Raw genomic sequence first — 144,179 nt, 5'->3', positions numbered from 1 at the left:
ACTTTAGCATGCCAAGTGCACATCCAGGAATCATCTTTGAGAACCACAAGGTGTGAGCCCACCTGATAATAAATATGTTAAACAAGAGATAATTCAGACATGGGATGTGAGAAGGCATTGATTACTTTTGAGTGTGCATATTTGGGGGCAGAGCAATAGCATAGCACGTCGGGCATTTACCTTGTCTACCAAAATGAATTTTCAGCGCAGAGTCAGGTATAACCTAAGTGCTGTCAGGTGTGTCCTCAAACAGAAAAAAATGCATATTATGGATAAACCTTCATTTGTGTTTGGCTTTTTGTTTGTTTTTGGCCCATGCCAACAGCACTTGGGTTACTCCTGGAGACCATATGGGATGCTCAGGAACAAATCACAGTAAGCCATGTATAGTGCAAACACATAAACGCTGTGCTATGTGTTTCACAAGCATGGAAAGTTTCACTTAGTCCTCAACTCTTTTCCAGCACAGGAATACTCATACAGGAGAGATATCTTATGTCAGGAGTGTGAGAACACATAGGTCAATCATTCTGCAATAAAACTTTCTGTGGGAACGTCTTCAGTTCCCCTGGAAACTACTAGACATCATAATTCTATATATTTGTAAGAACAAAGGAAGATACTGAATGACGATTAGCCATTATCATATGAAGGAAAATTTATATTTAATTGAACTATACATATAGAATGTGGGAACAAAGTTCCATTCTTAAGCTTGATTACATAAATACTGATGGGGTAAGAGGTAGATTTAGTTAGTTGGACTTTGATGTGCAGCATTGCATACAGCCCCATATGCACCACCAGTAGTGATTCTGAGTGCAGTGTCAAGAGTGACTTTTGAGCAATGCCAGGTGTGGACAGAACCAATATACAGAGAAAATTTGTCAGCATGTAAGGAATGTGGGGAGGTCTTTTCCCAGACCATTAGAGTCTGTATAGTCAGTGTTTGGAAAAGGAGAAACTCAGAACTTGCTCAGCACTCTGATCACAGTAAGGTCTTGAAACCTTAGAGATGTAATGGGTGGGTACGTTTTCACTGCATCCCCAGACCAAATTGTTATCACAAATTAATATTCTCACATGCAATTGCCTGCTATCACTTTAAGGTCACAGTAATCTCCCTGAATCAGGGCTGCAGCCATAGCACAGTGGTAGGGACTTGCACGAGGCAGATACAGGACAGACCTGTTCTGATCCCTTGTGTCCCATATGGTCCCCCTAGCCAGGAGCGATTTCTGAACACATAGCTAGGGGTAACCCGTGAGCATTGCCATTGTGACCAAGAAAAAGAAAGAAAAAAAGGAAATCTCCCCAAAGCAAACAAGTTCATTTTTCACAGTAGAGGCAACAAAAATGCAACCTCTGCAAGTGATGGTGCAGGTATTGACAGGGTTTCATGGCCAAAGTGCCCTGCAAGAAATGGGCTTGCACCACAATTGTTGCCCTGGTCATAGCCAGACCCTCCCTTTTCCCAGCCTTTGCAGTGCCCCTGTTTGCTAATAAAAATGTCTGAGAGATTGAGGCTGCCTGGCTGGTGATTGGGAACCAAGTAAAGTAATATCAATAGCCCATGACATGGGGCTGTATGTGTCTTTCTTTGTTCCAACTCTGCAACTGGTGTCTCTACTCCTGATTCCACGGATCTTTGTGGAGAACAACCAGAAGGCTACAATGAGTCCTATTTTCCCTTGCCTTTTAGGGAACTAACCACTGCTGTGTTCAGGAGCTACTCCTGGCTTTGCACTCCTAATCATTGTTATTTTTATTAGATGAAATGTAAGATGGACTAATATTTGGGGCCGGAGAGATAGCATGGAGGTAAGGCGTTTGCCTCTCATGCAGGAGGTCATCGGTTCGAATCCCGGCGTCCCATATATGGTCCTCCCGTGCCTGCCAGGAGCAATTTCTGAGCCTGGAGCCAGGAATAACCCCTGAGCACTGCCGGGTGTGACCCAAAAACCACAAAAAAAAAAAAAAAAAAAAAAAAAAAAAAAAACATTGGAAATTAAAAAACCTTCTAAATTCACATCTGTAAGGGTTAAAAAAAAGGCAACAGGAAAATAACAGCAATAAACTCCCTTTTTTCATGCCTCTCAAAAATTTTAAAGCAAGGTCATAATTCTGTCACTTGTAATAACAGATTATTGGTAAAATAAAAACCTTTTAGTGTTTTAAAAATTTAAACGTATACACAGGTATTAAAATCTGAGTCTTTTATATTTCTATTAGAAAATTTATTTTGATTCTTAAGGTATTTAAAAAATGTTAAAAATAACGTGGTTAACCTTTTTAAATAATATAGTTAATTTTATTGCAGTTAACACCCAGGTGTGCTTCATAATACCCTTAGTTTTAATTTTGTGCTAAAGAAATTGTTCTTTACCTTTGCATTACAACAACTATCCTTTTAAGTGTATTCAAAAAGTCAGTACATTATACAAATCTGTACATTTGTGTCAAAGTAAAGAAATCTAGTATTGATAAAAATATATATATATTTAATTTTATAAGTAATATTATAAAAGCAAATTAACTAGTATCAAACATAATTTTGGTCTTAAGTTCTAGGTGTGAAAATGCATCAAATGTCTTTAACTATATTTTATAATGTCTACACATCTTGTTAATTTGGTATATAATTTTTACAAATTATTTACTTAAAGTCTTCAAAGTAAAAACAGTTGTTTGTTAAAAATTTCTAACACTCTATTGCAGCTGCCTTACTGCTTTCCTGTTAAACTAATTTAAAGAAAACCTGTTCATTTATAGCAAATGATATCATACTTCAGAGTGGAGACTCCTTCTACAGTGCTCATTTTTTAACTGCTAACATTTTACTTCATGTTTTAAACTTCAAATTAGAATTGTTTTAGAAATGTTTTGTGTTAAAGCTAAACCTTAAAATTTATTTTCAGGGGCCGGGCGGTGGCGCTAAAGGTAAGGTGCCTGCCTTGCCTGCGCTAGCCTTGGACGGACCGCGGTTTGATCCCCCGGTGTCCCATATGGTCCCCCAAGCCAGGAGCAACTTCTGAGCACATAGCCAGGAGTAACCCCTGAGCGTTACCGGGTGTGGCCCAAAAACCAAAAAAAAAAAAATTATTTTCAGCAAAGTTCCACTCCAGCTACATTAAAAGAATTTTTTTACAAACATGCCGGCTAAATATTTAAAAGCACTTGTTAATTTTTCTAATGCAAGTTTTGAATGAATCCTCTTGTCTGTTCATGTGTGTGTGTTATGAGTGAAAGTGGCCACAATGTTGTGTTTCGTGTTGTTTGTTCTGTCTGTTTATTTGTTATTTTTGCATTTCATGATAAATACAATTTTTAGAGTCTTATCCATTTTTAAAATTTCAATTAATTTTTTTTAACCTGGCTTAGTCTGGTCATCTAACAAACTGTGAAATCCTGCTAAAAAATCCTGTGCTAAGCTAGCTTTGTCCTATCAGCATGGCAGAAAGAGTAGGGGATGGTAAACCCCAAATTTCTCAAATGGCCATCAGGGATAACTTTTCCCTGGAGAATTTCTGGACTTTGCAATCCCCAGCTTTCCTGTTATGTGTAAGTTAAGGCCTATAAAATATGAATTTGTAGCTAAAGAATAGCATCTAGCTTTAAAATATAACTAAAAAGTTTTAAAAAAATCATTTAAGTTCAGTCTAATAGTTTTTGAACAATTGGCAATTGTTAATTATAAAATTTTTTTTGAATGCTGAAGTCTGACAAAAGTCAGGAGGCATTCCCGTGGCATTCAAAAATAACCATTTTGCCTCCTGCCAAACAGTTTCCTTAAGAACCTGTCACCCCTCCTGCTAGCCCACCATTCCTGCCGGACCTGTTTCTGACTGACTCTGCCTAAGGGGAATGCTGGATGATACTCTGCCTGGCAGCCCTTCTATAAACCTTCAGCATGCCCACTGCTACCAACAACCCTGCTGACCTCCACTGGAGAGCTGAGACTCATCAAGGCATACCTTTGACACAGGTCATGGGCGTGGGACCTTGCTTACTCGGACCATATATGCGCCCCCTCTGTACAACTATCAGATATTTGCAATCAAACCATTGTGGTTAACAGCACTTCCATCTTCATTGAAGCCCCCAACTCCACTGAACATTCTCCCCATATTGCTACTGAAATGTTTCTTGCTTATCATGACTATTAGCTTTGTTAATGCCTAGATTAACCATCAAACCTGTTGGTCCATTTTCCACCTCGAACCTCATCCTGCAGATGGTCAACGCCTCCACCATCACCGACCCTGCCTGCTTTGGCGACCCCCTGCCTGTCTCTGACCCCTTCGCTCTGCGATCCAGCCCCAAGCCTCACTTCGGCATCACCTTGGGACAGGTGGTGGGACTTGGACTTTGCCTTTTGGTACCCAATATGATTCCCCCTAAAATTGTAATCAAATTCTTGTCGTTGATTTCTCCTTTCAGTTCATGATTGCCCCCAATTTAACGTTTTTTGCCTGTTTCACTGGTTTATCTCCCCCATTGTTTTACATTTGTTTCTTTAGTCCTAGGACTACGGTGTTTTGGTTGTTTTGATGCCTAAGTTGACTGTTATATCAAAAATTGCCTTATTACCTCTTAAATATAACCTTGTGTCTCTCTCCCGCTGCAGTATAAAATCACACACTGCCTTCACCCAGCCTTATTAAGAGGCCTGGGTGTTATTGGTGTGAGCACAGAAATTTATTCATTGGTTCATACTCTAAAATCTATTAATGCCTTATAACTGTTCATAGAAATGCTTACAAACTTAAAATAAGTTTACACTACTTAACTGTTGAATCCCTAGCAAAAATAGAGCAGAATAACTGCCGTGGTTTAAATTTCACATTTTTTTGAGGGAGGGGGAAATTTGTGTCATCCTTATAGCAGTATGTTACTTTTTAAAAAATAAACTTGGCTTAGTTAGAAATAGATCTAAGTGAGAGCTGGTACAAAAATTGGTTTTCTACCACTCCATGGATAACAACAGTGCTCCCAGCCTTTTTGGGACCCTTCATTGGCTTTATGTTGCTAGTTTCCTTTGGTCCTTGGGCTTTTCGCAAACTCACCACCTTCGTAAAGAATCAAGTGGATGAAGCAACCAGAAAGGACTCAAAGGTTCTATATCAACAACTATGCACCTCAGAAGACCAGTTGACGCCTGACATCTCCCCTCCTGCCAACTCTCCGCCACTTAAGTTTGAAGTTATCAAGGAGCTGGCGCATAGACCTCAATCTGTGCGCTCGCGCCTTGCCAAGCTTTGGAAACGACTGACTCAAGGGTAGCAGATGCGGTGACTGGAAGCCCCACACCTCTTCACCCAGTGTGGCCAGTCCACCGAGGTACGTCTGTCCCTTCCATATTGTATACTATACAGGGGGAGATGTGGGCGACCGTGCACCCACATATTCAATGGAACTCTGGATGAATTTTCCACCGCCTGCCTGATAGCCACAAAGTTTGCATAGCCCCGAGCCAACAAGAAACTCTGCAAATAAATTTAGCTCAGCACACAGAATCTGGCTTAACCAGATTCCTTAACCTTTCCATGGAACCTGTTTTTGTGCCTACTCTCAAGCATATAGTTATAGATATGTTTTTGTAAAGTTTAAATTGTGATCCTTATTGCTTGCACAAAAGATAGATCTAAATGGAAAATAGGCTAAACAAAAAATTGTATTTGCGTAAATATCAATTAGCTATTTGTTTAAGAATTTGCTTCCCCTCCCCTCATCCTGCCAGGTTCCTCCTTATCCTTCCTGCCATCAAAATGTGTATGTGCAGCATGCGCACTAAACCAAAAAAGGGATTTATGCTCCCATTGGTTAAAATTGTTGTACTTGTACAAATCTGATTGGTTTATGTTTCAATCCTATGTTACTACTCCTCCCACTGGAGCAGGGCATAAAAACCCTGCTCTCCCCTCAATAAAGTCTCTCAACTGGCACACACGTCACCCTGAGCCTTTTACTAACTTCTACAACTTAATTTTCTAGGTGTTCACAAAAGAGCTTAACACTTGCGAATTATTTGTAGTTGCCTTCTGCCTTCTGTCCTGGTTGAGAGAAAGCTGCTGGCCGGAATTCTCTCCCAGTAAAGGGCAGGAGCAGTGGCAATTGCAGTAGGGTAAGAGCCTTGCACTACACAAGGATGGGAAGGGGCAGAATGCATTCATCCATATTTCCACTGATGCCTTGATGCTTTGGGCCGAGTCAGTGAGGCCCCATAAAACAGGCACTCTGTTTTAGGAAGGGCCATATCCTCAGACCTGCCTCTGGCTTGCCTTTGCTCTGTTCCTTACCTTTGCTTTCACACTGTCAAAAGAATTGACCTCTCAACTATGATTTAAGATCAAGATGGGAGGATGGGGAAGAGGCTTGCATTTTTGGTGGTAAGTTGACTAATTATCTACTTCCCACTGGTTTGTCATTCAGTTTATTGCTTGGATGGTACCTGGCTTGCTAGCTATAGACTGCAGAGCTTCAAGCTCCTCAGCAAGGTATCTGCCTGGACTTTCTGGCCTTGGAAAAATGTTCTGAAACTTTCTTTGTTCCTTCATTTTGTTGCATTTATTCTCTATCACAATTTTTGACAACTTTTGTTTTTTCTTCTTTCTTTATACTCGTTTTTTATATCAATTGGAAATTCTGGGGCTAGGGAGATAGATACTTCAAAGCCTTAAGCTTTTATATTCATGTCTGTTCCTCAGAACGTGAAACTTCGAACACAAGATCTGAGGTTTGCATCTTAAAATTATTGGGGGTCGGGTAATTACAAACGTTTTTGGTTCTTCATCTTCTGGATGTATTTTATTCATCAGATGACAAATGCCAAGGCAAATAATTTTTGCTCCTCTAATAAGCCACAAAATATATCTTGAAATAATTCTTTGGACATTATTTTTGCAAAAGTGTTGCTTTCTAGGGGTAGGAGCTTGGAACCTCGTTCTTCCAAGTGTGCATCAATTTCTGGGATGTTTTCTTATATTTGTCGATAAGTAATTGCATATGAAAACTTATTCCTCCTCTTATAAACATCTCAAGTAATTCAAAAACACGATTATTGGATAAGGCTGTGGCCAGGAAGGGAGTGCAAGAAGTCGCCAGAGAAAACAGCGCCTGTTGCAAATGAAGTGCTGAGATGGAGGCCTGTCTTTGAAAAGGGCCATTTACTTTCATTGAGTTTTTTTTGTTTGTTTGTTTTGTTTTTATTTTTTTGGTTTTTGGGTCACACCCAGCACTTCTCAGGGGTTACTCCTGGTTCTATGCTTAGAAATCGCTCCTGGCAGGCTCAGGGGACCACATGGGATGCGGGATTCGAACCAACATCCTTCTGCATACAAGGCAAATGCCTTACAACTGTGCAATCTCTCTCCGGCCCTCATTGAGATTTTCTATCACTTTGATATTAGGATTTTTCAGGTCTTTGAAGGTGAGACTCTTCGAAATTTGCACTGTGATGACGATGTCTCGGTGTTTGTAGATGAAGGAAATATCTCCAAACTTTTGATCTGGAAGGTAGCCATGATGTTCTCTGTATACATCTCCTGTATGTGAGTTTCTTGACTCTGACATGGAAGATAAAATAGCACACCTAGCACATTAATCTATTCTGGCTGGATACATTTTTCTTATAAATTTTATAATTTTTTTTCTGGCTGAAAGATTGTTTGTTTGTTTTGGTTTTTGGGTCACACCTGGCAGCGCTCAGAGGTTACTCCTGGCTCCATGCTCAGAAATCGCTCCTGGCAGGCTCAGGGGACCACATGGGATGCCGGGATTTGAACTACTGACCTTCTGTATGAAAGGCAAATGCCTTACCTCTGTGCTATCTCTCCAGCCCCGAAAGAATATTCTTAAGAAAAAAATCGGGGTAGAAAACTTGGAGTGTGGTGAGGGAACTAATAAATTTTTATAAGGATTTCTTTTATTGGAGGGCTAAAAATTATGATACTTCTGGGATCCTGCAGTGCTAGAACCACCGGAGACATAACACAATGCTCTCAGAGACCCCTAAAGCTCACCTGGGGTTTTATTGTTGTAGTTATTTTTTGTTTTTGTTTTTGTGGTTTTTGTTTTTTTTGTTTTTGGGTCATACCTGACAGTGCTCAGGGGTTACTCCTGGCTCTATCTATGCTCAGAAATCGCTCCTGGCAGGCTCCTGGGACCATATGGGATGTCAGGATTCAAACCACCGTCCTTCTGCATGCAAAGCAAACACCCTACCTCCATGCTATCTCTCTAAGCCCAAGCACACCTGTGGATTCTCAGGAGACCATGTGGAATCAAACTGAGCTTGGCCAATGCAATGCATGTGCCTTAATCTCTGTGATATCTCTCTGACCCTTTTTAAGGATTTTAAATTTAAATTTGAAACCTATCATATATTTAAGTATAAGCTGATTGTTTCTTTTGATGGGAGATGATGGTGGGTCAGAAGTGACTATGGTTAACCACTAAAATATTATAAATTGTTTTACTAGTCTTGCTATAAAATGAAAATACATATAATAAAATAATTTCATATATCTCATTTCCACTTTAGATCTTTAAGTTAACCTAGGCTTGGTTTCAAAAAAATAAACTGCAGCCATCATAGTTCTTGAAATGTTATCACTTAGAGAAAGTAATTAGACATTATTTCTTAGTAGAGTATATAAATCATTTAAACCTATGTAAGATAAAACTTCCTAGAAATAAGATTGTAGAAGGACATAGATGGGGGTTCCTTAAAAGAGCTCCTTAGGCATCCTATAGTAATTGTTCTCTCCCTTTATGGAAAGAGAAATTCGTATAGATCTATCGGCAAGTTGAAACTTGTAGAAACTATTATCATAAAGGATATTTTTTAACCTTTATATGTTACATATAATAACTTTCTTGCCACCCCATAGTAATTGTTCTGTATCCATATAAAAATGTATATGGGTTTTATATATCTATTTAGCAAGATAAAACTGGGAAGTTTTATCACACAAAGATCTATTTAGCTTTTGTTAATATATGCATGTAAATATTTATATTTGTTTTATACAGTCATTAATTACATAAAAATTGATAAGTTCTGGTCACTTCTGGAAATTGGTTTTGAATACTGTATGTCACAAGACAGCTAATTTTCTTAATAGCTGATGGAAACTTTATGATGATTTTTAACACAAATGGTTTTGTGTGGAATGAGATATTTTCATGTTAACAGATTTTAAAATTATGCTGTATCATACAGCATCGTGTGGACTGAATCTTGTTGTGAATAGAATAGACAGTTAACTTTTTCCTCTTGACATCATCCGAAATGCCTGAGTAAGAACTTTCACATTTCATGGTAATGTTATTTTTGCATAAGCCCAGTAATAAATCTTTGCTCCTTGTAATAGATAATTTAGAAAGCAGCTGTATTACAAAGGACTTGAGTGAAATTATAGAAACCACACTACAGTAGGAAATCATGTTCTTAGAGCCAAAAACTAAGGGAAGAATGAAAACGCTCTAATACCTAACTAGCTTTCAGGGTTCCAATTATTAAGGAGACCACAAAATAAAATTCAAAACACAAATGTTAATGGGTAAATAATAATAGTTAATGAAATAATGTTAATGTTTATTAAGTCCCGGGTCCTTCTCACATAAATCTAGCCTACGCCTCAGTTTCCTTATTCTTAGAATAACACCTAAATTTGAGTCCCACCGAGGGCCTGGATGGACCCGGAGCAGACTGCCATATCACTCCGGCTTCGACATGGGAGGGCCTACGGGCTCAGAAGGTAATCAGGCTATATAGTTAGCTAAGAATATTGTCCTATGGAATAGTTTTTGTCTGAAAAGAGAAAACGTAATGAAATCACACCCACCACTCATCTGTTACCCCCAAAACTCTGAAGGACTCTGGAGTCAAGAAAACTAAAGTAGACTGGAATGAGGCCTGTAGTATAGATGGTGTGACAATCTCTCCTTGGGAAAATCTACCTTGTTCTAAATAATTCATTAACTGTTGTCATATTTGTATGGTCTTTCAACTTTTTTGTTTGTTTGTTTTTGGGCCACACCCATTTGACGCTCCGGGGTTACTCCTGGCTATGCGCTCAGAAATCTCTCCTGGCTTGGGGGACCATATGGGATGCTGGGGGATCGAACCGTGTTCCGTACTACGCTAGCGCTTGTAAGGCAGACACCTTACCTCTAGCGCCACCTTCCCGACCCCGGTCTTTCAACATTTACCAAAATTACATGGCAAGGTCTACATGTAATAAGGACCTCAAACCTTTGTCAGAAGAGATCAAACCTGGTTTGAAGAGATTGACTCCTGAGGAAAAATGAATGAGTCTTAGAGCTAGAGTGATAGTACAGTGGGTAGAGAGAACTAATCTTGCAAGTATCCCATTTACCCTCCAAACCCTGTCAGAGTGATACCTGAGTATAGTCAGGAGTAAGCCCTGACTACCATAAGGTGTGACCCAAAAATAAAAAATAAAAGTTTAGCCTAGAATTCTTCAATGCAAAATTCCAGCATAGAAAATCTATGTGCTTATATCTGTTCTTACTGGGCTTATGCAAAATAACTAGCCAAACTTAATTCATTACTATAATTATTTGATAGTATTGAAGAAAAATGCTTTGATAATAGGGTTTTTGTACTTAGGCTATTTTTGTCCACTTAATCATTTTTTCCTTTCTTACTTAATCCTAAATTGTTTTAATATCTATTGTGTGTTTAATACCTATGGCTCTCTAAACTAATATTTCTAGTTTTTCTACTTTACTTACTTCAAGGATAAACTGAAAGTATCCGTTCCTTAAGAACCATGTGTACTGGAGATAAAGAACTTAATTTAGACTGTACTATTTTTATACAGAGAGATCCTTGGAGGATCTATGCATGTCTCTCCTGCATATTTTCAGGGAGAGGCACCTCTTGAGCCTTCACAAGTTGGTTTTGCCTTGCTACTCAACTAATCCATTTATTTCATTCTCCTAAACCCTGTTGACTATGTGTTGACAAAAATTGGTGTTCCATTAAGACTTTTCCCAGAGATTTGAGCCTCACTAGTACAAACTTCTGGCTAGACATATAAGAAGCAGATGAAGAGCTCCTCGGACCCATGAAAAGTCTGTTACTAGTCTAGTTAATAAAACATCTCCATCTCCAGTTCAATCAATTCCCAACCCCCTTGCTTTCTGATAACTTATGGAAGAAAGTATAACCAAATTCTCCCTTCTAAAACACAGTTGCACATCCTATGAACTAGCCGATAATCACCCCGAACTTGACAACCCAGGAATTATTTCTTGGAATCACTGATCAATGAATCATTTATACCCTCTGGGAAACCACCTTGAGCTTCTAATGGATGTTTCATCAAGACACAGAGGTCGTCTGTAGATCTAGGGCCTCTTTTTCTTACCAGAACAATGACAGGACCATTATTCACTGGATATAGTAACACTATCTATACCTCAGTCAATAACACCCACCACTGCTAATGTGCTTGCTCCTCCTGCATTTTAATGAGATCCCGTTACTGTCAACCTCTTCCTATCTTCTGGAATAAAAATACAGGTGTGTAGCCACAAATCTCACTTCCCTTCATGGTGTCAGCATATATCTACAATGGTGGCTGCCTCCTTTTGCTCTTCAAAGTATTGTTACAATTAGACCTTTTGATAGTCATGGTCTTGGACCTACATATAATCAGCAAGTTGGTTACCTGCATCCTTACGTTGGAAGAGTACTGTTTTTATTATACCAGGTATGACGAAGTTCAAGAAGATGTCAAGACCTTACTAAAACTTACCACCTCTGTCTGCATCTCTAGAGAGGTGGTGGACAACTATCTGATGGTTTTTCTCCAAGCTTGCTGTGAATCCTCCAATGTGGCGCTTGCTCCCTCTCCTCTCCTTGGGTTCTTCTTCAACCTAGTTATATTACTCCAGCTATTATTATTGTTCAATGACAGAAAACTACCAACAATTTCAATATAATTTTTTTTGGGTTTTTGGGCCACACCCGGTAGTGCTCAGGGGTTATTCCTGGCTGTCTGCTCAGAAATAGCTCCTGGCAGGCACGGGGGACCATATGGGACACCAGGATTCAAACCAAGCACCTTTGGTCCTGGATCGGCTGCTTGCAAGGCCAACACCGCTGTGCTATCTCTCCGGGCCCTCAATATAAAATTTTACTGGTCCCTGTTTGTGACGTCAGGCTGGGAAAATCCACGAAACTACGCCTGCCCAGTGGGGCCCGACTGTGAAAAATTGTGAGTGCTGCCTGTGTGTGTCTGTCTACTGTCCTGTTGTGTGAACCTCTTGGGAGTGGGCTGAAAAGAGGCTCCAGAAGTGCACTTTGGCTCCGCTTCCCTACGTGGCCATGCGCTCTTTCTAAGAAAAGAACACCATCGCAACAAGAAGAAAAAATCACACTAAGAACTGTGCTGGATCACTGAAGCCCAGCATTTCTCTCCAGACTGTCTTCTCTGCTGTGTGCTCGGGCCTAAGATTTGATCCTGTGTGAGGCTTCATCCACGGAGGACTCTCCTCCCTTGGAGGCAAGTCGACCCATCCAGAAAGGGTGGAGCCACAGGAGTGTGGCTGCCTGCATCATTTAGCAAATGAATACCACCACAGCACATAGAAAAAGCCACAATACAAGTGTGACAATGGGGAAACAACGCAGGCCAGCATCAGACATAAAGAATGAAGATGACAATTCTGATGACCAGATAATGACCAACCAACTAGTCAAACTCTCAGATAAGGACTTTAGACTAGCAATATGGAAGATGCTCAATGAACTCAAAGAAACCATGGCTCGAGTTGAACAGAACACTAATAAGAACCAAGAAAATATGAAGACAGAAATCACAAAACTCCAAACTGAAATAACATGTCAACTAACAGGCCTGAAAAAGTCAGTAAACGAAGTGAATGACAAAATGGATAAGCTCTGGGACAGGGTATCAGAAGCTGAGAATAGACTTGGTGCTGTGGAAGATGAGATAAATAACAATTCCATACAGCGGGAGAGATTGGGAAAAAAAGCTTAAAGCAAATGAACAGACAGTGGAAAAATTAGTCAAAGAATAGGAACAAATAAAAATTGAAGTCTATGATAAGCTCAACAGAAACAACTTAAGAATCATTGGAGTCCCAGAGACCCAGGAAGAAAATTTCCAGAAAGAATCAACGGTCAAGAACATCATTAAAGAGAAACTTCCAGAGCTAAAGAATATATGTGATCAAATCCTGCATGCTCAAAGAGTACCAACCGAAAGAGACTTCAGAAGAAATACCCCAAGACACATCCTAGTCACAATGATGAATCCCACATATAGAGACAGAATTCTGAAAACAGCAAGATCAAAAAGGGAAATTACATTCAAGGGAGCATCCTTGAGATTTACAGCAGACCTGTCACCAGAAACACTCAAGGCCAGAAAGCAGTGGTGGGATATTGTGACAAGACTGAATGAAATGAATGCTTCACCCAGAGTACTATACCCAGCAAAACTCACTTTCCGGTTTGACGGAAGAATACATGGTTTCACAGACAAAAAAACAGCTCAGAAACTTTACAGACTCAAAACCAGTCTTAAGAAAAAAACTTAAAGACCTAATTTAAGACAAGACTAGCCAAAAGACACACCAAATTTCGATATAAAGATGGCATTAAATCCCAGGACAATTCTTTCTCTCAATGTCAATGGACTAAATGCACCAGTTAAGAGACACAGAGTGGCTAAATGGATCAAAAAATTCAATCCAACCTTCTGCTACCTACAAGAAACTCACCTGAATAGTCAGAACAAACATAGACTCAAAATAAAAGGCTGGAGAAAAATTATCCAAGCAAACAACACCCATAAAAAAGCTGGAGTGGCCATACTAATATAAGATAATGCAAACTTTATACTCAGGAAGGTTGTAAGGGACAAAGATGGACATTTTATATTAATCAAGGAGTATGTAGAGCAGGAAGAAATAACTCTCCTAAACATATATGCACTGAATGAGGGGCCAGCAAAATATTTAATACAACTGTTGACAAATCTGAAAAATAATATCAATAACAACACAATAATTGTGGGGGACCTCAACACTGCTTTGTCAACACTGGATAGGTCAACCAGACTGAAACCCAACAAGAATATACTAGACCTGAGGAGAGAAATGGAAGAAAGAGACCTACTGGATATATATATAGGACACTCCGTCCCCAGAAACCTGGATACACATTCTTCTCCAATGTACATGGGACATTCTCCAGGATAGACTATATGCTGGCACATAAAACATACCTCCATAATATCAAGGGGATAGAAATTTTGCAGACTACCTTCGCTGACCACAAGGCTCTGAAATTATTTATGAATTCCAAAGGGACACAGAAGAAAAACTTTAACACCTGGAAGTTAAACAGCCTCATACTGAATAACCAGTGGGTCCGAGATGAAATCAAGGAGGAAATCAAAAGGTTCCTGGAAACAAATGACAGTAAAGACACAAACTATCAGAACTTATGGGACACAGTAAAATTTTACTGGTTGGGGGTTGGACACCCTTGCCTGAGATAGACTCATAGAATGGAAATATCTATTTCAGAGTCAAAATCACTGCCCCATCTGATCAGGAAGCAGTTACAAAAGAGACATGTCATGGTGGTCTCTCGGGATTGAGTTTGTTAGCCGTCCTTTAGGGAAATCCCAAGGCAAAGAATCAGTGCTATACAATGTCCGAAACTCCTTAACCATTAAGACTGAATGAACTTATAACAGAGTTCCAGAGAAACTGGAAGTGTAGGATTGTCATCCTATGCCCCGATTTTGGAAAATGACCGAAGGTCAGTTCTGGGACTACATCCTGGTGAGATAGCCCCCAAATGAGAACAGAGAACATCAACAGAGTTTGCTGTGCTGATTTTTCCTCAAACTTCAACTCAAGAACAGCCTATTTGTCCTTTCTGCTCTGGCAAAACTGTGTTGAACAGAAAACCATTTATTTTTCTTCATATGTAAGACACAATTCATCCCTTTCCATTTTTATCTCAACTTTAGCTATCAAAGACAGATGCCACGGACAAGAAGCTAACAAAATCATTCAGAATCTGCCTAACTTCTCCAGTCTCTTCCTTCCTCTAGTGACTAATATTTCTTCCCTTTGAGGGAAAAAGTATTATGACCAGAGCCTTATATCTCTGCTCAGAACCAGACCCAAGAGATTGTCGTCAGCTGTGTATGGGAAGTCCAAGTTCCCAATTGTCAAAATAAATAGACATATGTATCCTGATCTTCCTGTGTGATTCTTCTAGTGCTTATAGGCAAGAGCTTCCCAGTTGTACTTTGCCAATGTATAAGCCCGGTACTACTTGGAGCAGCTACAATAAGCATATGAACAATATGCATATGAAAACTGGATTATGATTTGCTGCACTCTGGGATATTCAGAACCCAAGACAGCAGAGGAACTAGCTACTGGTTCATAGCTATCTGTCTGGTTCCTATAATCTCACAGGACAGGTGGGTAAAGGAGGCTCTTGGAGGCTGTTTCACAGGAGCATTTATGTTCCCTCATGACCTAGTCACCACATCAAGGCCCCACTGTTAAAACCACCATATGGGACTCTAGTATCTGCAAAAGAAAAAAAGTCATATCCCAATAGAGTCGTGCTGGGGCCATCACTTAGATTTAATACCTCAAACAAATAGCAATTTTAGCCTCTCCTAAAGGGTCAGTTAAAACAGAATTTCCTGTTGCCACTCCTGAGAGGATGCCAGGAAGGCACATGGGAGAGAGTACCTTTGCTAGCTACATCTGTTACTATATTTATCCCTTGCCCAGCTCACAATTTGGTAACCAAATATTTCCTATGATCACCTCTCAAATCTCTCAGCAGCTGTTTCTGAGGAACACAACTCAACTTGTGCCTCATTTATTTTAATGGATCTCCTTCACCCCGTGGATATTGATAACATTATGAAGTTTGAAGGCATTTGGCAATTGATTTTAGGTCTATATAATGTGTTGAAGCTGGAACTTGAATTTCAAAAATTCAGTTTTGAATGGCTTCAGTTTCCATCAACACCACCACCACCACCCTACACACAAGTCCTCAAAGTATGCCAGGAAAAATAAAAAGTCCAGGGCAGAGACTTACTAAGGAAGTGTGAAGCTGGTTAAATCTTCCCCCTTAGCCTCCACCTCCATATACTCAGGGACTGAAGAGGCAGAGGAAGAGAAAAGGTGGGAAATGAAGTGGCAGAGATCATGGAATAATGAGTGTCCGCCAGCAGGTGGCGCCTTTTCCAGGATGTCAGGTTGGTTCATCAGAGACTCCAGGGAGATTCAGGAAGTTGCTTAATCTTTCTAAATATGGTAAATATATCAAAAGCCAAATATCCCCCCAAAACTCAAAAACATATTAATAAAAGAGGAAATGTGTAAAAAAAAAGTTGCCTTTCCAATAAGTCTGTCCCAATTTCTTGAAACCCCCAAGGCAATCATGTGCCACCTTCTGGTCTCAGCTGCAACCCAATATCTCAAAGACTCCAAGATTTCTGAGCTATTGAAGTAATGTGCCCCTCGCCTCCCAAAACTGTTTGCAGCTCGAGGACAAAAGAGAATTTTATTTAAAAGTTCTCAGGAAGGTGGATAGTTTCAGAAAACCTTTATGTGGCTGCTAAGAGTATTAAACTAGAGGTTCCCTGTGCTGTGGACCCAGGCACCTCCCCCCACACACACACTCTCCCTGCCTTTTCCCCATTTCCTGGGGTGGACCTGGGATGCAAGTACGGTAGTCAGGTCCAACAGGGCATTAATTTGATTCTGACATTTCACTTTTCTAATCTCCAAGCTGTCCTTGGGAGTGTAGCAGTGGTAGTAAAGTAAAGTGGGCAGGGTGTCTGTGTGTCTCTTGCACATGGTAGACCCAGGTTTGATCCCTGGCATCCCAAGCCAAGCACCATCCAGTGAGTCCCCTACCCCCCCAAAAAAGTAACCAGAAGGAAAATGGAGAAACACTTCTCACAGACTCACAGGGGTCTGCTCCCTATTAAAGTTCTCAGATCTGCCCAGGAAAATAAACCTGCTTTTATCTTTTACAATAACAATTTATACAAACCAACTCAAATCCCTGACTATACCACAGAACAACATATAAAGTTATTTTAGCTGAAAATCATGAACAATTTTGTAACTATCTCAGGATGATTCAACTAAAATTTTTGTTTTGTTTTGTTTTTGGTTTTTGGGCCACACCCAGTAATGTTCTGGGATTACTCCTGGCTATGACCATATAGGATACCAGGGATCGAACCCAGGTCCATCCTGGGTCAGCGCATGCAAGACAAATGCCCTACTGCATGCTATCGTTCTGGCCCCTCAACTAAAATTTTTATTTTAAAATATGTTACTTTATGGAACAAAATGAAGTCATTTGTTCCCCTATGTTCCTTGCAGCACTACCCACAGTAGCTAAAGTTGGGAAACAAGCCAAGTGTCTATGAATAGATGACTGGAAAAACTATGGTACAATGTAATATTACTTGAATACTTGAACATAGAAAAAATAAAGTCATGCAATTTAGTCCTACCTGGGGCCACCTGGAAAGTATCATGCTAGGTGAAGTCAGAGGGAAAGAGACCAACTCAGAATTTTTTATCTCATATGCAAGATATAAAGAAACATAATAGTGGGGTGAATATCCAAAGGCAATGGAAACAAAGATAAGAACAACTGGCGTGGGGCTGGAGAGAGAGCATGTAGGTAAGGCGTTTGCCTTGCATTCAGAAGAACAGTGGTTCGAATCCAGGCATCCCATATGGTCCCCTGAGCCTGCCAGGAGCGATTTCTGAGCATAGAGCCAGGAGTAACCCCTGAGCGCTGTCTGGTGTGACTCAAAAACCAAAAACAAACAACTGGTGTTTAGAAGAAAGCAAGCCCCTTTCAGGAGCCTGGAGGATGAGACAGGGAGGGGGCAATATCTGGTGAAGGGAAGCATTTAATTGGGAAGAGTCGGTAATACTAAAAGGTGATAAAGAGCAATAGTACTGTCCACAGTGCAAAAACATGTTATATATACATACATACATACATACATACATACATACATACATACATACATACATATGTATATATATGCCTTTCATAGAGGCAGACTTGTAAGTGGAAGGCAACATGGCGGGGACTGGACTAAAGAGAAGGGAGCATTGATGAAGGGAAATGAACACTGGTGAAGGGATCGGTAGTAAAACATTATGTTGGGGCCAGAGAGATAGCATGGAGGTAAGGCATTTGCCTTTCATGCAGAAGAATGGTGGTTTGAATCCCGGCATCCCATATGGTCCCCCGAACCTGCCAGGAGCTATTTCTGAGCATAGAGCCTGAGTGCTGCTGGGTGTGACCCCCCCCCAAAAAATCCAAAAAACAACAACAAAAAAAAACCATTGTATGCCTGGGGCCGGAGCGATGCCCACTACAGGACCTACTCTAAATCCCAGCATCTCTTATGGTCCCCCAAGCCTGCCAGGAGTGACTTCTGAGAGCAGGGCCTGGAGTAACACCTGAGAGCCACCGGGTGTGACCCCAAAACAAAAAACATTGTATGCCTGAAATTCAATCATAAATAACTTTGTAATTTCATTTTTTTTTTGGTTTTTTTTTTTGGGGTCACACCCGACGGTGCTCAGGGGTTACTCCTGGCTGTCTGCTCAGAAATAGCTCCTGGCAGGCACGGGGGACCATATGGGACACCGGGATTCGAACCAAGCACCTTTGGTCCTGGATCGGCTGCTTATAAGGCAAATGCCTCTGTGCTATCTCTCCGGGCCCATAACTTTGTAATTTCACAGTGAGTGAACTAAGATTTTTTAGGGACCAAAAAAAAGAGTAATCAAAGGGTAAAGCAAAGCACTTGTCTCGCATGAGGCTGACCCCTACTTGTATTGGCACAAAAAGAGAGTGAAAAAATTGAAAAACATCTCAGGGCTGAGATATAGCTTCGTGCCAGAGAGCTCATGCCTTATGTGGGAGGCTCTGAATCAGCTCCAGCATCACATGCACCGGTATGTATGTAACCAGCTGACTAAAGGCTAATTACCCTATGTATACAAGCAGTCTATCAAGGAGATGCCTTAATTAAGGAAAGCCATGTCATCAAAATCTCAAGCACAGTCCCAGGAACTGTGGGACACAGGGAGCTTAGAATGACCTCCAAAATCCCTTGGTGCTTAGACAAGACTTCCTCACTTCCATACCCCACAAGTTACTGGTTCAGAGCCACTCCAGCAGGGTATAGTTTCTCAGGCAAGTTCTTCAATAGTCAGAAGCTGGATATCTTGAAGGGGTACAATGTATAGTTTCAGTAAGTGTTAGTGAACCACAAACACACACACACACACAACACAACACAGTACATTAAAATCCAGGAGATCTGAGGGAATTGGATTGTGCATGGCTATTGTCTCAAACCTCCCTTATTCCATAAAAAGATTACATAACAAGCTTTGCACATTTATGCATAACATAAAAGGAATTATTGTTCAATGTTCCCAAAATGGGGGATAAAAGTAAATATATCCAGGTGGGAAACTTAGCAAATTAAGATCTCTCTAGATAAGGTTTGCCCTACTGGCACTGCCTTTCCTAGTAGACAAAGAGCAAAATGTAACTGCTGGCAAGATTTGGGATGTACAAAGGATTCAGTTTTTTGTTGTTGTTGTTGTTGTTGGACCCAGCATTAAGAACTTCTTGTGGGGGGCCAGGCGGTGGCGCTAGAGGTAAGGTGCCTGCCTTGCCTGGGCTAGCCTTGGAAGGACCGCGGTTCGATCCCCCGACGTCCCATATGGTCCCCCAAGCCAGGAGGGACTTCTGAGCGCATAGCCAGGAGTAACCCCTGAGCGTCAACGGGTGTGGCCCAAAAACAAACAAAAAAATAAAAATAAATAAAAGAACTTCTTGTGGGGCCGGAGAGATAGCATGGAGATAGGGTATTTGCCTTGCATGCAGAAGGACGGTGGTTCAAATCCCGGCATCCCACATGGTCTCCCGTGCCTGCCAGGGGCAATTTCTGAGCATAGAGCCAAGAGGAACCCCTGAGCACTGCCAGGTGTGACCCTCCCCCCCCCAAAAAAAAAAAACTTCTTGTTACAATTGTAATTGTAATAATACCCAGAGACAATAGACATGAGAGCTGGAAGGACCTGCTTACGATATGATGCATACCACAAAGAGTGGTGAATGCATCGGGGCCGGGAAGGTGGCGCTACAGGTTAGGTGTCTGCCTTGCAAGCGGATGGACCGCAGTTCGATCCCCCGGTGTCCCATATGGTCCTCCCAAGCCAGGGGTGATTTCTGAGCACATAGCCAGGAGTAACCCCTGAGCGTCAAACGGGTGTGGCCCAAAAAACAAACAAACAAAAAAAAAAAAAGGAGTGGTGAATGCAGTTAGAGAAGTAACTGCACTAATAACTATCATGACAATGGTAATGAGTGAGAGAAATAGAATGCCTATCTTGAATACAGGCAGGGGCTTGGGGAAAAAATATATGGGGGCTTTGGTGGTGGGAAGGTTGCAATGGTGAAGGGGGGGGTGTTCTTTTTTTTATGACTGAAACCCAACTACAAACATGCTTATAATCATGGTGCTTAAATTGATACTATTTAAAAAAAAAAAAACCCAACTTCCTCATTACCAAACCTACAAAGAAGAGTGTCCATTAAAAAGTTGTTCAACTGAGGCCAGAGAGATAGCATGTAGGTAGTGTGTTTGCCTTGCATGCGAAACTACAGTGGTTCAAATCCCAGCATCCCATATGGTCCCCCAAGCCTGCCTGGAGCCATTTCTGAGCATAGAGCCAGGAGTAACCCTTGAGCACTGCTGGGTGTGACCCAAAAAACAAAAAACAAACAAACAAAAAAAAGTTGTTCAACTGAAATGTAATGTCACACTGCCGCCTTCTAGGACTTCCACTGGAATGTCCTCTGGGGCCTGTTAACATGCTACCACTCTGCTCTTCTTCCTTGCCCACCTCCCATCCACGACCAATGCCCACAGACATCTAACCAGGCCTCAAAAATGACACACCTCAACATCATGTCCCTATTGCAGAGCAAGGTAGCACTTGAATTGCTTCAGTCTCTGCCCACTTTCCATTTCATGCTTCCAAGGACAGGCTCAGGGCAGCCTTCCCCACAGTCTCACAGTTTCTCTCTCTTCTCTAGCTCATCCCTCAAATAAAACTCCTTCACCCTTCCTAGAGAGTGGCAAATGCTCCCACGTGTCCAGAGATGCAGGGTGGGAGTACAGAGTTTTACTACAGCCACCAACTCTGTGCTCTGGACTGAAATGGTCTCAAAAACCAACCTTGTCCCTGCAAAGCATAGGCAACTTTTGAGAAGCTGAGAATTCAGCAAAAAGTTGTCCGAAGTGAATTTCAAGGAAGTGGGCTGAGAACATGGAGCCCTCAAGTGGTTAGCAGCACAATTCTTTGTTCGGGGATTTTTCCTGTAGGGATGTGGTTGCTTACTCCAGACAGACACTGGCCATTATGGAACTACAGAACAACTGCCTTATTTGCAAGCTACTTTGATTTTATTTGTTATTTATTTTGGTTTTTGGGTCACATCTGGCTCTGGGCTCAGAAAGTGCTGCTGGAAGGCACAGGGGACCATACCAAATGCCAAGATTCAAAGCATTGTCCGTCCTGGGTCCGATGCTTGCAAGGACCTACCGATGTGCTCTCTCTCCAGCCCTACTTTGATTTAAATGCTTTTCAATGATGCCATGTGACCACAGTTACAGACTGGGACAGACAGGAAATCATCCAAGAGCTGGTAACGCAAGTCGAGGACAACAAGATTAGCAGGCTGCATTAGCAAAAGAAAATTTTCATGGGGATAGAAATCTGTAAAGAAAACATCATTTTCATAACCAGGCAGAGTCCTGCCTGAGTTGAAATGTGCAGTCATTTCCCTAATTATCATGTCCAGAGAGGCCATGAAAGAGAGAAGACAATTTCTTGAGGTAAGGTACAGCCTGTGAAAGTCTTTGAGGGTCAGACAGGTGTGTTTGGTGTTCGAGAATGTCCATGAAAAAGGAACTGGAAGAGAAATAAATGTCCAGCTTCCCAATCATGGTGTGTACTTGCCAGCTCATCAGAAACTCCCCTGTGAGAGGCAGTATTTACAGTTTATTCCTCACACTCAAATAACCCAAATACCCCCTGCTACTGGCAATACCTCCTTATTCCTTCCCTACAAAGGTCACTGACCCTACCTTTCCTCCCTTTCCTCAGAAATCAGGTCCTTCTCTACCCTCTCACCTCTGCACTTGGAAAATCAGACACCCGGCCTACCCAACCACCCTCCTGACAAAACCAGGAGTTATCTGCTCTCTCCTCTCCCTCTTCTGTGCCGGGTCAACAGTTGGAGAGGCTAGATCTGATTCTGATCTTCCGCACGTACTACATGGCTCCTGAATCATCTAAGCCAGAATGATGTGACCACTATCCTCTTCTCTGATTGGTGTAGACAGGAGCACGTGACACAATTCTGGCCAGTAAAAAATGATGGTACGTTTATGCGGAGCTGTATGCAGGGCATTTCCTTACTGTTAAAAGGTACACAGGAGGAGAAGGAGCTGCTCCTTTTATCTTTGGAGAGTTGGAATTGATGCTGCTGACCCTGTGATGGCCACTGAAGAGAGCAATTGTTGAGGGAAATGGCTCAACGCAATGGTTGAGCACTTGGTTTGCATGCATAGCACCACCCCAGGGCCTCGTGGTCCTCTGAGCACTGCTGAGTACCTCTGGTCATGATTTCTTTTTTTTGTTTTTGTTTTTGGGCCACACCCAGCGGTGCTCAGGGGTTACTCCTGGGACCATATGGGACACCGGGATTCGAACCAACCACCTTTGGTCCTGGATTGGCTGCTTGCAAGGCAAACGCTGCTGTGCTATCTCTCCGGGCCCGTGATTTCTTATATCCTCACTCCCACCCCTATGCCCCTTTCCCCAAAGAGAACTGAGAATGGAAAGAAGCAGGGTCTTAGGTAACATTGCTGAGCCGTAAAACTACCATGAAAACTTGGGTATTTGTACTATTTAATTGATTTCCATTTGTATTTCTGTTCCTATACGTGTCCACTGTTATCTATTCTTCAGATTTACCTACTTGCCTTGGGAAAGGGGGCTTAGAAACATTCTTATCTTTCTTTTTCTTTATCTATTCTTTTGTTTTTGTTTTGGGACCACACCCAGAGATGCTAAGGGATTACTCTGCATTCAGGAACTACTGCTAGCTGAGGGGATCATATGAGATACCAGAGAATGAACCTAGATCTTGGCATTATCCTACCTGCTGTACTATCTCTCCAGCTCCCTTCCTGTATCCTTTTTATGGACTCAACATGTTAACAATTGCTCAGCCTAACACTGTGTCTTAGAAATGAAGATCTTTACACTTTAATGTTCAGGGACATGTCACATTCTGAAAATGGCTCTACTTTAGGACGTCACCTCTACCTTTTAAGATTTGCTTAAGATTTGCTGCAGAGAAACCCGGTGTATTCGGTTACACAAGACCTGGAGTTTATGTCTGAGAATCTCCAATAGCCCAAGTATGCCCATGGTACTACAATTCAGCCAACTGGATTCTTCTTAGGAAGAAATGGAAGGGAGAACATGTTCTCACTCAAGAGAAGACTTTCAAACAGATCTGTTGGCTTTAAAGATGACTAGTTATTTCAGGTGCTTGCCTGCCAGCACAAGGCCAGGAGTTCCAACCCTGGTGTCTCAGAAAGGAGTTGAGTCAGTACTAGCAGCTCTACTGCTGGGGATTTCCAGTGAGAAAGGCCTAGAAGGTGCTCAGTGGGCACTGCTGTGGATAAAGATAAAGAAAGATGCTCTCTGGACATCTTTGGTTTGTTTGGCCTGAATAAAGTTTTTGTGCTTTTACTTTTCTTTTGTGTCTCGTGTTTAAAAACAAAAAACTGGACCAGGGTATTAGAGGATGGGGGGCGGGGGATGAACTTTTTTTTTTCTATTTTATTTAAACACTGTGTTTTATTTTTTATTTTATTTTATTTTATTTTATTTTTTGGTTTTGGGGTCACACCTGGCAGCACTCAGGGGTTACTCCTGGCTCTGTGCTCAGAAATCGCCCCTGGCAGACACAGAAGACCATATCGTTTCGTATGCCTGGATTCGAACCACTGTCTTTCTGCCTGGAAGGCAGACGCCTTACCTCCAGGCTATCTCTCTAGCCCCAACACTGTGTTTTAAACGTTGTTCATATTTTTTTATTTATTTATTTATTTATTTATTTATTTATTTATTTATTTATTTTAGTTTTTGGGCCACACCCGGCTTTCTCAGGAGTTCTCCTGGCTGTCTGCTCAGAAATAGCTCCTGGCAGGCACGGGGGACCATATGGGACACCGGGATTCGAACCAACCACCTTAGGTCCTGGATCGGCTGCTTGCAAGGCAAACACCGCTGTGCTATCTCTCCGGGCCCAGTTGTTCATATTTCAATTGTTTTGAGCATTCAATGTTCCTGTACTAATTCTACCATTAGTATAATCTTCCCTCCACCATTGTTCCCAGCCTCCCACTCATCCCCCTGAGCCTGCTCCCTTAGCAGACATAAAATACTTTATTTTATATTGCTTGTTACAACAAGGGGTATTATCAAAAAAAAATAAGTTCAGTAAAAGAAAGTTTGTGAAAATTGTTATATCTTAAAATTGTTTGTTGCTGTTGAGCCTTTCTGTTATTGTTTTTGCTTATTGAGTTTAGTGGACTTTTGCACCAACTTTGCTATCCTCCTATTGGGCTGTCAGTGTTGTAGAATTTGGAGGTTTCACATGGTTGCATGCCTCTGTGTGTGCTCCACGAGCTATAGAACTGGGAGGATTCTATGACTTGGCATTTCTTGAGATCAGTTGTGTAGCTGTGAGGCTAAGTGGTTTACGTGCTGGAGACTGTGGGGGTTGTTAGAATCTAAGATTTAAAATTCACTATAATCTAAATGGTGTACCTTTGCTTAGAGATAACAATGCTTTGACTTCTTTACTCTGCTTGCTTAAGAAAGTTAACTGCTCTGGAGGTCAGAGAGATAGCACAGCAGCAGGGCATTTGCCTTGCACGCAGCTGACCCAAGACAGATGGTTTGATTCCCAGCATCCCATATGGTCCCCCACGCCTGCCAGAAGCAATTTCTGAGCACAGAGCCAGGAGTAACCCCTGAGTGTCACAAGTGTGACCCAAAAACCAAAAGAAAGTAAACTGCTCTAAGTCTGGCTTTGCTATGAGCTTAAATGTAGTCATGACAGGCTGCAGTTTTAAGGTATAAAGACTAGGCCATAATAGTCAGTTCCTGGACCCGAATCTAGGGGATTCCACTCATATATGGCTAAACAGCAGCTGACAGATAGCCAGATGACAACCATACCCTGGGTCTGGGGCAGCAGCCCACCCACCTGTCTGTCTGATGCTACATTTGAACTACAACCAATCCTAGCCCAACCTTGTACCAATGATTTTAAAGATCAACTTTCTAGAGGCAGGAATCCCCTAGATTGAGCAGTAGGTATCCTTTAAATTTGGCATGTGAGCCATTCTCAGGGTCCTCATTTTTTAGGAGATGTTGGATTCCAGCATACTGGAATAAATTCCCTTGCATTTATATTACTGCCTGTTTTTCTGGTGGTCTTTTCAGTAGCAGATCCTGAGTTCCAGAAGGAACAGGGATGAGGTGTGGCTGCTGAGGCCAAAGGAGAAAACACTCCTTTTTATTTAAGTGCTGCAGCCTGACTTGCAGCACCTCCAGATGATGGGCTGAGTGAACCTGTTCAGCTTTCCTGAGAGTTCCCCATGCCTTCTATATGGATCCCTGATCCAAAGTAAAGTCCAGAGGCTCGGGGGATGGCTCAATACAAGAACAGGGCCTTGTGAGCGTGAGGACCTTAGTTTTAACATGGATACTGCCATTATCATGGATTTGCTGTCTGCTGTTCACTCCCTGACCCACACAGCGACAGAGTGGGCACAATCAGAGATGTACAGGCACCACCCAAAAACCCTAGAGCACCACAAACATTGCAGCCATCACTGCAATCAAGAGTGTGTCAACCACCATCATCACAACAACAGTGGTAAAGAAAGGGAGACTGGGGACTTACTGAAGAAAGAACAGAAGGACAAAACCTTCTTGGTGTAGGAGTAGGGTGTCATTCTGGATCTGCCCTGCTGATTAATTCTTTCTGGGGCTGCTACCCAACACTGAGCACCTAGAGGTAACCCGATAAGGCTTCTGTCCCCACCTCACATAGGCAAGAGATGGTGGCGCAGGCTTTGGACCCCAACTGTGTCCTGTCCTCACAATCCCAGTGCATCTGCCCATTCTGCAGACAGAGAAACTCAAGTAATCAGCCTGGTGAGCAGGCACTTGAAGTTGCTGGGGGAATTGGGAGGGAATGCAGTTGTGGTGGGAAGACTGACAAAGCCATGTTCTTTTTACTTTGTATGTATGTCTTTTATTTGGGGGCACATTCACATTTTGGGAGCACAAAACCTGTGCTCAGGTTTTACTCTTGGTTCTACATTCAGAGATCACTCCTGATGGGGATTAGGGGACTCTATAGGGCATTGGATTATGCATGGAAAGCACCTTAACCACTGTATAATCTCTCCACCCTGAAGCCAGATTCTCATCCTCAAGCAGATCCCAAACAAGCCTTAATGGAGGCCTTAACCTTTGGGATGAATATCCTCATGGTAGGTCATGGTCCTTGAAAAATCCAGCCCCTACTGGGGGGAAGGGGACAGGTGGAATGGTGAAATGAGGACAGTTTGTTTGATCCCTAGGGGCTGGGAACTCCTGTTCCCACACATTTCATACTAAGCACCATATTCTGACTTTTTCTTTTCAGAATCACCAGGCTCTGGCAGGAAGCCCTTCAGCTGAAGAGAAACTGAGTCATGGGTAGATCAGGACATTTCTTTCAGCTGATTCACCCCACCTGCCTGGGATTAGAACAATTCCAGGCAGATGGGGATGAGCCAATACCCATTCAGTTACACAGGCCAGCCACTGCTTTGCATTTGCACCTACCTTGGCTGTGCCTATAGGGGTAGAGCCCCTGATTTACTGCTCAAAGGCAGCCACAGCCTCTCTGCTGCTTTACCCTTTACTTTTCCTCTCACAGAGGTCATGTTATTCTGCATCCCCTGGAAATATTTCCAGTTCTAAAAAGGGATGTGAGGGCCTAAATAGTAGAGCAGATATCCCATATAGTTCCCTAAGCACCACCAAAAATAACTCCTGAATGTACTGAATGTAAAGCAAGGAGTAAGCCCTTTCAGATGTGACAAAGAAGAAAGAAAAAGAAGAGAGAAAGAAAAGGAAAGAAGGAAGGAAAAAAGGAAGGGAGGGAAGGAGGGAGGATGGAAGGAAGGAAGGAAGAAAAGAGAGGAAGGAAGAAGAAAGAAAAAAGGAAGAAGGAAAAAAGAGAAAGAAAGAATGAAAGAAAGAAAGAAGGGAGGGAGGAGGAAGAAAGAAGGGAGGAAGAATGAGATGAAAGAAAGAAAGGTGGGAGGAAGAGAAAGAAAGGAGGGAGGAAGAGAAAGAAAGAAAAAGAAAAAAGAGAGGAAGAAAGGAAGAAAGAAAGGAGGAAGGAGGAAGAAAAAGAAAAAGAAAGAAAGAAGGAAGGAAGGAAGGAAGAAAAAAAGAAAGAAAGAAAGAAAGAAAAAGAAAGAAAGAAAGAAAGAAAAAGAAAGAAAGGAGGGAGGAGGAAGGAAGAAAAAAGGAAGAAAGAAAGGAGGGAGGCGGAAGAAAGAAAGAGAGAAAGAGAGAAAGAAAGAAAGAAAGAGAAAAAGAGAAAGAAAAAGAGAAAGAAAGAAGGGAGGGAGGAAGAAGGAAGGAAGGAAAAAGGAAGAAAGAAAAAAGGAAGAAAAAGAAAAAAGGGAGGGAGGAGGGAGAAAGAAAGAAAAAGAAAGAGAGAAAGAGAGGAAGAAAGAAAGGAGGAGGAAGAAAGAAAGAAAGAAAGAAAGAAAGAAAGAAAGAAAGAAAGAAAGAAAGAAAGAAAGAAAGAAAGAAAGAAAGAAAGAAAGAAAGAAAGAAAGAAAGAAAGAAAGAAAGAAAGAAAGAAAGAAAGAAAGAAAGAAAGAAAAAGAGGAAGAAAGAGAGGAAAAAAGAAGAAAAAGAGAAAGAAAGGGAGAAGGAAGAGGAAGGAGGGAGGAAGGAAGAGAAGAAAGAAAGAAAGAAAGAAAGAAAGAAAGAAAGAAAGAAAGAAAGAAAGAAAGAAAGAAAGAAAGAAAGAAAGAAAGAAAGAAAGAAAGAAAGAAAGAAAGAAAGAAAGAAAGAAAGAAAGAAAAGAAAGAAAAGAAAGAAAAGAAAGAGGAAGGAAGGATAGGAAGGAAGGGAGGGAGGGAGGGAGGAAGGGAGGCAGGGAGGCAGGGAAGGAGGCAGGGAGAGAGGGAGGGAGGGAGGGAGGGAGAAAGTGAGCTGACTGAGTTCAGGCAGGTCTACACTGCAAGCTTCTGAAGGGACTATAGTCAGTGGTTCCTACCCTGCACAATAACTACAAATCCCTGAGCCAGCTTGGCAGGGCAGTAGGAACCGCTTAAATGCAAGCTCTGATTTTAAAAGAGGAACATAGAGATTGCTCATTGTGTGGAGTACGTGCTTTGCATGTGGGAGACCTAAGTTTTGCCCCCAGCACCATATGAAACAACCCTTGAGCACTGAGCTTAGAGTAACTCTTTAGCACTACAGGATGTGACCTCTATCGAAACTAAGCAAACAAACAAAGCCAAGAAAGGCACTATCTCTTATAGTCTTGAACCCCCTAGCAGTTAAGAGGAAAAGTGATTTCTGCTGCTCTCTATCAAATAAAAAAAATATATCATTTCTCAGAGCCCAATCTCAATCCTTTTTTTTTTTTCCAATGCCCAGAGTGGATGAAAAGAAAGAAAACTCAGTCCTTGCTTGGGCATCTTGACAGCCAATATTAATTATCGCCTGAGGAGAGTAATAAAGAAGCATGCATAGTAAGTAACATTCATGGACATCTTCACAAAACATGCCAAATTATTTTCCCTGTGTTGTTTCAAAGTGTGACAACCTACAAAAAGGCAAATTGCTGACACCATCCTTAGACCTTAGAGCTAGAGGGAGGATCTCAAAAACAAACAATATACCTTCTCTCCACCACCACCACCACCACCACCACCCCCCAGTGAATTTTTGGGCAGCCCAAATTTGAAGAAGTGAATTAGAACCTTCTTACACATAGAAGCTGCATTCCAAGTTGGATCCTGGGAGAGATCATCTCCAGCTGTAGCGACGAGAGAGGTTTGAATGCAAGTCCCGAGACACCAGGCCTCTGAGAAGCAGATGCCACGTCAAACTTACACAAGGTGTGATTAGAGAAAATGCCTGTCTGACTAATGACAAAGAGCAGAGCGCCTACAGGTAGAATCTGGCTTCAGGCAGGGTCGTGGATTTAGCTAACAAATAGACGTGTTCCAGCAGGAATGAATTTCAGAGAGCGAACAAATTGTTACTCTAAGCACATCCCTTCCATGGAATCTTGGGAAATGCTTATTCGTTTTTTTTGGGGGGGGGGGCACACCCGGCGGTGCTCAGGGGTTACTCCTGGCTGTCTGCTCAGAAATAGCTCCTGGCAGGCACGGGGGACCATATGGGACACCGGGATTTGAACCAACCACCTTTGGTCCTGGATCGGGGAAATGCTTATTCGAAGAGCAAATTCTTTATCTGAAATTCCCATGGTTCTGGGTGGCCTGAGTTTGATCTGGCAATCCTAACTCAGAGTGAAGAAGAAGAAGAAAGGTAAATTGATTGAAGGGAACATTCTGGACCAGCGTTCTTCCATCTTTTTATACTTGCAAACTAAGATTCATGGACCACTATTTGAAGGCCACTCTTCTGGACTGTTGTGCTAATGAGAGAAGTTCAGCAAAACCATTAAAGGGGACCAGAGATGTGATGATACAAATTGTAGAAGAGGATATGTTGTGTATATCTGAGCCCCTAAATTTGACATCCTTGAGACTGCATATTTCCCAGTACCACCAGGAGTGATCCTGAGGACCTTAGGTATCCCCCCTTCAGCACCACCTTCAGACAGCAACAACAACAACAAAATATCCCTGTATAACCTACATGACAGGAGGAAGATGGAAACTTAGAACATAATGAGCCACATAATTGAGTGAAACAATGCATGCAAAATGGGCAAATTATGATTGTAAACAAAAATAAAGTAAAAAAGAATTACCCCCTAAATCAAGAAGTCTACAGGGTACTTTCCAGATGCCCATCAGATCCCAGAAATGGTCTGTGTCCATCTTGTCACACAATCCCTTCTTGGCGTTATCCAAACAGGGGACAAGAGAATCAAGGCTATGAACACTACAGTGTCAAGTATCTTCCTCCCTGACCCCCTGTGTATCAGCACTTGACTTCCTGTGGGACCAGGAACTTAATAGCTTGAAGGGGCTCCTCTCCTTCTCTGCCAATCTCAGCACAGGAAACCCAACGTAACAGAGTAAGTGTGATGGGGTGGGGTAGGTGATGGAATGCGCTCAAGTCACAAAGAACCTCTACTTTCTTCTCTGGAAACCAGAATTTCTAACTGGCATTGTGGGTTTAACCCACTTGGTCTTGACACCTGCATCCTCCTAAAAGGGGCATAGCTGCCGGAAGCCCTTATAACAGGCAGAAAACTTAGCTGAAATGCAGGGCCTTGTGACAGGCACAAACTTTGCTAAAAGCAGGCCTCTGCAACAAGCAAAGAGCTATGCTAAAAGCAGGCAGCCTTGAGAAATAAGTGTAAACATTTAAGATTTAAGGCTTGTACAGAAACAAAGAAGGCACAGAATTTTGGTCCTTGGAAACTGAATCTAAATTATGAGGTCCCCATTATCTGTGCATTCCGACCTGCCCGAGATGGGTTCCATTGGCAGTGCACCCCGGCCCGATGGAGATGGATCTCATTAGCTGTACATTCTGTCCCACTTGCTGATGGGTCCTGTTATCTGGACATTCAATGTATTCATCCCCTATTGACATATTTACAAGTAGAACTGTGCCTGCAAAAAGTTTATAAGCCAGGCCTTGAGTTTCAATAAACAGAATTGGATTTGGATCTGAAATCCTTTTCCCACTTTTGTCTGTCTCCGTGTTTGTCTTTGTATCTTTGTGTATGCACGATCTCCATCCAAGAAAGAATAACCGCATCTTAATTGGTGTCCCTGCAGGCAGGGGCACCCACACTTTGGTGCCCAACGTGGCCAGGAGCACCACCCACACTTTGCGCCCAATGTGGCAAGGAGTACCATCCACATATAGCATACTTTCAGCATCCATGATTTAGAAGTTGGGGTTCATAGCACCTAATGGAAGAAGGGAACACCATACTCTCCTATCTCTCTGGCTTGTTCAACAGGATCTGTAGACCAGAGAGGTCTACAGCACATCCCACCAGCATGTACCCACTCACTACTACTCTGATAGGTGACTGTTTTCTCACAGGAATTGACCTCCTATTTCCCCCCCCCCATCCCTACTTCCCTCAATGCATACATCTTGTTGTCTTTTTCATTCTCTCACCTTTTCTCACTTTTTTCTCTGCCCTAAATACATCTTTCTACCATCAGCCAGCAGACAAGAAATGAGGCAGGTCCCTCAGGCTAATTCTGTGACTGAAAGTCAGGAACTAACAGAACCCTGGGGTTAGAATGTTGAGTGTCTTTGGGCCATTATTGGCCGCAGCAAAGACTGAGGTCATTTTGAGGTCATCATCATTGTCATATCTCAAGACCTATCTGGTTTGGTGGGGGACCAAACTGTTCCTAAGCAACCAGCTGTTCCTATTTGGGGAAAGTTCTCTAGTCTTTGTTCTTTCCTTTGGTTGAGTTATAGGGATGCAGTTTCAGAGGTTTTCATGAACCTTTTCCCAGCACCACTGCAAGAAATCAAGAAGGGAATTTACCCTAAGGATATGCGTTCATATCATACATGGGCAAGAGGGAGAGGGAAGTGGGCCTGCAGACATGGCCACTGGCTCCATGGATGTACCATCTGGATTTCCTTCCCCTCCTGTGTGCTAGATGGAGCCTGGCATACAGTTCTTACCTCTGTTATGGGCAAGTAAGTAAGACAGGACAGTTAGCATTGTCTCCTTTTTAGCTGGGAACCGGCCATTTTGACTATCATCCTGGCACTGCCATTAGTGAACTGTGCCTCCTCAGGAAAGTTGCCTCATCTTCAAGTTTCTGTCTCTCATCTATAAATTAGGGGTAAGGACCTTTGCTCTAAAGAGTTGTGAAAGTATATGTGAGTCACTCTAAAATATGTACATACCTGAGGGGGTTGAAACCATGTACGTATCTGAAAGAGTTCCACAGTTTTCCTCAGTGCAGGCTTCATTTTATGAAACAATGAACTTGTCTTTAGAATTGAGCGGTTCTTGGTTGAGCACAGAGTCAGCTTTTTGTGAGACTGATGAAGCTGAGGCTTCTCAGACTTGATTTTCTGACCAGCATGAGTTTAAAATATGCCACACGGTTTATCCTTTTCATGGTCTGGAAACCCTCTCCGGATCACACTCATTAATAGCCCTCCTTTGTGGAGAGAATTCACAATTTTTCTTTATTTGGTTCCAAGGCACTTGGATACTTTGTCGAGTATCTTAATTAAAATGATTTTATAATAATGAAAAAAAATAATCCCTGATACTGAACAACAACAACAACAAAAAATTCTCGGAGAACTGAAGTCCCATCAGATAGAATCAGAATTTATTCTCTGGAGCAAAGGCTCTTAGCTGGAGACTGGGATCCTTTCTACAGGCAGTCATCTTTGACTTCCTTTAGCCAGCCACATATTAGACACTCTAGGTGATGGGTTAGAGATGTAAGACAGTAGGTAGGCACTTGCCTTGCATACAGCCAACCTCTGTTAAAATCTAGTTAGCCCATATGGTCCCTGAATCTTTCCAGAAGTGATACAAAATGTACAGAGTTCATGCAAGGCCTGAATGTGATTCCAGCTTTATCTGATGCTCAGACACACTGTGCATAGCCTTCAATCCATCACATCCCAGCACCACCTCTGGACAAGAAAAGTCCTTTCCTTTCCTGAATTTGGGAGAAGAATAAGCAGCAAGATTGTGAGACACTAATATACACATATTTTCCTCCTTCCAGTTTGAAAATACTCAAATTGGTATGGTCATGTTAATTGGCTTAGCCACCATGATTAAAAATGGTAAAGGTAAACTAAAACCAAAAATAAAATGCACACATTGCACTTCATACAAAGAACTTGACGTCACAAAGCTGGGTTCATGTTGGCCAGGAAGCACTTTCTAGGAAATAAGGGTGTGATTTCAGATATGGACTCAGTTGGCGAGGGTCACATCAAGGCTTCAGAGAATCAAGATTTCTCAGACAAAAGCTGGATTCTAAGCAGAAGCAGCAAGTTTCTTAATGGTGATAGGGCACATCACAGGTGCTTTATAAATAGTGAAATGGCAGGGACAGTACAGGAACTTAGAGGAAGGGCATTAGAGGTATGAGAATCATTTGGGTAGCAGGCTGCTTCTCTGTGAAACCCTGTGGGGCACTCCATGCTTTGTGATACAGGTAGCCCTCCCTACCTTGGATATGCCAGAGATTATGCTGAGGGCTCAGTTGCCTAAGGCAGCCTGCTGTCAGGATGGTGGAATTGGTGCCATGGCATCTCTTCCTCGTGATGGAACTGTTCTTGAGCTTAGGCTTGAGAGTGTTGACTCTTGACACCCCATCACCATTTATAAAGATACTCAGGACTCTTTTCCATTTAAAACTTTAGGCAACATAAAATGGCTGGGAGCCACCAAAAAGGTAAGAGCCACGGCCAGTACTTGAGTTAAGTTTGGTGGTGGTGATTTCTCATTCTCCGAGCACATGGAAGTACAAGTTTGCTTGGTTCAAAGAATCACCTTTTTCATGTCCCTGAGGAAAATGTGGAACCTTACTCTTCTAGGACAGACTGGGTAGGGCAGGAATTCATTCACTGAACTTATGGGGTGGGTGGCAAGTTCCCCCAAGTCTAAAACCCCAACAACCACAATGATATTATCACAGGGGAACTCAGCTTCCCTTGCTGGAGGCTCTGAGGTGTTCATAGAACAGGAATCCCTCAGCAGGACTCCATTGTTAGGAGGGCAGCATCAAGCTTGCCTCCATATTAGCTTATAGGGGGTGAGGGACCAGCCAGAGGGAGCACAGGAAAGACAGGACTTTTCCTGCCAGCTTTCTCCAATAAGGGGCTTGTTGTCAATATCAAAATCCTGGTGATGTTCATAGGAGAAAACCAAAAAGCACACACACACACACATAAACACACATGCAACCTCCCGTGGGGGTCCCCCGACCCGCGGGGGTGTGGAAATGAAGGTTGCTAGTTATTCTCGGGTTTGCCCGAGCAGAACCGACCTGTAAAGAAGAACTTGAGAAGTTAGTAAGAGAAGCCCTCAAGACTGCACATGCTGTTCAAAAGGGATTTATTGTTGGGGGGAATCAGCTTTAAGGGCTGAAATACGTCAGAGGGTGTTACAAGTTTTCCACCAATCACAGTTACAAGCATTCATTAGCATAAGCTGGGGCAGGTAATAGGGAGGGGCAAAGAGGTAGAGAGCATGTTTTACCTGAAGGCATAAGATTCAAACAGAGTTTTATAAATTATACTCAACAAGCATAAATAGAACATCAGCTGTAATCCTTTAGCTAACACAAAGGCAAGTTGCTCTATATTTTTCTTTCTGGCTGGATGTATTGGGCTGCTTTGAATTACTTTAGTATTTGTCTATTTCCTTTGTTCTCAAGGCATGGGCGCCTTTGGTCACATGGGTGACCAGATTAGGAATTACTGAGGTGTCCTATGTTCTAGGTTTCATCAGCTAGGCTCCCCCCCCCCCACACACACACAGTAAAACATGGTATCAAATGCAAGAATGAATACACCTCTCTGTTCATGGCAAGAGCCCCCTCTTAGTCTTGGTTCATGACTGAGTTTTTGAGAGAGGAAGGAAACATTGGGTCCCCAATGCTCTTTGTTTATTTCTCATCTTGCTGCACAACAAAAAGGAGGAGGTGATTCAAGGTACAAAGGGGTGAATTTCTGCCTTTTCCACCTGAGTTCTCCCAGAGTGACCCTTCCCCTCCTTTCCATGTATTGCCTGGTCTAGTTATCTGTGAAGGACCATTACTTCCACAGTCTCTTGCTACAAATAAAAAAATAATAATACAAAAGAAGCACTCAGTGGAACTGCTGAGGGAAAGATATAAGATAAAACACATTCAGAATCTGTTCTTCTTTCACTGGGCATGAAGCAGAGAGGTGCCTATTAGCAACGGGCACCCCTCCTTACCCATTCCAGCTGGCCTTGCAAGAAAAGAGAGGACAGGGCTCTATCTAGCCTTTGAGTTTGGGAGAGTTCAAGGAATGGCGAGATCAGACTCCACTAGGCAGGAACTACTGAGCTCTGAGGCTCAGGACCAACAGTGGATTGATTCCCAGAAACTGTGTTGTGTCTCTGACAGGGCTCTGCCTGCATAGGAGGCCGTGGGCCTATGTATACCTCTGGCCCTTGCCCTTCCCTGTTTTTTGAGGCTCTCAGAGACTAGCATCTCCCAGTGCCCTACAGGACATCTCTGATGTGTTAGTGCCAGGGTCTTCATTAATCACAGTCAATCTCCTGGATTCTAGATTTGAAGCATCATCTGAGAGTGGCCGAGCTCAGGGTCATCCCAGAAACCCATACTCCTCAAAGGTGACTGTCTCAGCCCCTCTTTTACCTTTCCCTGTCTAAGGAGGGTGTGCTGTGAGCCCAGATGTGGTGATGGGAGCCATAGGAATAGAGAGGTAAAGGAAGGCCTTGGAGTGAGGATATGGAGTAGAACAGGGGTGGCGAACAAGTTCGACACAAAGAGCCAAATTTTAAACTGTGAGAGTCAGAGAGCCACACCACGCAGTGACCTGCCAAAACAGACAAACACTCACACAAAAGCATCTAATTTTAACAATAATCTATTAAACACATATTGCATGTTGCCATTTTGAGTGAGGGTCAAAATCCTGCAGTGATGGCGAGGATGTGCTGCGTCCTCCACACTAAGAACTCACAGCCAGATGTGACCCAACATGTGCCACACGGTTCCCCCCCACCCGCCCACCCCCGGCTCGCTGGCCCTTGCAGTTGTTTCCAAGGGATGGGAGACGGGATGCCGCAGCCTGGGGGCGGGACTGCGCGCTCAGAGATCTCTCCTCAGAGGTCCCTTCTCAGAAGCAGCAGAACAAAATCCAAACTTGGCAAAGAGCCACAGTATACAAAATAATGATAAGAGGCAAAGAGCCGCATTCATTTTGGCCGGAGCCGCGTGTTCGCCACCCCTGGGTAGAAGGTGAAGTCAGGGATGTGAGTCTATGGTAAGGGGGGGATAAAGTTCTCCGCAGCTCAGCCCATTTGTTAAGAGCCCTCCAGTCCCTTATGCTGCTCCCGCTATCTCTCTCTTTCCTACCTTCTGCAGGCCCTGCATGAATCCCTCCAGCAGGACACAGAACATAGAACATCCGTGTGTTCAGACAGTGCTCCTAAATTCTGCTGCCCATGCTCCTCCCTCCAGCTTCTGTGCCATAATGATAATGTCAAATTTGTCGTGCCTCATCTGGCTCATCATCAATGCGGTCCTTTCAGTAGAACTGTCCATGCCCCTAGGTCTGGCTCAGCCTTCTCCCTCTATTGTTCCAGCTCTCACCCCTTTAAAGGCCCTGGTCTACCCTGTTCCACTCAGACGCCCCCCTCCGACTAAACCCTTCCACATCCTTCCGTCTGATACTGATGGTCCACCTTCCTTCTCTCCTCCCTCCTATCATAGCTCTTCTCAGGAGCCAGAGGAGCAACAATTTCCCCCACCCCTCTAGAGCAACCCCACCTGGACCCTAACTCGTCCCTCCCGCTGAGGTTCTCTCCTGCACTCCACAAGAGTGTCTTCTCCCTCTCTGTTCCTCTGTTCCTCAAATTCTGCCCCCCCCACCCAGTCCCCTTCTAAGGTCAGGATATGCCCCCACTCCATATAAACTAAGAGCAAGAGGACCTCCTGGAGGAGGTGAGGTACTGGCCTGAAGGGCTCCTCCTAACCACCAGTGAGGGCATGGATGACTACTGCAATCCCTGTGCTCCCACAATTGATCTGTCCTTAATCGACCTGGAGCCTGGATCCCTGAGCCAGAGCAGATGTGCCACAGCAGCTCACCACCATGGCCCCAAATAGTGGAGAAAGTTTAAAAGGCCACAAAAGATGGCAGAAAATGACAGACCGCCACCCGTAACCGCCTAGAGAGAGCTCTGATGAAATGCCTGCCATGCCTTTGCTGCTGCAGGGGCAAGCCATAACAATCCAGGGAATCCTCAAAATCTTCTCAGGGATAAAAGCCACACCTACCCAGGAGCTGTCCCACCACCCATGGGGAGCCTGGGTACACAGGAACAAAAACGGACCTACCCCCACCCATTTGTATACCTTCCCCAACACTCAATGCAAACTAACATTGAACATTTTGAAATGTTTTGTCTGCTGTGTTGGGGTCTGGGGTGGGCGTTCCTAGAAGTATGAGCTTAGGGAAAGAAAGGTCTTAGAAGAAAAGCTCTTAGAAGACCAGTTCTCCTAACTCCTCAGAAAAAGGAGAAACTTGGGGGCCACTTGTCCCAGCTGTTCCCTGTAGGGGCTGCAGGAGATCTCAGGGTTCCTGAGGATGCAGAGCAGCACAACTGAACACTTTCTCTCCATACCATATGTGGAACTGAGGGTTAATTGAAGAGAAGCAAGGCCCCGAATAATTTTCAGTGAAATAGTCATGAGTGGCCTCCTCAGAGGATGCCACTGGATGTAAAGCATAACTGTGAGGCCATAAGGAGGTAGGAACAGTTTCCTCAGGACAAAGGCTCCTGATTGAGATGGTGAGGACTCTGATCTGGTTGGGGCTCTGAGAGGACCCAGATTTAACTGGAGGAGGTCACCCTGACTGATTAGGGGAGGTTCTCTGTCCATTTGGGAGAGTATATCCTGACCTAGTTGGGTCAGGGGATTCATATCTGGTAAATAATGGAATCCTGAAATGGTTGGGGGAGGCTCCCCTTACCCCATTGTGGAGGGAACCTGAGCTGGTTGTGGATAGACCCTGACAGACTTGATGTTAGGGGTCCTCAACTCGTTGAAGAAGGTCCAAGCTTCAGCAGAGATGTTGTCTCTTGTGCTGGGAAGCATCTTTTAAACTAGATATGAAGGTCGAACCCTTGAAAGGCTGTTTAGAAAGTGATTTTCTTCCTCAGAGCTGGTTTTCAGGCTGCCCAGGGAGATGCCCTATTTTCAGGACAGAAGCTTTTAGCGAAGCTACAGGAGAGGTGGCCAGATGGTCACCTTGCTCCAGGATGACATCAAGCTGAGAAAATGGCCCAGTTCCTAGTGATAGGTGGGACTGTGAGAAAACAGGGCGGGTGGAAATGAGAATTGGGTGGGTGGTGGGACCAAGATTTATGTTTCATTCCCCCATCTTGTTCACATTCCCATCAGGCATTGCTACCCTCATACTCTTGAAAGCTCTTCTCATACTCATGAAAGACAGCTTCCTGCTGTCTTTGTCTGTGATGGACTGAACAAGCAACTAGATCTGAGGGGATTCTGTCAGCTTGTCTTGGCTTCTTCCGGGAATGCTATCTAGGCTCTTTCTACATATTCACACTTGGTGAGATACATTGTTTTCTCCTTTATTTTCAATTAAACAAAATGTTTTCTATGTCCATATGATTCTTGGATGAGAAACTGATGTACTTATCGGTTTATTAATACTTCAGCATTTGTCTTTCCTTTAAGGAAAATTGCAAAATAGGTTTATGAGGAAAGAATTAAGCTATCTATTTATGTTTTTTTTTTTTTAAAGATTAAGTCACAGGTGGCTGTGCTTAATACCTAGATCTGTGTTAAGGGATCACTTCTGGGCCGGAGAAATAGCATGGAGGAAAGGCATTTGCCTTGCATGCAGGACAGAGGTTCAAATCCTGGCATCCTATATGGTCTCCTGAACCTTCCAGGAGCGATTTCTGAGCTCTGAACATAAAGCCAGGAGTAACCCCTGAGCGCTGCTGGGTGTGACCCAAAAACAGAAAAAAAAGGGGAGGGGGACCACTCATATCAGTGCTTAGGGGTCCATGTAGTGCCGAGATTGAACCCTGTTGGCATTTTCTGAAGAGCTGTGCTAAGAGGTATTGAGACACACCTAAAAAATTTTATGAAAACCATTTATCACATGTTTACCAAGCCTTTATGCCAGACACTGTCCACTGTCCTGAGATCACAACTGTCCTAAAGGCTTCTCCTAATGGACAGAGGAAAATTCAGAAAAGATGACTCTATGAAGGAAAATCCTCAAGACTGGGCTTCTGTTCCATCAATATTTCATTGATGATACTGCTTGTCTAGAACTCTCTCAGAGTTTGTGTCTGAAAACAATATGAGGTTGGAAGAGAATTGCAACGTTTCTTATGATCTTTTATCAGGAGGTACCTTTCAAAGAATCCATCCATCACCTTGAGTAAGCATCACTTAGATGGAAAATTAAATAGGAAAGACCCAAGAGTATAGTGTTTTGCATTTCTGAAAACCTGGGCTCAACTCTGGCACTAAAATGTTGGTAGATGGTAGTGTGGGGGGTATTGAGAAAAAAGAAACTGAGGAAAACTTTTTTAGTTTCCTGCTTAGACTTGTTTTTTTAGACCTACAAGAAACAACCCATTTGGAACTTAGTTAAACTTGAAGTCTTTTGTCCATATTAATATTACATTTATTGATGGGTGGACCATACCTGGTGCTTTGGGAAACATAAACTTGATGCTTAAGGCAGGTTCCTGAGGTGCCTTGGGGATCTTGTGATGATAGAATAGAACCTGACCTTCTGCATGCAAAAACATGTTTAGCCCTCTGTGTTCTTTCCCTGTGTTCATCTTCATGTTTATATGCCAGTTATTTTTTTTATCTTATTAGCAATTGCTTATGGGAATATTAACATTTAGAAACTTTTTTTGAATTATCCCAGGAGACTAAGAAGTGCCTAGATATTTAAAAAAAAATGAACTAACTTTTCACAGGAGATATAGATCTGACATGCCCTATATATCCTGAGTAAAGCTCCTCAGGTGGAAAGGAGATTTTTCAGAGGTTTTACAAAAGGGTGTTTATTTCTGTACTTGGTTTAACTCGTGTGTGCTCTGCCATCCCCTCTTCTTTGATGGTTTACTTTTTTGAATAAATCCTAGAGTTATGCTCTGTCAGTGCACTAATCCCTTAATCAATGTATATGAGCAGAAAAAAAAAACACACTGCAAAAGACACTATGGGAAAGCATCGCAGAACACCATCATTCTTAGAGAATGAAATGATGTATCTGAAGATCTGACAAGTACCAGCCACCTACATAGCCTCTCTGAGAAAGACTTTAGAGAGGAAATTTGGACGATGTTCACAGAACTCAAAGAATTCATGGAACAAACAAATAAACAAAAAAAGAAAAACAAATAAGAATCAAGAAGATGTGAAAATATAAATAGGAAAACTTCAAACAGAAATATCTGGGCTGAAGCCAGAGAGATAGCATGGAGGTAGGGTATTTGCCTTGCATGCAGAAGGATGGTGGTTTGAATCTGGCATCCCATATGGTCCCCTGAGCCTGCTAGGAGCGATTTCTGAGTGTGGAGCCAGGAGTAACCCTGAGCACTGCCAGGTGTGACCCAAAAACAAAAACAAAACAAAAAAAAAAGGAAAGAAAAAGAAATATAAAAGCTTAAAAAAATTGGTAGGTGAAATGAATACCTCACTGGAAAGCCTCACCAACAGAATAACAGCTGCTGAAGACAGAACCAGTGATCTGGAAGATGAGATGCATAACAACTCCATACAGCAGAAGATGCTGAAATAGAGCCTTGAAACAAATGATAAAATGATGGGAAAAAATCCCCAAAGGATGTGCACAGATAAAAATTAGGTCTATGACAAACTCAATAGAAACAACATAAGAATCATTGGAGTCCCAGAGGCCCAGGAAGAAAATCTCCAAGAAAAATCAATAGTCATGGGCATCATTTCAGAAAATATACCAGAGCTCTAGGAATACGGAGCAATACCAAAACAAATAGTTTCAGAATTATTAGCTCTACTCTAAAAGGAAAAGAAATAGCAAAGGAGGCCAAACATTTATTTAGATAAATTTAGATAAATAATAGCTAAAGACTTCCCAAATTTGAGTCAAAATTCAGTGGTTCAATTTATGAATTTAATGAATTATCCAACTATGTCCATTCAAAATACTATTTCCCTACAAGCTACATTAGAATGAAATGGTCAAAGTATGAGAAAGTGGAATCATAAAGTAGTCAAAGAGGGACCAGAGAGATAGCACAGCGGCCTTAGACGTGGAAGGACAGTGGTTGAAATCCCGGCATCCCACATGGTCCCCCGAGCCTGCCAGGAGCAATTTCTGAGCATAGAGCCAGGAGTAACCCCTGAGCACTGCCAGGTGTGACAAAAAAAAAAAAGTAGTCAAAGAAATAAATACAAACAACTAGATAATAGATTAGTAGTTACCAGTGATGAAGCAAATGTGGCTTTTGTATAAAGGTTAAAAATTAAAAGTTTTATATGTAGTTTTATTTAAAATATGTTTATTCATTTTATAAATAATCTGTGGTTTTAAAGTGTACCTGCAAAGCAATAAAAATAGTAAAATTTTACAGATAACTTAAATAAACTTAAAATATTTTAGTAAATTTTCATATATTATATTCAAATAACTATAATAGTACTGCTATATAACCCAATATTAAAATGTGTTAAGCAGTAAAAAAAAAAAAAAAAAAAAGAAAAAGAAAATATACCAGAGCTAAAGAGTGCATGCAACCAAATATTATATGCCCAAAGAGTTCCAGCTAAAAGAGATTTTAAAAAATACAACCCAAATTGTATTCATCACAATGATGAATGCCACAGATAGGGATGGAAGATTTAAAAAAAAAAAGGCAAGATCAAAAAGGGAAATTATGTACAAAGGAGCATTCACAAGGTTTACAGTCTATTTGTCAAAATACAACCCTCAAGGCCCAAAGGCAGCAGTGAGTTATAGGGACATAACTCAATGAAATGAATGCTCCACCCAGCTAGACTTATATATTGAAGGAAAGATACATATCTTCATAGATAAGCAATAGCTGACCAAGTTGTAAACATACAGATACAAATAAACCAAGGATGATCTTTTTTTGAGGTAAAATAAGGTGTAACCTAACAGACATTGACCTGCCATGGAATAAGATTGAGTTTGGACAGAGGACTCTCCTCATTTTCTCTTCTTCCCCACTTAAATCTCTTCAGGCCCATCCCTTTTTTTTTAACCCACCAGCTACTCATCTAGCACCAGTCTACCCAGTCTACTTCCATCAACCCTCAGCTGATTCACACTGTCATCTGCTTTCACAGCAGGCTTAGAGGCAAAGGGTTTAGAAAGTCTCATCAAAAGAACAACTTAATTGGTGTGTTTTGCTTTTCCTTTCCTCTTGATTTTGTTGTTGTTGTCTTTGTTTTGAGAAATCACACACCAAATGACTTCCTCGTGACAGATTCTTTAGAGGGAAGTGACTGAGACCATATGTAGAAGGGGAGTTAAGGCAGAGAAGAGGCCTCTGTTAAATGAGTTCATAGGCTTTCTATTGTGAATTGTTGTTATCTTGTCACATGAATATTAGATAGAGGTGTAGATCACCTGGAAAAGTTGGAAGAAGTAAATAAAAATCATCCCTGTTTCATTCACTGGAAAATAGTCCAATCTGTAACATGTTGGCGAATTTCTTTCCCTTAATTATCTTTTCTTTAAGTGAGTATTAGGGTTTATTGTTTGTTTCAGTACATTTGTGAATTAACATAATTATGATGATGCTCTCTAAATAAATTGGAGATCACAATTGCCCTTGAAGATTCGCTGTTAAGTATTTTTCTTTTTATTGAGCGCTGTTCATAAAAAGCAAATTTCAGATTTGCCTAATTCCTGTTGAGTCGAAGGTTTCTGATTTACTTGCTCATTATCCTATTTGGGGACCCTAAAGTGATACCAGATTCTTGATTTTAACGTTTATCATGAATAAATGTGCACTTTATTATTTAAATGTGATTTTTAAGTTGGGTAAATAGAAAAAAATTAGAGCAACTTATAAAAAAAAGGATTGACTAATTAGTCTTAATCGTGGAAACTAATTTTAAACTAAAACTAATTTTAAAACTCTTTCTTAGACTCATGAGTGGAATCTAAATAACTGAGGTGTTTGATCTTGTTGATTTATTTTTTTTTACATTCAAATCAAACCTGGAAGAGAGACTGGAGGCGGGACTCTTTTTTTCTCTGGCTGATGGCCTTGAGTCTCTGAGTAGCTGCTAAATAGATGCAAATAATCATTTCATTTTTAGATAAAGAAGCTAGAATAGAAATGTTGAGTGACTTGCCCAATATCACACAGCTGGTTGCGTTTGAAGCCAGATTGTCTGGGAAATGTGTGCCCTTTGGTTAGTAGAACCTTATTAGGGACACTCAGCATAGAGTGGCCACTGTGGCTTGTCATTATTTCACTCTTAATGAAGCTAAACTGGACAATGATGTTGGAAGAGATGGTGAATAGGTCATAGTCTCATCTTTCAGAGAAGCAGGGGCCACTGAGGCTCCAAGGAAAGAAAGTTTGCAAAGCCCTTTGAACAGATCATGCAGGGGACAGCAAGTGGGAGAGGGCTCTTCTACAGCACCATAGGGTCTCATTCTTGCTTTTCTATCACAATCTTCTACACACAGGAACTTTAAATGATACCCCCCCAATGTTTTCAACCAAATTTTGGGAGTGAGACACAGGCATCCACATTTGTAAACTATGGGAGTCACTGGTTTTCATTCTATTTAGGAGGATTCTTCTTTGCTGGTACTTGTCATTCATGGACTGGAAGTATCCTTAAATTGAAACACCTTTTGGATTGGTTCCTTACCCTACCTATTCACCACCCTGGGGAGTGTTCTTTCTCTTTCCAATAAAGATCTCGGGTCTCAGGGAGAAGCTGCTTGAGGTTTCATTTGCACTGTTGGTCTATCTGCCTGCTGGTGTTTCTTGCTAGTGAGTGGAAGGCTTGTGGTAGAATTTTTCTGAACTTGTTTGATTTCCTTCTGTGTGGATTATTTCCTGTGTTGGCATTTGCTTCCAGGCCCATGCTCCTCAATCCCTTGAGATTGGGACTTCAGTAAACTTTCCAGAGTATCCAGATGGGTGAGCAAGACAGAAAACCATTTCCTAGGGAGGATTTTCCTGGTGGCAGGAATTACAATACCCTCTCTTGCTCATTCTGAGAGATGGTGATGGGGTGAATAACAGTCCTCTGCTCTTGCTAGTCTCCCCCACTTAGGTATGAATTCATTTGAGTCATGATTCCCTCCCAGGATGACTCAGTTCCAGGAGTGGAGATGTTTGCAACAGAGAACAGGGCTTGAGGATACCCTCCAGGGTGGTTGGGCCGCAGAGAGGACCAGTTATGCGGGGTGATCTCATGAACCCCAAATAAGAACCCAGAGTGAAAACTCAGAGATGATTAAACACCATGTGCTGCCCAGCTGCTCTAAAGTTGACCCTGACTGGCCACCTTATAATCGAGCTTCTGTCCTCAGTTTCAGAAAGTATCCCAGAAAGCAACTGTACAGCCTCAGGAGCAAACAGACACTGAGTGCGTGCGACTCTGCACACATTCTTAGGAGCTGACCCTTCCCTGGACCGATCACCTCTCATACCAGATAGCACTTCCTCTGTCAGACTGGCTGTTCCTGCCTGGAGTTTTCTGGAAACATAGATTTCTGTCGTATTAAGCTACTTCCAAGAATTCTAGCTCCATCTCAAGAAAACCCACACTCCCCCAGAACTTGCTCTTACCTGAGCTGAATAAAGTCCTTTCTTCCCTTTTAGTGTTACCCAAATCTCCTATTCTGGGGGGCTCAGAGGTGGGGAAGAGAGGCTCATTGGTTTCTTCCATTCAGGATCACTATGCCATCAATACTAAGGTGACAGCTATGTTCCCTGACTTCTAGCTCATTCTTCTAAGTATTTGTTCACATCATCACAATCAGAAAACTAGACATGGTAAGGAGCATCTTCTAGAAAAGGAAGCTAGAGCTGAGAACTGTAAAGGAACTTGCCCCAGTGACAAGGAGTGATGGTGACTCAGAACAGGCATAGGACCCAGGCCTACCTGATTCCAGGATGCACACACATCTCCAAATATTCCTGTCTGTCATTCTGGACATTTCTCAGAGAAGTTTCTCCTTTGAGTGTCCAAGTCACAGCAGCTCATCCCAAGGCCTATAGACACCTCTAATCATATCCCAGGGGAGGATCATGATTTCTGGAAAGCTACCCAAAAAGCTCAGGAGGCCCATTCAGATGAACAATCTCAGTTGAAGGTAATGCTGATGATGCTCACCCCCCATCTCCCTCACCCCACTGTGGTGGGCTAATGAGTCTTTGTGGTTCCCTCCCAAAGTACTTTATTGGTCATTTACCACTTCAGTTCTTAACACTTTCCTTGAACTATCATCTAATTTTTTTTGTTTTTTTGGGACACGCCCATTTGATGCTCAGGGGTTACTCCTGGCTAAGCGCTCAGAAATTGCCCCTGGCTTGGGGGGACCATATGGGATACTGGGGGATAGAACCACGGTCCTTCCTTGACTAGCGTCACCTTCCTGGCCCCAAAATATCACCTTTTTTTGTTTGTTTGTTTTTTGGGCCACTAGCGCTTACCAATCTTTTAAACATATTTTCTTACTTGAATTTTTCTTTTTTTTTTTTTTTTTTTTTTTTGGTTTTTGGTTTTTGGTTTTGGTTTTGGTTTTTGGGCCATACCCGTTTGACACTCAGGGGTTACTCCTGGCTATGCACTCAGACATCGCCCCTGGCTTGGGGGGATCAAACTGTGGTCTGTCCTAAGCTAGCGTCACCTTCCCGGCCCCAAAATATCACCTTTTTTTTGTTTGTTTTTTGGGCCACATCTGGCATTGCTCAGGGGTTACTCCTGGCTGTCTGCTCAGAAATAGCTCCTGGCAGGCACGGGGGACCATATTGGACACCGGGATTCGAACCAACCACCTTTGGTCCTAGATTGGCTGCTTGCAAGGCAAACGCCGCTGTGCTATCTCTCCGGGCCCTCTTGAATTTTTCAAACAGTCCTAGAAAGGCAACCTAAAATAGCCCCCAAAAGTGATGCAAATTTTTTGAAATCTGTGGCAATTTATGTACAAATTTGACAAAATATGAAAGCACTGAAACATTTAAAGGGGTGTGTGGATGTGATCTCATATTTTTTGAATGTGACTATATCTCAAAAGAGCTGCTTCAACAGCCCATAAAAACATTTTTAATGAGTTAGAGTGAATTTGGAAAGATCTATGAACATTAGACATGTGACTATTCCATATATACCATTATGAAATACTCCAAAAGACTGGATCATCCTTAACTCCTTCCATAAAAGAATGTTAATTAGTGCTGTTGTGTAAGTGATGTCTAGAGTAGTATGCTCTATGATCTGGACTTTAGCTACAAAACTAAACACCAAGTAAAGAGTGAGGTGATCTGAAGACTTTGTTGGCTGTTTGTTGGTCAAGTTTCCATTTACTTCAGGTTCTGAAGAAATTCTATTGAGGGGCACTGAGGAACATACAATAAATATGGTGCTTTTTCTTGCACACAGTCGACCTAAGTTTGATCCCTGGTACCGTATATGATCTCCTGAGCATGACTGGGAATGATCTCTGAGCTTAGAGCCAGGAGTAAACTCCAAACAACCCCAGGTGTGGCCAAAAAGTTTTAAAATTTTAAGTTTATATGGGGCTGGAATGATAGCACAGTGGTAGGGCATTTGCCTTGGACACGGCTGACCCAGGACAAACCTGAGTTCGCTTCCCCTGGCCTCTCATATGGTCTCCCAAGCCAGGAGCAATTTCTGAGTGCATAGCCAGGAGTAACTCCTGAGCATTACTGGGTGTGTCCCCACAAAAAAAAAAACCCAAAAATTTAAGTTTATAGATATGCCGTGTATCCTGCATTTCCTCATAAGTCAAATGTCATTAATGCATCTAATTCCAAAAATATGAGTATTTCTACAGAGAAAAAAATTAGTGTCTCTGACTCAGTAAAATGTATAGCATATAGGTGAATGGAAACCTTCACATTAAACTAATTTATGTTAAAAACATTTGGAAACCTTTACATTAAACTGACCTTTCCATAAAATTTATCAGAGCTTTAAATATGCACCCTTGCCCTATGATTTTATGAGAAAAGATAAGTGATGAGGAGTTTACACACACACTGATCTCTTTTCTGCTGGAGTATGCTATAGAGTGCTTGCCTTGAAAGGTGATTAATCCAAATTCAATCCTTGGTATCACAAGTAATTCCCTGTGTCCCCACAAATAGTCATCTCTGAATTTAGAGCCATGAGTAAGCTCTGAGCACGGCTGGGTGTGGCCCTAAAACAAAAGTACCATATTAATGTTAGGGGAGGGATAGGTTCTTGGGGATTCTCTGTATTATTGCTCAAATTTTTATATAAATATAAAACTTGTGAAAACTAAGGATAAGACCCATTGGGGGTCCAGAAAGATAGCATGAAGGTAGAGAGTTCGCTTTGCATGCAGAAGAATAGTGGTTCGAATCCCAGCATCCCATATGGTTCCCCAAGCCTTGCAGGAGAAATTTCTGAATGTAGAGCCAGGAGTAACCCCTGAACTCTGCCGGGTGTGACCCAAACACAAAACAAAACAGACCCATTTGGTCCTCCAAACCTGCCAGGAGTGGGGAGTGATCACAGTGACCTCTAAGTACCTCTAGGGGTGGCCCCAAAACAGTAATGAAACAAAACTAAGGATAAGACAGAAGAAAAGATTCCAAGAAAGTGATTTGCTGTGTGGTAAAGAAGGAAATGATTGTGCAGCTTGAAAACATCTCACTGATCCTGGAACTCATCCACCTGGTTGGACCTTTGGTGTCCAGGTATATTCTGTAGCTGAGTTTGGCAGAAATCAGCACAGTAAAAAATGAACCAGAAATTTGTCATTAACATGACCAGGAGTTTTGATTCATAAATCCATTCAAGTAGCCCAGAATGGAGGATTCAAAAAGAAAATGTTAGGTAGACAGTTTTTTAATAGTCATTACTCAAGTGAAAAAGAACCATAAAGGCCATAGGCATGGTAGTAGGAGAATTTAACTATGGCAAAGCCAGCTATAAGAATGTAATGAGGGGCCTGGAGAGATAGCACAGCGGCGTTTGCCTTGCAAGCAGCCGATCCAGGACCAAAGGTGGTTGGTTCAAATCTCGGTGTCCCTTATGGTCCCCCGTGCCTGCCAGGAGCTATTTCTGAGCAGACAGCCAGGAGTAACCCCTGAGCACCACCGGGTGTGGCCCAAACCCCCCCCCCAAAATGTAATGAGAATGAAAAATATTAATTTGCCTTTTTAAGAAAGGAAATGGGTTTGTGTTATCAAACATTTTTCCAATTTTACCTTGCTTCTAGTAAGAGTTCAATAAATATATATTGATCAACTCTTGGCTCCATATTCTTTTACACTTTAACTCCTTGAACTGGAGTGGGTAAAGTGGGTAGAGAATACAGTGGGTAGAGAATTTGCCTTGTATGTAGCCAACCTTGTTTGATCCCAGGCACCACATATAGTCCTCCAAGTACCATGAGGAGTGATGATCCCTGAACACAGAGCCAGGAGTAAGTTCTGAGCATAGAAGGGTGTAACCCAAAAGCAAAACAAAACAATTTTGACTCCTCGGGGCTGGAGATGTGAGTCAGTGATAGAGCACTTCCTTACATGTGTGAAACCATGGGTTCAATTCCTAGAACTGCACAGTCCTCAAGCTCTGAGCCATGTGTAGCCCTGAGCACAGCTAGCATGGCCCCAAACCATTTATTCAGACATACATTTTCAAGACATATGCTATTCTCAATGTTTTCTTCTCATGGATGACTGTGCCAATCCTGGCAGGGATTGTGCTACAACCACGTGGTCTCGGCAGCTCTTCTGTCTGACATTCTCTCCAGTTGAATTACATGCATGGTTGGTTCTACACATACAGACTAATTATCATTTAAAACATCATCAAAAGGTTATGATAATGTTCGGCATAAAAACAGAAAGTTGGCACAGGTACATGTCATGAAAATAGGGCAGTAGGGCACATATGTAACAAAAGAGTATCAAATATTTGTCACTAGGAGGATAATAAAAAACTATTTTATACAATTCTGTAATCAAGTGTTTAAGGAGACTTAAAGAAAATAAGAGTATTATTCAATTAGGTTGTTTTATTACTCAGAATTGTGAAAAGGTAGAATAAGTCAATCATCCAGCAGCTCAAGGGAAACCAGAGAAACTGCTTAATCTTAAAGACAGATCAAAGTAAAAATGTGGGGTGCAGGGCCAGAGAGACAGCATGAAGGTAAGGCGTTTGCCTTGCCTGCAGAAGGTCGGTGGTTCGAATCCCGGCATCCCATATGGTCCCCCAAGCCTGCCAGGAGCAATTTCTGAGTGTAGAACCAGGAGTAACCACTGAGTGCTGCTGGTGTGGCCCAAAAACAAAACAAAAAAATGTGGGGTGATCAATGCCAATGATGAAAAGGTTGCCAGAAGCACATCTAAATCTTCTGTTAGAGGGTTACACTAACCTTATGGAACTTATAGTCAAATTGGTCCCCTGAGGGGCTGGAGAGATAACACAGTGGTAGGGCATTTGCCTTGCATGCAGCTGAACAGCAGTTCGAATCCCAGCATCCCATATGGTCCCCCGGAGCCTGCCATGAGTGATTTTTGAGTGCAGAGCCAGGATTAACTTCTGAGTACCACCAGGTGTGACCCAAAAACAACAACAACAAAACAAAACAAAACAAAAGGTCCACTGAGGAAAAAGCAAAACTAACTTTCAGTTTTGATGTATTCAACCTGCATCAAAATGATACTGAGATCTCAATGAGTGAAGACACTGATCTAACCAAATTGATGGTAAAATAGAATGAAACTGCTGAATTTTCTATAAAGAAAAGAAGACTGCCTCTTGGGTAGGGTGGGGGATTAAACAGAGAAGAGAACACTACAGCAATGAAGAAGACAGTGATCAACTGGAAGTTCCACTGCCGCATGCTCCTCCTAGTCAAGTCACACCAGCACAGGACATAGAAAACATCACACTACAACTACAACAAAGGAGAAACAACACAGGCATCCACTATGCTTAGAAAATGAAAATGGTAGCTTCAATGACCCAAAAAGTAACAACTACCTCTGTAGCCTCTAAGATAAGGACTTTGGAAAAGAAATATGGAAGGTGTTCATAGAACTCAGAGAACACATGGAATGAAATGAACATGCTACGTATAAGAATCAAGAGAATCTGACAGTAGACATAAGTAAACATCAAACTGAAATAATAGGGCTGAAAAACTTGGCAGATGAAATGAAAACCTCACTGAAAAGCCTATTTGGAGTAACAGCTACTGAAGACAAAATCAGTGAGCTGAGATATGAGATTTGTAACAACTCTATACAACAGAAGAGGTTGGAAAAGAGCCTCAAAACAAATGTCAGACAAAGGGGAAAAATCCTCAAAGAATGTGAACAGATGAAAATAATTTTTTTTGATAAACCCAACAGAAACAACATAAAAATCCTTGGCATCCCAGAGATATAGGAAGAAAATAACTGTGAGGTATCAACAATCAAGGACATCATTGCAGAGAAACTCCCAAAGCTAAAGAGTGAATGCCACCAAATCCTACATGCCCAAAGAGTACCAGCCAAAAGAGATCCAAACAAAAGCACCCTAAGATAATTCTAATCACAATGACAAACCCTAAGATGAAGATGGAATACTATAAGCAGCAAGATCAAAACGGGAAATTACATTCAATGAAGCATCCCCAAGATTTACTGCAGATTTTTCACAAGGAAGCCTTAAGACCCTAAGACAGTGGTGGGACATAGTGACAAAATTCAATACAATTAATGAATTGCCAAGAGTACTTCACCCAGCCTTAACTTACATTCAGTTAAGTCTAAATGCTTTCATTGCTGGAGATGTGAGCATCTCCACATATATTTTCCTATATGAATCCATTGTTCATATAGAGTCATTCAAGGCAAAAGATAAACACACAGCTTCACAGATAAACAACAGTTTAAAAACTTTACAGACTCAAAACTAGCCTTAAAGAATGAACTAGAAGATCTATTTTAATATAAGTGAGACCACAAGATACACCAAACTCCAACTAAAAGATGACAGTAAATCCCATGGCAATCATCTCTCTCAATGTCATTGGACTAAATGCATGAGTTAAGAAAAACAGAATTTCAAAGTGGATCAAAAAGATGAATCTGATATTTTATTGCCTACAAGAAACACATTTGAATAGTCAGAACAAACACAGATGCAAACTCAAAGGTTAGAGGACAATTATTCAAGCAAACAACTCCTTTAAAAAGACTGGAGTGGCCATACTAATTTCAGATAGCACAGACTTTAGACTTAAAAAAGTTATAAGATACAGGGATGGACATTTCTTAATAATCAAGGGGTAGGTACAACAGGATTAAATCAAAGTCTTAAACTTATATGCACCCAATGAGTGGCCAGTAAAATGTTTACAACAATTGCTGACAAACTTGAAGGAAGATATCAATAACAGCACAATAATAGTGGGAGAACTCAACACTAAATTGTCACCACTTGATAGATCAACCAGGCTAAAACCTAATAAGAATACAATAGTACTGAAAGGAGCAATGGAATAAATTGGCCTAGTGTGTGTGTGTGTGTGTATATATATATATATATATATATATATATATATATATATATATAGGCTCTCCATCCCTAGAAAACAGGATACACATTCTTCTCTAATGCAGATGGGTCATTCTCCAAAATTGACCAGATACTAGCCCATGAAACATACTTGCATAAAATAAAGAGGATAGAAATCATACATATTACTTTTGTAGATCATAATACACTGAAATTAGAAGTAAATAGCAAGCAGACACAAAAGGAAAAATCTTAACACCTGTAAATTAAACAGATCACTACTAAATAATGAGTGAGTCAATGAGGAAATCAAAGAGAAAATCAGAAGATTCCTAGAAACAAATGAGAATGAAGACACAAATTATGAGAAGCTGGCGGACACAACTAAAGTGGTACTACGAGGAAAATTTATAGCTTTGCAATCATTCATTAGGAAAGAAGAAGGAGCCTACATAAATAACTAAATGGAACAGCTTATAAAATTGGAATGTGATTAACAAAATGAACCAAAAATAAGAAGACAAAAGGAAATATTAAAGCTTAGAGCAGAAATAAACAAATAAGAAATAAAAAAATATGAAAGATCAATGAAAGCAAAAGTTGATTCTTTGAAAAAATAAACAAGACTGATGAACCACTAACAAAACTTACAAAGAAAGGAAATGTAGAAACTTAATAAAATAAATTAGAAATTATACAGAGGAAGGCCAAAGAGATAACACAGTTGTAGGGCATTTGCCTTGCACTCAGCCAACCCCGGACTGATGATAGTTCATTAGTCGACATCCCATATGATCCCTAAGCCTGCCAGGAGTGATTTCTGAGTGCAGAGCCAGGAGTAACACCTGAGCGCTGCTGAGTGTGACCCAAAAACAAAAACAAACAAACAAATGAAAAGGGGGGATTACTTTAAATACTACAGAAATTCAAGGGGTAATCAGAGATTACTTTGATAAACTCTGTGCCACAATACTTGAGAACCTGAAAGAAATGAATAAATTCTTGGGTTCTTATAACCTTCCAAGGTTGAATCAATATGATCTAGCACATTTTAATAGACCCATTACTATTGAAAAAAATTAAAATGATAATCAAAAGTCTTCTCAAAAATAGAAGCTCGGCCCCAGATGGATTCACTAAAAAATTCTTTCAAAACGTCTATGAGGTCCTACTGCCTATTCTTTTCAGGTTCTTCCAGAAAACTGAAGAAACAGAAACACTCCCAAGTAGTTCGTATGAAGCTAACAGAAACACTCCCAAGTAGTTCATATGAAGCTAACATCATCTTGATACCAAAAGCAGAGATGCCACCAAAAAAGAGAACCACAGCCCAATATCCCTGATGAACACAGAGACAAAGATCCTTAACAAAATCTTAGCAAATAGGTTCCAACACCACACTAAGAAAGTCATACACCATGACCAAGTAAAATTTATTCTAGAGATGCAAGGATGGTTCAAAATACACAAGTCAATCAATGTAATAAACCATATCAACAAAAGGAAAATTGGGCTGGAGAGATACCATGGAGGTAAGGCATTTTTCTCTTGCATGCAGAAGGACGGTGGTTCAAATCCCGGCATCCCATATGGTCCCCCAAGCCTGCCAGGAGCAATTGCTGAGCATAGAGCCAGGAGTAACCCCTGAGCGCTGCTGGGTGAGACCTTCCATAAAAAAAGAAAAAGGAAAATTAAAAATAACATGATTATATCAATAGATAGAAAGAATTTAATACAGTCCAACACCCATTCATAACAAAAAAAAAAACTCTCAACAAAATGGGAATAGAAGGAACTTTTCTCAATATAGTCAAGGCCATTTACCACAAGCACAGGGCAAATATACTCAATGGAAAAAAAACTGAAAGCCTTAATACTAAAATCTGGTGCAAGACAAGGTTTCCCTTTCTCACAACTCCTATTTAACATAGTACTAGAAGTACTTGCCAAAGCAATTAGGCAAAAAGAAAAAAAAAGATATCAAGAGCATCTAGAGGAAAGAAAAAAATTAGGCTCTCACTGTTTGCAGATGACATGATACTAAGAAAATTTTAAAGACTCTAACAAAAATATCCTAGAAACAATAGATTCATGTAGAAACTTGGCAGGCTACAAAATTAATGTGTAATTATTAATGGCCTTCTTATACACAAATACTGATAGAGAAGAAATAGACATTAAAAACAATCCCATTCACAATAACACCACAGAAAATCAAATACTTTGGAGTTAACTAAAGGATTGAAGGACCTATACAAAGAAAACTATAAAACACTGCTTCAAGAAATAAAAAAGGACAGAAGGAAATGGAGACATATTCCCAGTTCATGGATTGGGAATACTAGCATTATTAAAATGGCAATAATCCCCAAAACATTATATAGATTTAATGCAATTCCTCTAAGGATACCCATGACATTTTCAAAGAAATGGATCAAACACTCCTGAAATTCATTTGGAACAATAAACACTCAAAAAAAGCTAATGCAACCCTTATGAGAAAAAAAAAAAGATGGGAAACATCATTTTCCCCAACTTTAAATTGTCCTACAAAGCAATAATTATTAAAAGAGCATGGTACTGGAATAAAGACATACCCTCAGATGAATGGAATAGACTTGAGTATTTTGAGACTGAATCCAGACATACAACCAATTAATGTTTGACAAAGGGGCAAGAAACACAAAAGGGAGCAAAAAAAATCCTCTTCAACAAGTGGTTCTGGGACAACTGGTTAACCACATGCAAAAAAGGAACTCAGACCTCTATCTAACACCATGCACAAAGATCAAGTCAAAATGGACTAAAGACCTTGATATCAGATCTGAAACTAGAAGGTATACAGAAGAAAATGTAGGCAAAACATTCCATGACATTGAGATTAAAAACATCTTTAATGAGGAAACACCACTGTCCAAACAAGTGGGATTACATCAAACTGAGGAGCTTCTGTACCTCAAAGGAAACAGCAATTAAGGTAAAAAGGTTACCCATGGAATGGGAGAAACTATTCACCTAATACTCGTCAGATAAGGGGTTAATATCTAAAATATATAAGTTACTGACAGAACTTAACAATAAGGAAAAACATCTAACCCCATCAGAAAATGTGGAGAAAAAATAAACAGACATTTCTTCAAAAATGAAACACAATGGCCAAGAGTCACATGAAAAAAATGCTCCACATCACTAATCACCAGGAAGATGCAAATCAAAACAACAATCAGATATCTCACACCACAGAAACTGGCACACATCACAGCAATAATAACCACTGTTTGCTTGGATGTGGGGAGAAAGGAATTCTTATTCACTGCTGGTGAAAATGCCATCTAGTCCAGCCTTTCTGGAAAACAATATGTATATTCTTTTAAAAACTGGACATTGAGCTCCCATATGATACAGTAATACCACTCCCAGGGATATACCCCAGGATCACTAAAACACAATACAATAATGCTCTCTGCACTTCTGTGTTCATAACAGGGCTATTTACAAAAGCCAAAATCTGGAAACAACACAGGTGCCCAACAACAGATGAATGGCTAAAGAAACTGTGGTGAAGCTATGCAATGGAATACTATGCAGCTGTTAGAAAAATGAAGTCAGGCCAGAGAGATAGCATAGTGGTGATTGCCTTGCAAGCAGCCGATCCAGGACCTAAGGTGGTTGGTTCGAATCCCAGTGTTCCATATGGTCCCCCGTGCCTGCCAGGAGCTATTTCTGAGCAGACAGCCAGGAGTAACCCCTGAGCACCGCCGGGTGTGGCCCAAAAGCCAAAAAAAAAAAAAATGAAGTCATTAAATTTGACTATATACGAATGGATATGGAGACTATTATGTTGAGTGAAATGAATCAGAGGGAGAGAGATAGATGCAGAATAGTCTCATATGTCGGATTTAAGAAAAATAAAAGAAAGTATTGTAATAATACCCAGAGACACTAGAGATGGGGTCGGAAGGACCAGCCCATGATATGAAGCTTACCACAAAGAGTGGTAAGTGCAGTTTGAGAAATAACTACACTAGCAACTACCATAACAATGACAGATAGAGAAATACAATGCCTGTCTTAAAGACAGGTAGGGAATGAGGCAGGAGGAAAATGGGGATATTGATGGCTGGAAAGTCATACTGCTGAAAGGGGGTGAAAATTTTATGGTTGAAACCCAATTGTGAATGTTTGTAATCATGGTGCTTAAAAAGAAATGACTTTCATCAAAAATTAAAAAATGACACTTCCCAAGTTCATTATACAACAGGGTATTTCTTAGTAGTACTTAAAGTAATATATAAACAACATATTAGCAATATGTTAGTATATATAATTATTACTATATTACAATGTATTATTATAATATAATTTATTGTTACAGTAGAATATATCATTATATTAGTATATATAATTAATAACATATAAGTAATATATAGAGAATATAAAATAAAATAAGTTAACGTGACTTACCACTAGGGTAGTTTTAACTTGCTTAAATCTACTTTGTATAATGAGTGCAGAAGATGATGTGTTTTTACTTTGTCTACATTGGAGAAGTAGTACATGGATAAGGCATTTACCTTGTACAAGGCCATTCCTGGCAATGTACATGTGATTCCCTCCACAACCGGAATAATCCCTGATCAAAGAGTCAGGAGTAAGTCCTGCGCACTACCACGTATGGTCCAAAAGATATTTTCTTAAAAAGACAAAACACTGAGGGAGCCAAAGCAATAGCATAATGGGTGTTTGCCATGCATGTGGCTGACCCCAGTTCTATCCCAGGCATTCCATTTGGTCCCCTTAGCACCACCAGGAATGAACCCTGATCACAGAGCCAAAAGTGACCCCGAGCACTGTTGGTTGAGGCCCAAACACCAAAATAAATAAATAAAAATAAAACACTGAACAGTAAGCGCTATGAATGCCAGAGAAAGGAGACCAGAGATGCCTGCTAAAAGATAGCCACCAGTCTCCTGCTTGACAAAACCATGACAGGTTTTGTCAACCAGAGAAGCAGAGGAATGTGGGAAGTGCCACCAGACTCTGAGAAGCACTATGGGAAAAATTATCCCATTTTCCAACACATAATCTTGAGCCAAGAAAGAAAAGATGGGGGGTCTGGATAAAACTTGATTTGTTTTATTTTATTTTATTTTTATTTATTTATTTTTTGTTTGGGGGTCACACCCGGCAGGGCTCAGATGTTACTCCTGGCTCTACACTCAGAAATCGCTCCTGGCAGTCTCGGGTGACCTTATGGGATGCTGGGATTCGAACCACTGTCCTTCTGCATGCAAGGCAAATAGCCTACCTCTGTGCTATCTCTCCAGCTCCTGTTTTATTTTTTAATAAAGACATTTATTTAAATATCATGGTTTACAAAATTGAAAAAGAAATAATTCAGTTATTTCTGGCATTCAATATTCCAATTCCAATTCTAACACCAGTGTATCATTTCCTCCACCATTGTCCAAGCTTCTCACCTTCCTCCAAGTCTATCCCTTGGCAGGTGTGAATAATTTACTTAATACTACTTATTACATCTAAACAGTGGTGGCATTATTGGGGGGGGGGAAAACTTCATTCAAAGAAAAATTGTGAAAGTTATCATATTTTAAATGGGATCACTCTATCATTGTCTAAAGATTTACTAAGCCTTTGTTGCTAGTTGCGCATTCTGTTATTGGGTTTGTTTGTTGAGCTTAGCTAGTTTCTATGATAATATAATATCTAATTGGGTGCATTCCTACTGGGGTGTTAGCATTGAAAAATATGGACATGTCACATGGCCAAGTATGTGGTCCAGGAATTTGAGTATCTATGGAGCTAGTCCGAAGAGCTGACATGACAGTAGCTGTGGAAATGTGGGTTTTCAGAAGTAAGAAGGGGGTGTCCCACCCTGACTCCAAAAAAGACTCCAAAGATCTTAGAAAAATGGCATTCCTGGAGTTTTTGACAGTGTCTCTGAAGACACTGTCTTTTTTATTTATTTATTTATTTATTTATTTATTTTAGTGAAAAAAAAATAGTAAAATTGGGCCACTTAGTGTAGTTGTTACTGTGGAGTGTGTGTGACTGCCAAGGCTTCAGCAGGGTTGAGGACTTGCCCTGGGTCTCAGTGCCATCCATCACTTTGAAACAAGTATATCCTTGAGTTTTCCATTTGGCTTGCCCCTCTTTTCAGAGTTAAATGACTCTATGGGTCTGGGTTCAATCCCTGGTAACTCATATAGTCTTCTAATCCCTGTCAGGAGTGACCACTGAGTACAGAGAGAAAATAGGCCCTGAATACCAAAAGATATGACTCAAAATCCAAAATAATTATATGATTAGGGAAAACTGGGTAAAGGACAAAAGATGGGGATGGAGGGAGGGCAAGGTGAGATAATGGTAGAAAAATCTGTTTTCCAAGCTTGATGTACCATACCAGTTCAATTCCTGGCATCATCCCACAGGCCCTGAACATGATTCTGACAGCTCTATTTGAGATTCCCAGTGACACAACAATGATATCTCTGGTGCGTAGTGTGAGCCCAGTGTGTGTGAACCCAAGACCAATGGCTGGTTCCTCAATGAGCACAACAACAAAATGTGTGGGAAACCAAAGTATGCAATAGCCAGAAAGCACCAGGACAAAAAATATGTAGCCCTCAATAATGACAACTACAACCAAAATTGTGGGGAGGGACGAGAAAAATCAGTGATTCTTTAATTCATCCATTATTAACAAAGAGTAAACACAGTGCATTGGGATTCTGTATACATGGCCAACCCAGGTTCAATCCTTGACATTACCTCAGCCTGCCAGAAGTAATTTCTGAGCACAGAGTCAGGAATAATTCCTGAGCTGGATATGTCCCCAAAACATTTTTTAGGAAAAAAAAAAGGGGCATATTTGATATGTAAACTATAATCATGGTTACTAGAAACTGGGAGGAAGAATGAGGGGTGATTTAGTTTATATAGAGTTTTGGTCTGGAAAACAAAAAAGTTAGGGGTTCTTTTTTTTTCACCTAATTTGGTAGGAGAAGTACTCGATAAACCAGACCGCACAGCGGTATGGCATTTGACTTGCATGCAGCCGACCTGGGACAGACCTGGTTGAACTCCTGGCATCCCATCTGGTCTGCCAAGCTTGCCAGGAGCAATTTCTGAGTGCAGAACTAGGAGTATCCCCTGAGCATTGCCAGGTGGCCCAAAAAACCAATAAATAAATAAATAAACTGCTTTAAAAAAAATAAAGACAGATTATGTCATGGGCTGAGCAATGAGAAGGTAAACTCTGCAGGCATCTGTGTCCTGAAACATGGGAAAAACAGTGACAGGATGCTGTGTGCACTGTATCACAGTAACAGGACCCCTGGTCTGTTGTATGTATAGCCTGAGATGCATTGCTGATGAAATGATAGAATTGCTAAGGTTTGTTTCAGAATAAAGCAGAAAATGGGGAAAGTGGATCAGGTGAGGATAACATAGGATTGAGAAGATTTGAAAATACTGAAACTGAATGGGGTGGGGACACATAAAGATCAAAATGCTACTTTTCTCCTCTTTTGGGGGTATATTTAAAGATTTACTTTAGGGAAAAAAGCAGAGGAGCTGGAGAGATAATGAGTGTGGAAAACATTTATATACCACCAACCCAGGTTCAAATTCCTGGCACTCCACTTGATTTCCAGAGCCCTGACAGGAGTTATCCCAAAGAACAAAATCAGTAGTAAGCCTTGAGAACAGCCAGGTATGGTCCCCAAATAAACAGACATATATATATATATGTGTGTGTGTGTGTGTGTGTGTGTGTGTGTGTGTGTGTGTGTGTGTGTGTAACTAAGAAATATATGTGTATTATATAAAGAAAAAAATAAAAAGAGAGAATAACATAGCAATTAAGGAGATTAGACTGGTCTTGTCTCCCTATTGCCCCTAGTTCAAGCAATCACACATGGACCACAGAAAAACAGAGCAAGACAAGAAAGAGCAGACCAACTTCTGAGCCTCCTATAGCACGGATGGCATCTCTGCCTATGAAGTGACTTTGGAGTCACTTTGTATGGCATAACTGACTATGACTAATAGCAGGGATATCTATTTAATCCTTTGTTTTATATTCCCAGATACTGCCTCTAGTCCCCCCCCCCCCAGATATCTGAGAAGCCTGATCAACCCAGTGTTGAGGACTCCTAGCTTCTCAACCTTTGTTTTCTTTTTAAAGTCATCTCTAGACCACCACACCTCTCATTACCAAGGTAGGAAGAAGCATTAGCCATTCCGGGAGAAAAATTCCAGCAGAGCAGTGGGGGTGGGAACAAAGCTGCCAATAGCAGAGTGGGAGCAGCTGGTGGCAGTGTGATAAGTGGTGATTGGGAGAGGGAGGAGTTGAGGCCATACTCGCAGTGTTCAGGGCTTACTCCAGTCTCTATACTCAGGGGTCATTTCTGATAGGATTCAGGAAATCACATGTAGTGCAGTGATCACATTGGGGTCAGCCACATGCAAGGCAAGCACCTTACTTATAATCTCCATCCCCCAGGGCTTAATGTTTGTTTTTGAGCCACATTCTCATGGATCATTTGATGTCAGGGACTGAACCCTGGTCTCCAACATACAGAGCATTCTCAACCTATTGAACTGTCTCTTCCACCCTAAGGCTGCTGGATTTTTCTGGAAGGAGAACACATAGGTTACAAGTGAATACCTGGTTGTCACTCTGAAAATCACCTGCCTTCGGGCCAGAGCAATAGCATATGGGTAGGGCTTTTGCCTTGCACTTGGCCAACCAGGTTAGATTCTCTGAGCCTATCAGGAACATCTGAGCACAGAATCAGGAGTAAATCCCTGAGTGCATCTGGGTGTATTCCAAACTCCCCCCCCCCCCAAATCACATGCCTCCTGGCTGTGTCATATCCCTTCTCTATGGCTCTTTTAAGCAGGAGGTGATGACCAGTTCAGCGGTTATGAAATTCCATTACCTCTCCAGGGAAAGAAGATCCCGTGGTTGTTTTTTTTTTTAATCTGGATTCAGAGACAGATATCTCCCAAACTCAAGAGAAAGGTATTGAGGGAGGAAACAACTCAGTCAGGGCCGCGGGGATATGGCTCACATCCGAGGGTGGGGTGCTCCTTGGAAGGGCAGAGCCCCTCCTTCTTCTCCCCAAAGGCAAGTGACTCAGCTTGGTTGCAGGGATCAAGAAGGAATAGAGGAAAACCACCTTAAGCCCTGCCCCCCAACCTTCCTTCATATCCTTCCTACCTTTGCTCCTAGCATTTTACCTGATTTCTACTGTAGTGGGAATGGGAGACATGGTGGAGTGTGGGATCCTGGGCAGAGACTATGCCACAGTCCCAGGTCCTGCACCCTCTCAGCTCTGCCCCAGTAGCATGAGCAGTTCACAGTTCCTTGAAGATTTCCAAAATTCTCCTTACTCCACCCCATGCCAATATGGTAACTTGTAGCTGCCCCAAGCAAAGCCTTCCTTCCAAGGAGCACCCACCTCCCTTTCCCTCCAAAGGAACACCTGCCTCAACTTCTCTCCCACGGAACACCCACCTCCCAGTCCCTCCAAAGGAGCACCTGCCTCATCGAGACCCTGAAAGACCCTCTGATTCAAGACTCACAAAGGAGCCTCTGTCCAGTTGGGGACTGCTTCTTTCTGAGACATCGTTGGCAGTGACAATAAGGGCTCCTTGTGCATGGCAATAATCTCATTTTGTTAACTTGCTTGACAGACACATCACTGGAAAGTCGTGTCTGAAGGAGCTGCTTGATTCAGACAGATGTTCCTGTACCATGTTTTAATCAGAGAGTGTCTGGCCCACAGATCCTAGTCTAGTTCCACAGGGAAAGGGCAGGAGGTGACCGTGCCAAACACCTGGTGTGGGCCCCGAGGCCTTGTTCTGGAAGCTAGACGCCCCACCCCTTTTGAAAATAAACTGCGTTCTTCTGGTCCCAAGTTTCAGGCAGCTACCTTAGCTGCCTGAGCTGACTCAAGGAACTCCTACATTCAGAGCTAGGTGGATCCATTCATTCTCCAATTAAATGCTGAGCCCTGACTATCTGCTGAACCATGTTCCTGAGTGCAATAGGAACATTTACATGAGTAAAACAAAGGCAACTTCCTGCCTTGGGGAGCCGACACTTTCTTGCTTGAATGAAATCATATAGAAATTTGTCTTTGGGCTTCTTTCCAGACTCTTCCTTCTGCCTCCCACGTTCCCAAACTCTGCAATGCTGATGATCCCTCCTTTCAGCTGACCCACTGGCAAAGACAATTCCTGCCAATTTAGTTGTCTGTTTACTCAGGAATGTTCACTGGACCGAATTTAGCTACTCATATGTGTCATCTCAGTTGCTTTTACACCTTATACAGGAGCGCTACTAGTTCTGGTTCATGAGTGAGGAGACTGAGGCACATAGAGATGGGAGGAGTTGCATATCATTAAGTTGCAGAGGCTGTATTTGAGTTCAGAAACTCTGGACTCAATACATATAAAAGTAGCTGAACTAGGGGGCACATCAGTAGGGAGTTTGCCTTACAGGCAGCTAATCTAAGACAGATGGTGATTTGAATCCTGACATTCTATATGGTTTCTCCATGCCTGCCAGGAGCTACTTTTGAGCACAGAGCCATGAGTAACTCTTGAATTCCGCAGGGCGTGACCCAAAAACAATAAAACAAACAACAACAACAACAAAAAACTAAAAAAAATGTAGCTGAATTATTCCTTTCTGCAGAAAATTGCTTTCATCTACTTTCCTTTAAATACCTGCCAGCAAAATTGGCACTGCCCAGGAAGGGTGGAGTCAGAGGAGCTCAACTGCTCTGCTTCACTCCTTGGCTGCGCCCATCTCCTAGTCAATAAATCCTAGCACAACACATCATACTACAGAAAACATCACACCATGGGGAAACAACACAGGCCAACATCATGCATAGAGAATGAAGATGGCAGCTCTGATGTCCCAAAAAGTGTCAGCCATCTATTTAGCCTCTCAGATAAGAAGTTTAGAGAAGAAAGATGGAGGATGTTCATAAAACTCAAAGGAAGCATAGACTGAGCTGAACGAACCACAAATAAGAATCAAGAGTATATGAAAATAGAAGTAAGAAAACTCCAAATTGAAATAACAGGACTGAAAAATGTGGTAGGCAAAATAAAAACCTCACTGGAAAGCCTATCCAACAGAGTAACAGCAGCTGAGGACCAAATAAGTGAACTGGAAGACGAGATGCATAACAACTCCATACAACCAAAGAAACTGGAAAAGAGCCTTAAAACAAATGATTAGACAATGGCAAAAAATCCTTAAAGAATGTGAACAAATTGTTGGGTTACTGGTAGTACCCTAATCAATAATTGTACTCCACCCCAGGGTGTGATCTGGTGATAATATACTGAATTATCCCTTACTTGGTATTCTCCCATCCTAGGGTGGGACCTGATTCTTGTCAATAAAAGCAAGGGTCTGAGGAAAGCAAGGGCTCATTCTTTGGTCTTCTTCCACTAAACTTCACTCCAGCTTAGGAGCAGAAAGTTTGAGTGGTTTGAAGTCCTTGCTTGGGTGGTTTGAATTCCTTGCTTGAGCACTGGGTTTCCTGAACACATTCTTATAACTCTTCACTGTGTGATTTTTTTCTTAGTTTTTGGGGCCACACCCAATTGATGCTCAGGGGTTACTCCTGGCTAAATGCTCAGAAATTGCCCCTGGCTTGGGGGGACCATATGGGACGCCGGGGGATTGAACCATGGTCCTTCCTTGGCGATTGCTTGCAAGGCAGACACCTTATCTCTAGTGCCACCTCACCGGCCCCCACTGTGTGAATTATTTTCTGCAAGTCTCTACAACTGGAACTGTTCCCCTTGTCCTAATCAGACAGGAAAATGAGAACTACCTTTCCTGTCTGGGAGCTTGGTGGGAATCAAACCTCAACCAATCTCCTAGAGAACAGATGAAAATAGAATTAAAATAGAAGTCTTTGATAAACTCAACAGAAAAAAAAAACATAAGAATCATTGGAGTCCTAAGACCCAGGAAGAAAATCCCCAGGAAGAATCAACAGTCAAAACAGTCAAAAAGCAGTAGTGGGATATAGTGACAAAACTCAACGGAATAAATGCTTCACCTAAAATACTGCACCCAGCCAGATTCACTTTCAGGTTTGAAGGAAATATACATAGCTTCATGGATAAATAACAGCTCAGGAGCTTTATAGACTCAAAACCAACCTTAAAAGACAAACTTAAAAGTCTACTTTAAGACAAGACAGACCAACAGACATACCAAACTCCTACACAAAGATGAAACTAAATCCCATGGCAATTATCTTTCTCAATGTCAATGGACTGAATGCACCAGTTAAGGGACACAGAGTGGAAAGTGGATCAAAAAGATGAACCCAACATTTTGCTGCCTATAAGAAGAACATATGAATTGAACAAACATGGACTCAAAATCAAAGGTTGGATTACAAACATTCAAGCAAATAACTCCCTTAAAAATAGCTGGGGTAACCATATTAATATTAGATGACACAAACTTTAGACTTTTAAAAGTTATAAAGCTCAAAAATGAACATTTCATAATAATAAAGAGATATGTACAACAGTAAAGAATCACACATAAACATATACATTTTCAACAAGGGACCAGCAGAATATTTAAAACAATTATTGACAAATCTGAAAGAAGACATTGATAACAACACAACAATAGTGAGAGATCTCAACACCGCCCTGTCACCCTTTGATAGATCAACCCAGATAAAACCTAACAAGAATATACTAGCTCTAAAAGGAGAAATAGAAGAAAGTGAACTAGTAAATATATATATATACATATATATATATATATATACACACACATATATATACAGGGCTCTCCACCCCTAGAAACTAGATATACATTTTTCTCCAGTGCGCATGGGTCATTCTCTAGGATAGACCACATGCTGGTCCGTAAAACATATCTTCATAAAATCAAGAGGATAGAAATTGTATAAACTTTCTTCTCAGATCACAATGCACTGAAATTAGAAGTGAACTACAAACAGAAGAAAAACTTTAACACCTGGAAATTTAACAGCTCACTACTGAACAATCAGTGGATCAGAGATGAAATCAAAAGATTCCTGAAAACAAATGAGAATGAAGACATAAATTACCAGAATTTGTGGGACACTGAAAAAGCAGTACTAAGAGGAAAATTTGCAGCTTTGAAAGCACATATCAGGAGGGAAGAAGGGGCCTACATGAATAAATTAATGACACATATAAAAAAATTAGAAAGTAATCAACAAAATGATCCAAAATAGACAGGCAAAAGTAAATAACAAATCTTAGAGAAGAAATTAATGAAGAGGAAAATCAAAGAACAATTCAAAAGATCAATGAAAGCAAAACTTGGTTCTTTGAAAAAACCAGTGAGATCAATAAACCATTAGCAAAATTCACCAAAAAAGGGAGAGTGAGAAACTTAATAAAATGAATTAGAAATAAAAAGGAGATCACTTAAATATAAAAGAGATTCAAAGGGTAATCAGAGACTACTTTGAAAAACTCTATGCCATGAAACACAAGAACTTGGAAGAAATGGATAAATTCTTGGACTTCTACAATCTTCCATGGTTAAACCAGGATGATCTAGCATATCTAAACAGACCCATCACTATGGAGGAAATGAGAATGGTAATCAAAAGTCTTCCAAAAAACAAAAGTGCAGGCCTAGATAGATTCACTAACAATTTTTTTCTAACCTTTCAAGAGAAACTACTACCAACACTTTTCAGATTCTTTTAGAAAATTGAAGAAGCAGAAACACTCCCAAATAGTTTCTATGAAGCTAACATCACCCTGATACCAAAACCAGACAGAGACACTGCAAAAAAATGAAAGCTACAGACCAATATTCTTGATGAACACAGATATAAAGATCCTCAACAAAATCCTAGCAAATAGGATCCAATACCTCATCAAGAAGGCCATACTATATCATGACCAAGTAAGTTTCATTCCAGGAATGAAAGGGTAGTTTAACATACATAAATTGATCAATATAATACACCATATCAACAAAGGAAAAAATAAAAACCATATGATCATATCAATAGATGCAGAAAAAGCATTGATAAGGTTCAACTTCCATTAATGGTAAAAAAAAAAACTCTCAACAAGATGGGAATGGAAGGAACTGTTCTCAATATAGTCAAGGCCATCTACCACAAACCAATGGCAAATATTATACTCAATGGGGAAAAACTGAAAGTCTGTCCCCTAAGATCTGGCACAAGGCAAGGTTGCCCCATCTTGCCATTCCTATTCAACATAGTACTGGAAGTACTTGTCATAGCAACCAGGCAAGAAAAAAATATCATGGGCATCCAGATAGGAAAAAAAAAAATCAAGTTCTCACTGTTTGCAGATGACATGCTACTATATTTAGAAAATCCTAAAGACTATCAAAAAGCTTTTAGAAACAATAAATTCATATAGCAAAGTAGCAGGCTACAAAATTAACATGCAAAAAGCAATGGCCTTCTTATACAAAATAATGATAGAGAAGAAATGGACATTAAAAAAAAAAACAATCTCTTGGAGCTGGAGAGATAAAATGGAGAGTTTGCCTCGCATGCAGAAGGATGGTGGTTTGAATCCTGGCATCCCATATGGTCCCCCGAGCCTGCCAGGAGTGATTTCTGAGCATAGAGCCAGGAGTAACCCCTGAGCGCTGTCGGATGTGAACCAAAAACAAAATAAATAAATAAATAAATAAATAAATAAATAAATAAATAAATAAAAACTTTAAAAAGTATTAAAAAACACAAGTATAAAAAAATCTCATTCACATTAATGCCACAGAAACTTAAATACCTTAGAGTCAATTTAACTAAAGAGGTGAAGGATCTATACAAAGAAAACTACAAAACACAAGAAATAAAATAGGACACAAGGAGATGGAGACACTTACCCTGTTCATGAATTTGAAGGATTAACATCATTAAAATGGCAATACTCCTCAAAGCGTTATACAGATTTAACATAATTCCTCTAAGGATACCCATGACATTCTCCAAAGACGTGGACCAAACACTCCTGAAATTCATTTGAAACAATAAACACCCACAAATAGCTAAAGAAACAAAAAGAAGATAAGAGGCATCACTTTTCCCAACTTTAAATTGTACTACAAAGCAATAGTCATTAAAACAGCATGGTACTGGAATAAAGATCAAAGGAATAGACGTGAGTACTCAGAGAATGCCCCAGACATACAACCAATTAATCTTTGATAAAGGGGTAAGAAACACAAAATGGGGGCTGGAGAGATAGCATGGAGGTAAGGCGTTTGCCTTTCATGCAAGAGGTCATTGGTTCGAATCCCAGCGTCCCATATGGTCCCCCGTGCCTGCCAGGAGCAATTTCTGAGCATGGAGCCAGGAGTAACCCCTGAGCACTGCCGGGTGTGACCCAAAAACCACAAAAAAAAAAAAAAAAAAAAAAAGAAACACAAAATGGAGTAGGGAAAGCCTCTTCAAAAAGTGGTGTTGGGACAACTGGTCTTTGCCACATGCGAAAAAGCAAACTTGGACCTCCATCTAACACCATGCACAAAGGCCAAATTCAAATGGATTAAAGACCTTGCTATCAGACCCGAAATCATAAGTTATAATAAATCAAACATAGATAAAGCACTCCATGACATTGAGACTAAAGGTATTTTCAAGGAGGAAACGTCATTGTCCAAACAAGTGAAAGCAGAGATAAACAAATGGGACTATATTAAACTAAGAAGCTTCTGCACCTGGAAGAAAATAGTGACTAGAATACAAAGGCCACCCACAGAATGAAGAAACTGTTCACCCAATACCCATCATATAAGGTCTAATTTCTAAGATATACAAGGTACTGACAGAACTTAACAAGAAAAAATCTAACCCCATCAAAAAGTGGAGAGAAGAAATGAACAGACACATCCTCAAAAAGAAAAAATACAAATGATCTAAAGGCGCATGAAAAAGTGCTTCACCAGCGGCGTTTGCCTTGCAAGCAGCCTATCCAGGACCAAAGGTGGTTGGTTCGAATCCCGGTGTCCCATATGGTCCCCCGTGCCTGCCAGGAGCTATTTCTGAGCAGACAGCCAGGAGTAACCCCTGAGCAACGCCGGGTGTGGCCCAAAAAAACCGAAAAAGTGCTTCACAGGGGCTGGAAAGATAGCATGGAGATAGTGTGTTTGCCTCATATGCAGAAGGTCAGTGAGTCAAATCCCGGCATCCCATATGGTCCCCCAAGCCTGCCAGGAGCGATTTCTGAGCATAGAGCCAGGAGTAACCCTTGAGTGCTGCTGGATGTGACCCAAAAACCCAAAAAAAGAAAAAGAAAAAGTGCTTCACATCACTAATCTCTAGAGAGATGCAAATCAAAACAACAATGAGGTTCCATCTCATGCCACAGAGACTAGCAAACATCACAAAAAAAAAAAAAAAAACAAGAACAATCTGTGCTGGCATGGATGTGGGGAGAAAAGAATTCACATTCACTTCCAGTGGAAATGCTGTCTAATCCAGCCTTTATGAAAAACAGTATAGATATTCCTCAAACAACTGGAAATTAAGCTCCTATACGATCCAGCTATACCACTCCTAGGTATATATCCTTGGAACACAAAAACTCAATACAAAAATACCTTCTTCACACCTATATTCATTGGAACACAAAAACTCAATACAAAAATATCTTCTTCACACCTATATTCATTGAAGCACTGTTTACAATAGCCAGAATCTGGAAACAACCCAGATACCTGACAACAGGTGAATGGCTAAAGAACTTGTGGTACATATACACAGTGGAATTCTATGCAGCCAGGAAAATGAAGTAATGAAATTTTCCTATACATGGATGGACATGGAAATTATTATGCTGAGTTAAATAAGTCTGAGGGAGGGGCCATAGAGATAGCATGGAGGTAAAGCATTTGCCTTGCATGCAGAAGGTTGGTGGTTTAAATCTCAGCATCCCATATGGTCCCCTGAGCCTGCCAGGAGCAATTTCTGAGCATAGAGCCAGGAGTAACCCCTGAGCACGGCTGGGTGTGACCCAAAAACCAAAAAAAAGTCAGAGGGAGAGAGATAGACGCAGAATAGTCTCACTCATCTATGTGTTTTAAGAAAAATAAAAGATAGTATTGTAATAATACCCAGAGACAAGAGAGATGAGGACTAGAAGGACCAGCCCTTGATATGAAGCTTAACACAAATAGTAGTGAGTGCAGTTAGAGAAATAACTATACTAACAACTATCATGACAATGGTAATGAGTGAGAGAAATAGAATGCCTTTCTCAAATACATGCTGTGGGTGGGGGAGGAGGGGAAGAAAATGTGGAATGAAGGGAGACAAAAAGGAGATAAACGAGTAATAATATAGGGACATTAATCAAGAGACTTGGACACATCAGAAGCAAGATAATTATAAAATTAATAAACTTAATAAATTAATTTTTAAAATTGATAAAAAGTATAAAGATGAATAAGAACCAATGATGTTGTATGCGTGTGTTCCAAAAGCATTAAAATCAATCCCCAAAATTACTCTATTAAGGGACAATGGGAAGTAGAATATACCATAAGTTTTAAAAAAAACTTTTTTTAAAAAAAATTCAGTGACAAGTTCTAGAAATTCCAAATCACAGAAGTTTTTAACAGAGAAGTTTGGAGATGGGAGAGGGATAGTACAATGGTTAAGATACTGCCTTGCACATTGCTAATGGTAGTTCCACCACTAGAACTGCATATGGTCCCCAAACATCACTCCTAGGAATGATCCTTGAGCATAGTGCCAGAACTAATCCCTGATCACTGTTCAGTGTGGTCCAAGGACCAAAATTAGAAAGAGAGAATATTGGGGCCTGGAAAGATAGCACAGAAGTTAAGGTACTTACCTTGAATGCAGCCAATCTCAGTTAATCCCCAGCTCCATTTACCTTGCTTCCCTTTAAATACCTTTCAACACCAGTAAGAGATCTACTCAAAAAGTATCAATAAGGGCAAACCTTTGGCCTTGGGTTATAGAAATAAAAATGTCAAAGAAAATGTGGAATGGAGGAGAAAGAGGAAATAAACTAGGGATAATGTAGGGACATTAATCCTATAATAATATATTAATGAATGCCTATAATATCCCCTAGGGATATTGATCCCTAATATCACAAGTGATCCCTAAGCACAGCACCAGGAATAAGCCCTGAGAACTGAGAGACATGACCCCAAAACCAAATAACTAAATAAATGAAAATAAAAAGAGTTCTTTTTCTTTGTTGTCAAATCCAGGTAGGTTCAAGGCAGGTGAGCCACCCTGCAGTACAAGCAGCTTGTCTCTGCTTGTACAGCTTGTGTAACTTTAGTGCACCCAGAAAACATAGGTCTGAGGTGTGGAGGGTACAACATTTCAACCCTACACAGTTGCTATTTGAGGGTTCCAACAGTGAAATAAGCTGTTCTGCTTGACATTCTTTAGCCCTTCTGTTCACTCAGGAAGAATTCTCTGCATCCTTGGCCTTACATTTTATACCTTGTTGGGGTTCCAGACTCCAGGAATGTGTACATCCCTCCCACTGAATTTTTATCTGTCTCTGAGAGGGATCTTGTGCTTCCTGGGTCCAGAGGCAAATGCAGCATGAAATACAAGAAAGTTTCATGCAGCCCCTTCCAAGGGAACTAGCTGGTCATGCTTTAGAGGAGCTTTGTGAAGATTTTGGCCCCCCAAAGAAAACATTCTCCTCTTTGATTTGTTGTTGTTGTTGTTCCCTCTCACTCTTTGCCCTTTACAATGCAATATCGTCTGTTGGCATTTGATGATCTGATTCAGTGGAAGCCGAGTTGGAGAAACAACAAATGGAATTAAGTGAACTATATGGACATGTTCATAAAACTGTTTTTGTGTGTACTTGGCTCCTCCCAAGATAGTAGTGACTTTCAGGACTGCTCTTCTGATTCATTGCTTCACGGGGGGAGGAGACAAAAAGAAGACAAACAGAGGAGGTGTCACGTGTGAGTTTGATCTGCAGTGTCTGCAGCCAAAACTCTAAAGAATATAGAAGAACTCAGGAAGAATATGTCAGAGTCTAAGCTAGTCTGCAGAAACTTCTTCCAAATATCAGAACTAAAACTAAAACTGTAACATTCAATTCTCCTCCTGCCTTGTCAAAAAATAAGTCCTTGTTTTCAGAAATCAATGTCTACACAGTTATAAACACAGCACACTATTTTGATCTCTAGTAGGATTGAATCATACAAACAGAATTTGTAATATGTCTTGTTTATCTGAGACATATGCCTCTAGTGATTCTCCCTGAATCAAAACAACTTTGAGAAGCAAAAGAAGATTAAACAAAAATAAATAAAAGAAGATATTTCTTCTTTGAACTATATTATAAAACTCTATGAATCCAAACTGTGTGCTACTGGAATAAATCATATATTTGTAGACCAATGGAACAGAATTGAGAGCCCATAAGTAAACCCTAACATTAATGGACAGTTTATCTATGACAGAGGAGCTGAGTGCATAAAGTGGAGCAAGGAAACCTCTTCAACAAATGACATTGAAAAAAGTGGATAGACATATAGTGGGTGGTTCTATGAATGATGAGGGGAAAAGACTCCTGCCCATACGTATTTCAAACAGGCTAACTTCAAGCAGACCTGTCAAGGGCAGCTGAGTCTAGAAGATATAATATAACCATGGAGCACATTCCAAAGGTCCTTGAGATGGTCAAAGTCTCACTTTGTAACCTTGGTAACATGGGAATGTATGCCAAATGTGTTCATCTCCTTAAGTTGGTCCAGACTCTGCAAAACAACCTGCTTGGTAATTCTGTAATCTCCTGAAAAATACCTCAACGTTCCTCAGATATTCTATACAACAGAGCTGTTGCCTTTGTTCTGAAACCAGTTCTGGAACATGAGCTTGACTCAGTCTGCTAACATGAACTATAATAATGTTATCCTACTTCTCGAGGCATGTTGCTTGGTTTTTCACTGCTTTTTGGTGCTTATTTCCACAATTGAATTATGAGACTTACATTTGTGAACTTCAATGTTTTCAGTATTTCTAATAAATCAAGACTATATTTTTCCCTTCTCTGAAGCATGTTGTCATGATGAATTTTGGCCATTCCTGAAGAATCTAGGAAACAAAATGGCCAGAAGAAATAAATTACATAGCATTGGACTGGTCTGTTAAAAGTAAAGAGACCATGCTATTGCTCTGGATTTGATATACTTTACACACACACACACACACACACACACACACACACACACACACACACACACACTTCTTTCCTTCTCTCTCCTAATGTTGTTGATGTGATCTGAGCCATATGTATGCTGGGTTATCCCTCTTGGTGACACTCTGTTTTGGTACTTGCCATAGGCCAATTCTTTAGTTGTGTAATTTATGCATATTCTGGTCACAGTGCTTTCTGGTTTTGCACTCCTGCTTGTAGTGCTTTGGCATCTTTTTTTTAGTTATGACGTTCATCAAAATTTGTTCCAACTAGCAGCAGTGCTCACACACCCACCTGCTTGCCATGGGGCTGGAAATGGCACAAGGGTGACAAACAGCCACTCTGCAAAGGGCAACAAGGGAAAGAAATCTCTGCTCTACTTTTGGTGGGGAAGTGGGGAGCATTGGGGCTACAGCCTGCTGAACTCAGGGCTCACTCCTGGTTCTGTGCTTGGGAATCATTCCATAGAGTTTGGGGGTTCATATTGGGATGACTGCATAAAATCCAGGTCAACTCTGCTTCACATTTACAAGACTTGCATTTTAATCACTCAGCCATCTTTTAATGCCTTGAAAATTTTTAATAACAAACTGCAATCTGTTGCAATTTATTTTCTTATTCAAGACAAATAGTTATTTTCATACTTGATGTCTATCTATACCTGAAAATCTTCTTAAGTTTATGATTATTATTATTTTGTTTGGAGGACCACACCCAGTAGTGCTCAGGGGTCACTCCTGACTCTACACTCATGAATTACTCCTGGCAGTATTTGGGGACCATATCAGATGCTAGAGATTGAACCCAGCTCATCTACATTCAAGCAAGCACCTTACCAACTATAATATTTTCCCTTATTGTACTACATTATAGTACATGAAATAAATGTCTCACAGTTTCTTTGTCCACTCATTTGTTGTTGAACTGTTTCCATATCTGGGATAATTTTAAATAGCACTGCAATGAATGTTGGTGTGCAGTTATCTTTTTGTGGTCTTGGGATAAATACACGGCATAAAATTGCTGCATTCTATATGTTTAGTTTTATAATCTCTTGAGAAATCTTCATACTATGTTCCAAATCATAGACAAAATCAGTTTACAATTCCACCAACAGTTACTGAGGGTTTCCTTTTCCCTGCACCCTTGCCAACCAGGCTGGATGGTTTTATACCAGGACCTGACAGCACTCAGGAGAATCATGCAGTGATATCTCACTTTGATTGGCATTGCCCTAATAGTGACCATGAGCATCTTATTTGGTCTTTGTTTTGGGGAGTAGTTGGGGGCCACATGGACCCCCCATGCCACCTAACACCCCCTTTCAACCCCTAAAGGAGGATAACCTGTTTAGGTTCCTTTCCTATCCTTTCCAGCTTCATACATTTATTTCACTCCATAAGTCACTCATTTATGTTCATTTAGTCATTCATTCTCATGCATTTATTCATGCACTCACTCACTCATTCATTCATTACTTTCATTCACTCATGTCTTCATTTTTCAAAATCCTTCTTGTACTGTCCAGTCCTGCATCTAAATCTCTAAACTTCCAGTCACCACTTAGGACAGATGATCTAACTCAGCAAATCTGCTCCATCAGGACCGTGCCAGTGTTGCTTGCTGTTAAGAATCAGAAATGTGGGGCCGAACAGTGGCACTAGAGGTAAGGCGTCTGCCTTGCAAGTGCTAGCCTAGAATGGACTGCCATTCGACATCCCTGGCGTCCCATATGGCCCTCCAAGCCAGGAGTGATTTCTTTTTTTTTTGTTTTGTTTTTTGTTTTTTGGGCCACACCCGGCGGTGCTCAGGGGCCACTCCTGGCTGTCTGCTCAGAAATAGCTCCTGGCAGGCACGGGGGACCATATGGGACACCGGGATTCGAACCAACCACCTTTGGTCCTGGATCAGCTGCTTGCAAGGCAAACGCCACTGTGCTATCTCTCCGGGCCAGGAGTGATTTCTGAGCACATATCAAGAAGTAACCCCTGAGCGTCAATGAGTGTGGCCCAAAAACAAAAACAAACAACAACAAAAAAGAATCAGAAATGCAGCAGACTTTTTCAGCATCTATTGCAAAGCTCACAATTATGCTAACAACAGCCAGTCATACAGGGTTTTTGTTTTGGGTTTTTTATTTTATATATATATATATGTATATATATACATATATATACATATATATATATTATTTGGGGTCACCCGTGGTGACGCTCAGGGGTAACTCCTGGCTATGCGCTCAGAAATCTTTCTTGGCTTGGGGGACCATATAGGACGCTTGGGGATCGAACCACAGTCTGTCCTGGGTTAGCAGCATGCAAGGCAAATGCCCTACCACTGCACCATCTCTTCAGCCCCATTTTGTGTGTGTGTCTGTGTGTGTGTTTAAATAATTTTTGTTGTGACCAATGTGAATTACAAGTCTTTCACAGTTCTTTTTAAGCTACATAGTGACAGTCAATTAAGGGCCATTCCCATCACCCGTGTTGTCCTCCCTCTTTACCCCTGTCCCCAGCATGCATCCTATCCCTCCTACCCTGACATACAAGTTTTAAGTGCAGGGCAGGTGCCAGAGAGACACCACAGCAGTAGGGCATTTGCCTTGCACACAGCTGATCAAGGGAGAGACCTAGGTTTGATCCCCAGGCATCCCATAGGGTCCCCCAAGCCAGGAGGGATTTCTGAGGCATAGCCAGGAGTAAACCCTGAGCGTCACCGGGTGTGGCCAAAAATAAATAAATAAATCCAAAATAAAAATAAATAAAACTATTCCTTCTACAATATTCCCAATAATTACTGTGCCTCTGCAGGGGGAAAAAGAGAAAAAAAGCACAAAATAATCATTTTTCCGCATACATATTGTATTGATTGATTGACTGTTTTTTTTTGACGTCTTTATTTCGGTATAGATATTGAAGTTGATGTCTCCTTTTTTATTTTATATTATTTTATCTTATCTTTCTCTTTCTTTTTGCATTCCAGCATGATTTGAATTCAGAACTGAGACTATTGTGTGGTGTTTCTCTTTATTGCTCTAGGGCTCACTGGATATTTAATTTGACATTTATTTTTGTATTGTTATGGTGTTTCAGTTACCTTTTTCAAGTCCTCTCTCAAACTGAGGCTGATAGCCACTAGAAGGACTCCACCCATTTTCAGCATATTTTATTAATTAATTAAATTTTTTTGCTTAATCTTTACCCCATTCTATTGCCTTTCTTTCCCTCAAACAAAACCACATAACTCGATTTATCTAGGTTAGCCTCTCAAATAAGAGGGAGAAACAAGGGAGGGCACCAGGACCAAAGAGATGTATGATCACTGATAGTAAGCTAGACAAAGAGGGGACCTCCTACCTTAGCAGCCTGGGGGGTGATGGTGGGGGGATATGGGTTGCAGAAAGGGAACGGGGAAGGGGGGAGGACAAATTTGGTGATGGGTATTCCCCTGATTCAATGTTAATATGTACCTAAAATACTCATGTGAAAGATAATGTAAGCCACTATGATCAAAATAAAGATTTTAAAAATAAATAAATAAAACTAAGTACAGGGCACCCCTATACACGAGATAGGTAATTTAGGAGGAAGCGAGAAGAGGAATCAAGAAGGGCTTGGGTGATCCCATAGGAAAGAATCCTCCACCCAAGGCAGCTGCAGGAAAGACTGTGTGTGCCCTCCCAAAGAAGGACCTTTGTCCCCTAGACCCAAAGCTTGGATCTCCCTCAACCTGGAGCTGGAGAACTCGGCTGGGAAGGAAGGGGCACCAGTCCCAGCACCCTGGGCGGGAAGAGGCGGGTGCGGAGCTGGAAGGGTAGGAGGGGAGAGAGAGGAGAAGGAGGAGACTAGCCTGGGCTACTGTGGCTCCGGAGACACTGGGTGGAGCCGCGCCTGCCGCCCGCGCGCAGGGTGCCAGGTTCGGGCCCCTGTGGCCGCCTCCCGGAGCCAGGGGCCATCGTCGCGTCCCCCTGAACCATGGCCCATCTGGAATGCGGGGTCCCCACCGCGCTGCTGCTGCTACTGCTGTATCTGGGCGCTGCGCAACTGCCCCGGGGAGCTGGTGAGTACCCCTAGCTGGGACCAGGAGGAGAGGGACCTTGGGGATACAGAATATGAAGGGACAGAGTCTGAATGGGCCGACTTGTGCCAATGCACCGAGGGCGCAAGCTCTGGGCAACCTCCCGGCTTGGGGCGCACGGTACCGGGCGTGGGGCGCAGCGGCCGCGCTCTCCTGGATTCATTCCTTCCTGGCTACTTCGCCCTGCCCTGTGCGCACGGAGAGGCCCAGGGGAGTGTCCTCGAGCTCTGAGCCCCCTAATCTGGATCTGGAACCCGGTTTGAACCGAATTGGAAGCTGTAGGAGCAGAAACTTGGTTAACTCTTCCAAGGGCGCGCGCCTGGCTTTCCAGGACTTTACCTGGATGTTCTTGGTGGAGAGAGGGGCACCCAGACGGGGTGCACCAAGTGGGGAGATTTTCCCTCCCTTAGCCACTCACCACCTTCTCACTCGGGTCCCGGAAAGGAAATTAGGTGCCCCCCACCTATCCACTTCCCCACCCCAGGGCACCGCTCCCTGGTGCGCCAAGCCCTTGTGGCCCTCCAGGACTTGGCAAATGGAAAAAACAAAAATGGAAGCACCAGGTAGCAGCAGGCTGCTGGCATATGCGCCTCGCCCCACCTTGGGGTGGGCTGTTAGGGCCACGGAGGGCACGTCCGGACACGGGTGAGAATTTAGAATTAGTTGTTCCTGCCAGAAAGGGAGCCAGGCCCCGCTACTGGGCCAGTATTGGGGCTGAGCCCAGATCCCCGCTTCTTCATGTCACTTCTTGATTTGAGACTTGTTGTGTGTTCAAAAGAACTGTTTAGGGAGCGAGGTGGGTCATTGGTGCCACAGATTGGCTAAAACTTCGGTGACTGCACTGAAGGGGGGGAAGAGGTGTTTGTGTTGGGCCAGATTGTAATTAAAGAATGGATCTAAGACGGTGTGAAACTTCTGTGTTGTGTTGTGGCCGGTTCCGTCCATCCAAGTCCCCTGGAAAGTAGACTTAGGTTCTTTCTGGGGCAGCAGGTGCTGTTCGGGATCTTGTTTTCGAAAATAAAAATAATAAGAATTGCATGTCTTACTTACTGTAATTTGGAACTAATTTGTCAAGGTCTCTTTGCAAGTCAGAAATGTACCGGTGTAAGAATAGTTGCCATGTTCGCTCCAAGTGAAGAAGAATGTGTGTGTGTGTGTGTGTGTGTGTGTGTGTGTGTGTGTGTGTGTGTGAAACACCTTGTGCCCACCCTTCCCTCCTAACCTAGCAGCCATTTTGAATCTCTGAGAAACACTTGGTATGAGTTGTTTCTAGTCATGTTAACCCCATAGAGCGCTTCATGTAAGAACAGAGAGTAAATCAAGCACTACTAAGAATGTTAGCCAGTCGTGACCTGCTCTCCTGTTCCCTCTCCTGTTTCTCCCCGTGGCCTCAGAATCCTGCCAATTTGGTTCCCAGGAGCTCAGGTGGAGTCTCTTATTCCAGGAAGTTAATGGCCAATGAGCCTTGGACTCACCGTTCAGAGTATGCATAAGAGAAGGCATTGACATGTTCTCATTTCACTTTCCTTGATCCTGTGGTCACAGGAAGTGGTCCTTCAGGCCACCACACCAGCCACACTGAGGGCCTGGTGGTTGGAGCAGCTGCCATGCAGGTCTGTTGTGCTGAAACCTTGGGGCTGGTCTCATATGGGGGCCTTGGTGAAGTTCTGGAATCTGTCCTGAAAGGACGGAGAAGACTGGGAAAGTAAGGTCACAGGCCGTTTGTCATAAATCCCTGCTCTGTCCTAGGAAGACTGGAAGGATGCAAATGAGGTTGGTGTTTGGGCTGAAGAGTAAAGCCAAGTGTGTGGCTTAATGAGACGTGTCTTTGTGAGTTTTGCTGCCTCCACTCCCTCAAGCACACACACACACACACACACACACATACACACACACACACACACACACACACACACACACACACATACACACACACACAAGAGTGAAAGACTGTTTTCATCCGTTACAACCTCTATCTATTTAGTGGCTTTCCAGGAACCGCTCAGACATGAAGAGTCTAAGTCAGTGACCCCATTCCTGCCACCATTATTTCCTATGAGAAATGTCAGCAGACCTAAATGATATATTCACTTACCAGGTCTATTACTCTCTCTCTCTCTATCAGGCACAAACTTGAGAAAATCTTGTACCTTCTAATTATCTTTAGAAATGATAACAAATCATCCCATCAAGTATTTCAGGCCACTTCCTACAACCTAATTCATACCACTTCCTACAACCTTGTAATTAGTTCGTTGCCTTCACTGGGGCTGCAAACAAGTAAGGAGAACTTAGTTCCTCCTTTGTATCCTTGAATTTCATTCAGTTCATCTGTTTTTATATCACCAGGATAGGGAATACATCTTGAGCTCTGTACCTGCACTATCCTACTTTCTTTTCAAGACTGCTATCTGGTGATAATCAGAAATCACTAGAGCCAGACTCGACAGTCGGAGTCTGAGAAGATAGGGTGCCAGGGAACCTTGATATCTGAAACAGTATCCACACCCCTGAGTATTTTTACATGAATATATCCAATAATCCATTCCTTCCAGTTCCCTGGACCATCCTTTGCTTGATCTTGAGGTGTATAGGTGGGTTGACTATCTGATGGGTTTGGTAACACCTCCACCCAGGTACCCCCAGCACCTTCAAGAAAAGGAAGGAGAAACCTGATTCTTATCTTTCTTTTCTTGTATTTTCTTTTATTGGTTTTGATTTTGGGGCCATACCTGATGGTGCTCAGGGGTTATTACTGGCTCTGCACTCAGAAATGGCTCCTGGAAAGCTCAGAGGACCATCTGAGATGACAGGGATTAAACCTGGGTCCATCCTGGGTAGGCTGTGTGCAAGGCAAATGCTCTACTACTGTGCTATTGCTCTGGCCCCCAAACTACTTTACTTTACATTTATTTTTTGCTTTATTTTTATACAACAAAGTTTTAGCTTCTCAGCTTTCTCCTCTACTCAGGGCTACAGACCCAAACTGGCCAGGATCCACAATTCCTGGCTCCTCTCCCTCTTCTGAGAGAGCTCCAGGATCTATCCAAAAGTATGCTGTGCTAGGTGTCCACAATGTATTTGAGTCCACTTGGGAAGAACTCTGTTGAGTGAAGTTGTGTTTCTTTTGGAAAATAAAATCAGATCATCCACTCCTGAAAACCAGACTTTCTGAATACAAATGACAATCAGAGCCCTACATCTCAAAATTTCCTGTGGGAAAATATTAAAGATGCTTGTTGCACTCTAATCTTCAAAACCACTGGTGTCCAAAAGCATAATGAACATTTCAGAGAGGGATGGGGACTAGTAGATAAGCCATGGTTTATACAGAATCTAGCCATCTCACCACCACCATCACCACCCCACCACTCCACCACCACCACCATTCCACCACCATTCCACACCACCACCCACCACCCCACCACCACCACCACCACCACCACCACCACCCCACCACCATCCATCACCATCAAGGAAAAAAGGAAAAAAAAAAAAGAATTTAGCAATCTGTCATTGGCTAACATTCCTATAAAATGTGACCATAGACCGCTGAAATGCACTTCCGGATTGTGGCCAAACCACAACATACCAACTTGTATGTTATATACCCACTTGTGTTCTGGGTGCAATACTCACCCCCTCTCCCACCTCATTTGTTGACATGTGACACATCTCCCCTTGATCCTGTCTCTCTGATCTCTTGTACTTGCAATATCATCTGAGCATATCTCATCATTTTTTTTTGTTTACAATTCTGTGTTGGTTTTGGAGTTATAACCCTACCTGTTTCCTAAATAAACACCAGCCCCAAATAACTTTGAATTGGATGGAACTTGAGGTGATTATGCTAAATGAAATACAAAATAGAATATGAAAGACAGTGAAAATTATGTGAAATTGCTGAAACAATATGCTGGCAAATAACAATAGAACTAAGGGACCAAGAGATAATACAGAAGTTAAGAAATGTGGGGCTGGAGAGATAGCATGAAGGTAAGGCATTTACCTTACATGCAGTAGGTCGGTGGTTCGAATCCCGGCATCCCATATGGTTCCCTGAGCCTGCCAGGAGTGATTTCTGAGCATAAAGCCAGGAGTAACCCCTGAGTGCTGCCAGGTGTGACTCAAAAACCAAAAGGCAAAAAAAAAAAAAAAAAAGAAATGTGCCTTGCGTGGAGCCCCAGTATTGGTTTGAACCCCATCACTGTTAGTTGTGACCTCTGAGAACCACAGAGTGTGTTTTATCCCCCCCACCACCACACACACACACACACACACACACACACACACACACACACACACACACACACACACCAAAAAATAAAAGAACAACAAAACTAATTCCTATACTCAGTGACCATTATAATGGTACGAGAGGGAAAGAAGTGAGAGTGACTGGAATGAAGTCTTTTTGGGTGTGGAACTGTACTCAACACTGGGGGGGAGGGTGCTGAGAACTACGCACACAGTAAGGTAAAAACCCCGAATTTTATTTATTTATTTATTTTGGGTTTTGGGCCACACCCCATGGTGCTCAGGGGTTACTCCTGGCTGTCTGCTCAGAAATAGCTCCTGGCAGGCACGGGGGACCATATGGGACACTGGGATTCGAACCAACCACCTTTGGTCCTGGATCGGCTGCTTGCAAGGCAAACGCGGCTGTGCTATCTCTCCGGGCCCCTTTGTTCTTTTTCTGAGCTTCTAAAGTCCTTGAAATTTCCTCAGTGGGGAGAAAATCTATATGCCTTTTTATATGTTAATGAGTCAACTTTTGGACCTGGGTCCCAGTGGGAGGAGGCTGGTATTTAGGGTCACTGACCTTGTGATGAAAGGTTGGCACTTCCCTTGACCTTGATATCCAGGGACTCTAGGAGCTGGAGGTTGAATTGGTCCCAGATTCCTTATGGCTATATAGTGAAGCTTCTCTAAAAACCCCTTGTTGGGAGAGTTTCCAGGTTAGTGGAGATGCTGAAAGAGTGGCACCAGAAGAGAGCATGGAAGCTCAGTGTCCTTTTCCTAGGGCTTGCTATATGTATCTTCACCATCTGTTCCTGAGTTCTATCCTGTAATAAACCAGTGATCCAGTAATTTGTTTGTCAGAGTTCTAAATAAATGATTAGATCCCAGGGTGGAAGGTGTGGAAACCTCTGTTTATCCAGTCAGATGTACTCAGGTACTTGAGTTTAGGGAGAAGCTTAGTGTTGTAGGCATGAAGCCTTTCATTTTCAACCTTATGTAGTCCCCAGAATTTTGGACTCAGGTCCAGAAGTTGCTGGTGTCCAAGAATTGCTTGTTGATGTTATAGGAAATCTCAACACCAACAAGTAGTTGAAATTGAGTTGAGAAACTCAGAGTTCAACAACAGGCCTCAGCCCAACAACTGTGCTGGTTTCTATAGCCTGTTACTGAGCTGTCTGGAATCTCAAATAGACCCTCCTCCCTTCTTTGCACAAACAGGAGCTGAGGATGGCAGGATCAGATATTCTTTACAAACTTCCTGGTCTTTTTACTAGTCAGCTCCTCTCACTGCCCCCTGCATATCTCAATGTGTGTCAAAAGGGCTATCACGTCTTTTTGACAATTGTTTTATACTCTTTATTCTGGAAACATGTATTATCTTTAACCAACCCTGTAGTAATGGATTGTTTCAAGTCTTTATAAATTTGTTGCTAGAAGCAGAACGTTGGTGTCCATCTTTGTAGTTGACTTCGTTTATCTGATTTTGTTCATGGAAACTTTACTGTAATCACAATTCAGAGAGAAAGAAGTATTAGATCAATGTGTTTACACAGAAAGTCTCACAAAATATTTGGAATTTGGAACCAGAGAAATAGTACAATGGAAAGATGTTAGTTTTGTAGTCTGCTGACCTGTTGGTTCAGTCCCCAGCACTCCATATGGTTCCTTAAGCCTGCCAGGAATGATCCTTGAGAGCAGAGCCAGGAGTACACTTTTTTGAGCACTACCTGATGTGTCTTTCAAAAAAAAAAAATGTTGGAGAAAAGTAAATGCCAGGGAGGTGAGGCCATTTGCCCTCAGGGTCATGGCTAATAAGTGGGCAGTGGCAATTCTCTCTGAAAACCTGGAAGGTCTTGTTGTAAGACACAGGCTCTTACTCAGCCCATTCTATGATTTACTCCTTCCTTTATTCTTCTCAGTTGAAACTAACCATAAATGTTTGGGGAGGGAGAAGTGTTTAGAATTTCTTCTTAAATTTTTAGCTTTGGTTGGATAACCAGAATGCCTTAAACTCTTTACATTGAGCTTGAAAACAGGCCTAGGTTCGGTGGCACCTCATCTTTCTTGCAATAATAAAGCAAGTTGAGCTTTTGCCTTCCATGTAGCTGATCTGGGTTCAATCTCTGGCATTCGATATGGTTCTCCTGAGCATGCCAAGAATCCCTTCGTGCAGAGCCAGGAGTAAGCCCTGAGCACCTCCAGGTTTTCCCTTCTCCCCCCCAAAAATAGAAGATTTCTTTAGATACACAACAGCACAAATAGAATCATTGTTCCTCAATATGAGGACTCCTTCTACTTTCTGATTCTGTCATTTTCAGCTTATGGTTTCTATGCTCACTTCTCTCGTTTGGAAATGAGAGAAGGAAAAGAACACAAAGGTGTCACTGAGCAGACTTTGTCCAAGATGGAAATTGTTCTCATAGCTTCTACTGCACTTCCAAAAAGGCTAGAAAGCAGCACATGGACCCTTCCAACTTGGAGGGAGACCAACACACAGTCTAGAGGTGACCTCAGGAAGAAGCTGGCATGTTCAATTGGCAAAGGAGAGGGCACAATACTGAAAAGCCAAGACACCTGGTTCTAGCTTCCTGTCTTGCTGTCAGTTAGCTTTATGACTTGGGAGAAGAGACCTCACCTCTCAGCATATCAATTTTGTTAATCTTTCATGTAAGAGCTTGTACTCTACAGAGGAATCACCACCACCAATATCTGATGAGCTGTTAAACCAAAGTTACACTGAGGGCTTCCTGGAAACCCTAACTAAGAACAGCTCAGGTAGTTCATTGCCAACATCTTCACTTGGGCTTGGACCTGTTTGGCATCAGTGGGCACTTCATAAATACTTATGGGCTGAGCCAAAGAGTATTCCAGGTCAGCCCTCCTGACAAATCTATCTAGAAGAGGGTGCATACATTCTTCAGGTCATGCTGTTGGAAAGGGCAGGTTAGGACTTTCTCAAGTCCAGGTCTGATGCCAAGTGATGCAAATCAGAAGGGGAAAAAGATCTCAGTTCCACTTGATAGCACGTATAGTCTGGGGCTACTGGAAGGCAGTAAAAAAGAGAGGGGATTGTCAGATGAAACTGCAGTTCTCCAGTGTCTGACTCAGATTTTCACCACCCCCCCAAAACTAGGTGAGGCAGAGATTCTGTCTCAGGAAGACTCATCCTGTGAAATATTTTATTATTCAATTTAAGTTTCTCTCTCTCACACACATCATGTATTTATCTCTCCTATTCTCTCTCACACTCTCTCTCTCACACACCATATATTTATCATAATGCAATTTTTTTCTACTCACTGTGATGCCATGAACAAGCATGTAAAAGTCACCAGTCACACATGTTCTTTTCTGTATGTCCTGCCAATTGCATGGTTAGACCCAAATACATATATGGGTCATAACAAACAATACTTCTGTTGTGCTGAAGAAACAAACCTCCACGATACAGCAGATAAAACTCTTGCCTTTACAGGGTTGACCTAGATTTGATCCTCGGCACCCCATATGGTCCCCAGTGCCCCACCAGGTGCGATTTCTGAGTGCAGAGCCAGGAATAAACCCTGAGCATCTCCATGTGTGGCCCAAAACAAAACAAAACAAAAAACTTCTTGGGCGAGATACTCAGGGGGCCAAGCACAAGCTTTACAGGTGAGAATCCTAGGTTCAATCCCAGGCATCATACTATTCCCTGAAGATTGCAGACAGCAGCTCTATCCAAAAACAGAGCCAGAAGTAGCCCCTTAGCAACACCAGTTGTGGCCCCCAAAAAATAAGCAACGAAGAGAATGCATTTTTACATCCTATCTTTAAAATTTCTTCTTCAAACAAGAATTTGGTTGTGGGGCCACAGCGGTGGTGCAAATGGTAGGGCATCTACCTTGCATGCGCTAACCTAGAACAGACCATAATTTGATCCCCAGCGTCACATATGGTCCCCCAAGCCAGTAGCGATTTCTGAGGGAATAGCCAGGAGTAACCCCTGAGCGTCAATAGAGCCCAATACTGCTTTCCAATTTGAAGCAACTTTTCTTGAAGAGCAATTTGATGTCTTTATTTTTTTTCCTTTCACATGGCCAACTCATAAATATGATTTATGAATGGAAATGTATCAAAGAAAGTTCTTTCCCTTTGGGAAATTGAGTGGGAGAAAAAAAAACAAACAGATATTTCCCAAAGGGAAAGAACTTTCTTTGATACATTTTTAGAAATGTACTTTGGAGCCAGGCATCATAAATCTCCTATCTCAATATTCAATCCCCAGAATACCATATGGTCCTCCAAGCAACACCACGAGTGATCCCTGAGTGCAGAGCCAGGAGTAAGTCCTGGGCACCACAGAATCTGGCCAAAAATAATTAAAAAGAAGAAACAAAGCAAACAAACAAAAAGACATCAAATTACTTGTTAGAGCAGGCACTTTCTGAATGAGCAAAGACACCCCCTCACTACATAGAGATCTCATTGTTGAAAGAATGTACCTTGAGACACAGTCCAGCAGGACAAGTACAGCAAATATTTGTTAAAAATTGCAACAAAAGTTGCAATGGGGGGTGGTGTCTATAAGCAGAAAAGAAGAGAAAGGAGAGCAGTGTATTCCAATATCAAAAGTGTGGAGAACATGCTGTAAAAATCCGGAGATTATGCCTGGAACAGAGGTGTGGCTCACTCATTCATTCCCAATCATTCTGTATCTGATTGTTATGAACAATTCCCCTAATACCTCTGAAAAAAAAAAAACACCTTGCCAAATATCCCACATTTTGGGAAAAAAAAAATCACAGTTAGTGTATATCCTTCAATGTATGGTTTATAACTAAAAACCAGATATGAGTATAAAATAGAATGTTAATAAGTGAATGTTAAATGCCTTGTTACTCTGTGATTTTTCTTTTTTCTTTTTTTTTTTTGTTTTGTTTTTTTTTGTTTTGTTTTTTGGGCCACACCCATTTGACGCTCAGGGGTTACTCCTGGCTATGCGCTCAGAAATTGCCCCTGGCTTGGGGGGACCATTTGGGACACCGGGAGATCGAACCTCGGTCCGACACTTCACCTCTAGCGCCACCTTTCCAGCCCCACTCTGTGATTTTTCTAGCTTCAGTTTTGTTCCCACCCTCCTCTTCCATATTTGGCAATAACACTTAACAAAGACTAGAAAGAAATATGGTTTATGAATGGAAAATGAATCAAACCAAGTTCTCTCCCTTTGGGGAATATTTATTTGCCTTTTTTTTTTCTCCCACCCACTGAAAATGTACTTTGGAGCCAGGCTTTTCAAATCCTTCATCTCAATGTTCTTGGTCTTTTAATTCCTTTTTTTTTTTTTTTTCCTGTTTTGGCCCACATCCAGCAGTGCTCAGGAGTTACTCCTGGCTTTGTACTCAGAAATCACCCCTGGCAGCCTCAGGGAACCATATGGAATGACGGGAATAAAACCCAGCTCTGTCCTGGATCAGCCGCATGCAAGGCGAATGCCCTACTGCTGTGCTATCTCTCCAGCACACTTAATTTCATTTTTAGCTCCCTGAATTATTTACAACTAAAAAACAGACTAGTCCCAGCACTGCCACAGTCCAGCCATCAAAATGGCTATCTTAGATAACACAACATCAAGTGGATCTCCTTGTTGGTGGAACATCATCTGTGTGGCCTTACCTCCTTTCATGGTCATTCTTATTGATCTAACATATTTCATGTCAATCATTTCCGGGGCCAAACCCCACAGTTTTCTTGAAGTGAGCAGCTTCCCTTGGCTGACCTGGTTTACCCTCTGTTTCCCAGTTTTCTGGAAGAATCACTTTGGTCACCCAACTGATGGTTACTGCAGAGAGCTTCATTCAAAGATTTCTCCAAACCAGGCTCTCCATTAAAGACTATTAAAGCAAGAGAAACAGCAGCAAAGGGTATGAATCTATAGTCTTCTATAATAGGAGATTAAAACAAAAAGATGTAGACCAGAGATAGTGTAGCAGTTAAGGTGCTTGCCTTGTATGTGCCTGGCCTGGATTCAGTTCCTAGAATCACACCAGGAATAATTCCTGAGCACAGAGTCAGGAGTAAGTTTTAAGTTCTGCCAGATGTGACCCCCAAACAAACAAACAAAAAACAAAAGAAAAAGTCTAAAAAGTGTGCTCCCAGTTGCGGTCCTGACCCCTGATAGGGTGAAAAACCTATTAGTTAACTCTCTAACTTTGCAGTTAGGAACAGGTAGGCCTAAGGGCCCTCAAAGATTTATTGAATGCCCCAGACACCTCAGCTGCCATTTGGTACATCTGACTTCTCAGATGGTAACTGCCTCTGTCAGACCTGGCTTTAGTTAATAGAGACTATAATCTGTAGCCTCTGCATCCTGGTTCTGCAGCAAAGATGGCGCAGGAGAAGCATCAGCTAATGATTATCCTCCAAACAGTGGTTAGAGCAGAGTGTAGAATGCTATGTTTGGGGGGCTAGTGAGGTGGCGCTAGAGGTAAAGTGTCTGCCTTGCAAGCACTAGCCAAGAAAGGACCGTGGTTCGATCCCCTGGCATCCCATATGGTCCCCAAAGCCAGGGGCAAATTTCTGAGCGCTTAGCCAAGAGTAACCCCTGAGCATCAAACGGGTGTGACCCGAAAAACCAAAAAAAAAAATAAAGAATGCTATGTTTGGAGTAAAGGCAGGGTAGAAAGAGAAGATGTCAGCTGAGAAAGAAGGAGCAGATGCCATGCCTTGTTACCCAGCACTTGTTCATGAAGAAGTGCGGGGTAGAGCTCCTTCTCTCTGACCATCTGCTCCCCCTCTCTCAGTGGCACCTTCAAACAGCAGCCACATATGCAATGTTTGTAGACCTGCTCCTTTCTGTAAACCTTCACAAAGGCCTTGCACTTAACATCTGAGCATAATGTCAGTTCAGCCTCAGAAAGGGAGGTCCAGGGGCCAGAGTGATAGCACAGCAGTAGGGCACTTGCTTTGCACCCAGGACGGACCCAGGTTAAGCATCCCATATGATCCCTTGAGCTTGCCAGGAGCAATTTCTGAGTACAAAAACCAGGAGTAACCTCAGGTGTGGCCCAAAAACAAAAATGAAAAAAAAAAAAAAAAAAGAAATGGGAGGTCCATGTCCAAGCAATAGCTTTGGCAGTTGAGATTTGATCAAGAAGGGTGAGGGATTCCCATCACTACAAAATTCAAACTCCACATGTGGCTTGGAGTCAGCTCTCTCCATCTCCAGACTTCCAATGTCTGGCTTCTGAAGTTGGCTGGTCTATGAGTGTGTAATTTGTGGATATAAAATTTGCAAAGATTAGCCAGAACTATAGTACACCAGCTAGGCTATTTGCCTTGCACACAACTAATTGACCTGAGTTTGATCCTCAGCACTCTATATGGTCCATCAAGCCCCACTGGAAGCAGTTCCTGAGAGCAGAACCAGGAGAAAATCCTGAACATGTCTGTGTGAGGCCCAAAATCCAAAAATTAAAAATAAAAAATTGCAGAGAAGTGGACTTAGGCATTTCAACTCATGTTCAAATGTCAGCTGTACCTGTCAAGCCCCATTCTTTGAGCAGCTCAGCAGGTCTTCCAACTGCCTCTTTCTTGAATGAACTATATTGAATAGTAGTAACAAATCCTTGGTCTTCACTAGAAAAATAGAGATTACCAAAAAGGCAGGGAAGGGGTGCAGGGAAAGGGGAAAAATGGCCTAAAGTGACATCCTGATGATATGGAGGGTCTTAGATGATAGTGGAGTGCAATACTGTATACCAAAATTATAAACATTAACGCTATTATAAATCTCACCTGAGGGACTGGAGCAATGGCAACAAGTAGTAGTGGCACACGCTAACCTAGGATGGACCGCAGTTCAATCCCCCAGTTTCCCATATGGCCCCCAAGCCAGGAGCAATTTCTGAGACCATAGCCAGGAGTAACCCCTGAGCGTTACCTGGTGTGGCCCAAAAAGCAAAAATTAATAAATAAATCTCACCTCAACTATAATAGTTATAAGAAAGTTAAAAATTCCTGACAAAATTAAAATATATATATTTAAAAACAAATTTAGAACAAAAATGTGATTCTCATATAATTGACTAATAAAATGGCTTACTATATTGAAAAGGGGATAAAAGGGGGCCGTGCTCATGTAATCTGTTTCAGTTCTTGTATCAAGACCCATAGAGGTAAAGGTTCAATTATTCCACGTGTTATCTTTGAGAAGAAGAAGCCAGATATGACTGACCCCCAACTCTTCAGAGAATTAAAGGGAACTTCTTATCAGAAATTGACTGAAGGGAAGGAGTCACAAGGCAAGGAGTTATTGCCTCCTATCAAGGAGGGTGTTCTCTCCTCCCATTTACATCCTTCTCTGTCAGACTACATACCTTCCTTTTTGCTCCCTATCCCTCACAAGTAGATTTTCAAAGTTGCGTCTGATGTCAATCAAAGGAGGATGCTTGCGAGCAAGAAGGTACAAGGGTTAAGATGTATGTGCCTTGGCATGTCGTCAACCCCCAGTTAGACGCTCTACAGTCTACACTGTATAGTCCCCCAGACCCCAAGAAGGGGCCAGGTAGGTGGTGTCTGGTATGTCAGGGACCCTGCAAACATCACATCATCAAGCCATTTGGTTGAACCACTGGTCGGGTTGACCAAGAATCACCCAAAAGGGACCTCAGACCTCCTTCATCTCTTGTGCCCTTCCAAAGGATGGATGGTTAACTGATGAAGCAATGTTCCTACTACCCCATTTCTGATTCTTTTATTTTGTATTGTTTATTTGGTTTATTTGTGGTTCTGAAGTTATTTCTGGGCTCTGGTTACTGAGAAATCCCTCCTGGGCAGAGGGGGACTATGTGGAATGCCAGATATTGAGCCTGGGTCGGCAAGCACTTTACCTACTAGTACTATTTCTCCAGACCCCACTTCTGACTCGTAATATTATATTTTAGGGACAATGAATAATAAGAAAATCGGCTCATAGAATCTTTGGAAAACCCTTAAAATTTTTTTACAGGGGCCAGAGTGATAGTACAGCAGGTAGGGCACTTCTTAGCCAACTCGGCTTGATTCCTGGCATCTCATATGATCTCCTGAGCACAGAGCCAGGAGTTTACCCCTGAATACCACCAGGTATGGTCCAAAAACAGAACCAAAAAAATTGTTTTAATTGTTAGGCAATTGCAACTCCACTATATCATTAATGCTAATGTTTCATAAATTATAATGATACTACAGGCCCACCAGAGAACCAGTATCAACTGCACCACTGTCTTTATCCCTCTCACTTTCCCACTTTTTCCCTATTTAGCAAACTTAGCTCTAGAGGCCAACTCTCTAGGCCCATTATAATTGACCATTTCTTAATCCCTTTGTATTTTTCCCTCTATGCATCTGAGCAAGATTAATCTAGTTTATGTCTTTGATTCACTTCGCTCAGCGTGATAGCCTCAAGTTTCATCCACCTAGGAACCAATTGCATGATTCCATCTCTTTTTAAACTGAGTATATATAATATTCCATAGTCTTTCCATAGTATCATAGGTTTACCATGGTTTCTTTATCAACTCATCTGTGGTCGAGCTTTTGGGTGTTTTCCATATCTCAACTACTGGTGTTAGAGCATGCAGGTGAGCTTAAGAGTAGAATTAATCTTTTCAAAACTAAACATTTTCATGCTCTGGGTTTAGAGGACAAGAAGTAGAATCTATGACTCATATAGGAGTTCTAGTTTGATTTTTTTTTTTTTTGAGCAAACTATCATACTGTTGCTCATTATTTAACTAAATGTGTTTTTTAGCTTAACCAGCTCATGGCCAATATTCAGACAAGCAAGATTTCTTTTTTTTTGTTGTTGTTCTTAATCACCCAAGAATGCAGTCCTGTCAGGACATTTCTAGGTAGTTGCACTCACCTGTTTAGAGAGTAGGAAGGAGCCATAGTTAGGTCAGCTGCAGACCATAAGGACAAACAGTTTCCTGGGTGTTAAAAGCAGTGATCAAACCTGTTTTTCCTCTTCTCAGAAAAATGTTCCCCACTTATTTGTCACAAGCAGCTTCTTGCTTTTGAGTTTATTGACATCAATTTTATTTTAAAAAGATGTATGGGGCTGGAGCAATAGCACAGCGGTAGCATGTTTGCCTTGTTGGGACTGGAGATATAGCATGGAGGTAAGGCAGATGGATGGTGGTTCGGAATCCCTGCATCCCATATGGTCCCCCAAGCCTGCCCAGGAGTGATTTTCTGAGCACAGAGCCAGGAGTAACCCCTGAGCGATGTCGGAAGTGACCCTAAAACAAACAAACAAACTTTAAAAAGAACAGTGGTAGCATGTTTGCCTTGCACATGGCCGATCCAGGATGGACCTTGTTTCAATTCCCTGTGTCCCATATGGTTCCCTGAGCCAGGAGTGATTTCTGAGCACAGAGCCAGGAGTAACCCCTGAGCGTCACAGGGTGTGGCCCAAAAAGAAAAAAAAAAAAGATGTAGGGGTAGGGTTTATGGCTCATGGCAGAGCACTTTGTCTGACATATTTGAGGTCATGTGTTGAATTTCTGATACTACAAATAAAACAAACAACTAAAACTACATACACTCCAGACATAGATATATGAATTTTAGCCTCTGGGGTTATGCTGAATTGGGTTGTTATTTAAATCAATAATTATCTTGAATTCTCCCATCTAGACACAGTCTAATGCATCTATATGCTTACACAGGGCTAATCCTAATTTGGTGCCCAGTGCTCGCACAAAGTGCTCAGCAGCACATATACTAATTTGGTCTCCAGTATCAATATGGTTTCCTGAGCCCCATCTTGAGTGATCCATGAACACAGAGCCAGGAATGAATCATGAATAGTGCATGACCCCAAAACCAGACCAAAAACAACAACAATAAAAGGAGTAAATCATGTATATGTCATTCTAAGTCCACAATAGCAGTTCACAGAAGGGACAAGTACTTGTGATTTCATTTACATGTGGTTCCTAGAGCTGCCAAAAGCCTAAAGACAGGAACTAGAAAGATGACTGTCAGTCACTGGAGTGGAAGTACTCTATTGGGGGTAAAGAAAATACTGTGCAAAAACTATAGTTTTCATATATGAGTTTATGTTTTATCTATCTCCCTAAATTTTTTTGAGGTCTTAGGGTGTATTGGGTCTATAGCTACTGTCTCAGAGGCTTATTCCTAGGCTTATTTCTGGCTCTGCTTTCAAGGATCACTTTTGGCAGGGCTCAGAGACCCATACGGGGTACCAGACATGAAACTCAGTCAGTCATGTACAAAACAAGCACTATCCTAGTACTATCTCTGTCCTCTCTGGCCCATTCCCCACTTTTTTTAAAATGCCCCTTCCATCCCCTTCCTCTCTCATTGTTGTTGATGTTGCAGTAACTGTGTCTGTCTACACTCAGCCACACCTTCACTGAGGGTCACATTTCCTCCAGTTACAGTCCTTGCACAGGGGTGAGCACTCTTGGTTGAGGCACACAGTCACCGTAGCAGTGTGAGCCAATGGTCACACCCTTTTGTGAGGTGTGAGAAATCATCTGTAGCACCTGGGATCACAGATAGCCAAGCTGCCAAAATTATGTCGGACGCTGTGGGATACCAGGCATCTAAATGTATAACCCTATACTTGCAAGACAGATACTCTCATCCCTGCCCTGTCCTCAAGCCTCTGCTCACATTTTGATCTCTACTGAACTATATACCTAAATGTTTTTATGTGCATCTATAGGTCCATTTGCTCTAGGCTGTGGTCCAGCTCAGGACTCTCAGTCTATTGGTTTGGCTCTCATATGCAGGCTTTAGTATGGCAGGTTTCTTGGTGGCATGAATGGTTTGGTGTTAATGTTGGTGCCGTTGACACCAAGTCTTGTAGGTTTGGGCCAGGAAAGAAAGGGGAGTTCTTAAGGTAGCTAGGAAATAGCACAGTGGCTAAAGCACCTGCCTTGCACATGAGAAGTTGCTAAGATAGTCCCCAATGCTTCCGCATGTGTTGAGCACAATTCTGCACGGCTGCTCCCGGGCCTGGCAGCTTTGCTATCTGAGATTCCTGGCACAACAATGATATCCACCAACTCCTACTGCCAGGTGCGAGCAAAGCATTCCCACTAAAGGATGTGATCCTAACACCCCCACAAATACTGCCACTGAGATATACAAGGACTGCCGCCATAAAGGACACTCCTTTCCCCAAGCCTGAGAAAGTGTGAGCTCCCCAGTGCACCACGAGCATTGCAACTGGAAAATGCATACTAAAGAGGCAGCCAGGGGCCGGGCGGTGGCGCTGGAGGTAAGGTGCCTGCCTTGCCTGCGCTAGCCTAGGACGGACCGCGGTTCGATCCCCCGGCATCCCATATGGTCCCCCAAGAAGCCAGGAGCAACTTCTGAGCGCATAGCCAGGAGTAACCCCTGAGCATCACAGGGTGTGACCCAAAAAACAAAAAAAAAAAAAAAAAGAGGCAGCCAGCAGGCACTGTGGCTGAATGTGCAACCCCAGCAACCACAGACATGTGGGTGATCTTGACTATTACCACATCACAGAGAAAGGGCAGGGGAACATTAATAAATTAAGTAAAAAACAAATAAAGGGGGCCGGGCGGTGGCGCTGGAGGTAAGGTGCCTGCCTTGCCTGCGCTAGCCTAGGACGGACCACGGTTCGATCCCCCGGCGTCCCATATGGTCCCCAAAGAAGCCAGGAGCAACTTCTGAGCTCATAGCCAGGAGTAACCCCTGAGCGTCACAGGGTGTGGCCCAAAAACCAAAAAAAATAAAATAAAAAATATAAAGGGTGGGGGTGTGACTCCATGGTTGCAATAGGAGCTATACATGTATAAAGTCCTGGAAACATAAGGAGGAAGAGAGGGAAGAAGGAGGAGCATGACTTGATTTGGGAAAGGAGGGGATTGGTTTGAGAGTCATATGTGGGCAGTGCTCAGGGATTACTCCTGACTCTATGTTCAGAGATCATTCCTGGCAGAGCTCAGGGGACCCATATATGATGAGCCAGAGATCAAAACCCAAGGAGTGTTACATTGCAAGACAGCACCTTTCCCTTTGTACCTTGGGCTCCAGGAAGGAGAAATTTGTGGTGTCTATACACATAGCAGATGGAGAAAAAGGGAAGTACAGGAACAAGGCCTGTATCCATCCCTGAACAAACACTCAGGTGGGTTTCTGGAATCTGCTCTTTTGTTTTCTTCCCATCAGTCCCAGTGAGCATTGACTGGTTTTCATGAGTCTTGTGACTCACAGTTAAGACAAAATTAATCATTTTTACACTTCTTAAAAGACATTGTGATTCAAAACTGAACCTGTGGCATTTTATAGTCTCTCATCCTATGTATTTGTTTGTTATTTGCAAACGGTCATAAACTGAGTTGGTTGCTGTTGTTGTTCAGATCTGCAATTCCCAAGTTCTAAGTCTAGTATTATGCACCTTTATCCTTCTCAATGATCCTTTGGACATCCTTCTTCCATGCAATGAAGTTTGATTCAACCTGGAGTTAAAGTTCCTATTACAGGTTGACATGAAGCGTGAAGGTGGCCACAATCCCAGGGAAAGTTTATGGTTGTGTCCATGGGTCCATTTGTGGTCTAGCTTAGGACTCTCAGTCTAGTGGTGAGGATCTCATATGCATCTTTAGCATGTGTCTTTAATCATAAATGTGAAAGAGAACAGAAATGTTGGAATTATTCTGTGCAAACCCATCACCACTTCAAAGCACAGCCCTGTGGATCACTAGTTGAAAGCAAAGAGGTTGCCCTGTTGATCACTAGTGTCCCCTTGAGGGATAGTTCAGTTACTTAAATGAATATAAGTATTTAGGGTTTTTTAATACTTTTAGAATTTGAATATTTAAAAAAATTAATAATCTGGGGGCCAGAGCAGTGGTGCAAGTGGTAAGGCATCTGCCTTGCCCGCGCTAGCCTAGGACTGACAGAAGTACAATCCCCTGGCATTTCATATGGTCCCCCAAGCCAGGAACAAGTTCTGAGTGCATATCCATAAGAAACCCTTGAGCATCACGATGTATGCCCCCCCCAAAATTAATTAAATAATCTGCATCACTGCATATTGATTTATTTCCTGCATTTTGGAGTTGGGAGCAGTTCCCTCTTGGGAGAAATTGACCCAACATGTTGGGTTGAGCAATGGGAATGGATTCCTCCTAACATTGTTCTTTGTTCTAGACTCATAGACTATGTTCTAGAAATTTGCTATTTTTAAATCATTTTTAATATTAAATATTATTTATTACCTTCCATTCTCATTCTTGTTATAGTTGATATTGCTGTTGCAATATTTGGAGATCACACATGAGTGCTTTTGTAACACTTGGTTGCAGTTTTTTCTAAGATCATACGCTTTGTTACGGTGATAGGAATCAAACTAGTGGCCTCGTGGCCTGCAGCTTCTTGGGCCTTTAAAGGAATTTTAAAGGAAATTGCAAGGTCTTTTTCCCTGTGCAAGTGGGTCCATGATATATTTCCCCTGGAAGTGACTATAAGTAGATCAACCTTTTGTGTATGCAAGAGATTGACCAACACAGCATTACCTGCATGAACTGGCCAGAGCAACTATCTTCCAGATTGGTGTTTGGGCCTTCTTTCATTGTGCATATTCTGCCCGCCCCAGAACTTCCCTGCCTTGACCTGGGTAGACTCTACTCCATTATTCTTCAGCTCCCTTTAATTTTATCTCTGATCAGAGTCCTTCCCTTTCTGGGGTGTTTAGCTGGTCATTTACAGTGGTTAGTGCCTGAAGTTAAAATGTGGTCCTTTTCTTGGAGAGCCTAGAAATTTTAACCTGTTGTTAGAAAGGTGGGAGGAAAAATAAATCCGTAGCCATATGTGGCCCAGTATCTATCTTCAATTGGAAAGTGCAGTGTGATTGGGGATTGAGAGTGGCATGGCCACCTGTCCATCTCTACTTCCCTCCTCTTCTAGACCTTTCCACCAAATCATGAAGCATTCCCCTAGGCCTGGCCTTATCATCCACCATAACTTGGGGAGCAAAGATGTCAAGTGGGCAGCCTCCTTCACAATCCTTTCCTACTGAGAAAGAGGATGAAAGAGAGATGGGAAAAGCTTCAGCTTTTCCCAAGTCAGCCCAGGGAGCAAGATTGGGTGGACTGGATGGGGAGCAGGAAGGAGTTGGTCAAGAGACAAAGAGTTCTGGGAGTCTTATCAGGTCCTTCTTGGATTCCAGAGTAGCGAAGAAGTAGCTTTGAAGCTCAATCTTTCCTCCAGAGCAAAGACTTCTGGGAGGAAGCACTTCCTGCCAAGCCAGACCAGACACTTGGCTTGAGTCCCAGTTCAAGATTCTGTAGAGTGAAAATGCTCTAAAGGGGTAAGGTGCCTGTCTTGTATGCGGTTGACCCAAACAGACTGCAGTTCAAATCCCGACGTCTCCTCTGGTTCCCCAAGCCTGCCAGGAGTGACTTCTGAGTGCAGAACCAGGATGAACCCCCTGAGCGCCGCCTGATGTGACCCCTAAACAAACAAACAAACAAACAAAGACAAAAGATTCTGTAGATGTGCCTTGGGAATTCTCCTAAACTTAGTGTGATTTTGTCCATGATGATTCCTGACAGTGGCCTTGGAGGTCAATCTCTGTGCTAGCACTTCCACTGAGCCTTCTCTAGAATCTTTCAATATGCACAGTGCCAGCTTTTCTATTTATTTATTTATTTTTATGGGGGCCTACAGTGGGGGTAGAGCCTCAGGAGACACCAGGGCCATATTCAGCAGTGCTCTGGGGTACAGAGGGTGCTGAGATATGAAGTCAGGGCTTTGCACATAAGCAATGTGCTCGTCCCATTTGAACCACACCTGGCCCCCATGACATTAGGTCTCCCACACCCAGAGCTTTGTTCCAGAAGAGGGTGGTTGGTTTTTTCCCCTGCCTGTTCTCTGCTGCACCCACCAGAAAAACTCCCAGAGTACAGAGCTGCTATGAGCAGCCAAGCACATCTGTTTCCCTTTCTCGCTCACTGGCATCCAAATATCAAGCAAAAGGAGGACTATCCCCCAGTCTCAGGGAACTTTATATTTGACGTTAAATTCAAACTGAACTTTGTGCTTATACTGAAATAAAGAAGGATTTGCATGAATGTTTGGACCTGTTTAACCAAGTTCAAACACAGGTCTCTTTCGAGAACCTGGACATGCCCTGGGGGAGCCCTGCAACTAGTTAGTGTTTTATTCCATTTTCATTAGCTTGCCCAGTGAGAACAAACCATTCCCATCATGTTGCTCCTGACTATCATTTGTATCAAATGGTAATAAATCCTTTGAGCTGGATTACAGAAGTGAGAATATTAAGTTAAGAGGAAGGAATGGGAAAGGAAGATGAAAAGATGGACTGGAAATCACAAAAGGACATCAGTGGCAGGTCTTAGGCATTCTGGAGTTGGAGAGGTACAGGTATCTAGTTACATTAAATACCATATCTATTAATACAATTTTAACTACATTTTTTTATTTTTTTGGTTTTTTGGGCCACACCCGGTGGACGTTCAGGGGTTACTCCTGGCTATGCTCTCAGAAGTCGCCCCCTGGCTTGAGGGACCATATGGGAAACCGGGGGGATCGAACCGCGGTCCATCCAAGGCTAGCGCAGGCAAGGCAGGCACCTTACCTCTAGCGCCACCGCCCCAGCCCCCTAACTACATTATTTTTAAAAATCCAATTAAAATAATTTTTTGGTTTTTAGTTCACACCAGGTGATGCTTAGGGCTTACTCCCTGGCTCTACACTCAGGACTTACTCTTGGCAGTGCTCAGAGCATCATATGGAGTTCTAGAGATAAAATTTGAATCATCCACTTGCAAGGCCAGTGCCTTCTTACTCGCTGTACTATCTCTCTGACCCAAATTATGAATAAAAATGTTAAAAAATATTTCTTTGCTGGGGCTAGAACGAACGATAAGGCACTTGGCTTGCATGTGTCCCTCTAGATTCAGCCCCTGGCCCCCAAGTCCTGCCAGAAGTGATCCTTGAGTTTAGAGCCAGGAAGAAGCCCTGAGCACTGCTGGGTGTGGCCAAAAAACAAAACACACACACAAATCTTATCTTAGCTGTATGTGGGATTCCTGGGGCAGAGCTTGCTCTGTGGAATTGTCTGTGTCTCCATATCTGTCTCCTCTGGCTCTACCTCTCATGATTTGTCTCTGCCTGGGCTCCCCTGCAGTTTCTCTGACCCTTAGTTTCTCATAATAGAGCCTGCTTGTAGGGGATAAAAACAACTTTGTACCTTCCATTACCCGAGTTCAACTCAGACTGATAGTCACAGTATTTCCCCAGTGGCCCGGTCACTTCTTCAGGTCTCATATGAGATGAGTATTCAGTGGTTTACAAGCCTGGCTCCCCGCAAAAGCTGATCAGACTAAGTCACCATGTCCTCTGCTCCTCAACTCGAGAAGTGAGATTTGCTGCATGGACTGGCCCCATGCAGTGGTTTTGTAGCTTAGCACTGTGGCATCATTCTGAGAGAACTAGCAGTGGGCACCAGATGTGTTTTATGGGCTTGTTTTGTAATTTTGTTTTGCAATCCCAGGGCCACTCTGTTTCAGGGTTATATTGCTTTGTTTCTGCATCTTCTTCTTTTACCCTTGGGACTTTCCTTCAGGCATATCAATACATGATATTTTGGAGGAAGTGGTGGTCCACACCAGGCAGTATTCAGAGCTTGCTCTTCGTTCTGAGCTCAGGGATCCTTTCTGGCAGGGTGGTATATGTGGTATCAGGGCTCAAACCTAGGTCAGTCACGTGCAAGGCACATGCACTACTAATCTTGGTGGCCCAAGGCATCATACATCTTATTATGTGTTCCAGTACCCTGGCTAGTCCAATTTTATGGTTTGTTTTTGTTTTGGAGAGACATCCAGCAGTGCTCAGGGCTTACTCCTGGCTCTGCACTCAGGAATTTATGCTGGTGGCTTTAGTGGTAGAACCATATAGGTAAGTGGGTATCAATCCAGTTGACTGCAGGCAAGACAAGCATCCTACCCACTGCACTATCTCTCTAGCCCTCCAAATTATCTTATATGGAGAGAGAACCTGTCTGAGAGATAATTTCTCCAGAGAAATTAGGCCAGAATTTGAGACGAATGCTTCTGAACCATCTCTGAAATTCATTACATTCAAATGCTTTAAACTGTATTGGAGAAAATCAGCATGCCGGTGGTTATCTGGTGGAATGCCCTTGCTTGTATTTGCTTTCCTTGAAAAGGAGTAGGATGGCAGGAAGAACTAATAGGGGCCTTCGTATAATATCCTTTGTTCCTGTGATTCATGAATAGTGAATAATGACTGACGATGAAAATAATTGGAAGTTCCCACCTTAGAAGCAATCAGTGAGACAGAAACCAGCAAAGGTGTCCTAATATGGAGAGGTCAGAGGCAGGAGAGTGAGGGAAAAAAACATGACTCATGAACCCCTGTGTGAGGTGTTTGAGCTTTCCTGAATGCTTCCAGCTCAGAGCCCCATAACTGACTAAGATGGGGGGCTTGGATTTCATTCAAGCATTAAGGCCTCAAGATCCTCCCATAACCTTGCATATGATCTGGGTTTTTCTGTGAACCTGGGTAATAGAGTTTCTGAAATATTAGACCAGAGAAGTGTCAAGTTCCTGAGAAGAACCAGGAAGGAGGTATAAAAAGGGAAAATATCCATTTTCTTTCAACTACAGGAATCTATTATGAATCACTCAAATGTTAAGCCTAACAAGATTGACAATTGTAGGTCAGTGCTGGGGGGACTGAGTTTATTCCATCTTGTTGGAAATCTCCATTTCCAGGATAGTGAGAGTTGAAGAATGGAAGCAAGATGATATTCTCAAACTCAATGCACTTGCTTTTGATAAGTAGCAAGGATCTTAATTTCCTCTAACAGCAGACCTCTCTCTGAGACTGTGGTTTTAATTTTTGTTTCTTAAGTTTTGGTTTTCTGGAAGGTTTTGGTTAGGTTTGATTTGGTTTGGGGGTCACACATGGAAGTGCTCAGTGCTTACTACTGCCTTTGTGCTCAGAATCAGTCATGGTGGTGCTGGGAGGTCATAGGAGGTACCAGGATCTAACAAAGGTCAACCATATGTAAGGCAAACATTTTATCCTTTATTCTATTGCTCCAGCCCTTCTTACTTTTCTTTCTTACTTTTTTTTTTGTTTTGGGGCCATACCCCTCAGCTTGCAGTTGTTACTCCTGGCTCTGTACTCAGAAATCATTCCTGGCAGGCTTGGGACCTCTGGGATGCTCAGGGTTGAACCTAGGTCTGCCACAGGCAAGGCAAATGCCTACCCACTATGCTATTCCTCCACCCATCCCCATTACTTTTCTTATCAGAATGAAGTGCCTGGAATGATAGAAGTGGTAGAGAATGATTTAGAGGAGCTTAGATCTTTCATGTCCAGATTTGAGGTTTTTTTTTTTTTCCTTTTCCCCTCCATTTCTCCTCTCCAACTAGAGCTAGTGTCCATTATTCATCACTTAGGATGAGTAAAGGCAGAGGAAAATGAAAAGACCTAAAATCTGTGCAAAGGTGGTTAAGTTACAGTTTTGTAGCATGTGCTCTTTAGCTGTTTGCTTGGGTTGTTAGCTAGAAGCCAGGCCCTGAAGAGGAGATGCGAATCGTGACAGGGCAATAGAACATGCTGGGTTGGTCATTTCAAAGTCAAAGCAAAAGTTGGGACTAGTACACCCTGAGTGAGTCATTTAATCTTTATAAGAATTCTTTCTCTTAGTTTGCAAATGAGTTTGAAAGAAAATCTGGGTCATTTAGAGCCCAAGTCAAAAAATATAAGTGACTTGTGCATTCAGATGTTAAAGTTGTGACATTTGGCTTTCCATATCAAAAATAATAAAAGAAATACCCTCATCACACCTATAGATGAAAAGCCTGGAGGGCTCGAAATGTCATATTTTTATTTCACGTGGAAATCTCTACTTTAAACTAAAATTGGATATCAGATGCCCATTCTTTTTATCATTAAATATTTGACACACCAATGATGGTTCTTAGACCATCTGATGAACCCAGAAAACATTTATTAGAGATATATATGACATCGAAGATTCTAAGTGAGAGAAAAAAGAATTTATGAGAGACAGTTTGCATTTTTGTCATTAAAAATTGACTCCATTTTCATAGATCCAAACAGGAAAAGATCTTATTTTAGTGAAATAGGCCTTGTTCTTCGTTTTTTTTTTGGGGGGGGTGGGGTCACACCTGGCAGTGCTCAGGGGTTCCTCCTGGCTCTATGCTCAGAAATCGCTCCTGGCAGGCTCGGGGGACCATGTGGGATGCCAGGATTCGAACCACCGTTGCATGCAAGGCAAACACCTTACCTCCATGCTATCTCTCTGGCCCCGGCCTTGTTCATCTTAAAGTGTAAACTTGCTTGAAAATAGTTCACACAACTTGGGAGAAATTTGGCCCATCTCAATATAGTATGAAATCATATTTTAACTGTAGTCATGTTTTTTAAATCGTGTCTAAGTACCTATCTAGGGCATAAATTACTGTCTTTCCTCTTTTGTATACTATATTATTACTAACACATAAGAAACTTAGCTAGTTTTAAGTGTAAAGTTTGATGCAAGTTGTTTCTTTGGTTTGGGGGCCACACCTTGCTATGCTCATGCTCAGGCACTACTGGCTCTATACTCAGGAATCACTCCTCGTGGGCACAGGACACCATACGAATGTCAGGGATCAAACCCGGGTCAGACACCTTCAAGAGAAGCACCCCACCCGTTGTACTGTCACTCTGGCCCCTGATGAAAGGTTTTTATTTTTTCTTGCAAAAATCCCAAAGGTGTTCCCCCAACTTCTCCCTTCCTTAAACCTCTTCCTTCGATATGCAAAAGCCCATTGGATAGGCACTTTTGTCTCACTCTCAACTTTCCCCCTTCAGGTAGATGGGTATTGAATAATAAAAAAAAAAGTCAATTTTGGCTTGGCACTCAGAAATACCACCAGGTGCTTATTGACTCTATGGCTCTCTTTAGACTGGCTTGGCTTATTATTTCTTCCCCATTACCCTACTTCTTCAGACCTGTCCATCTAAGGGATTAGAAATACAGCACATGGGGTGATCTCACAACTCGTGGATTTTTATTTTATTTTATTTTATTTTATTTTATTTTATTGACTGTCACCACAGTCAATATGCTGAATGCTAAATGGCTCTCACTCTACAGTCTCCTCCACACCTTGTCCCTCCTCCCCACCTTTTCCCTCCAGCAACTGCTGATCTGTTTCCTGCCAAACATAATTAAAATACTAAGATAATTGTAATTATAGCACTGGGAGTTTTGAACTAATGCTTTGGTCAAGTTTGGCAAAGGAGATACACAAATAAAGAAAAAAATTGGTGCCTTTGCTCACTAGATACAACCTTCAGTTGCTTGAAAAGCCCTCCTAGAGACCCTCAGATCCCAGAGGCACCTTGCTCAGCAGTCCAAGACAAGAGGTTCCAGGCATTTCTTACAAATAGTATTGTCAGACATCTCTAAGATAACAGAAGGAAAGCACACAGGTGTGAAGTATATAACATGAGAGTTTGATATGACAGTTGGGTCTCTTATTTGTTTTGTTGGTTTTGTGTTCAGGGACCACACCCAGCTTTCTCAGTTGTCATTTCTGATGGCACCAGGGATTGGACCCTGATTGGCTGCATGTAAGACAAGTGCCCCTATCTACTGTACTATCTACTTCTGGTCCAACAGATGGGTCTTTGAACATGAATCTAGGTTGTTTCCAGTGATGTTTTCAAAAGTCCAGGCCATGGGGCCAGAGTGATAGCATAGCATAGGGCATTTGCTTTGCATACTGTTGATCAGGACAGACCCAGGTTCAATCCCCAGCATCCCATATGGTCCCCTGAGCCTGCCAGGAGCAACTTCTGAGCATATAGCCAGTGACCCAAAACAAACAAACAAACAAAAAAAGGCAGAAAAAGTCCAGGCCTTCAGATTTAAGAAGACTCTAAAGGCCACCATCTCTTAAAAAAGGAAATATTCAAGAGCTAGAGAGATAGTACGGCAGGTAAAGTGCTTGCCATATACATACCCAACCTGGATTCAATCTCTGGGATCCCATGTGGTCTTCTGAGCACTACTAGGAGTGATTCCTGAGTGCAGAGGTAGGTGTAACCCCAGGTGTGACCCACTCACCCACCCCCCCCCAAAAACAGGGAGAAAAAGAAAAAGGAAACATTCAAGTCACATCATTCACACCTCTCCTTCTGTCACCAATGAGTCATTAAACATTTCATTGTCCCTGGATCCTACTGAGACTACTCACTCGCCCTCACAGAAATATAGGAAAGCTGGAGTGACTGGAATAGTAACGATGAAAACATGGAGGTGGTAGGCTATGTGTGTGGGAGAGAATTCTCCTACCCAGGCTGAGGTCCTGTGACATCCAGGACATGACAGTACCACCTTGCTGTCTCCTCCAGGGGACAGGGACATTGAGAAGGTGAAGCAACTCCACCTTATCTTAAGGCCAGCCCAGAACAGAGCAGCAAAGCAGGTGCAGGCAGACTGGGTGGGGCGAGGAGCCATTGAGGAGATTGGTCAGGGCAAGCCATTCCAAGGAGGTGACCTTTGTGCTGACACAGGAATGGCACCAGAAGCCAGTTCTAGCTAGTGAAAGAGCCTTTCAGGAATCAGGACATGAGGTGTTAAAAAGGTGGGCATATTCGGGAAAGAAGGCAAAGATAGCCTAATCCCAGAACTGGCAGAGAGGGAACAAGCTAAGGTTGAAAAGATTAGATTTTTTTTTTTTTGTGTTTTGTTTTTTTTGTTTTTGTTTTTTTTTTTGGATTTTGGGCCACACCTAGCAGCACCAGGAGTTACTCCTGGCTCTGCACTCAGAAATTGCTCCTGGCAGGTTCAGGGGACTATATTGGGATGCTATGGATTGAACCTGGATTTGTCCCTGGTCTGCTGCGTGCAAGGCAAAAAGCACTAGCGTTATGCTATTGCTTCAGCCCTCAGTTTTAGTTTGGTTGATTTTATCCTTCTCTTTTAGAGATGAGAAGCCCTGCATCAGAAATGTAGGCATAAACCTTGCTGAAAGTCAGGGCAGCTATGCTGGTTGTGACACAGCTGGGCTGGAGCTCCCTGCTATCAGCTTCCCAGGGCCTGATTACCTCTCACCTACTTCAGGGCTGTTCAGAGGCTCTCAACAGACAAGGAAAGATATTCTAACCCAACCCCCTCATTGTAGAATTAAGAGAACAAAACCCTCAAGGGGGGAAAGTCCTGGACCTGGAGTGATTGTACAGCCAGTTGGGCATTTGCCTTGCACCACAGCTAACCTGGGTTTAATCCCTGCCAGAAGTGAACAGAGCCAGTGGGGATTTCTGAACACCTCCAGGGGTGTGGCCAAAAACAAATAAACAAAACAAAAACGAAAAGGGTAAATTTTCTCCTTGATAAACCCAGGGAATGTTGTCTGTTAATCTCATGGGCTGAAACATGTCTTCCTACACAGTAGGAGGAGTGGTGCTGGCATGTGTATGGGCCTGGCAAGTGAAGGCTAGGAAGAGGCGAAGGGATATGGGCAAAAACCAAAAATCTGTTCCTACACAAGTTCTGTGCTAAAGGTACAGGGGCATTCGTGTAGCCCTACAGGTGATGCTCTCTTACAGCTGTACATGCTGGTAACAACTGGACAGAATTCTTTGACATTCAACAAACACTGATTACTAAATCGTGACTAAATCAGGAAAGATTACCCCCAGCATTCACCTGTTGCAGCCCCTGTGGTTTATTCTCCCAAGTATGCCCAGTAAAGAAGCCAAACCCAGAAAAGAACAAACTGAAGGTTCTACTATATGAAGGAGCTAAGTCAGGCAAAAAGAATCAGTTAGTTTCTAGTAGCAGGAATAGAGGGTTACCAAGGGAATTTTATAGATGATGGAAATGTTTTATCTCTCTTTTTTTTTTTTTTTTTGGTTTTTGGGCCACACCCCAGCGGTGCTCAGGGGTTACTCCTGGCAGTCTGCTCAGAAATAGCTCCTGGCAGGCACGAGGGACCATATGGGGACACCGGGATTCGAACCCAATCACCTTTGGTCCTGGATTGGCTGCTTGCAAGGCAAATGCCGCTGTGCTATCTCTCCGGGCCCTTATCTCTTGATATATTGGAGGCCAGATGTGTTAAACACATTGTCCAAACCCTTCAAATGAAAAAAGTGCCCTTTTAGGTTTGATATCCTAAAAGATCCAAGATCGGGGCCCGGGCGGTGGCGCTGGAGGTAAGGTTGCCTGCCTTGCCTGCGCTAGCCTAGGACGGGACCCCGGTTCGATCCCCTCGGCGTCCCATATGGTCCCCCAAGCCAGGAGCGACTTCTGATCGCATAGCCAGGAGTAACCCCTGAGCGTACACCGCGGTGTGGCCCAAAAACCAAAAAAAAAAAAAAAAAAAAAAAAGATCCAAGATCTCTAAACCACTCAAAACTCAACAACAAAAATTTAATGACTCCAATCCAGAGATGGAGCCAGGAGATGAACAACACACTTTCCCAAAGATGGCATGTGGATGTGGCAACAGGCATATGAAAAAGTATTCATCATCATTCATGATTAGAAAATATAAATCAAATAACAATGGTATCATCTCACGGCTAGTGAGAATAACATATTAAAAGATCTAAAACCAGCCAGTTTTTGGAGAGTTGTGGTGAGAAAAGAACCCTCATCCACTGTTCGGTGGGAAGGCTGTCTGATTCAGCCTTTATGGAAGTAATATGGAGAGCTCTCCAAAAAATAGAAACAGATTCAGCAATACCACTTTTTGGGCATCTTTTACATTAATTTGAAAGGATCTGTGTAACACCTATATTTCTTCACTTAGAATAGCCAAGATACAGTAACAGCCCAAAGCCCAACCATAGACGAATGGATCAAGATGATGGTGGTGTATTGCACAAGATTCTATGCAGCTCCATGAAAGTACAAATCCAATCCAAAAGAAAATGATGGCAACCAGCTCTGTCCAGGTTGATGGAGGCAGATTCCTATATGTTCCCCTAAACTACAGCAGCCCACAGCACCACTGACACCCTCCACATCAGAAAAGGTCCAGCCCCATAATTTGATCTTATCAGAACAGCCAACCCACACATTTTTTCAGATCCTGATTTATATGGTTACACAAACATCTCAAAATTTTGTAGTAATGTCAGCCCTTGAGATATACCAGGAAATCAGAAGGGAAAGTTACACAGTATCTAACCAGCTCAGTGAGCCTAAACAGTAACACAGAAGGCGAGCTAGCACCATCCTCAGCCAGTAAATCTTAGACACTGACTTTAGTAACACCATGAGAGATAGAACAGTCATTCCAAATTGACCCTTGTTGGTCTAAGTTTTAATAATTCCATTATGCCTTTGTATTGTAACCAACAATATGAAATAAATTTGTTTGTGCCTGCATGGAGGCGGCTATGGTAGTGGATGAAGGAAGGGTAACACTGGAGGTAGAAGTAGTGTTGAAGATTTAATGTCTGAAGGACTGGATTATGAACAACTTGGTAAAACACAGTGTTATTATTAAAATTTTTAATTAAAAAAAAAGAGTAAAAGGAACCCAAAGTTTTGCTTACCTGCCAGAGGTTCAGGTGAGGAATTATAGCAGAGAATTTCTGCAAAGATGTAAAAAATGTACTACCTCTCAAATGTATTGAAATAATTTTAATATCAAATGCTTATCAAGCTGTGAATCATCTATCCTACAATGTGTCTTCCATGCCTTTTAGAAAAATACAACAGAATATTTGAAATAATTGGATATAATGTAAACTCAACAACCAAACAATAAAATCTACCTAAGCAGGAAAAAAAAAAAGTACAAAATCATGCAATTTATAACAATCCAGATAAAACTTGGAGAATATAATTTGGAGTAAAGTCAGTCAGAAAAAAAAGGGATAGATACAGAAATAATCTCACACATGTGTGGGACTTAGAGATAGAAATGAATGGCCAAAGGCACACAACAGAAAAACTGATCCACAACTGATTTGAGGGAATAAGAAATTAAAAAGGAGAGGACATTGGGGTGTCCCTGGAGGAGGGAGGTTGATACAATAGATGGTTAGGGTGTTGGAGTGGTGTGTGCATGAGAAATCATCATAACTTTATCATAAATCACAGAATCTCAATTTAAAAAATCGTTTTTAATGAATGTCCTTATAGAATGGTTGTGAATTAGATAGCTTTCACTAAAGTTAGTTAGAAATAAATTTAAATATATTACTCTCTGGAATCACTTGCATCCTAACTTGGGGATCCTGCTTGTACTCATGATGGTTCTCTCTCTCTCTCTCTCTCTCTCCTCTCATCTCTCTCTCTCTCTCCTCTCTCTCCTCTCTCTCCTCTCTCTCCTCTTCTCTCACACTCACACACACACACACACACACCACACACACACAGATTTCCTAAGTAAAGCAATTTACTTCAAAAAAATTATTGATTCTGGGGCACGGTGAGTGGGGGCGCTAAAGGTAAGTGTCTGCCTTGCAAGCGCTAGGCCAAGGAAGGACCGCGGTTCGATCCCCCTGCGTCCCATATGGTCCCCCCAAGCCAGTGGCAAGTTCTGAGCTCTTAGCCAGGAGAACCCGCTGAGCATCAAATGGGTGTGGCCCAGAAAAACCATAAAAAAAAAAGTTATTGATTCTGTTATTTGTTTGGGGATCACAACCAAAATACCCAGTAGTGCTCAAGGGCTTACTCCTGACTCAAGGATACACTCCTGGTGAGTTTGGGGGGACCATAGGAGATGCAGGAATGAACCATGCAAGGCAAGCACCTTTAACCCTATCCTATTTTCTCCCTTTCAATGAGTTTAATTTTAGAGAAGAAAAAAACCACATAGCTAAAAAAGAGGGGGGGGGAAGCCCAAAGCTCTGGGTTAGATCATTCTTTCTCATCACTGCTTCCATAGCCAGGCAGTGTAGAGGGTCCTGACCAAGAATTGAAAACCATCTCTTCTGTGAGCCTCAGTTTCCCCTCTCAAGCCACCTTCAGAGGACTGTGCCCTCAATCCCTGTTGTCCAAACCCAGATCATTAATTATAAGAAGTCAGCTCTTCATATTTCCATCTGAGAGGAAAGTTAATGAAGTGAAGACAATAGGAAGCAACAGTCAAGTCCCTTCATCAGATCTTCATCCCATCTTTGACCCTGGTTTGAACCTTTACTTATGATCAGATCCCTCTCTTTCACTGGGGTCCATTTGGTTATTCCTATGATTTGCAGAGGCTCTGTTTAAACTATTAGCCTTTTTACTTTTATTTTCTTTACTTCTATTAATTTAAAGCACCATAATTACAAACATGTTAGTAGTTGAGTTTCAGGTTATAAAATAAAAACACCCTCGTGGCTGGAAAGATAGCACGGAGATAGGACGTTTGCCTTTCATGCAGAAGGACAGTGGTTCGAATCCCGACATCCCATATAGTCCCCCCGAGCCTGCCAGAAGTTAATTTCTGAGCATAAAGCCAGGAATAGCCCCTGAGCACTGCCAGGTGTGACCCAAAAACAAAAACAAAGACAAAAAAAAACAACACATCCTCCTTCACCAGGTACAACCTTTCCACCACCAATGCCCCCATCTCCTTGCTTATTTCTCTTATTTTTATTCTTTCTTTTTTTTGGGGGGGCACACCCAGTGATGTTCAGGGCCACTCCTGTCTGTGCTCTCAGAAATCGCTCTTAGCTTGGGGGGACCATAATGGGATGCCAGGGGATCAAACCACAGTCCATCCTAGGTTAGCACATGCAAGGCAAATGCCCAACCACTTGCGCCACCTACTCTGGCCCCTGTTCACTCTTATTTTTCTAAGTCAATTGGTTGACACAACAGTCTCAGAAGACATTTCTGTGGAGGTTTTCTTTTACTCCAGCATATCTGTAAATTCTAGACTGAAGCACTCAGGGCAGAGACTATGGCTTCTGCAAATTAACATATCCTTCAGATAGACAGTACAATGTGTGGACTTTGTCCTCTGGTCAAAGAGAGAGGGTGGAGGTTCTCCAGTTACTCACGCTCTCATCTTCATACAAAGGAACCAGAAAACATGACTCAAGGCATCTTGGGTTAGATATTTTTGTTTGTTTGCCTTTTGTTTTGGGGCCACACTGCATGACACTCAAGAGTTACTCCTGACTCTGTGCTCAGAAATTACTCCTGGCAGGCACTGAGAGTCATATGGGATGCCAGAAATTGAATCCAGGTTGGCTATGTGCAAGGCATATGTCCTATATCTTGGGTTAGATTCATTCCAGAAAAGATAGCAGCAGAACAAGAAAGATGTGACAGTGCCCCACCAGGGAAGGTCCAATTCTTGCCCACTGGCATGGACAATACTTCCTTTCACATCCTCCACTCTCTAGAAGCAATAGGGCGAGTGCAAAACTGTCTCAAAGGCATCCTCTCTGGAGCAGCTACAGAGTGGAGGGTAAATGTTGGTGGGCACACCCGAATCACCCAGCTCACTTTCTTTTCCTTCCTTACCTCAGATGCTGTTGAGATTGCCCCTGCCCTCTGGAAGTGGTCTCATTAGTTCTCATCAACCGGGGTTTCAACCACTGCCACTGAAGGCTTGTCACATCATTGTGTCCAGAAGATACAACAGCATGTGGACCATCAAATCCGGGCGAAAAAGTCGTCTTTTCCTTTAGCTGCCAGAATCCTAAGGATTATTTTGTCATTGACATCCAGAAGAATTATTGGTAAGGCTCATCCTCAGCTTGCCTCCTTGCCCTCTTCCCCAGGCTAAGTCAGAGGGGGCAAGAGGGACAAGATCGGTTCTGAAACCAAACTCAGCTTTACATCTATTGCCATCTTAGGGTTTGAAGGTTTTTTTATGGGTTAATTTATATAATCCACAAACAGCTCTAAAAGTCACAAAAGAGTAACTGCTCAAGATGGCAAGTTACTAGCAAGACAGAAAGCTTCAGAATCTTCTCTCTGCCCATGAGACCACAGTGTTTTTCGAGAAGGCAGCAGGATCAAAAAGATGGCTTAAAGGGCTGGAGTACATGGTATTGTATGTTGGGAGGTCCAGACTGGATCTATGAGACCACATTGGTCTCCCTAGCAATGTTAATACAGAAATAGCCCCTGAGCACCATCAGCTGTAAACCCCAAAGCAAAACAAAGAAGCTTCTCTTTTAAAAAAAAGATAATAATAAGAATAATAATAATAATAGTGGCTTTTTTTTAAGTGGGAAGATCTCAGATTCAAAATTATTCTGTGCATTCATGACATTGGGTTAGTAAAAGAGCAAAAGTCAGGAACTTGAAAGACAAACAATTGGAAAGTTAAAGGTTGAGCAGCTGAAGGAATGGGGGAAACAGGGCCAGAAGACCCCATGGGTGAAACAGCAGCTTTGAAAACTGAGAAAGCTTGGTTTTCTTTGAGATTCCAAAGGATACTTACTGCTCAAGTAACCTGATCAAGTGATTACAAATTACTCAATCTCGTTGTGACTCAGTTTTCTGCACTGTAAAACAAGTCATGGCACCAAACAATAGAGTTGTTTGAGGATAACATAAAACAGTGGTTTGAAAAAGAATGAAACATAATCGTTCAAAGCACAATAGATAATTGGTGTTACTATTATTTTATATTCTGAGCTTTGCATAGGAGGTTAACTTAAATTATACTCATAGACTAGAGTGATAATACAGCAAGTAAAGCATTTGCCATGCATGCAGCCAACCGGGGGTTCAATTCCCAGCATCCTATATGGTCCCCGAGGCTTGCCAAGAGTGACTCCTGAGTACAGAGTCAAGAGTAAGCCCTGTGCGCTGCCAAGTATGGCTCAAAATATAAATAAATAAATAAATAAATAAATAAATGAAATTGCAAGAGAATATTATGATAATAATTTTAAAATTTGAATGAAATGAATGGTTTTTAGGGGAAAGTTAATGAGTCATTTGACTCATTAAAAAATAGGAAACCTGGGGACCGAAGAGATAGCATGGAGGTAAGGCGTTTGCCTTTCATGCAGGAGGTCATCGGTTCGAATCCCGATGTTCCATATGGTCCCCCGTGCCTGCCAGGAGCAATTTCTGAGCCTGGAGCCAGGAATAATCCCTGAGCACTGCCTGGTGTGACCCCCCACCCCAAAAAAAAGGAAACCTGGGTCGGAGAGGATAGCATGGAGGTAAGGCGTTTGCCTTTTATGCAGAAGGACGGTGGTCCGAATCCCAGCTTCCCATTATGGTCCCCCGTGGCCTGCCAGGGGCAATTTCTGAGCATAGAGCCAGGAGTAACTTCTGAGCGATATCGGGTGTGACCCAAAACAACAACAACAACAACAACAACAAAATAGGAAACCAGGAACAGAGAGGTGGCACTAGGTTTCCTGCCTTGCAAGCACTATTCTAGGAAGGACCTCTGTTCTATCCCTAGCATCCCATATGGTCCCCCAAGCCAGGAGCGATTTCTGAGTGCATAGCCAGGAGTAACCCCTGAGCGTCAAACGGGTGTGGCCCAAAAAAAACCCCAAAATAATAAATAAATAAACATATAAATAGAAAATAGGAAACCATAGACCAGAACAATAATGCAATAGTAGGGTATTTGCCTTGCAAGCAGAGCTGGAAGCCCTGTGCACTTCCTGGTATGGTCCAAAAAGAACAAAAACAAGAAAATAACATAGACCAGTTTCTTATGAACATCCATGCCAAAAAAAAAAATCCTGAATATATATCAAGTATGTGAAATCTCCCCCTAAAAGGCATTAAAAGAATTGTTTTTTAAATGAAGCAACAGGGGCCGAAATGGTAGCATAGCAGTAAGGTGTTTGCCTTGCACATATCTGACCTAGGACAGACCGCAGTTGGATCACCTGGTGTCCCATATGGTCCCCTGAGCCAGGAGCAATTTCTGAGCATATAACCAGGAGTGAGCCCTGAGTGTCACAGGGTGTGGCCCCAAAACAAACAAAACAAAACAAAAAATTAAGCAACAAAGAGGGAGAATTTGCTGAAAGAGGATATGGAATGTTGACTATCATTAGTAAATCGGTTCATGTGAAGTTTTATATCATTAGGTGAGAAAAAGAAAAGCCGATGTGGTCATCTTAGTAGATGATTTTAAATGTTTTTAATAAGACATTCCATCCTATAAATAAAGGGATCTTTCCTCTTTTTTCTTTTTAATTTTTTATTTAGATATTCAAGTCACTCATTGTAGGATCCTCCATGCAGTGCAGGTATCAAACTTAAGCCTTCTCCATGCTAAAAGTAACCACTAGAAGGATTTTGTTTTGTTTTGTTTTGATTTTGGTTTTTGGGTCACACCCAGCAGCGCTCAGGGGTTCCTCCTGGCTCTATGCTCAGAAATCGCTCTTGGCAGGCTCGGGGGACCATATGGGATGCCGGGATTTGAACCACCATCCTCCTACATGCAAGGCAAATGCCTTCCCTCCATGCTATCTCTCCGGCCCAAGACTTTTTTTTTGTGCCACACCCAGTAGCAATCAGGGCCAGAGATCAATTCAGTGCTAACTCTTCAGCCCCTCAGGCTCAGTTTATAGTCACATAATCTGTGTAATGTAAGCACACAGCATCTGTTTGATTGAATGTTCCATTGACACTGATTTAAATTTTATATTATTTTGTTTCTTTTGTTTGTTTGTTGATTTTTGGGCCACATCCAGCTATGCTCAGGGGTTACTCCTGACTGCACTCAAAAATCACTCTGGGCAGGCGTGGGGGGACCATATAGGATGCCTGAAATCCAACCTGGGTCCATCCTGGGTCAGTCGTGTTCAAGGCAAATACCCTACTTCTGTGCTATCTCTCTAGCCCAGGATTATTTTTATTCAATAAAGTTTATCTATAAAAATATGATGATAGAAAATATAATTGTGTTTGTTTTTGTTTTTGATTTTTTGTTTTTGTGCTACACCTAGCAGTAGTTGTGTGTTACTCCTGGCTTCTGTGCTCAAAAGTATTCTCATAACCATGTAGTACTGAATTGATGTAGGGCTCCTAAATGCAAAGCATGTGCTCCAACCTTTTGAGCCATCTACTCACTCAGCAAATATCATCCAATATAGATGTAGAATTATTGCCAATAAAACAAAAAGCAATGGGCCAGAGCAATGGCACAATATGTAGGGTGTTTGGCTTTTACACACGGCCCACCTAGGTTTGATCCCCAGAGTACCATATGATTCTGCAGGCCTCCCAGGAGTAATTTCTGAGCACAGAGCCAGGAATAACCCCTGAATACTTCTTGGTATGACCCCAAAACAAAAACATAAAAAAAAAAAAAACATGGAGCAACATACAGATTTTTTGTTTTGTTTTGCTTTGTTTTTTGGGCTACATACAGCAGTGCTTAGGGGCTACTTCCTGACACTGTGCTAGGAAATCACTCCTGGAGACTCAGGGGACCATCTGGGATGCCAGGGATCAAACCCAGGTTGACCATTTGCAAGGCAAACTCCCTACCCTCTCTACTATTGCTTCAGCCCTAACATACAGATTTTTATTCTATGTGCTATTATTGGTCTTCAGAAGTTCTCTACCTGTTCAACAATATAATTTTCAATGGTTGGACATGGAAGCATTGCCAATAGAAAAGGGAAGAACATATAGATTTCTACTCCACATGCTAATGTTTTTCAAAAGTTCTACTTAATATTTAGGGATAATAGGGATAATCTTTTTTTTTTTTTTTTTTTTTTTTTTTTGGTTTTTGAGCCACACCCGGCATTGCTCAGGGTTTACTCCTGGCTGTCTGCTCAGAAATAGCTCCTGGCAGGCACGGGGGACCATATGCGACACCGGGATTCGAACCAACCACCTTTGGTTCTGGATCGGCTGCTTGCAAGGCAAACACCGCTGTGCTAGCTCTCCGGGCCCCTAATATTTAGGGATAATCTTAATAAAACCAGAGAATGTATATAATACAACATTTAAAATTTTACAAAATCAAAAGAGAAAATACATGGAAAGGAGCAACAGTACAGTGGGTAGGGCATCTGCCTTGCACTCAAATGACCCAGGTTTGATTCCCAGCGCCACCTAATGTCCTCTGAGACCAGAGATAGGAATAAGCCCTATACATCACCTGGTATGCATCCACCCTCCCACTAAATAAAAGGGAAAAGGAAAAAAAAATACATGGAATGATATCCCATTTCTTGATGAAAATTCAGTACTTTTTAAGTGCCAACTCTTTTCCAAATTAATTATCCACTTAGAATGATTATAATTAAAATTACAATCAAACTTTTAGTTGAATAGAATATTGAATAAAAGGGACTGTGGGTTGCTGTTAAAGAATGAAGTTAGGCTGTGTCTTTCATGTGGAAAGATGCCACCAGTGGGTCTGTGCCACAGAAGACAGGCCAAGAGATAGCAGAAGAGTTTGTGTGGTTCTGCCCTACTTTGTTTCAAACAGACACAAGAATACATAATGAATCAGAACCCCAAGTCCAGAGGTATAAACATCAAAATGCTAACATTATATTATTTCTAGAGTCAGTTTTGGAGGGAAAACAGGCCGCATTTATTTTCTTTCAGTTTTTTTGGCACTGCTATGTGTTTTACAAACACATGTATTCTAGATCAGTACTTTCAATAAAGTCACTTGACCATTTGTAAAAGGAGGAAAGGAACAAAATGGCCCCCTCATGAGTCAAGGCTCAGTACTAAAACATTATACACAGTTTTCCAGACTGTAAAAAAGAATAGTTTTCAAATAATAACTTAGGGATTTGACATAAAATATGATATTCTAAAATCATAACTAGATACTTGCATCAAATTGTTTTCTGTCTTCCTCTGGTTTTCAAATGCTTTCCTGTATAAGCTTTTACAAGGTTCATCTCAGGGCTTAACACCTATATTGTCTATTTAAGGTAATAAAAGTTATAGGTGAAGCTAGAGAGATAGCAGGGAGGGAGGGCGTTTGCCTTGAATGCAGAAGGACGGTGGTTCAAATCCCAGCATCCATATAGTCCCCCGAGCCTGCCAGAAACGATTTCTGAGCATAGAGCCAGGAGTGACCACTGAGCACTGCCAGGTGTGACCACAAAACCAAAAAAAAAAAATAAATAAATAGATAAAAGTCATAGGTGGTAAAAAAAAAAAAAAAAGTCATAGGTGGTGCTACCAGGGAAACTGGGCTATGAATCATGACAGAACTCATGTCTCCACATTCTAAACACAAACCACTTTATTATGTGCGTTTTGCACTGAACATGGAGTAAGAGAATATTTGGAGGCATGCAGTCACTCTGTCTCCCTTTATCAATGGATAAAAAAAAAAAAAACAAAACTCAGCAGCAAGCTCAAAAGTTCTTTCCCAAGCTCATGGGGCCAGTGGCAGAGCAATGGCGAAGAGATGGGGTTTTTGAACTCCGGATTCTTGGTGAAGAATTAAATCAGACACTTAAGGTCTGATTTAGCTGTGTATTGCCTGTATTCCAAGTGCCCATGACTGTGGCACCACAGACTTAGTGATTTTGCATTATGGGAGGTGTGCATGCATATAAACAATGAGTTTCCATTACTCCTAAAAATAGTCTTTTTATTGACACACTATCTCCTCTTAGCCATGTTTATGACCTTGTTGACTAAGTCTTGTTTTCTGGTCAACAACTTAGTTGCCAAAAGACTGTTAGCCTGGGATGGGATATTTCGTCCAAGTATCCCTGGCTCTGGGGCTGCTTTGCCAAAATGAGAAATTTGATGTGGAAGAGCTGAGGAGTCCCACTAGACAGCTCTGAAATTCTTGATTCCATTGTGAGATAAAAGCACTTTTACAAACTCAACCAAAACAGCCATCAAGATTTAGGCGAGGGGCCGGAGAGATAGCATGGAGGTAAGGTGTTTGCCTTTCATGCAGAAGGACGGTGGTTCAAATCCCGGCATCCCATATGGTCCCCAGAACCTGCCAGGGGCAATTTCTGAGCATAGAGCCAGGAGTAACCCGAGCATGGCCGGGTGTGACCCAAAAACCAAAAAAAATAAAAAATAAAAAAGATTCAGGCAATTGGCTCAGAGGAATGAGTCCCTGGCACTATCCAAGTTCCCCTCTTGCTCAATCACAAAACTCTTTCAACTACATTGCTCGCTATAGTCCTTCTTCCCCATTTATTTCCTCCTTTACAGCAGCACTCCTCGCTTTGTTGTAAAAGGCTTCAAAGGATGTCAGGAACTGTTGACCTTAAAAATAATAATAAATGAAGCTGCCATGGTAATGACATACCAGCAGTAAAGCCACAGGGCCAGGAGATAACCATGCCTGCAAGTTCCAGCCATGAAGTGGGTGGTAGGTTCAATGTGTCCTTGCAATGTTGATGAACGTGTTTTTACAACGTGCGGATTTATTTTACAATGGGGAAGGAAGGAAAAAAATAAAGTTTAAAAAGGTGGAGCTTGGCACGAGGCCCTAGAAATTGTGAAATAATCCTCCAAACTAGGGCTGGAGAAATAGTATAACAGGTAGGGTCTTGCCTTGTATGTTGCCAACACAAATTCCATCCCTGGCACCATATATAGTTCCCCAAACATGACCAGGAGTGATCCCTGAGTGTAGACCCTGGAGTAAGAACTGAGCACCTCAGGGTATGGCACAAAAACCAAAAGGAGAAAAGGGAAAGTCAGTAATGCCAAAGCATAGATTTTATTGCAAGGGTCTCTCTCTGGCTCCAGTGAGTCCTGGAGATGCTAGGACAGTTGGCAGACACTTGGCAGATGCCCCCCAAGTGGTCGGAATGAGGGAAGGCAACTGGGAGCTGCAGCTCATGAAGCAGAAAGACAGACCTCACACTTGTGCTGGCCATGCTGGGCTGGGAATGGAGAAAGTGAAACCATTCAGGCTAGCAGCATCCATTTGAGAACCTAGACTCGCCAACCTTCCTGTTGCTAGGGGTGATGTGTCCTGGAGGAGTCCCCAAAGAGGACACCATGAGTAGCAAGGAGGAGTGACGAGGGAGTCTGGCAGCATCTCTGACCCAGGATGCATGTGTGACTGTTTCAGATTGCATGTCAGGCCCATGTCCTTTCGGGGAAGTGCAGCTTCAGCCCGCCACCTCAGCCTTGCCCACCCTCAACAGAACATACATCTGGGACGTGAAAGCTAACAAAAGAATTGGCCTGGAACTACAGTTCTCCCTCCCTCGCCTGAGACAGATTGGCCCTGGGGAGAGCTGCCTGGATGGAGTCACCCACTCCATCAGCGGCCACATCGATGCCACTACTGTCAAGATTGGAACCTTCTGCAGCAATGGCACTGTGTCCCGGATCAAGATGCAAGAGGGGGGTGAATATGGCTTTGCACCTGCCCTGGTCCCTCGACAGAAATGTCTCTGGCTTCAGCATTGCAAACCGGTCGTCGATCAAACGTAAGTGTGTTCTCCCTCCTGCTCTTTGCTGAGTCTAAAGCAGGTAGAGTAGGCAGGAACCATCAGATGTCTGCAGTTGTCTGATTTAGTCTAAATCCCTGAGAGGAAGTCCCCCTTCTTCTTGCAGTTATGGAGTTATTCATCCTTAATGCCAACCCACTCTGGACAAACACACTGGCAGGGACCAGGAAGTGTGGGAAATTTGCTCTTCGACATGTGCATGGTCGTGATTTTTGATCCCAAAGTGGAGAGGGGGGAAGAGGGAGATCACTGGATAGGTGGGATGCCCTGTTTTCCTTGTCCTTTGTATGCTTTCAAGAAATGACATATAGGGTCAGGAGAGATAGTAGAGTAGATGGGATCTTTGCTTTGCACTTGGTCAACCTGGGTTTTATCCCTTGCATTCCATATGGTCTCCAGGAGTTATTCCTGAGTGCAGAGCCAGAAGCCCTGAGCACTGCTAGGTGTGTTCCCTTACACACACACACACACACACACACACACACACAAGAAATGACAGAATTGGTTTTATAAAATGACTTTGTTTACTCCGCTTTTTAAGTCTGTTGTCTTTCACATTTTCTTACATTGTAGATTCAGCTCATACTGGCTCACCTGAGCAACAAACTTTCCTTAAAATACCCAGGGAAATGCAGTAAAACAGAACTATTAGATTTTGTTTATTGTTTCCATTTCATGAGCTTGCAATGAAATCAGTTTAGAGACAAAAAGTAATAAATACTCAAGTCACCTGACTTTCTGGCTCTGCTGGCATTTTCTATTCTTTTTGTTTAGAGGTGTATGGATTGTCTCCATCTAGGGAAAAGTTGGGGACTCACTCCCGTAGTTCTCACCAACCCCACAGTCAGTCAACATGTGTTATGGTGGGCATATGTATGTAGGCCGAGATATTTTTTCCTCCCCTGCAGAATTTGCTATTAAACATTTACTCACACTGTGGTCTCTTCATCCTCCCATTGGATCCCATGAACATCTCTCTGATCCCAGCCCTCAGTCTAATTTGTTAAATAGTCTAATCTGTTCTTTTTGATTTGGGTTCTGCTTCCAATAGGACTATGCATCATCGAATCTGTATTTGAGGGTGAAGGCTCAGCAACGCTGATGTCTGCCAACTACCCACAAGGCTTCCCAGAGGATGAGCTCATGACATGGCAGTTCATCGTCCCTACACACCTTCGAGCCAGCGTCTACTTCCTCCAGTTCAATGTGTCCAACTGCGAGAAGAAGGAGGAGCGGGTGGAATATTACAAACCCGGCTCCAACAACCCGGAGGTGTTGAAGCTACAGGACAAGCAGCCTGTGGACATGGCGGGGAACTTCAACCTCTCTTTGCAGGGCTGTGACCAGGACGCCCAGAATCCAGGAGTCCTCCGGCTACAGTTCCAGGTTTTGGTGCAACGCCCACAAAACGAAAGCAGTAAGTGAACCCTATTCTGCTTTCTCCCACCCCCAGTATGACTTTCTGGGGAGCCTATTTAGTACAAGATCAACTTCCTCTTTCTCACCTGTGCCATCTGAGCACCTGGACTCTGTACCTTGTAGTTTGAGTGAGTGCGTTGCTAGGCACTAAGACAGAATTAGTCTGTCTCTGCACCAAAAGTCAATATGAATTGGCATCCCCAGAGCTGAGGTTTGTTTGTTTGCTTTTATGAAACTTTCACTCACTGGAAAGAATTCTTTCTAGCTCTCACGTCTTCTCCCTGCATGGTAAACCAGGATGCCAGCAGCACTAAGAACTGTGTTGATGACTGACACAGGTCTATCAACTGAGTGCCCCAGGCTATGGGTGTCCACTCTGTGTTCCCAGTTCCTGTACCAATTACCCTGGGGCTCAGCTAATTCTTATTAGCACCCTAGAAGGGGGAAGTAGACAAGAAAAAAAAAATTTTTTTTTTTTTGCTTTTGGGCCACACCCTGTGACACTTTATTCCTGGCTCTGTGCTCAGAAATCGCTCCTGGCAGTCTCAGGAGACTATAAGGGATGCCCTACAGCTGTGCTATCATTCCAGTCCCAGGAATCAATTTTAATTCCTGAGAAACCAGAAGATTCAGAGCAGTTGTCACACTCATTCAGTTCCACACAGTTAGTCAGCAGTGGAACAGACTGAGAAGCCCAGAGCCCTGAACATGAGGTGTGTTGTCTGGAATTGGGTTGCGTGACTACACACACAAACATGGGTATATAGGTCACCCCCCCTTAACTTTCCTCCCTGGGGGCCTGGTTCACCTCCCCAGCCCCTGAGGGGAAACCTGTGTGGATCACAGGCACTAGACTGGGACCTGAGAAACAAGTGGCCATAAATTGAGGCATGGCTGAATGGTTTGTCAATAAACATTGACAATATCCAGAGTGATCGTGTCTAGAGTTTGAGTCACCTCCTGGTGTTTATGAGCTGAACCCGGCTGAGGAGCGAAGTGAAAGAGCAGATGGTAGGTGGCACTTGGTTTCTTTGCGTAGAGCTGATAAACATTTGAAAGGTGAAGTGCTGCCTTAGGACACCTTTCCCATGGAGTTGTGGGGAGCTCCTCAGGAAGCGACAACCATTGATACACCTCATTTGACCCCAGATCCCTTCTGAGTCTCAGCTCCCATGGGGAAAGCATGACTCTTGCATGTGCCTAGCCACACATTCTCATGATTTCATTTTCACAATTCTATAGTCAGAGTGTTGAAAACAACCAGGAAAGGGTTTGGAAATGGAGGTGATTTGAGGGTAAGTGAGAGATTTAGGAGAAAAGGTAAGGAAAAAGAGGGAGGGGAAAGGTATGGGCTGAGGAAGGAAAGGGGAGAGGGGAGGGAATATGAACTGGGAAGGAGTGGTTCCTCTTTCCCTTCCTGGTGAAGTCTCCTCTGAGACTAACTTTATTTCCTGGAACATTAACTTGGCTAGTTTTTTTTTTTTTTTTTGGGGGGGGGGGGAATCACACCAGGCAGCACTAGGGGCCACTCCTGGCTCTACGCTCAGAAATCACTCCTGACAGGCTCGGGGGACCATATGGGAAACCGGGTTTCTAACCACCGACCTTCTGCATGCAAGGCAAATGCCTTACCTCCATGCTATCTCTCCAGCCCCTTGGCTAGTTTCTAACATTGATCAAACTTTAAACATGCTCTAATGAACATCAGGCAGGCATAGTTTCTGTCTTTGCTCTGTAGAGGCGTTCTCTGTTGAGTGCAGAGGCTTTTTGTTTCTGTTTCTGTTTCTGTTTTTAATCAAATAAATTCTTTAATTGAATCACCATAAGATACATGGCTATAAAGTTGTTTGTGATTGAGTTTCAGTTATATAGTGTCCAACATCCTTCTCTTCACGTTTTTGACTGCTACTTATACACAGATGTGAAAGTGTTAGAACCACTGGTTTGAGGTGTCTCTCAATGCCAAGGCCTTTGTGGGGTGAAGGTGTCCATTTTTTCCAGGGTATCATTTAGCCAGCAGGAATGTCATTTGGGGATAAATTTGGCTGGCCTGAATTCCCTGAGTACCCCCAGCTTAGTCATGCTCCTTTGAACCCCAACATGGGCCCTGAACTCTGAGAAATTGCCTGAGGAAGACAGTCCTGTGGCCCATGTGACTATACGGGTAGCTTTCTGGCTGGCAGAGAGCACAGATGTCAGGAGCCCTGCCTGGATCTGGCCCTCATGGATCTGAATCCTGACTCCTCCACTAACTGGGTAACCTCAGTTACCTTTGGGTGACTCAATTCCTTGCCTTGGCAAGGGTGAATAAAGTGTGAGAAGGTCTCTGGTGCCTGAGAGGTCATCAATGCCCTCACCTATGAAATGACCTTACGGATTCCAGGTCCAGGATGGGAGACGAGGTAAGAAGGACCCAGCATTTGTCCTTTGAGATGGACTGTCCCCCAGGAGAGAAATGAGACTTTCAGGGCCAAGAATTCCTTCTCAACTGGATTCCAGAGGCCTTTGGTGGGACAATGATAAGCAGCATTTCTCAGATGGACAGGAGGACAGAGAAGAACTTTCTCATGCTGACCCTCACTGCCCAGGATGAGATAACCACAGTTGTGAATTTATGATCATTCTTTCTGTTTCTTTTTGGTACTTTCTCCATCTTTTCATTACATACATAAGTATGTATATCTAGAAGTAGCTATTTTACTTTGGAGACGTTTTAAGCAAATATTTCCATACTCATATAATTATATAAGTATTTTGGTTTAGGGCCACACCTGGTGGTGCTGAGAGCTTATTCATGGCTGAGAGGGTTAAAAGGGTTTCTGTAATTTGATGCCAGGGATCAAAGCTGAGTTGATTACATGCAAGTACCCTTACTTGCTTACTATCTCTCTGACCCTATGATGTTTCTTAAATGTTTCTTACCCTGTTAAATGGCATTTGGTCAGTAGTTGGCCACATGGTGATGATCTCAATAGGCTAGATCATATCACTTAACTGTCCCATCTAGTTTGTGTGGTTAGAGTGTGACATTCACACAACAGAATCCCTAATGACACTTTCTCTAACCAGAACCGCATTATTGAGCAGTATATGATTGTGTGCTTAGATTCCATCTATCCTTTGATGATGGATGTCACGAGTGTCCCAAGGTATATCTGTTGATGCATTAGGTGTTTGTTTGTCAGCATTACATGGTGACTCTCTTTACCCATGTCATGTTGTTGGGTTTCCCTTTTGATGCGATTCCCAAGTCATTGTGGCACAGTATCCCAGACTTCTACTAGCATTGTGGATAACATGTGTTTTCCCAAGTCTTCCAGTCTCTGGTATGATCAAACTGAGTGTCCACCTTCTGGGTGAGAGGAAGCATTAACTCATTGCTTTCTCGGATGACGAGATAATTCAGAACTCTGTCTAGGTGGTAATATGTCCATTTGTATTTCCTTTGCAATTCTATTTTTCCTAGTAATTTGTTGTGTTTTCACCATTACTTATGACTCCTGTGATCAGACAGATACATTCATTGATTTTTATATTTTATAATTTGTGTTTATTCTACATGTATATAAATATTATCAAAGTCTCTGTTATGTTAACTGCTTTGAAGTAGCAGTTTAACCTTTACTATTGAGAGAGACATTTATTCTAGCAGACTAAGAGCTCTTTTTTATTTTTTTGCTTAGTTTAGATACGTATATCTAAATCTTCTGTCTCAGCAGTAATCCTATGCTTTGGGTAATTACTGTTTATGGTATTTAAATAAATGCTGAAAAGTTTCGTGGTTAGCTTACTATGTAGCAACTAGGGGTAATTAATATTATAAAGGATTTGGGGATGTAAAGATGGCATTGTAAAATAAGTAAAGGTGAATCAAATAATGAAGCAAACACTGAATATAAGATTTTACATAAACTTTAAGTAGGTGTATACATAGGAATATGAACTAAAATGAACTAAAAGGATGAAAGGAATTAAGGAATTAAATAGGATAGTAGAAATGCAGTGCAGTTCATGTGTTTAATTTTGTTTTAGTCGTTTTTTTTTTTTTTTTGGTGGGGCACACCCATAATGTTTAGAAGTAACTCAGTCTCTGCTCAGGGGTTTCTCCTGGTGTTGCTATGGAAACCATACGTAACACCAAGATTGAACTTTGACCTCCTACATACTGAGCCTGCATACAAGACCTTTGTGTTATCACCTGGGCCCGCCTGTTTCTTTCTGTTTAAATGTATTATAACTTTATGTTAATAACAAGAATGTCTGCAACATTTTCCACTTGGCAGACATGCTGTGATTTTTTTTTATTATTTTGCTGCCCTATAGGGGGCCCACTATGCTGTTCATCATGCCTGCTTTCTCTTTATGGTTCCAGATCAGACCTACCTGGTCGACCTGAGCAATGAGCGAACCTTGTCGGTCACCATCGAGCCTCGACCTCTACCTCGACCTCTCAGACTAAACTACAAGCCTGAGCAAGACTGCTTGGTGTGTCTGGAGTCCTGGGACTGTTATCACAACATCACTTTCACCCCTGGCTCAAAACAGAAGATCTTCTTCCTGTGCAATAACCTGACCCGCCTATGGATGAATGCTGAGATGACTCTAAGTTAGTGTTTCTGGGGGGCTCTGGGAAGATTGTAGATATGAGGGTGAGAAATGAGCTCTGCAGAGCCAGCACAGCAAAGATTGCAGTTCAGTCCTGGGCCCTGCATGCACCTACCATCCAGTGCTGTCCTCCAAAAAATATCCCCTCCTAGAATCGTTTCTCCTGGCCTCACACAAACTACCCCCAACTGCCATCCCTCACATGGACTAGAACCTCCATGGACAACTTTGGCTTCCTCCACTTTTTTCTCCCTTTAGCTCTTAACTATATGTGGCAGGTCCCATTTGTATAATAAATAGACCAGTGGTCACCAGGCTTTCTACCATGGTTGCATTTTTACCAATATGGCAACAGCCCTTTTCCCTATCCCCAAACCACCACTTAAAAACTCTAGTTGAATTGTCCCTTTGCCCCTTCCTGCCCTCACCACTCCAAAAACCCAGCCTCCCGTGGACAGGATAGCAGAACTGAGGGGAGAGCAAACAGGGTACTTAGCTAGCCACAGACACAGCTAGCCAGAAGAGATATATGAACATTTCAACTCTAACTATGCCTATGCCAGGCCAGTTCAGACAATCGTAGCAACTAGAGAGAGTAACTTGAGCCATTGGCTGGGCATCTGAGCATCCCATCACCCACTGAATGGTACCACCATCTATCTCCTCTTTTTCAGGCTGCTTGGAACCCCGGCACTGTTACCGGAAGAGGCCCTTCCCGCTCCAGATGCCTGAGAACATCCTTCAGCTGCCTGTACAGCTGCACGACTTCTCCTGGAAGTTGCTGGTGCCTGAGAATAGTCTCAGCCTGGCACTAGCACCAGTCCAGAAGCTGCAACAGAACACATACGAGCGGCCCTGCAACACCAGTTTCAGCTACCTCGTGGCCAGTGCCATCCCTGGCCAGAACCAGCACTTGGGCACCTTTTGCTCCGGAGGCTCCATCGAGCGAATCCAGGTGAAACAGAACATCTCAGTGACTCTCCGCACCTTCGGCCCCAACTTCAAACAAGAAGCCTCCAGGCAAACCCTGTTTGTGTCCTATATCCCATACCTCAAAGGTAAGGGACTCTTGGCGTATCCCCTTAAAATTGATTTGGAGATCATGTTGTCAGTTCCAAGAAAAGGGATAGAGTAGACAAAATTGAAATCTTGCTACTGAGGACCACTGCTGGATTCCCCAGAAAGAACTTAGTATGGAAAACTCCAGAAGTTAGAAATTATCTTTCTGGACCCAAGAGATATTACAGCATATAGGGCGCTTGCCTTACATGCAACTGAGCCAAGTTCAATCCTTTGCTTTCCATATGGTCCTCCAAGCATCACCAGGAGTACTTCCTGAGTGCAGAGCGAGGACTAGCCCCTGAGCATCTCCAGGTGTGGTCCAAAACCCTAAAAATAAAAGAATTTAGAAAAGCTTTAAGTAAGCCTTTCTGTGAGTCCACTTAAGCAACCAAAATGCCATGTCATGTGAAGAGCCCAAACAATAAGACAACAGGTAGTGCACTTGCCTTGCACGCAGCCAATTCATATTCAATCCCACGCACCTCAATTGGTCCTCTGAGCACCACTGGGTGTGGTAAAACAATGTACAAGGTGTTCAAGAGAATGATTTCAGTCAAGCCAGACTGACTGATGTTGCCAGGGTTTTCCAGAAAACCTCCTTCTGAGGAATCTGGAAATAAATAAAAACCTATGTTTATCAGTATGAAATGTTGAGTTTTTATTAGTCAGGAATGGGTTCACTTCTGTGTTGGAAGTTCTCTCAGCCTCACAGTTATAACATTCCTCCCAGCAATGGAAGTGGTGATGATTTCTGAAACCAGAATTGATTATCTCACAGTCTTTTCAGGAAGTGGTGAGCCAGTGAATGTTCCTGAGGCCAAAGGATCTCCAAAAGGATGCTGAGATGACCATCAATATAGTGAACTGGCCTGGGTCTTACTCATTACCTGGTCACTATTGTTTTCTTTCTTTTTTTGTTGGTTTTGGGGCCACATCCAGTGAAGCTCAGGGGTTACTCCTGGCTATGTGCTCAGAAATTGCTCCTGGCTTGGGGGACCATATGGGACACCGGGGGTTCGAACTGAAGTCCGTCCTAGGCTAGCGTGTCCAAGACAGACACCTTACTGCTTGCACCACCTCTCTGTCCCCACCTGTTGTCCTTAATGTTGTCCTTTTGTTTGATTTTTTTTCGTTTTTGTTTTTTCAAAAGACCTGAATTTCTCACCTGGCTGGCACTCTATACCTCTGCAGACCAGTGAGACAGCCACTGACCACATGTGACTATTTAAATTTCAAATAGTGAGTAAAACATTTGCTTTGCATGGGACGAACCTGGGTTTGATCCCGGCATCCCACCCATATGGTCTCTGACCAGTAAGTTCCAAGTGCAGAGCCAGGAGTATATCCTGAGCACTACCGGGTGTAACCCAAAAATTTAAAAAAAAAAGTTTTGGGGCCAGAGAGATAGCACAGTGGTAGGTCATTTACCTTGGAAGTGACTGACCCAGAAGGGACCCAGTTTGATTTCTGGCATCCCATATGACCCCCCCATCCTGCCAGGGGTGATTTCTGAGTGCAGAGCCAGGAGTAACCCTGAGCACCACTGTGTGTGGCCCAACAATCAATCAATCAATAAATAAATAAAGTTTTTTAAAATAAAGATTTTTGGGGGCCGGAGAGATAGTATGGAGGTAAAGAAGGTCATCGGTTCGAATCCCGGCATCCCATATGGTCCACCTTGCCTGCCAGGAGCGATTTCTGAGCATGGAGCCAGGAGTAACTCCTGAGCACTGCTGGGTATGACCCAAAAACCAAAAAAAAAAAAAAAAAAGTTTTTCGATGGCTGTGGTGGTGGCTGCTCTACAGTGCAGTGTAGATGTGAACATCTGTCCTTCTTCACAAAGGTTCATCTCTCGTCCTTCCCTCATATTTGTATCCTTCATTGAGATGGGGAGAAATTCCAGCTACGTGACTTCTTTTCTCTTTCCAGCAGAGGAAAGTATCTTCACGGTGACCCCAGATTCAAAAAGCAAGGTCTACTTGAGGACCCCTAACTGGGATTGGGGCATGCCACCCTTGACCTCTGTGTCCTGGAACATCAGCGTGCCCAAAGACCAGCAGGCCTGCCTGACATTCCTCAAGGAGCGCAGCAAGGTGGTGTGCCAGTCAAAACGTGCTTTGATGATCATCCAGGAGCAGCAGACCCATGTTGAGGAGATCCTCAACCTGGAGGAAGATGCACTCCCCAAGCCGAGCTTCTATCGCCACAGCTTCTGGGTCAACATTTCCAACTGCAGCCCCATGAGTGGCAAACAGTTGGACCTGCATTTCTGGGTGACACTCACCCCGAGAACCTTGGGTGAGGCTCTCTGCAGTCCTGAAGGGATGGTGGTGGGCAACAAATTGGCATCTTAGGATTGGAGTGATGGGAGGGTGCATAGAGTAGTGTTTGCCTTGCACGAGACATTTCAGGTTTGATCTCTGGGCATCTTCTGTGCACTGCCAGGAGTAACCCCTGAGTGTCATTGGTTGTGGCTCAAAAATAAAAGACAGAAAAGTAGGGCAGAAGAGGTAGCATGGAGGTAGGGCATTTGCCTTGCATGCAAAACAATGGTGGTTCAAATCCCAGCATCCCATATGATCCCCCGAGCCTGCCAGGAGCAATTTCTGAGCATAGAGCCAGGAGTAACCCCTGAGCGCTGCCGGATGTGACCCAAAAGCAAAAACAAACAAACAAAAAATCAGAAAAGTAAATTGGCTCAGGAGTAAACTGAGGAAGTGAATCCAAATGCACGCAACTTTGAGTCCTGGATATCTGTGCATTCATAATGCTGTATGACATACCACTTCAGAACTCAATGGCTTCAAAATTGTCACATGCTGCTACTGTGTACATTTGAGCCAGGTAGTTTTTTGTGCTGGACTCTTTGGGTTTTACTGACACCACCACAGGTTGGCTAAAAAGCCCAGTGATCCTGGCAGGGCATTCTCTGAGAGGTTAGTCAAGACAGCTAAGATAACAAAGACTGAGCCACATGGCAAAGAAAGAAAGAGCAATGAGAAATTGGAGGAAATACATACATTCTTCTGTGGTAGAGCTTAGGCACTCACAAACCATCCACACTTTCTTTTGGCCTGCCCAAATATGAAAGGTAGAGAAATTCACTCCACCTCTTCCTACAAGGAGTCACATCATAAAAGACATTGTTTCAGGGGGCTAGAGCAATAGCACAATGGGTAGGGCATTTGCCTACTTGGGTTGATACCTGGCATCCCATATGGTACCCAAGCCTCTCAGGAGGAACTTCTGAGCACAAAGCCAGGAGTAACCCTGAGCGCCGCCGGTGTGGCACAAAAGCAAACAAAAACAAAATGGTTCCAGGAAGGGAAGAAAAAGGGAATTTTTGCAGCTCAGCTATTAATCATTTACCACTTGCCTCTCCCTGACCTACCCTTCATTCCCTATCTTTCTCTTTTCTAGAGTAGCTATACAACATAAAAGTATATTGGGGGGGCGGGGTTGGAGCGATAGCACAGCAGTAGGGCTTTTGCCTTGAGTGGGGCTGACCCAGGACAGACCTGAGTTCGATCCCAGCATCCCATATGGTCCCCCAAGCCAGGAGTGATTTCTGAGTGCATATCCAGGAATAACCCCTGAGTGTCACCAGGTGTGGCCCCCCCAAAAAAAAAACAAAAAAAAAAGGTATATCGGAAGAGTCAGAGTGATAGTACAGTGGATAGAAGCTTGCCTTGCATGCATCAAACCTAAATTTGATCCCTGGAACTCCACATGGTCCCTTGAGTCCCAATCAGGAGTGATCCATAAGTGCAGAGCCAGAAATAAGCTCTGAACAATGCCAGATGCGACCCCCCAAAATAGTATAGTGGGAACTTAGTATTTGTGATTAAAGCATGGGGCACTGGGCAGTGTGATAGCTGAGGCTGACCTTTTTTATTTAATCTGAGGAAACATGAAAATCCACAAAAGCACCTTCAAGGACAGGCCTCTAAGTGGACATGAGGAGTTGAGCTTTATGCTCAGAATGGCAAGAATCCCCAGACACATAAGGAAATGCTGTGCGACCAGGCACTCTGCAGTGGGATTGTGTATTTTGTGTTCCAAAACAGACACAGAGCCCAAGAATATCAGGCCTAGCATGTGGAAAGACTGAGTGTCTTTCCACACAGCAGTTCAGCTTTCTGAATAGTGATGGAAATTAAAAGCAACACAGAAAATTCTCACATGCACCTGAGTTTTCTTCCTACTTGGGTTCATTGTCTGTTCTTCCCTTCATTTCCTATTTTCTAAGAAGCTCCCTTTTCAATTCCTGTGGAACAGGCAAACATTTCTAAATCACTTTGAGTTTCAAGCTCTCTCTGGTCTTTTCTTTCCCTTGTCCATCTGTAGGCACAGGACAGCCTCTTCAGAGACAAAGAAATCATCCTCTCCTTAACTCCTTTGCTTCTGACTTTTCACCCTAGGCTTTCTCCTATTCCTTTCTGCGTTTCTCTCCAGTCTAGGTTTTGGCCATGGTTATACCTCATATAGGCCAGGAGACATCTTTGAAAAAGTTCAGGAAGTTCCTTTGGTTAGCTTTAGTTATCTGTGGTTTGCATAAAGGACATATCCTAAATGACTCAATGGCCTTTATTTTTCTCCCTCTCTCTCTTTTTTTGCTCACAATTGCAGGATCAGGGTTCTGAACAACTGGGTGGCTCATCCCTGCTTTGAAATACCTGAGACCTCAACAGCTAGAGGGTGGCTAGGATAGATGGCTTGGAGACAAGTGTTGTTTTTTTTTTTGTTTGTTTGTTTTGTTTTTGTTTTTGGGGTCACACCCGGCGGTGCTCAGGGGTCACTCCTGGCTGTCTGCTCAGAAATAGCTTCTGGCAGGCACGGGGGACCATATGGGACACCGGGATTCGAACCAACCACCTTTGGTCCTGGATCAGCTGCTTGCAAGGCAAACGCCGCTGTGCTATCTCTCCGGGCCCGGAGACAAATGTTTTAAGGAGCCCTGGTGCCAGCCCTTGGCCAGGGTCCTTGACTTGTTTTCCCCAAAGATCTACATGGCCCATTCTGGCTTTCTTACAGAATGCTCTCAGTATAAACAGACCAACATGCTACACTGTCCGGCTTCTCCTAACATGCCGCATGTTCTCTCAGAGGTTAGGCCTGGAATCTTAGGCCAGCCCAAATTTCAGGGGAAAGGAATTAGATTTCTAGCAAGGTAAGGCACAAGGCAGGCAGGAACGGATGTCAGCCTTCTCCAGCCAATATTAACCTCTTCCTACTGTCTTCTCTCTCCCTTGCAGATCCGACAATTATCATCATTGCTGTGGTGGGTGGCGCTTTTCTGCTGTTTGCCTTCGGACTCATCATTTGCTGTGTGAAAAAGAAGTAGGTGGATTCTCTTGAACATTCCCAATCTATCTGACAGCTCCTGATGACACACAGACCAGGAAGACTTCAAATGATTGAATTTTCCCTTCTCAGAAAGATTAGTGCTAAATAATATTGCCAGAACCAAGTTATGCTTAAAGAGAGAGAGATATCCCAACTAAGGAGAGAAAAGAAAATCCCCCAAATCTAGAGGCTGTGTGGGGCCATGTTACCCTACCAGAGAGAGGCAATGAGGAGAGGAGCTGCCCCTGCACAATCCAAAGAACCATTTACTACCTTCCCTTTGGGGTCCAGATACCACCCACAGCCTTCCCATCAGCCAAGGGCCTCACAGGGGTCCTGAGCAAAAGAACCTGGTGTGGGCTGACCAGACCTCTCTCTCTCCTTGTTCCATCTGTCACCCTGAAGAAAATCAGCACTAGAAGCCCAGCTAGGTCTTTCTTTCTTTCTTTCTTTCTTTCTTTCTTTCTTTCTTTCTTTCTTTCTTTCTTTCTTTCTTTCTTTCTCTCTTTCCTTCCTTCCTTCTTTCCTTCCTTCCTTCCTTCCTTTCTTTTAATTTTTTGGGGGCCACATTCAGTGTTGCTCAGAGATTACTCCTGGCTTTGCATTCAGAAATCTCTCCTGGCTTGGGGGAACATATGGGATGCCAGGGGATAGAACCATGGTTCATCCTGGATTAGTTACATGCAAGGCAAACGCCCTACCACTGCACCATCACTCTGGCCCCTGGTTCTTTCTTTTTTTTTCTTTCTTTTTTCTAATTTTCTTAAGGGGAAGGATGGAGGGGAGAGAAGGGAGATGGAAAGAAGAGAGGAAAGAAGGGAAGGGGAGGAGAGTAGAATGAAAAGAGAGGAGGGGTAGGGAGAGTATATTTGGAGGAAGTTCTTCCTTTCTTTTAAAAGAAAACTCTGTGTGTATGTGCGTGCGTGTGCGTGCGTGCGTGCGTGCGTGTGTGTGTGTGTGTGTGTGTACGCGCGTGCGCGCACACAGAGGCCTTCAGACAAGTATCCGAAAGCCAGACCTGTGGGTGAGAGGAAGGCTCAGCTGCCTGAATCAACCCTGGCTGCCACCCCCTCAGACTGACAGTGTTTGTTTTTATGAAAACAAGGTGCTGGTCTGTTTTAGAGGTACATGCTGCTGCCATATTTTATCAATTCTGTTTGTCTTTTGATGAAAACCATGGAGGAAAATGGAATCTATGTTTCTTCGTATGATAGGATCTTCCAAAAAGACACACACACACACACCTGCAAGCCGGGGGTGGGGGTGGGGGTGGGGATGAGGGGTCCTTTCTGCCTGAAATAGGGATGCAGAGAAGTAGGGAGCAAAAGTCTCTTAGCAAAACATCCTGTTACTAGAGGGAAATTTCAGGGGTGCTAATGGGAAAGTTTGACATTAGCCTAGCTTCCTCATGAGGGAGGTCCTGGGTACAGGATGGGTCCAGCCCCCTCCCAGATCAGACCTAAGCTTTAGCAGCTCCAGCCACATCCGGAAAAGGCCACCAGCTGAGGTTTGTTCTAGTTAGACAGGAAAGATCTGCAGAGGAACTAGGACTTGATCACTCCACCTGAATTTCTGAGAGTCTCATCAGCATCTGGAAGGTTCTGGAGATCAAGGCACTGGGGATCCAACATTGATCTAGACACAGTCTCTTCTTTCTTTAGTTTTGGGGGCTAAGAGGCTAAAATAGTATCTGGATGGATGTAGAAGCACTGGAGAGTCACAAGGAGGAGACTTTGGAACCCTGTGCTCTGGCTAGAGAATCAGTGTTATGAGCTGAAAGTAATGGGTTTCTTTTTATTGCCTGAGAAGGACAGTCAGTTCCACAATTCATGAGTCTCCAGCCTGCAAGGTTTGAGGCCCATTATGTTAATGGAACTATTGGCCTCCATCAGAATCTCTGGTCAGCTCACTAAGTAGTCACTCCTCTACCTGAATCTTTGTTTTTGGGTTGTTGTTTTTTTTTTTTTTTTGGGGGGGGGGGTCACACCCGGCAGTGCTCAGGGGTTATTCCTGGCTCCAGGCTCAGAAATTGTTCCTGGCAGGCACGGGGGACCATATGGGATGCCGGGATTCGAACCGATGACGACCTGCATGAAAGGCAAACATCTTACCTCCATGCTATCTCTCTGGCCCCGAATTTTTGTTTTTTAAGACAAAAAGCACTAAAGCCCATCCACGGTCTGGTTCCAAAGAACACAAATCAAATGTCAGTCATGTTCAGGAGCTCTGCATACACACACACACAAACACACACACACACACACACACACACACACACACACACACACACACACACACCACTGTCTTCTTTTGAGCTTGTTCCTCATTCGCTAGTCACTGCTGAGGAAGCCAAACTCTTAGCTGATGCTCAGATTTGCTGTCCCCAGACTTGGTAAAAACAGACCTTGGATTTCCATCATCTTTAGTCTTCAGTACCATGTAAAATCAAGGCACTTTCCCCACTGTAGAAAGTGGTGGAATATTAGCTGAAGAAGGTACCAAGTGAATATAGACTGTGGGTCTCAACATATTTCTGAGGATAGATTGGGGTATGTGCTTCTGGCAGAAGAGAGAGATTGTCACACATCTCTCCTATGATCCCACATACCAGCTCTCAAAGCCACAGGTAGTATGAAAGGCATGCTCTGTTACTCCATGTCTGTGCTTTGATTGTGGGAGGCAGAAGTTGGTTCCCTCTGAGTCTTCACTGGGGATAAGCTAAGTAGGCAGCTTGGGAAAGCCTGGACAGAGTCCTGTGGGATCTCTGTTCAGGAGGTGACAGAAACTGCTCCTCAAAAGCTGTTGACTCCCTAATTTCTCACCCTGTTCTCTTTCTCTCAGTAGAAAAAAGGAGATAAACAAGGGCCCAGCTATCGGAGTCTACAATGGCCATGTCAACACCCAGATGCCAATGCAGCCCCAAAAGTTTCATAAAGGACGAAAGGACAATGAATCCCACGTGTACGCGGTCATCGAGGACACTATGGTGTATGGTCACCTACTCCAGGAGTCCAACGGCTCCTTTCACCAGCCAGAAGTGGATACCTACCAGCCCTTCCAAGGCCCCACCGGGGATTGCCCTCCCTCCCCACCCCTCACACTCTCCAGGACCCCAACTAAAAGGCTGACCTCAGATGAGCCACCCCCTGACTTTGAGAGTGATCCTTATACCTTTTCTCACCCCAAGAATGAGGAAGTAAGCTTGGGAACCACGCATGTTCCTTTGCTGGATACCCAGGGATCTGAGGAGCCTGTTCAATAACATGGCTACATCCGATACTTTGCCTAAAACAGGTCTTGGAGAAGCCTGAGGGCCGCCTCACCAGAGCTGAAGAGGTTTTGCCATAAGGAGCAGCTGGTTCTCTTGGACTCCATCACCCCCTGCTGAATCCAAGGTGACTCATCCTATGATGAGACTGAGAAGTTAAATGAAACCGAGGATGTGTGAGCTGGCTCTGGTTATCTCGGTCTTTGTCCTGAATCAGGCCATCAGGCCTTCATGCGAGGGGAAAATACAAGTCACCCCACCAATTTCGAGGCTAACTTTGGACCTGGTCCTGTCCATGGACATGAACACTCGCTAATCCTTGACACCTAGGAACCCTCACTAAGGGTCCCTGGATGCATTGACATTGTGCCTTTCTGTTATTATTTATTGGATGGTTGTATTTAAGGAGCCAAATGGATAGACACATGGCTCTGTTTTTTAGTTGACACAGTGATAGCTCTTGCTAACATTTTGGTGGTGGGTTTCTGCTGACCCCCATCAAATTACCTCTGATTTCTGTGGTCTTGGAGGTGGGACTCGCTTGCAGCCCACCTGGTCAGAAGAGGGTATCTGATGCAGAACCTGGTTGATGTCTAGGAGCATTGGATGGCATCATCTGCTATACAGTTTCCTCTTGGATCCACTTATACTTTAATCCCTGAAATTAGAGAATTTCTTTGACTTGCTGGTAAATTTTTCCAGCTGCAACAACAATTGGGCATTTAAGTTTTTGCAATTTCAAAAAAAAATTTTTCTTCTGATGCACCCAAGGGTGGTCACATGTCTTGGTTTACCATTGTTCTATAATGATGACTGTACTCTGGGTGATCTGCAACAATACAGGTTTTTTATATTGTGGTTCTGGTGATTAGAAGTGCAAAGTGGGTTTCCTGAGCTCAAAATTGGTGCCTGCCAACATAGGCTCCTTAGTAGCTTCAAAAGAGACACAATGTTCTCACCTCTTTTTTTTCCCTGCTCCAGGCTCTTTGGTTTCCAAGATTCTCAGGCTCTAGCTGATCATAATACAATACTAATTCTCCTCCTTCTCTCATTTATCAGGGTTTCTACTTAGCCCAGTAGGGTATCCAGCCTAATGTTGCCAACTTGGGATTCTATACTTAGGTCTCTTTTGACATTATAAGGTTATGGCATATCCATAGGTTCTGGGGTTTAAGACACAGACCTCTTTGGAGAAGCCATTGTTCTGTCTAACACACCTTCCTGCCACTACAGGAGAGGAGACCAAATGTTAGACATCATGGGTGGGTATCTATCAAGGAACTAGTACAGGGGTTAAGGCATAGACCTTGCATGAGTATGACCAAGTAGCAAGCTCTAGCATTCCATGGACCTCCTGATCTTTGCTGAATATAAGGGGGCAAAAGAGCTCTGGAGCATTTAAAAATAAAAGTTATAAATAAAAATCCAGATCTGAAGATCTGTGATGGGCTGAAGAAATAATGCAGGTAGATCTGCCTTGCAAGCAGTCTTTCCAGTTTGATTTCAGGCACCCCATTAGGTCCCCTAAACACACCAGGAGTAACCCCTGAGGGCAGAGTGTGGCCCATAAACAGAAAAAGATGTGATGTTGGGACTCATCCTTATCTCGAAATCGTCAGCTGGCACTGAGCAACAGAATCACTTAATTTTTTTGTTTTGACTTTATTTTTAATGGTGGTGGGGACTAAACCAAGAACCTGACACCTTCGAGGCAAGTTCTCCACTGTCAAGCCACATCCCAGGCCCTGCAACTCTGCTTGTAGATAGGGTTCATCAGTTAGCTACCATTCCTGCCACTGCCTATTGCCTCTCACACAGAATGAGTGTTGCAACTGAGCAGTGCTTGGCAAGACTGCTTGTCTTGTAATAGGTGAGGACGTTTGGAACCCAAGCCCCTTATCAACTGAGAAAGAGGGCCTCTGGGCAGGCATGTGTTTCAGAAAAGTATTTTGTTAAGCACAACCTAGCTCCCTTCTGTATATAAATTCCCAGCCTATCCCTCTTGGGCATTGGCCTTTGAAGCCCCTAAATTCTAGGAGGAGATAGGTTGTGTCTTCTTCCATGGCCAGCACGCAGCTTTGAAGAATCACCCTGAAGTGTTCAGTTGACTCACCTTGGAAACAGATGTTCCTGTAGAAAACCTTTCACAATCTCCTGACTGGATCTGCTCCAAGAGGCCTTGAATTCTTTTCAGAAGGAAGGAAAAGTTCATTAGGTTTTATTTTTTCCAACTTATTTTAGTTAGTGGTGTCTTTTGCCCACTCCACACCTCTGTGCTTCCTGTAGCATCTTTTCTACCCAAAAGGCTGGCTCCTATCCAGTTAACCCTCCTTGAAGACACAGGTTGAGGGCTCCTCCTTTGGCTGGAATTGTATCCTCATTTAGAACATGGTACCTCTATTTCTACCCTTTCTTGATCTGGTTTCTGCTGAGATTCCTTCTGTCCATGGTTAGGACTCTGATTTCCTCTCTGCTGTAAGCTGGCATGTCCCACCCATCGCCTTTCCTTCCAGAGGCTCCCACTTGGTCACCTGGTAACAAAGACCTCAGACCTTCTGGCCAAATTGCTATCTCCCAACAGCCTCGACTGGATTTCCTGTTTTCTGAAGCTATGCCTTCGTGAAGCCAACATCTCTCACTCCTTTCTTTAAAACATTTTCAAAACCAGTCAAGAGCACACGTGGAAGTCTCCTGAGGGGCTGGGTGTGGCACTCTTCCTACCAAGAGCTATACGACCTAGCATGGACCAAGGTAGGCAGCACCAAGCACGCATGCTGAGACACTCAGTTTGAGGATCCAAGAGTGTGAAGCAAGAGTGAAGAGACAAAAGCATGAGTCCATGCAACAGCTATTTAGTTCAAGTCAGAAGACTGGTCTGTCTGCATCTGCTGTACTTCCCTGGATGTAATTTATTTGTTGTAAATACATTTTAGATAGCGTTTTGTTAATTTCCTACACTTTTTTAAAAAAAAAATTATATGGGTGGGGCCAGAGCAATGGGAAGGGTGTTTGCCTTCCACGCAGCCGACCTGGGTTCAATACCTGGCATTCCATATGGTCTTTTGAGCACCTCCAGTAGTAATTCCTGAGTACCAAGCCAGGAGTAACCCCTGAGCACCACCTGGTGTGGCTCAAAAAAACAAAAGATAAATAAATAAAAATAAAATAAATAAACAAATGCACCTAAAAAATGTACTTCAGGTTGTTGAACTGTTTGGGCCACTTGAACTTGGTTTGGATGAACCCCCCCCCCCCATTTGTTGCTTCACCTGGAAAGACTAACCATGGTGTTAAAGAGCTACTGTTTTCATCCTGCAATTATGGATGGAAGTCCAGCTTAGGACTGCCAATGGATGAGTCGAAGGCCAGAGAGGTTCAGTTCGATTCTTATTAAGATAATATGAGCTTTTGTGTGAAGTCCCTGATTTGTTTCTTGGCTCTCAGAAAGGCCTTGAGTGAAGCTGAATTCTGAACCAGTACAGTTGCCCCTCCCCAAAAGAAGCAAAGGGAAGTGACTAGAAGAAGCTACAGGCTTCATCACACACCCAGCACTAAAAGAGAAGACTCTTGTGCACAGGGGAAATTATATTGGTATACGAAGAAGCATCTCAAAGTACTTCCAATAACTTGAAAATTATCTTTTAGTTTGTTCATAAATCTGACATTTGAGCAAGATTCACTCAACAAGAATGGCTTCACATGGTCTCAGATGAAGCTGTTCAACCAGAATCGATTTTCATGATGATGAAATCACACAGGGACAAGTTTGTGCTGGTTGGGAGTTTGTATTCTTTGCTAGGCTATACACACACAAATATACTCACTCAGGGCCAGAGCTATGGCACAGTGGGTAGGGCATTTGCCTTGCGTGCAGCCCACCCAGGTTCAATTCCCATGATCCCATATGGTCCCCTGAGCCTGCCAGGAGTAATTTGGGAGTGCAGTCAGGAGTAACTCCTGGGCACTGCTGAGTGTAGCCAACAAACCCCCCAAAAATACAAACAAATATTTTTTTTTCACTCAGATGAAGATGGTTACACATTTATTCTCACACATAGTCACACATGTATACAGTCTCATGCAAACAGCTTAGAGCTTCTTACAACATAGTAGCTGGGCTCCAACAAGCAAAGTCACTTCTGCCTCCTCTCATTGGGGAGGTGTCAGAGTTTGGGGTTGCCTTTAAGTATTAGAGCAGGTTACAGGAATAAAAGCCAAGTGTCCATGGCCTCAACAGCTCTCCCTGAAACCTTTTCTGTTTTGTTTTATTTGGGGTCACTTCTGACCATGTTCAGAGCATATCCTTGGGCTCAGGGCTCTATGTTCAGGCTCTGTTCTGGTGGGGCTCAGAGGATCATATAGTGTGCTGGGAAACAAACTTAAGTCAGCCACATGCAAAGCAAACATCCTACCTGTTGTACTATCTCTTTAGCCCTTCCAAGCTACCAGCTCCAATCTTCAGCTTTCTGGCACACATTCCATGTATTCTAAGTGTCTTCTATTCTATGAAGAAAATACCCCGAATCTTTAGTAGGTGATAGGTGCACATTTTCAGCTATCTGTTAAAGTGATCAGTTCCTCATTCCAGTGGTACCCCATATTTAATTACTCCAAAAGTCGCCCATCCTCTTCCATTTCAATGTGAGTGCATTTCCCAACTTCCCCCTTACCTACTGGGGACCTGGAATTGTGTGTTGACCCAGTTGCCATTGAGGGTTGACTTCTATCTTCCTGGTACATTTGGGTCTGAGGACATTCTCCCCAACTGATAAGTGGAAAATAACAGTTTCCAGGCTGACGACCAGAGACACTTTATTTCAATCTAAAGGTGCTTTTATAGGACAAGAAAAACTGGGATATGTTCAGGGTGAGAGGGCCAGGGATATTAAAAATATAAAAGAGGGTCAGCAAAGGGGGATGTGAGACATCAGGGAGAAGTTTAAATATAAACACTGGGGATTTGCAGTGTCTAAGGAGCATCAAATGGGTGATAAAAATGGCCTCAAGGTCAGTAAGTCCATCTCTTTAACCTGAGGTCTCTGTGAGGGAGGAAGAATGGCCCAGAGTCAAGCTTCAGAGGAGCAACCACAAATCATGGGGAGACTACATCCCCCTTTGTGCTGTCCTTCCCCATCTCTGGAGCAGTGTCTTGGAAGTTTTCACCTCAAGGAGAATCCCCAGAGGGAGATAGGGAGGGAAGGTAGGAGGGATGGAGGAAGGGAGACAGTGAGGGAGGGAGAAACCCTTTTGTACTGACGTGTGCTAGCAGAGCCCAGGGCTCTAAAAATAAACATCTGGTGAAACACATGTCTAGAAGCAAACGTTGACAGAGGAAATAATCCACACAGTGAAAAGTTGAAAAGTGAAAAGTTGAGGATATCCTCCAGCACTCAAGCAAGGAATCCAACCACACAAGCTTTCTGCTCCTAAGAAGGAAGGCAGCTTCAGGGAGGAAGACTGAAGAATAAGAGCCTGCCTTCCTCAGAACTCTGCTTCTATTTACAAGAACCAGGCCACACCCTAGGGTGGGAGAGGAATACCAAGTAGGGAATACTGGTAATCCAATAATCCCATCACCAGATCACACCCTAGGGTGGAGTATGAATATTAATTAGGGTAGGACCAATAAACCAACAATGGTGTAAATGCCAACTGGTGCAGCCTTAGAAACTTCCCAGAAAAAAAAAATATATTAGAAATTTAACTTCCATAAAACCCAGCAAATTCCCTTCTTGACATCTACTCCAAGGACTCAAAAACCTGTTCAGAAAAAAGTGGTCCTTATTTATTGCAGCACTCTTCATAGTAGCCAAAATCTGGAAGTAACCTATATTCAAGAAAAGATGACTAGATAGAGAAACTATGGTAGAGATACACAGTGTATATAAGAAAAAATTAAAATCATAATATTCGTCACTACATGAATGGGTTTAACGTGTATCATGCTGAATGAAATTAGAAGGAGATTAGAGATAGAGTTAGAAGTTAGAAGGCAGGGCCCGGAGAGATAGCACAGCGGTGTTTGCCTTGCAAGCAGCCAATCCAGGACCAAAGGTGGTTGGTTCGAATCCTGGTGTCCCATATGGTCCCCCGTGCCTGCCAGGAGCTATTTCTGAGCAGACAGCCAGGAGTAACCCCTGAGCAATGCCGGGTGTGGCCCAAAAACCAAAAAAAAAAAAGAAGTTAGAAGCCAGGGGCTGGAGTGATAGCACAGCGTTAGGGTGTTTGCCTTGCATGCAGGTGACCCAGGATGGACCTAGGTTTGATCCCTGGCATCCCATATGGTTCCCCCAAGCCAGGAGCAATTTCTGAGCACATAGCTAGAGTAATACCTAAGGGTCACCAGGTGTGGCCCAAAGCCCCGCCCCCCCCCAAAAAAAGATTCAAGCTAAATCACTAAAATTTGTGGGTACACTGGTCTGGCTGAAAACTTTGGGACACCCCCAGGAGAGGAATTGGCTTTACTGCTTTATTGAAGACCAGGCAACCCCACTTACACACCACAGTCATCACCAGCCTGCCACTGGCCCCACTTCACTGCTTCACAACTAATCTCTACAGAAACCAAAGTAATAAAAACTCCAGGCTTCGGGGGCAAAGTGATAGCACAGAAGTAGGCATTTGCCTTGCACATGGACAACAGAGAAAGGACCCCAGTTCAATTCCCAACATTCCATATGCTCCTCTGAGCCTGTCAGGAGTGATTTCTGAGCATAGACCCTGGAGTATCTCCTGAGCACTGCCAGATGTGGCCCCAAAACCAAAAATAAAATAAAATAAAATCAGAAATTTACCGCGCCAGCATTCCCTTAGCTAGTGAGAGACCACCATGTGAACAGAATATTGGAAACCTGTTGCTAATAAAGAAGTTAACGAACTTACTTGCACAATTTGATCTCCAGCACCATATATAGTCCCCAAGCAGCTCCAAGAGTGATCCCTGAACTAGGAGTAAACCCTGAGCACCTGAGCACCATAAAGTGCGGACCCAAAAGGAAACAAAACAAAAAATTAACAAGTTACTGCGTTGAAGTTAGAGAAACAAAGAATATAGGGACTAAGTTCATTACCTTGCATGTGGCCTACCTCTGAATCCCTGCACTTCTAGGTGTGATCTCTGAGCACAGGGCAAGGCCTAAGCCCTGAGTACTGCCAGGCAAAACCCATATCACCAGTGCCACCCCGCCCAGCAAAATAAAATCTTTTTTTAACAGTTTTATTCTGTCTTTATATGCTAGAAGAAAAATTATATATAAAATATAAGATATATTTTATTTATATATATTAAATCATATTATATAATATACATATTGCATTATATATCAATCTATTAATCATCTAATATATTACATATTTATATAGCATAATATTATATATGATTTTTTTGATTTTTTTTGGTTTTTTGGACCACACCCGTTTGATGCACAGGGGTTACTCCTGGCTAAGCGCTCAGAAATCGCTCCTGGCTTGGGGGGGGGGGGGGCCATATGGGACGCCGGGGGATCGAACCTCGGTCCTTCCTTGGCTAGTGCTTGCAAGGCAGACACTTTACCTCTAGCACCACCTCACTGGCCCCTATATGATTATATTTTACACATTTACATATTATTTTATTATTTCTTATACATTAATATTATACATTATTATATTAATATATAATTAGGTAAAGGAATTACAGAGCAAGAGAGGAAGAAAGGCCCAGGTGAGCCTTGCCTAAGGAGGAACATATCCATCCCCCTACTCCTTGACCCTCTCTCGGACCTTGCCCTCCACTCCCCAACCCCCAAGTCCCTCTCATAAGGCCCCAACCACAAAGCCACTATCATCAGCTACTGCCTAGACAACTCTAGGGGCAGGAGTGGGGAGAGAGATAGCTCAGAGAACTAGAGTGCAGGCTTGGCAAGTAGCATCCTCATCACCACTAGGACCCACCCCCTTGCCCAGTGGGCTGTGTCCCAAACTCCCCACCCCCACCGAATGAAAATAGGCTTGTTTGGAGCAGGCTTCAAGTATGAGCCACTGTAAGCCACTGTGCAAAGCCAAGGCAGCCCATTCTAACGTTATAAAAATATCTCAGTCTGTAACTAGACTCATGCTGCTGGTCTGTTTTATTTACATAATGGACATTGATTAACCTCAAAGAACAATTTGCCACTGAAAGCCTGTGGAGGCGACAGAAATGCAGTAGTCACAGAAAGGGAACTCATTTGGACAATAAACAAGCTCATTGGAACTGCTCATGCCTCTGGAGCTTTCCTCGGATTACAGAGGGCATCTTTGTTTTCCCCATTTTCAGCAAGGTCTGAATTTGTTGAAACTGAGGCTCTTTAAGTCTTGCTTGTGTGTAGTTTCTGTCCTCAGGCTTCAATGGGAAAGAAAAGACCCCTCAGTCTTTTTTGCCCTGCTCTAGCTAGAGAGGCTCCTTGCAGGGCCCAAAATGCCTCAATGGGATTCTCAAATCTGAATATTTATAGAAAATGCAAATTAGTCCACACACACACACACACACACACACACACACACACACACACACACACACACACACACACACACCATACACAGTGATGGAGTCAGAACCTCTGTAACTGCAGTTTAGCCATCCTCAATAGGCTTTCCAGTCTTTGGCTAACTGGCTGAGCCTTTTCTTCAGAAAGGAGACTGTGTTTGTTCATTCCAGCTACTCTAACCAACTGAAATATAGTTTATCACTTTCGTCTGCAATATGGAGTATTGCGTATGGGGCTGTACCTAACAAGTCTTACCATGGGCAGAGATATCCAAGGTTCTCTTCTGTGAATTTTAGAGCTTCTCAATTTATGTTTACGTCTACGGTCCATTTTGAGTTCTTTTCTATGAGAGTTTGATCTAGCCTGAGAAGTCTTTTTTAATCTTTATTTTTCTGAGTTTTGTTTACATATGCAGTAGTAGTAGTGATGGTGGTGGTGGTGGTGGTGGTAGTAGTAGGTATTACTTTTAGTATCATTATAATTAGAATATTTAGCTCTTAGCCATCTTAATTTCCAGTGAAAATTAAGAAACAGGTCATTAGTCAGATACCTGACTTCCCTCGCAGATTCATAAACTTGTTAAGATACTGAGGCAATAACACAATAATACGGTACGGTTGGGCATTTGCCTTGCAAGAGGCCAAGCCAGGTTAGATTCCCTGCATCCCATATGATCCCCCAAGGACACCAGGAGTAATTCTTGAGTGCAGAGCCATGAGTAATCCCTTGAGTACAGCCAAATGTGGCCCAAAATCAAAACAAAACTAAAATCTACAACTTGTTAAGATACCATTTCATAATTGCTTATATGTTTCCTTACAGCATTGTTTTTGGAAGTAGCAAAGAAAGAACGTGTTTATTAATAAACCAGAAGATCCATAATAGCTCTATAAAAATTAAGAAATCAAAAGTACCCAGCCATCCTTGTCTTTTTCCCCTGACTCCAGGCCTTCCCTGGGTGCCAGCCCAGATGGCCAGAAGTGGGTTCAGGTGGACTCTTAGTGGTCCTCAGGTTCCCCCCTCCCTCCGTACTCCAGCGGGGAGGTGCATGGGGAGGAGGGCAGGCAGACATCTGGCTTCCGGTTTTCTCTTTGATTCTGGAGGCCAGCTCTTGCCAGGTATAGAGTTTGGGGAGGCCCCATATCAGAGCCTTTCTCCCTGGCCTGGGGAGTGCTGGGAGACTTGGCAAGCCTCCAGCCATTCTTGTCTTTTTCCCCTGACTCCAGGCCTTCCCTGGGTGCCAGCTCAGATGGCCAGAAGTGGGTTCAGGTGGACTCTTAGTGGTCCTCAAGTTCCCCCCTCCCTCCGTATTCCAGGGGGGAGGTGCATGGGGAGGAGGGCGGGCAGACATCTGGCTTCCGATTTCGTCCTTGATTCTGGAGACCAGCCCTTGCCAAGTATAGGGTTTTTCTCCCCTGGACTTCAATCTTTCCCTGGACACTGGTCTAAGTGGACTCTATAGGGGTCAACAGGCTTTCCCCCTATCTCTCCCTACACTAATGGGAATGCACTCTGGGAGGAGGGCAGGCTGTTCTAGCACTGGTTTATATTGGGACAGTCAGTGGAAATTTTTTCTCTTTTTTTTCATATTGATATTATTGTGTGCATATATTCTATATATCCATAATATCCATCTTGTATTGGGACCTTGATACTGCCCTACAAAGCTCATTTCTAATATTTTACTGCCTCAGTCTCAACCTTTACTTCCCCCCATCCTCCCATGTAGATGCAGCTAATGACTTGAAGCTCACCACATAGAATGATAAGTGCAGTTAGAGAAATAACTACACTGAAAACTATCATAACAATGTGAATGAATGAGGGAAAAAGAAAGTCTGTCTCAAGTACAGGTGTGGGTGGGATGGGGAGTGGGTAGATCTGGGAAATTGGTGGTGGGAATTCTGCACTGGTGAAGGGGGGTGTTCTTTACATGACTGTAATCATACAAGTACAATTATATTTGTAATCATGGTGTTTAAATAAAGATAATTAAAAAATAAAAAAAAGAAATCAAAAGTAAATAAAAATGCACTTAGCAAGTAATATTATGGCCTTTTGTCTTAGTTGGAAATGAGCTAGAAAGTCAAGAGCTATAATTTAACTTAGTGTAACTGTATAGTTTCAACTTTCCAGAATGATTTTGAGGGCCCAGGGAGACACAGCTCAGCCTTCCATGCCTTATATGCACAGAAATCCCAAGTCTACACCAAGCACTATATAGACCACTAAGTACCAGCAGAGAGATATAACTCATCACCCCAGCACTTCGAGGCCTACGCAGAGCCACAGCACTAAGCCGAAGCACTAAATTGACTGGCTTGGTCCTATTAACCTAATATTTCCAGGATGCATCACAGCCTCTGAACACTACTAAACATTAAATAAACAGAAAGGACCCAAGATAATTTTGAAAAAGTTTTAAGCAAACATTATGAAACATAGTCATTTGTCGAAAATTTTATTTCTGTACTTTTATTGCACTTACATCCATTTAACTCACTTGTTCTTAATAATCTGGCTGCAGTTGTTCATGAAAATTTTATGAGTCATTAAAAAGCCAGCCATCATCTTGTTATTTTTTTTCTTATTGTTAAATCAAGCAAGAATAAAAATGTCATAGAAGAAAAGAAACTAAAAGTGAAATATAGGGGCCAGAGTGGTGGCACAGGGTGTAAGGCCTTGTGCATACTAGCCTAGGACAGACCGTGGATTGATCCCCCAGCATCCCATATGGTCCCCCAAGCCAGGATTGATTTCTGAACTCATAGCCAGGAGTAACCCCTGAGAATCACCAGTTGTGGCCCAAAAATCAAAATAAAATAAAATAAAATATAAACATACAGGCCTCTGATTTGGTTGGTTCTTTTTCGCTGCCCTGCTTGACACACATCAATTTTTTATTGTCTACTTTGTTCTTAGATTGAATTTATAATTTTAAAATTCTAAAGTATATTTAATAGTATAATAAGCTC

The 144,179-nt window shown here is 42.6% G+C and overlaps 1 protein-coding gene across 1 annotated transcript; it reads left to right on the top strand.

Annotated features, from left to right (window-relative positions):
- Positions 1–76,249: 76,249 nt before the first annotated feature.
- Positions 76,250–132,691, top strand: CDCP1 (CUB domain containing protein 1). The gene is given in 15 exon segments (XM_049777680.1): positions 76,250–76,334; positions 76,442–76,738; positions 77,898–78,057; positions 78,520–78,632; positions 103,044–103,233; positions 109,160–109,250; positions 109,252–109,333; positions 116,612–116,889; positions 116,891–116,975; positions 118,048–118,413; positions 122,788–123,021; positions 123,695–124,078; positions 126,016–126,381; positions 129,339–129,423; positions 132,274–132,691. Coding segments are annotated over 15 exon segments (3,234 nt in total).
- Positions 132,692–144,179: the final 11,488 nt, after the last annotated feature.

This window comes from Suncus etruscus, chromosome 7 (assembly GCF_024139225.1).
Source record: "Suncus etruscus isolate mSunEtr1 chromosome 7, mSunEtr1.pri.cur, whole genome shotgun sequence".
In the NCBI taxonomy this organism is placed as follows: Eukaryota; Metazoa; Chordata; class Mammalia; order Eulipotyphla; family Soricidae; genus Suncus; species Suncus etruscus.
This window is presented reverse-complemented; position numbering and strand designations above follow the sequence as displayed.